General features: G+C 39.0%; 1 protein-coding gene and 1 long non-coding RNA gene across 2 annotated transcripts; one reads left to right on the top strand and one right to left on the bottom strand.

Annotated features, from left to right (window-relative positions):
• Nucleotides 1-33,833: 33,833 nt before the first annotated feature.
• Nucleotides 33,834-113,935, bottom strand: LOC132530874 (uncharacterized). Its single transcript, XR_009543937.1, has 3 exons — nucleotides 113,832-113,935; nucleotides 108,441-108,527; nucleotides 33,834-33,897 (listed from the first exon to the last, which is right to left on the bottom strand). It is a non-coding gene; the product is annotated as an uncharacterized LOC132530874 (long non-coding RNA).
• A 5,422-nt stretch (nucleotides 113,936-119,357) lies between these two features.
• On the top strand, nucleotides 119,358-125,362 carry MARCKS (myristoylated alanine rich protein kinase C substrate). The gene is made up of 2 exons (XM_060167925.1): nucleotides 119,358-119,887; nucleotides 121,686-125,362. The coding sequence occupies exons 1-2, from the start codon at nucleotides 119,786-119,788 to the stop codon at nucleotides 122,586-122,588; spliced, it is 1,005 nt and encodes a 334-aa protein (XP_060023908.1). The 5' UTR covers nucleotides 119,358-119,785; the 3' UTR covers nucleotides 122,589-125,362.
• Nucleotides 125,363-144,179: the final 18,817 nt, after the last annotated feature.

The following is a 144,179-nucleotide window of genomic DNA, read 5'->3' as shown; positions in this document are numbered from 1 at the left end:
ATCACTGAATTCAATTTAGAGAAAGAACTAAGATAAAGAAGCACGTCACAGAGCAGAGTGACATCTTATTTGTGGGAGGAAAAAATAGCATGCCTGACACAGAGATTTAGATAAATTTTTAACGTAAAAATTTAGAAGTTGAAAATTCACAGCTCCAAATAGATTTAAAATTGCTTTTCCCTCATTGTAATAAAATTTTAGATAACTGTTCATTGTTCACATTCATAGATGGTGGTATATATCTAAGGTAACAAGGAAACATTAATGGAATCAAAATCACCATAAGATGTTATATATTTTTCTCTCAATTGTTCAAAATCCCTTGGTAATTAGAAGACATACTCTCCTTTGGATTTTGTTTTAAAAATAATTGTTCTACATCAGATTGTACATGTTTTAGCTTGGAAAGTCAGCTGCCTTTTTATTTTGTTTTACAGATGACAATTTCAGACTTTGGCACTGGGTTTCTTTCTTTCTTTCTTTCTTTTAAATTTCAATTATCCCACACTGAAGTTGGCAGGAAAACCAAGTAGATAGTTTATAAACACAGATAAAGTGCCACAGAGTAAATAACACACTATGAGAACACCCAGCAATTTACTGTTGAAATCCAGAGTAAGCGTGTGAAAGCTGTTCACTCCATGATGTCTCTCCTCTTCTGAATTGAAGATTTGCTTGGCTCTGTGTATCTAAGGCGGTGCTGCGAGGGCGTGGGTCAGGTGGGACCACGACCCTCCCCTGGGCTGGGAAGATTACTCATTAGTAATTACCCTGTGCCTCTCCCTCCGCACAGAGAGCCTGAGCCAAGCTGGAACTGGCTTTGTTGGGGTGGGGAGGCGGGGCGGGGGGGGGAGGGGTGGATTTTCTCAGTTTGCCTCTGGCGACGATGGCGCTACCCCTCCTGGCTCCCCTGTTTGATTTCCCAAAGGAGAGTCACAGTTTTCTAGCCTTTTCTCTGTGGGGTGAGGAATGAGTTTCCCCACAAGTCTCCTCAGGCCACTGCAGAGACCTGCCAAAAATGGGTCATCTCCTCTCAGTGCGTCAGGAACCAGTGCTTTGGCTCTTGTAGGAAAGTGTCAGAATCACCTGTTACACCTAGGAGAGCTGAACATTTAGCCCATACCTAAGATCATTTAACATGAAGAAGACCCAAAAGATCACAGTTATGCGCTGAATTGTGTCCCCTCCAAATTCACAGGTTGAAGTCCTAACCCCCAGTACTTTAGAATGGGACATTATAAAGACAGAGGGTTTTTACAGAGGTAATTAAGATAAAGTGAGGTCACTAGTGTGAGCCCTAACCCAGCAGGACTGGTATCTTCATAAAAAGGGGAAATTTGAACACAGAGACACACACAGAGGGAAGATGACATGAAGAGACAGGGAGAAGATGGCCATCCACAAGCCACAGGCAGAGGCCTGGAAGAAATCCTTTCCCTCGCAGCCCTTAGAGGGAACCAACTGTGCCAACACCTTGATTCAGACATACAGCCTCCAGAACTGAGACAATATATTGATATTTCCATTGGTTAAGCTGCCCAGTCTGTGATTCATTGTTACAGCAGCCCTAGAAGACCAATACAATCACTAAATACAAAGGTCACCTAATACAACTCTCTTGACTCTAGCTGAGGAACCCTTGGCAGAGAGATAGAAAAGGAGCTGCTCTTGTCACACAGTCTGTCAGTATCAGTTCCAGGACTGGAACCCTGTTTCCTGACACCGAATTCAGTGTGCCTCACCGCCCCAGGTGAGTGACCTCACCATCAGGAGGTCATTGAAGGGTCACTTTAATCAGTAACGGTCACACTGAAGGACCTACACTCACTCAGCAACTCCGCACCATGATGGGAGCCGAGTGGGGACAGACCCAAGTGTCCACCCAGAAGATGGATACTTTGAGCTCTCAGCACTTCATTCCCCTTCGTGAGGTGAAGCACCCACAGCAATGGCCCTTTGGGGTAAATCGTGAAACGATGGAGCTGTGGGGGAAGGTTTTAAGATAAATGTACCCATGGTTTATTTTCACACTCCAACTTCAGACTCACAACTCCAGGGCCCAGGACTAATCTTCCACCAGCATAATGTAAGCAGTCTTTTTTCACCCTCTCCAACTCAGTGTGGGAAGCCATGGAGGAAGCTTGTTCCAGGGATCTGGAGAATGAATGGTCCAGGAGGGAAAGCTGCCCGGAGGGGTGACCAAATCTCACATCTAACACCTGTCTGCAATTTCACACAATCAGTCTGTAAGGTGGGCAAGTAAGAGGTCAGGCATCCCACACTGCTCTAGGGCAAACAAGAGTAGCATCTTTGTGTGTCTGCTGCCCTGCCATGTGCTATATTTAATATAGTCTTTTTCTCTAATTTATTAGGAAGAAATTTCTTAGTAGTGACATATTTGAACTGGGAAGCAACAGAAGTTTTTACATGACTACCATCTACCTCTTTTGACAAGGGGAATCTTAATCTTAAGTTCATGAACTCCCTGATGAGGAAAAAAAAAATCACATCTTTATTTTTGCTAACCTCTAACTAATCTTTAGCATTTCCTTCTATTTTGAATGTAGGCAATAAAGCAGTGGTATTAGCAATACCAGTAATAGAAATAGAATTCATTAATACAATCACAGATACATCAATTGTTAAGGCTATCAAATTTTCATTTATGCTCATCACAGCTTTGAAATGTTGGTAGTTATTACATCTACCATTCAGTATTATCATTTTATATATTCATTTAAAAAGGCAGATATTACATTTTTCCTTTGATAACTGCGTTTCAGTATAATTGATTTTTGGTAATCCTATGTGTTTTATTTATGCATGTATAAATGGTATCCTAAGAAAGGAGTCATAGACTTATCAGACTCCCAGTGGAGTCCATGACAAAAAGTTAGGAACCCTCACTGTGGCAGCAAGCACAGTCACTGGGAAAAACGTGACCGGCCAGAACTGTGAATGTTCCAGCATGTCATTTATAATCAGAAAAGAAGAGAAAAATCCACAATACACTACTGAATCATGGGAATCTGATTAAAAACGCAGATAGTTATCCCAGAGAGTTGAGTTCAGGTAGTCCTGAGTGGAGTTTGTTTGTTTGTTTGTTTTTTAAAACAGATTTTGAAGCAGGTGGTGTGAGGCCCACACTTTGAAAAACACAGATGTTGATGTTCTGCTAACCTAACCATTTTATGTTAACACATAATACCTATCCTGGATTATTTCTTTTTCACCCCTGGCTTCTAAATCCATAGTTAAGTAACACAAGCAAAAATTTATTTTACTTTACTTTTGGCTGCAAAAATAATTTTAAAAGTATTTTCACAAGTAACACAGTTTAGAATAGCATTTATGCTTCAGCACTTTTTAAAGATAGAGGCAAACAATGTCAAAAAGAGAAAAGTTAGACAGGCATACACAGGTCAGGGACCTAAAAAGGATTAATATCTTTTTTGAGCATAATGTACTTGGCTGATGTGAAAGATGAAGGAACCAAAGGCTGTAATGCTCGCAGGCATGTCTAGCTCTTTGGAAGTTTGCTTTTGCAAATTCCTCTACCTTTCTTGAGTTACATGATTCACCTTGTGTTCACATTGACAGCTGACTGCCATTTTGCCAAGAAGTTGATAGAATTTGCAAAGCAGTAATTGACATCTCTCCTGGAGAGGTACACAGTCCTTAAGTGATGGAGGCTTTAGTTAGTGGCCCTGTAAACTCGGCTCAAGTGTTCCAAGTAAACAGACTAATTACAAGAGCACTGGAAGGACCAGCATGTTTGCTCTGGGTGTGAAGCAAGCATCGTTTTCTCAAAGCTAGTGCAGGACCTTGGAGGCCTCTTAGCTCAGCAGCTACTATAGTATGAAGTATCAGAAAATACAAAAGAAGCTTTAAAAAATGATTTGCATAGTGTGTATCTTTTCACCCTGGTCCGTTTCAATTGCATATCATTGTATCTAGGACAAAAATGCATCCAGCTATTAAGAAATTTAAATTGTAAAAGTTTCCCCAACTTACTTTATTGGTAGCTTTATTATAGACCTTATTAGAGCCTACCTTGTACTCTCTCGCCCTGGACTGAAAGCCCCTGGAGGGTAGGAATATCATTTCAGGGCTGGCCTGGCTCAGAGCTTTCCTGATTCAGCTCTTGATGTTGGAGACCTTTCCACAGCAGGGGCTTACGTGGAACAACTCAAGGACCTTACTGTGATCTGTCCTCCTGGCCTAGCGTCTCTATTCACTAGGGCTGGGGCCTGGGTTGGAGTCCTGGCTCTGCCACTTACCAGCTATATGACCTGACTTTAGGCCAGAAAGTTACTAGATATTTCCAAACCTCAATTTCCTTGTCTGTGTAAAGGAGATAATAAGGGCCTCTTCCTCTCAGATTTGTTGTGGGAATCACAAGAGATGATGTATGTGAAGCACTTAAGACAGCACCTGGGAAGTGCTCAGGAATTGTTAGCTACTATTATTTTCAACCAAAAACATGGACAAAACATGAAAATGATGCTACTGTGAAATCTTGAACCAAGGAAGCCTCAGATAATGGCAGTCAACAATCTGAGTAACAGAACCACATGACAGAGCAGCTCTTAGCCAGGTCCACGCATCAGAATCACCTGGAGAGCTTTCTCGACATTCTAACAAGCCAGAGTTGCTGGGAAGATGTGAGAAACCCTCGCCTTCTGAACACTTACCTTTTTGTGATAATGACCCTGGAGCAGTATTTCTGGGCAGATGGTGCTGGGGGGAGTCTGGGATCTACAAGGCCTCTGGGAGCCACAGATGGGGTCTCCTAAGAACAGTTAATAACTTGCTGTTCGTTCACAGAAGAGTCCATGTTAGCAGGTCTTTTCAACTGGTCTTCTATATTTCAATATTTTTTTCTTTTCAGATTCATATTTATAAGCAAGAGATAAGTCACAGAATTCCCCTGTAAAAGATGATTTAAAAAGTCTGCATTCCATATTCACTTAAAAATGGTTAAAATGACAACTTTTATGTCATATATGTATATATCTTGCTACAATTAAAAAAAAATAATGTAATAGGCCAAAACCCAATATCCTTTAAATGGGTGCATTGTATGATATGTGAATTATATCTCAATAAAGCTCTTTTTTAAATCTATTCAAAATAGGGGGAAAAAATTTCAATCATTTTTGCATGAAAGAGGCCCCAACAAATGTCTTTGTCCTCAGAAGCTAGAACTCATAACTAACTTCCTCTATGCATGTTTTCAGCCAAAGCAAAGCTTTTGGTCACTTGGGACTCAGAGATTTTCCTTAGAAAATGGTAACTTAGGTCTCCTAAGAAGAAGAAAGAGGGGGAAGAGAAGTAGGAGAAAAAACTAAAAATAAATATGTAATTATAAGGTGTTTCTTCCTATCTAACTCAGTAATCCTATTTTTATCATTAGGAAATAGCAAAATAGCTCTTTGGCCATTATTCTTCTCCAATCTCCTTTTTTCCCTTAATCTTGCTTTCTCTTCCCTGAAATAATCAGGTTATTCCTTGGGATGCCCTTGGGGAGGACAGAGCCTTTGCATCAACTCCCCACTGCAGCTTGCCCTTTCCTCAGTCACATATAAGATTGTTCTTCTTATCTGCATCCAACAAAGTCACAGGAAGGTGTGAGGGGTTATCAAAAAGAAGCATCTCTGGGAAAGTTAACTACAGTGAGTTAACTTTCCCAGAGACGCTTCTCTTTGAAAAGTTTAGCTCATTACCTAAAATGGATGACTGTCTGGGGGCTGTATATATCCAAGGTAAATTTGATCAGATGGGCTTTTCCATCCATCTCAGATATAACCACAGTACACTGTGTGTGTGCGCGCCAGAGGCTGTCACCATCTATCTTTCCCCTGGAGTTAAAATTCTCCATTCCAGGTGGATGCCACTGAGGTGAATGATGTAGTTGGCCTTGCCTTCAAACTCAGTCTGCTCGACCTGAAGATGATATTTTGGAAAATTTGTCTCACTGGAGAAACAGCAAAGCCATTTCTAGAGCATGTGTCCATGTCCTTCACTGTTTACAAAGCAGGGATGGAAGATTAAAAGATTTTTAAATGCATTGCACTCAGAAAGTACCGCTTTAGTGTTTTAAAGGTTAAGAGATTCATCTATGGTCAGCTGGTCAACTAATGGCCAACAGAGCTGGAAATGGAAACACCCAGTTACTCAAGTCCTCAAATCACTGCCTGGGCTTTAATTTCCTTATCTGTCTGTTATGGTTGAGAAGCCAAGAAAGAGATTATATGACCTTCAAGGTCCTTCCTAGGTCTATGACTACAGTTTTACATCAGGGAATGTCTCATCAGCATAGTGACAAATTAGCCAACATTGCCCCACCTAAGGGTGACTCAGGATCATTCTGCTTTTTTTTAATCTACGGTACTGGGTAGAAGATTCATCCCTCTTCTGAATACAATATTAGATATACAAATGCACAGATCAGAATCCGTGATCATCATAGAAAAACATACAAGGAGTGACTCAAACGTGTGTAGTCTTATATAATGATGTCATTGTACCAATGGCAGATTGAGAATGTCTAGGCAGTAGGGGTGACAATCTGGTTGTTAGCTGAGAATTGGCATTATAGTCAGCTTTTCTTTCTCCCAGCAACTCCCGTGGTGGTCTCACCTGCATCAGGAGAACAGGAGCCACATTCTCCATCTGCTGCTTGAGAAAGAGCACAGGCTTTGGAATCAGCCCACCCTCCTCTGGTTTCTTGTAAGTCAGAACCCTTACTTGAAATAGCCCAAATCTCTCCCACCAGTCCCCCATCCATCCTCTGTTTTACTCACATTTATCTTTTGAGCTTCCCTACTAGTGTTTCCACCTCACCCTTCCTTCCTTTGGCACCCCTCCAGCCCCTACACAGATCTCACTGCACCCTGTGCCTCCCTACTCCTCCCTTGGGAGGTAGTGACTATTACTGTCTTCATCTTGCAGAGGAGGGAGCTGAGGCACAGAGCTAGTCTAGTGATATTGACTTGAAACAGTAGTGGGGACTTCAAAGTGGAAGAACGTGTAATGAGGCTGGAGAAATAAGGAGGTTGACCCAGAGGGCAGGAAAGGGGAAGAGATTTTCCTCTTACTGCCTTTTCTCCACAGCAAGGCCCACTTGCCCTGGAACTCAGGATCCCTGGAATGACTCAGTCAGTCAGTTAAGAAATCACTGAAGGTACATGTTTTATGTTGCACGGCCCAGGTTAAAATGAGGATTAGGCAGTTTGCTGCTGATTCCACACTTTTTTTGCATCATTCAAGGGGTTCAGAGGCTGCTTTGGGCACACGTGTTATGGAGACAGACTCCTGTGGCTCAGTTCTGTGCCTCTTGTTGTCGATATTCCCTGAGATACGAGGAGCATAGCAGCCCTTGGGTGATATTTTCCCAACTCCCATAAAACATAGGCTTGTAAATTAAAGGGAAAACCCACCACACATGCTTCGTATGTGAACCCAAAATTTTACCTCATTCGTGGTCCTTACGTATTCAATTAATATGCATAATTTTCATTTATGAAATCCTGGCGATGATTCAACTGAGAAATGAATTAGCTTCTTCCTGTTATATCATCTTTGTTTGAATACTGACCCTGCCGCTTTCAAAATGTGTAACCTGTACTAATTACTTAAACTTTCTGAGCCTCAGTTTTCTTACATGTACAATGAGGATAAAAACAGTTTCTGCTTCTAGGTTGGAAAAATTAAATGAGTTAATACACATAAACTGCCTAGTCCATAGTAACATTCAAATATTGCTGTTATTTTGTTGTGTATTAAACATACATTTATTGAGTATCTTAGTACTGTCCGGGTACCAGTGGTATGTTAAGCCCTAGGAATACACAGATGAATATTTTCCTTATTAAACCCTCCAAGTTTAAAATTTTTTTCAGATGATTTACTAAGATATAAACAATGCTGCCAGATAACAGGAATTAGAAGTACATAAGATAGATAAGGCCAAGGGAAGAAGAAGAAGGGGCAAACTTGGAGGCAGGAAAACTTCCCTGAAGGGTCACATACTTGCTAAGGGTGGGCCACCTTTCTGGCTCTGGACTTCCCTGCAGCCAACAGGAAGCTGCAAAGTTGAACAAGACAGAGATTTCCGACCTCAGGGAGCTCTGAGTCTAGTTGAGGAAACAGATGTGTAAACAAACAATTACGGTGCAATGTGATGAATGCAAAAGTGGAAGTTCTCTGGCAGGCTTTACAGAGGAAGTGATATTTGAGATTGGTCTTCAAGGATGGAGAGGGTTATAGATACTAACCAGGAAACAGGACAGCACAGACAAAGGCTTGGAGCCTTGAAGAGCACTGCTGTCAGCTTGGAAAACGGGGTAAAATTTATTAGAGTCTCATCAGAGAAGTTCTAGAAGGCATCCAGGTGCTTAATTTTTTTTTTTCCCATGAAATAATGACAGGGCTCACGATAAGTGTTCCATGCCAGCAAGAACAATAAACACAGCTTTAAAGAAATCAGAGTGAAGTTTAAAAATCAGGCAAGGGCTTCCCGGGTGGCGCAGTGGTTGAGAGTCCGCCTGCCGATGCAGGGGACGCAGGTTCGTGCCCCGGTCCGGGAAGATCCCACATGCTGCGGAGCGGCTAGGCCCGTGAGCCATGGCCGCTGGGCCTGCGCGTCCGGAGCCTGTGCTCCGCAACGGGAGAGGCCACAACTGTGAGAGGCCCGCGTAGCGCAAAAAAAATCAGGCAAAATGCCAAGGAAAGAAAAGAAAAGAAACCTTAAAACTCTACCTCTCTCACTATATGTCCACTAAGATTTGGATTTCCTCAGGAATCTGTTGGGAAGGAGAGGGTTCTACGCTTAGATATAAATATTTAGCAATTCACTGTCATCTAAAAACAGCATCAGAAACAGAGAACTAACAGGATAGAATTTTGGAACAATGTCAGATCATTAGAAATCAAAGAAAAGAGGCATAAATAATTTTTTTAAAAAATAGCCGGATAGTGGTAAAGCTGAGATGAGACCACTTTCCTACTTTCGAGTCTCTTTCCAGCTGACCACGTGGATTCTCCCAATATACAAGTACATTACAATGTTTTCAAAATTCTTCCAGCTTGACATAAACGTGTCCTTACATCTACAGATACCCAATTCAAAAATAACTTACTTTCAAAGAAGAACAAATGACTGAAACTTGACAGAAGTTTTCTTTTTGCACATGGCCATGCCACTGACCCCACTGGCTTAAACTGTCTTCCCAGAAATCCTTTATCTTCTTGGCTGATTAATGATCTTTTAGCAGTGAATCCTAACACCACATTCTGGGCTGGTTCCATCTGGCTCTCACTCAAGAAACTGAGAACAAATTGAGAACAAATCTGGTGAACAAATTGTAAGATAGGGCTTCCCTGGTGGCACAGGGGTTGAGAGTCCGCCTGCCGATGCAGGGGACGCAGGTTCGTGCCCCGGTCCGGGAAGATCCCACATGCCATGGAGCGGCTGGGCCCGTGAGCCATGGCCGCTGAGCCTGCGCGTCTGGAGCCTGTGCTCCGCAACAGGAGAGGCCACAACAGTGAGAGGCCCACGTACCGCAAAAAAAAAAAATTGTAAGATAAATGACAAGGACTGGGGCAACACAGGTAAGTATGGGATGGGTATCTTTGGTAACTCCCAACTTCCTTCTCAGTTTTGGGGGGTGTTTTTTCTCTCCCCCTGATATCAATTACACATTGCCCAACAGCTGTCCAAAGCCTCCACTTTCACTCTTCACCCTTATGAACGCCGAACACTCTCCATTATTATTAGCAGTATTAACATATACTACTATACAGTGTAAAAACTCCTTTCTATTACCTCTTTCGATCCACAAAACAAGCAAGGATTATTACCGGGACACACGCACAAGGAAGCCAGGAGCAGGAAGCCTGAAGGACCTGGCCATTAGCATATGGTCTAAGTAGCACTGGTGTTCCCATCTTCACGGCCCTTCGCCCCTTATCCTCGTTCTACAAAAGTAGCCCTTCTTCTACGCCCTACTTTCACTCCACCTTAAAATATCCATAGCTTAGCTAAGTCATTCAGGAGACTCTTAAGATAAGGAGGTACAGCTTAGTTTCAAATCCATCCTCTACCACATAACCTCTCTGAATCTCAGCGGTCTTATGTGTACATTGGGTTCATATATAATTTCTTGTTACAATGAGCGTATATTCATTTACCATCTCTGCAACTTAAAACATTTGAATACAAATATAAATAATAAATAAGTGACGGTTCATTGAGATGTCATGTATAAAGTAGTTGGCAGAGAATAGATCCCAAATGTTTGCTTTCCTCCTGCCCTGAGCAGCTCCATTACCTCGTTAACAAGACTGATAAGCTTTGCTATGACACATTTGTTGCACAAAGATGTCCACAACCAGGTGACTTTCTAGTTGGTGGAATGTGTGAGAAATAAGCTCACCCGCATTCCCTCTTACCCTGTCCTCTCTGCTGGGAGGAGGGTTGGCCTAGGGGACTGCCTACGGGGAAGAGTGCCCTGGGATTGGGTTGATCTCTGGGCAAAAGAGCTAAGTAGGGTACATTGGCCTTTCCTGTCCTTTCACTTCCCTCTCTGATTACCTTCTCACATTTGGGTTTTTTCCCTCTACCCACTCCACCTACTTTCCTAGATCCTGTATTTTAGCATTCCCCTCGCAAAATAATAATTACAATTTTGTCTGTTTTTAAGGCTAACCATTCCACTGCATTAAATATCCCATGTGCCAAGAATATATATTTGGTTTCTATCCTTTAATGCCTAGTGGACAACTATATACACTGAATCTAGGGTTTAGTATCGTAACTAATATATATATACATATATAAACTTGGTCACAAATAATTCTTTATAGCTAATGATTATAGGTACAGAGCTTTAAGACTCATTCTCTTTCAGAAGGAATATATCCTTCTACTTCAAGAATGTTCAATAGCTTTTATTTATCGTAGATAATTATTCTGGTCTCTCCACACTGGGATGGCAGTCAGGAAGCTGTACTCTGCTGTGCGCTAAGGCCAGGATTTTTACCGATACTTCCATGGCATTATGACTTTCATTAAACGGCAAGGCCCCTCATCTTCCAGAGAACACAGGGATGCATAAACAAACGTGCCAGTGAGTATGTGTACACAAACACACACACACAAACACACACACACACACACACACACACACACACACACACACTGACCCTGAAATAAGACTTCCTCCTTCCTCTGATTGAAATATATTTCCCCAAAGTGGGAAACTCAGAGAAGGGAAAGTATTTTTTTCCATTTGGTGGTTTTTAGTGATTGTCAATTAAACCTTAACTTTGACAAATAATGCAATGCTATGTCCAGTTCTATCTAAATATATCTAAACTTTTTGTAGATGCATATTTTTGTATACACATAACCTGAGGAGAATCTATCCAGATCTAAAAAGAGTTGGATCATTCTTTGTGATTTTTAAATATGGAAGAATTGACTCCAAATCTAAATCTATGCTGTCCAAAATGGTAGCTACTGCCCACATACGGCTACTGAACACTTGTCTGAGTAAATATAAAATACATACTCTAAGTATTCAATACACAGTGGGTTTTGAAGATCTAATATGAAAAGGAATATGTAATATTATAATCTTTATATTAATCACATGCAAAAATAAAATTTTGGATATACTGGGTAAAATAAAATATATTATTAAAATTAATTTCACCCGTTTCCTTTTCCTTCTTAACGCCTGTGTAGCTTAAGCTTGTAGGCTGCATTATCTATCTATTGGACCGCTCTAGTCTAGATGTTAATTCAGTCCTGAGAAAGGAAATGTTTTCTTATTCTAGAGTATATGGGGCTAGCTGAGAAATAATCCCCAAGTGGCCATGTAACATCTGACATATCATATATTCACTTGCCTGTTTGTTCATTATCTCCCTCTCTTCCCCCACTAGAAAACAAAGTTCATAAAAATAAAACTTTATGGTCTGTTAAACCCACAGTGTGTGAAATGACTGAAAATTCAAAACGCATCTGGCCTCCTCCTTTATGAGCAAAGCTTTGCAGGAAGCCTTTTCAGCTTTTGCCCTTTGAGACCTGTGGGTTTCCTGCATGTGGACGCATACCATACAGCAGTTGTGTGAACGGTGCCATGCCGGAGTCTGACCGCCGTCAACTCCTTGGAAAAACTGCCACCTGTCACAGAGTGTCTGAGAAATGTGGGGGCCAGCTTTGGAGATTGTGATTCAGTTTTGGTTTATGGCTTTCCCACTGTTCCCTTCTTTCTTCCTTCCTCCCTGCTGCTTAAACCAAAACCCTCCAAGTTATTCTTGACCCTTCTCTCACTCTCCACTTGTAGTTCATTAGCAAATCCTGTTGGCTCTTCCTTCAGAATATTCCAAACTCTGCCACTGCCACCTTGGCCCAAGTCACCTGCATCTATATAAATGGAAGTCAGATCATGGTGCCCCACACTTTGAGAGCATCCAATGTCTCTACTCCTGTCAAAGTAAAAGTTCTTATAATGACTTCAAAGGCCTATCTTACTCCCAGATTACAGCTCTCAATCCCCTAATGTTCTCCCATTGTCCCACTCTGTTCAAGCCTTACTGGTCTCAAAGTTGTTCATCACACCCCAGGCATGCTCCTGCCTCAGGGCCTTTGCACTTCCTGTTCCTGTTGCTTGGAATGCCCTTCCTCCAAATCTTTGCCTGGCTGGTTTCTTCACTTCTTTCAAGTCTCTGTTCGAATGGCATATCTTCTTTGACCACCTGTGTAAAATGCCATCCTCCCCCGTTACTTAATTCATTTTTCTCCATAGATCTTATCAGCATCTGACATATCATATAGTTACTTATTTGTTTGTCTATTACGTCTCACCATGAGAACTTTAGGTTCAGAAGAGTGAGGCTTTTGCATTGTTGTATCTCCAGTGCCTAGACATAGCTTATATCATAGGTGCTCGATGATATTTGTTCAAAGAATGCATGTAAAATAAATACTTTGTAACTAACTCCCATGTTTCATACTTTTAAACATTCATACCTACAATTGGCAAAGTACACCAGAGGTTTTCCCAGAACCCTGGAAAACAAACCATTTCTTTTAATATTCTCCCCCTCATTGATGGTCTTATAAATTATTTCATATACAAACTGTATATATATATAAAAATATATAGTAATCTGGTTCAGATTACAATTAATACATATATGAACGCATTCATACATATACAAATTATATATATTCATATATATATGCTAATCATACTGTTAAAGTTACATTTACATACTAGACTTCTGTGAGTTAGTTGGAAAAAATAACATGGCTAGACATTTCCAGTCTTAACTCGTCCTGCTAACTGGACCTGGAGTACCCTTTCATGGATTAGAATTCTATCCATTTTTCAAAATGTACATTTTCTTTATTTTAAAGCTCAAATACCTTTTAAAATACATGTTAATTGTGGGACCTACCTTCTTTTGCCCTGAAATAGAGGTTTGGGATGAGGTCTCATATTTTCTTACCGCTGTTTTTTGCCATTAGCCTAGAAGCACCGCAAGAAGGCTCTGTCTTATTCATCTGTATTCCCTGCAGCCACTAGCACAATTCTTTGTCATAATAGGTGCTTAATTATATTTGTTGTATAGGATTTAAGTATAAGAATATTTCTATTTAAAAAGTTTCATCAATGTTTCTTAAACAAAATTTGAGGCAAACTTTTTAGACAGAAATAATTTCTAAGTTAGAGTCTGAACTATATAAACTGGCTGTTTTTTTAATTTTTATTTGTTTATTATTTTTGGCTGTGTTGGGTCTTCGTTGCTGCGTGCAGCCTTTCTCCAGTTGCAGCGAGCGGGGGCTACTCTGCATTGCGGCACACAGGCTTCTCTTGTTGCGGAGCATGGGCTCTGGAGCACGTGGGCTTCAGTAGATGCAACACATGGGCTCAGTAGTTATGGCTCACGGGCTTAGTTGCTCCGCGGCACGTGGGATCTTCCCAGACCAGGGCTCGAACCCGCATCCCCTGCATTGGCAGGCGGATTCTTAACCACTGCGCCACCAGGGAAGCCCCCGGCTGTGTTTTGGTATACTTAAGTTTATCCTGGCAATTTAAGTTTCCCACTTGGGAGAACTTTCTTCACCTCTACTACCAGCATCTCTTTTGGGGGCTTAGCACCTCCAGCCATAGCATCCCTTTAGCCAGTTTATCTACTCTCTCTCAGAAGATGTTCTGTTTGGTGAAACTTTACTGTACACCACACAGTCACACACAAAGACAGTGTCTAGGGCTGAACCAAATTACTTTCAAATTACCTTCCTTCATTACCCATCCCTGCCCCAACTAAAGTATGTGTTTTTCATTCCTAAAAAATAAATTCAGGGCTTCCCTGGTGGCGCAGTGGTTGAGAGTCCACCTGCCGATGCAGGGGACGCATGTCCGTGCCCCCGTCCGGGAAGATCCCACATGCCGTGGAGCGGGTGGGCCCGTGAGCCATGGCCGCTGAGCCTGCGCGTCCGGAGCCTGTGCTCCGCAACGGGAGAGGCCGTAGCGGTGAGAGGCCTGCGTACCGCAAAAAAAAAAAAAAAAAAAAATTCAGCTCTAGAGAAGAACCTATTTCTTTATTTTTATTATTAAGAAGAAGTGAAGGGAAAAAAGTGCAACTGTCACCCCATCAAGGTCTTCATCTGTTAAAATTGTTCTGAAAGCAGAAAATTTTGGACTTTTTAAGGACCTTCCCAAAATTGCTTCTGCTTAAGAGAAATTGAAAATGATTCCCAGCCACCTCTCATTGTCTTACCCATCATTCAGGCTTTCTAACTTCATCTCATCATCACCTTTAAATGAAACAAGCTTATATGAATGACATGTTACTGGTCTAACTCAAAAAAATCCTTCTTAGACAGGATTTTAAAATGTGTTCTCTCATTGGGTAAATGCTCAAAGAATACACTGATGTCTTTTAAGCTTAGCTGGAATCAACTTATTGGGCAAGAAATGAATCTAATTGTTATGCTAGCTTCCATGTCAGCAAAATAACAGATGTAGAGTATAATGGAGGGGGAAAAAAGTTGCTTTGGGATTGCTAGAGCAGGTGCGACATTAAAAAAAAAAAATCACATGGAACTTTATCAAGTGCATGTGGAAACAGTTGGAAATTAGCCAGGAGGAATGTTCTCCTTCAATCCCTTAGACATCCAGTTGTGGGCTGGGATTAGGCTCCTGAACAGCTGAGTCAGGAGGACACTGACACCTTGTCACTTCTTCAAGCTCTTTATTCCCTCCTCACCCTCCAACAAAAGCACCAGAGATTGCCCTCCCCCAACTAGACACACACACACACACACACACACACACACACACACGCACGCACGCGTCCAGCTGCCAGATACGGCTTTCAGAGAACACTAGACAGCGTTGAGTCCAGGCAAGTTACCATGGTTCTCTGGCTATTACTGCATCCAGCACATCAGGGAATGGAAATAAGTGTGCACATGTTCTAAAAGGCCCTTTGGGAAAGATCAGTGGGGCTGCATGGGGGACACAATGGCAGGCTTTGTCCCAGAGAAAGGATTTGGGCTGGCAGGCAGCAGCAGTCCTGCTGGACACAGTGTTTGTCCGTAAGGGCAGTGGGGGAAAACCATGTGCAGGTTTACAGAATATCCTCATTGGGAAAAGTAGGGCATTTAGTGTAATTAAAAGTCATCCTGAAGACATCAGGTAAGAGGCTGCTGTTTTTAATTAATTGCTCCCATGATCCTGTGACCTTAAAAGTGGTGCTGCTCAGAGAGGTTTAGAATTATTCCAGAAACACAAGTTATTCAGATGAGGGCAAAGCACAGTATATCTGAACGTTTGATAAAGGCGAAAGAGGAAAGAGAAGGAAAACTATGGGAGAGTGAGAAAGAATTGAAAGAACTGAAAAGTATAAATAGTGACCTACCTATAATTTGCTAAAATAATCGAGTTCTCTTTTCATGCTCTGTGCCTCAACGTCCTCACGTCCAAAGTACAACTCCCCACTGACCTGCATCCTGCCTTGATATATAAATTATTGGGGGAAAAAATTCCCAGAGTCAAGGTTAATAGAAAACAGCTGGCAAACAAACTGAGAGCCATATGTCATAGATTCCTCCAAGTAGAGAGATTATTTTTTAAACTCTGTTTTGAAGAGTCAGCGTGTCCACAACAAGCAGGGTGAACCAAGGACTTTACATGGTCTCCACGATCATGAAAATAAACATGGTGAGGACTATATAATTGTGTCAGTTAGGAAAAGTGGGACTGGACAACACAAGAAATCTGATCTGAAATGCCTTTCCCTTTCTTAAGTATAAAATCCCCAACTAAATTATCTAAGTAGTTACTACTGCTCTCTACTTTTCTTGTGCACCTCCTTAAATGGAGAAATGGTTACATTTTAAAGAATACATCACAGCTCATGCCTTTAAAATTTCTAAGATATATAAGCCTCTACTCTTTACAGATCTTTTGGATGAAAGAGCACTGGTGGCAGTAGAATGGCCTCTGGAGGACATCAGGTCCCACCACCCATCAAAAAGAAGAAATCTGGGACCTAAAACAGCATTGTCTGTGTCCTTTCTTGAACTGTCTACCCTGCTTTTTTCACAAATCATGATAATAAAACAAAGTTATTCTTTAAAAAAAAAGAATACTTTTATTTAGACTTCACTATCTATAAGGTACATTATATAAAGTAGTATCAGCACATGAGATAGACTTTGGTTATATTAAAGGTTAGAAAGGAAAAATAGGAAGTTCCCTGGTGGCCTACTGGTTAGGATTCCATGCTTTCACTGTCAAGGGCCTGGGTTCAATCTCTGGTTGGGTAACTGAGATTCGATAGGCCATGCAGCCAAAAAAAAAAAAAAAAAAGAGCATTAACTCACTGACTAAATCAAAATGTATTTTTTAATTTGTATATTTTCTTCTAATTTTCTTCCATAGTTTTGTGTTTAAATTTGTATTCTTCTTTTCTCACTTAATATAGCAAATATCTAACAAACTTGAGGACACAGGGAGGAAGGGGAAGCTGGGACGAAGTGAGAGAGTAGCATTGATATATATACACTACCAAATGTAAAATGGATGGCTAGTGGGAAGCAGCCACATAGCACAGGGAGATCAGCTCCATGCTTTGTGACCACCTAGAGGGGTGAGATAGGGAGGGTGGGAGGGAGGCTCAAGAGGGAGGGGGATATCAGGGTAACTGACTCATTTTCTTGTACAGCAGAAACACAACATTGTAAAGCAATTATATTCCAATAAAGATATTAAAAAAACAAATAAATTCTGGACAGTGTAGTGGATACTCCATGCAAGATGCCTGAAAATTATACCTCCCTCTTTTCAGAAGCCTCAGAGTTTTCACCAAGCTCAGAGCTCTTTGTGTGTGTGTGTGTGTGTGTGTGTGTGTGTGTGTGTGTGTGTGTGTGTGTGTGTGTGTGTAGCCAGGCTCTGTGTCGTGTGGACCTGCTTCCATAGCCTGGTTCAGAACTACAGTTGACATTGTACTCAACACAGACACCTCCGTTCTATTAGGATTTGTCAAATCTGTCAGATTTTCTGTTACAGGTTAGTAAAGCTAAGAGTTGGTGGTTGGTGGAGTCATGAGGAAGCCCAGAGAAAACCACAGAAAAGGCAGTACAACTCATAATGTAGACAGTGGAGTAGAGAGAAATTGTGGCTCATTGATTTAAGCTGAGTCACCCTGCTGTATAAACTACTAACAGAGCCAATAGTCAGTTACTTACAAAAAATCATCAAATAGTTGAGTCGGGAGAGATATATTAAAATGTCAGTAATAATAGTTAACATCTAAATAACACTTACTGCAGGTCAGGTGTTGCTCTCTGTTCTCCACATGTGTCCTTCGATCTAACCTTCCCATAATTCCTATGGTGCGGGTTCTATTATCATCCTTATTTTAAAAATGGGGAAACACCTGAGCAAAGCTATTAAGTGATTTGATAAAGAGTCAAACCCAGAGGAGGGGTGGTTCCATGGCTATAATTTTGTTTTTTATAATAAATATATTTGGTCTTCATCCCCTTTGCTGGCACAGAGCTCCTAAAACTCTTGGAATTTCCTAAGTGATAAGAGAGACTGGAGGACCTTGATATTCATAACAAACCCCTTTCAACCACAGCTGAGTTTATGTTAATGAGGCAATTTTGAGATGCACCTAAGGATGGGGGCTGGTTGCCGGAGGAACAAATCATGTGATTAGAGGGTTGGAAGTTTTAGTCCCACCTCCCTGACCTCTGGGGAGGGGAGAAGAAAAAAGGGTTAGAGACTGAGTTCAATCACCAATGGCCCATGATTTAATCAATTGCACCTATGTAATGAAGCCTCTATAAAAACCTAAAAGCATGGGGTTCAGAGAGGTTTTGGGTTGGTGAACACATGGAGATTCTGGGAGGGTGGTACATCCAGAGAGAGCATGGAAGTTCTGCATCCCTTCTCACATACTTTGCCCTGTGCATCTCTTCCATCTGCCTGTTCTTGAGTTATATCCTTTTATAATAATCAGGTGACCTAGTAAGTAAAATGTTGCTCTGAGTTCTGAGCCACTCTAGCAAATTAATGGAACCCAAGGAAGGAGTTGTGGGAACCTCTCATCTACAGCTGAAACCTCATAACCTCAGATGGGATTCGAACCCAGCCAGAACTCAGACTGGGACTTGAACCCATAGACTGGGACTCAAAATCACTGTCCTTTAATTGAAATCGCACACCCGGTCTCAGGACTTGCTGAAGCTCAAATTCTTTATGTCTCAGAGCAGAAGGAATTCAGTGAGAGGAAAAGTGATAGGTAAGAAGTAGATTTATTGAGAGACATACACACTCCATAAACAGAGCATGGACCACGTCAGAAGGCGAGAGGCCCTGGGAGATACACATTCCATAGACAGAATGCGGTCCATTCAAAAGGTGGGAGCAGCCCTGAAATATCGCGTGGTTAGTTTTTATGGGCTGGGTAATTTCATAGGCTAACGAGTGGGAGGATTATTCCAACTATTTCAGGGGAAGGGGTGGCGATTCCCAAGAATTGGGTCACCACCCAATTTTTGGCCTTTTATGGTCAGCCTTGGAACTGTCGTGGGTGTGTCGTTTAGCATATACACTAATGTATTACAATGAGCATATAATGAGGTTCAAGGTTTACTGGAAGTCAAATCTTCCACCATCCTGAGCCTAATTGGTTCTAACCAGGTTTTGTCATATCCTCCATGACTATGTCAATCTTCTGAAGGTTGTGCCCTACTCCCTTTCCTCCTGTTTCATAGTCAATGGGTCAGAATCACAGATGACAACCTGGACTTGCCATAGGAGTCTGAAGTGTGTGTGCTGGGACGGGAGCAGGGAGGGGGAATCTTGTAGGACTGAGCCCTTAACCTGTGGGATCTGATGCTATCTCTAACACCTGAATGCACATGAATGCCTGAATGCCTCTGTCTCCATTTTTGCAATCTAAAGGAGTTTCTCTCATACAAAGTCTTTGTACATAACATATAAATGTACGTATGTGTATGCATGTATTGTGTATTTGTGTGTATGTCTATATAGAGAGAGACAGAATGTGTACATGTTTATATATACATAATTAATCTAGTGCCCATTCCGGTATGGGTATAGCCCATACCCATTCCAGAGAGATAGTAAGATAAGTGGTTGCCAGGGATGGAGATGGGGGAGGGTGAGGAGTGACTACTAACATGTAAGGGGTTTCTTTTGGAGGTGATGAAAATGTTTTAAATTAGTGATGATGGCTGTGTAATGTTGTAAATATACTAATACAATACCATTAAATTGTATTCTCTAAAAGATGTGAATTTCATGTATCTAAATTATAGCCAAACAAAGCTGTTATTTTTTAAAAGTCATTCTACGCAATCATTTCTCCTGTAAATAACATTTCCTACCTCTGCACATCAGAAGTCATACAGGAGAAATGGAGAACATCTCGAGAGGTTATCTACTTGCCTGCAGGCAACCGACGGATCAATCCTGTCAACATTTAGAATAATGTCAAAGAAGATGTATCTTTCATCCTAATCCCTCTTTAATGAAATGTTCACAAGTATGTAGCCCATGATTTGAATAAAAGGAAATAAGTAATTCTAGTTAAAAGTTGATCTAAAATTCTGGGGACTTCCCCAGTGGTCCAGTGGCTAAGATTCCGAACTCCCAATGCAGGGGGACCAGGTTCGATCCCTGGTCAGGGAACTAGATCCCACAGGCATGCGGCAACTAAAGACCCCACATGCCGCAACTAAGATCCCATGTGAGACCGGGTGCAGCCTAAATAAATAAATATTAAAAAAAAAAAAGATCCAAAATTCTCTCTACATTTATAGCATATATCTTCTGGTAGAAAAAAATATTTTTAATATATTTTATTATTATATATTTTAATATATATATATACTTTTTTCAAAGCTAAACAATGCTAATAAAGGAACATGGATAAATGTGTTGCAACTCTGATTCTACCTACATGTTGTAGGGCTACTAGCTGTGAACTCTAAAGTCATCTTATAATTTATCTTCAAAAAGAGAGGGCAAATGTTAACTCATGGTTCATTTCATCACCCCCCAAAAAAACCTCTTTTCATCAGATGGAGGTATACAGCCAGGATTCACTGAGACCCACTTCTATTCATACTCATCCACAATGGCCAATAATACGTGCTTCTGTCTGTGGAGTGTTCCAAACCACTTCCCGTGTGGAGCTGCCCACTTTGAATGGATGTTTGCTCAAACAAACTCTTAAAATTTCTAACATGCCTCCATTTATCCTTTAGCAAAGTAAACCTCGCTAGCGTTCTGTGAGATATTAATGGGAGTGCCACAGAAGAAAACAAAACAAAACCTTCTCAGCATTAGCAATATTTCCTCTCAAATTACTCTAGAAGATGTATAAGAGAAATATCAAACACATAGGTATCCCTTTTTTGTGTGTGTGATAATTTCCCTTTAAAAAAAGTGCGGCAAGAATGTCAAACAGTCAAGTGAAATGATGTAACAGCCAAGATCATGTGATGTCAGGTCTGCCATTGCTATACAAGCTATACCTACCCAGCAGCTGGTGCCAAACTCTGTCTTCTATTATTATTACCATTCTATGTTAGGTATCTCATAATTTCAGCATGTATTTTTGATGTTACCCAACATCAATTGTATATTTGCATATAAATCAAATGCTGATAGCTTCTAATTGAAATTAATTTTTTCATGAGACCCTTTTATGATTTCTGTTAATCCAAGTCTATTTCTCATGAGCTCCAGTTGCCATCCCATCACTATGTTATACTTTTAAAAGTATTGTACTGACAAATGAATTTGGGAGATTCAGACCTAAACAGACAAGAATATTTGAGCTCAGAGAGTCCAACAATTCTGGGTTTTAATCCAAACTCCATCAGTTATCACCTAGTGAAATGAGATAATCCAGTTAAGTGTAACCAGCTATACCTGTCATTCATCATATCCTAGGCACTCAAAGGAGCAGAGATAGAATGGAGAGCCCTGCCTTTAGGTCATCAGAGTCCAGAAGCAACATTCCTTTCTTGTAGCCAGATTCTGACAGCAAATAGAAATGACTATTTCCCAGAATCATAGAACTTCAGAACAGAAAGGATGATGGAGATCATTTAAGTCCCCCATTTAATAGCTGAAGATCAGAGAGAGTATTGTGTTGCATATTCAGGAAGCAGTGATAAAATTATGATTAGAACTTGGAATAGATTGTACCTCTGTCCCCAAATATTCATTTCCCTTTCATATGAAAAGATTAATTCATTCCACCCATTGCAATGTAACATGCAATGCCTCGTACAGAAGTATATACCTCTATCCCACTGACATTGGGCTTGGTCATGTGCTTTGGCCACTGGCATGTGAAGGGACATTGCTTGCATATGCTGTGGCCAAGCAGAAGCTTTAACAGTCATCACGTGGGTTTGCCAGCTCCCTATTCTTTTCCCTCTGCCACAGACTCACATGTCCTGGAGGAGGCAGCTCCTTCAGGCTGGAATGAAGAGGACACTGGAAGCAGACAAGCATATGATCCATCTTCTCACATGTCAAGAATGTGAAAAACTTTATTTTCTGTTGTTGTAAGCCCCTGAGATTGTACAGTTATTCATCCCTAGAGCAAAGCTGAATAATTCAGAACACAGAACCAAAAAGGATAAGTGATCTGCTCAAGTTTACACAACTAGGCAACTAAATAGCAGAACCAGAATTAAATCTCGGTTCTTTTAACATGCAGTCCAGTGTTCTCTCCATATTTCAGAACTCCTGAAATGCTCAATATAAACATCTACACAGAACATTTTACTGAGATATTTAGAACATCTGCAAAAGCAATTTACTCCAAGACTACAGCTTTGTCCAATTAATCATTCCTTATATGCTGAGGACAACTAACAGGCTACTAACTAATCCATGAAACTCACACTCATTGTGGTCATTAGTGAGCATACCAACCAGGAGCCATTCCCCCTGATGTGAACTGGGTGGTGTGGAGTTGCAGACTGAGTGAGGTTTGCCCTTTTTCATCTGTTGTCGTTGGCCTGGTCATCTTCAAGTGCCTGTTATCTGGGGTGAGATACAGGATTCTAGCAACAGCTCTGTTGTATAGTCTTATCTTTGGAACATATGGGCTCTTTCACACTTGGTTTCCCTAAGTAGGACTTTAAAAGTGATGGCAAATTCTGTCAACAAGTCACACCTGTTTTTTGCCCTCTCCAGTAAAAATCTGTCCAGGAGCTTCAAGAAGCTCTTTCTACTACAGGGGCACTTTGTGCCCCTGTGCCATTTGCTCCTGTAGCCATTTCCCTCAGAAGTACTCTCAAAATGTATGTCTTCAGTAAGCCCTCCCAGTTAGAATCAGAACCTTTTATCTAATGATTATGCTCTTTTTTTGGACCTTTATACCCCATTTGAACTATATGATATAGATGTTCTAGATCTAATTCAATGTTCTGTATTCACTTTTGGGTGATCTTGATCTTAGTCTAATAGTCATATTAGACTATTGGAATTTGAATGTGGAGCTCAAACTAAGTAATTTATTGTGTTTAGTGCTATAGACCTTTAAAGGCAATCATTATATTCTGAATAATTATATAATATGATTAATTAGGCTTGTCTTATGAGGGGTTACTCTTTGTTAATTCAAAGTTGGAATCTTGAGTTTGGAAAAGTTGGAAGTTATACAGATTATATGCAGTAAAAGGGATTTTTGGTTGAGTAATCATTGTAGACAACCAATCTGAGCCATTATTTAGTAAATAGATTCAGTTTTTATTCCAAACTATAGGAAGGTTTTATCTTAGTTTTCCTGATTATGTCAAAAGATAATTTATTGATCTATATCTGACACTATACACCAAGATAAATTCCAAAGGGATCAGAGATTTAAATATGAAAAATTAAACCGCAGAAGAATATTTTTAACTTTGGAGTGTGGAAGGCTTTTAAAATATGGCTCAAAATTTAGAGACCATAAGAGAAGCTGATAAATTCAACAACATTTAAAAGAAATTCTGAAACATAGACACACACATATGCAAGCCAGTCATTTAACAAACTGGCAAAAAAATTTTTCAAGTTAAATTGAAAAATAATTTTTCTAATATATAGAGCTCCTAAAAATCAATAATAAAAAGGCAACCCCCAAAATGGGCAAATTATATGAACAGTGTGTTCAAAAAGTAGAACTATAAATTACTCTTAAACATATGAATAGATACTGACCTCACTCATTATGAGAGATACAAATTAAAATTACACTCATATTATTTTTCATCTAGGAGACTGGCAAAAATTCAATGACTTGAAAATATACCTATAGGAGTGAAAATTTAGACAAAAATCTCTATGATGACAATTGTCAATATTAACAAATTAATAAATGCACAGAGAAAATTTTCCAGTAATGTTATTTTTGAAAATTTACTTGACTAATATACTTGCCAATTTGCAAAATGACATTTGTACAAATTTATTCATTGAATAATTGTTTATAATACTAAAATAATGGAAACAACCTAAATGTATACCAATAGAAGACTTTATATTAATTGTGGTACATCCTTACAAACAAATACTCTGTCGCAATAAAAGAGAATGAGAAAACTCCTTATGCACAATATGAGAAGATTGCTGAGCAATATTGTTTAATGAAAAAAAATAGGGGGACTTCTCTGGTGGCGCAGTGGTTAAGAATCCACCTGCCAATGCAGTGGTTCGAGCCCTGGTCTGGGAAGATCCCACATGCCGCGGAGCAACTAAGCCCGTGCGCCACAACTACTGAGCCTGTGCTCTAGAGCCCGTGAGCCACAACTACTGAAGCCTGCGTGCCTAGAGCCCATGCTCTGCAACAAGAGAAGCCACCACAATGAGAGGCCCACACACCGCAATGAAGACCCAACACAGCCAAAAATAAATAAATTAAATAAATACATTTATAAAAAAAAAAGAAAGAAAGAAACTACTACTTAAAAAAAAATAGGGATGGGGGCAGGAAGACAAGGATAAGGATAGGAAACATCTCCAAATAGTTTTTATTCCTTTCAGTTTTCGAACCATGGAAGAGTGTCACCTATTTAAAGGGTCAGTGAATTAGAGTTAGGAAAGCAAATTAGATGAGTTAGTTTTCAAAGTCTAGTTGGCATTAATAAGTAGAGCCTTAGATATTTTTCTCCTCTTTTTCTTCTTAAAACTCACTCTAAAGAAATATTGTGGGCTGAATTGAATTGCATCTCACAATGCTGCTAGGCAAAATCCCAAAAAGCATGTTCTAACACGTTTTATATATATGGGGCCTGAACACTATTTCCTGGTACCCTCTTAAGAGTAACTATATGAGAAGAATTTCAGGATATAGCAATTTATATTTTGGTATTCTAATACATTTCCCACAGTGTCTGAAGAAATAATGGCATTTTGCATTTTTGGTGAGGGGGAAGCTGTATTGGCTAGAAAATCTATTTCCAACCACAGCGTTTCACACTTGATGGCTGTATAGGAGGAGGACTGTGCTGTGTTTCTTTGGAAATTATTGTGGCTCCATGACATAATATATTTTAAATACTAGGGATGGAGATTATTTTCTAGTCAGATCATTATCCAGGTACCTCATAGAAGAAACTATTTGGTGAAAAAGAAAAAATAAGGGGGGCCTGGCAATAAGTAGAATGCATACATACATATAACAAATAGATAAGTCCTACGTATTGAATTTCTATGGAGTGCAAGGCAGAATTATAGGCACAAAGAGATATAGAAATTAATAGAATATGATTCCTACCAAAAAGAACTTAAATTTAATACAGCAAATAAGTTATGTAGACAATTCATCAAAATACAAAGTAGAATGTAGTAAGCTGTTAAGGAACAGATTTGCAGAGCACAGAGAAATCTCTTCCACCTGGATAGCTGCACTGTCAAAAAAATAAGAATTGCAGAGTAAAAATTTATGAGTATTCCTTCAGCATTGTGTAAGGAAGAGGGACCTTCTGAGGACTTCAAGTGACTTCCAGTCACTTATGAAGACAGGACAATTTCCCTGGCTCTACAACTGCCTGGACAAAATAGCCCCCAAGATTGGCCAGCTGCCTTCATTATGTGGTGATTGTTTTCACCACCAGAAATCTTCCGGTTACTGACCTAGGATGTCTTGAGACCCTGGAATCCCAGACCAATTCCAAAAACGAACTATCTATCTCCATTTCGCAGTACAAATTACTAAGTTTCTATGAACAGGTCTGCCATGAGTAGACCAGCATGAGAAAGGGAGTCTCCTCAAAGCCCTGCCGACTTTCTATCAACAGAAAACCTCACATTTCAGAGCCTGGGAAGATGAGCTCCAGAAATAATACCTGCTGGGACCTCAGGGAAGTGCCAGCACCAGGAGCAGCTCAGACAGAAACAAACAGGAGGCCACGCCCAGCCCCATCCTCTATGACGTCTTTTCATCTGACAGTAAATTTCAGTACTTTGGAAAATAAAATTCAGTGAGCCAATAAATAGGAAAACAGGAAACTACTTTCTGAGGCAAATGCATGTTTTTACAACAGTGTGAACAAGGCAGTTATACCAAGTCCCAGGGCAGGCCATCTAAAATATTTGCCAGGGGCTTCCCTGGTGGCGCAGTGGTTGAGAGTCCGCCTGCCGATGCAGGGGACACGGGTTCGTGCCCCGGTCCGGGAGGATCCCACATGCCGCGGAGCGGCTCATGGCCGCTGAGCCTGCACGTCTGGAGCCTGTGCTCCGCAACGGGAGAGGCCACAACAGTGAGAGGCCCGCGTACCGCAAAAAAAAATAAATAAATAAAATAAAATATTTGCCAGGAGAAGACTGTCCAACTTAAAAACACGGTTCAGCGAAGCTCCATTTTTTAATCTCAACATTAAATATTGATGAACTAGCTTTGGGTTGTTTTTTGTGTGTTATTATTTTTTTAATTGGAGCATATAAGCTTATGTATAAATATAGCTTAAGCAGCCGTTTCACAAATTTCTATAACCATAAAACACCTCTAAAATTGTTATATGGTGGATTAGAAATTTACAAAGAAATGAGTTCTTGGATTAAAGTGGATAGCAAAAGAAAAGTCTAATCTGATCTAATTTCTGAAGTAAAATACATAACATTATGCTAAAGGTGATCTAACTTCATACAAGAGAGGCATTCATGCGGGTACTTCTGACATTCATTTCTTAGCACTGGTCTTCCTGTCTTTGAACATGTCTGGAGGACACTGCGGTGATAGCTGAAGTTCTTGTGCAGAGTCTCCTCCAGAGAACTCATCTTCCTTTCCCTCCCCTTTGCCCTTTTCTCCCTGCCATCCCTCTGCACATCCTCTCTCTCTCCATTCACACTGTTCTTCCTGTGTCAGCATCATGAAACCTCAAACCAAACTTTAAATTTTTAAGCAATATTTTCATTATTAGGTCCTTGATTATACACCCTGCTCAGAGTTACATTTTCGTTAAAGAGTACAGGTTACTAAAGTTCAACATGTGTTTGGCATTATTTTAAAAGGCGTTGCTCTCTGGTAAGCTACAAGGAGAATTTAAGACTGCAAACCTGCAAGCTAGCAGCCCAAGCATCTACTCCATGGATTCGTTGCTTCCTTGCAATAGAAGCCTTCACTTTCTTTCCTTCTGCTTTTGGTTACATCAGCTTAAAATAGGAAAGGACCCAACAGCAAACTTCAGTTATGAACTGAGCACTTGTGCAAGATGTGGTCTCTGCCCTCCAATGAGGCAGACGACATCAAAATGCCTTCAGCCTACAAAGATTCGAGGAGATCCTAGAGCAGCGCGGGGAGGATTCTAAACCCTAAAAACGTGTGGTGGAAGAAAAGTTTGATACCAGGTCTAATGTGAAACAGGGAAGCAGTTTTCATTCTGGCCCTGGTATATTCTCTCTTCCTCCCCACCCCCCTTTTTAAAAAATATTTTTTAAAATTTCTAATTGTGCTGCCCTGGTATATTCTCTTCCTTTAGCCAGGGACAAATCATTAAATGACTTACAATTCTCTCTTTTTCTCCTTTCTCTCTTTCTCCCTCACCCTCTTCCTCTTTCTATTTTAATAATACTTAGCTACCTCAAAGTGTTGCTGGAAGGATTCTTAAGTATGTTAAGTGCTTTGAAGATAAAAAGCAATATATAAATGCTTAAGTACTACTATAAAAGTTCAAGTAAATGAGCTCAGAGCATGTGATTTAAATGGAATCCACGTGAATATACAATCCACAGACAGCCAAACAACTAAAGAAGCTTCAGCTAAGACTAGTAACCCACATGACAATAAGCCTTAAATATCACGGAATGTTTTCAGAGCTGAAAGGCTCTCAGAGATCATACAGTGCAAGGCCTTCCTTTTACAGACTGAGAAAAGGGAAGTCACAAACGACCCGTCCAAGGCACATGGAGGGATAGGGACAGACATGAAGAAACCAAGCCTCCTTAGTGCCCACCAGTGCTTCTTATACTGCTCCAGCTAACTACCAAATGTCAAATATAGGGAAGAAAATAGCATGTGCAGTTGAAATGTTGGTATTTGTTACCACACATCTGGATATTGCTAAATATACTGATTTAAGATTAAATTCTCTTTTGTTGAGAATAAGTGTTCTTCTATAGATATATCTTGACTCTTATTTGTATATTTGAAGCTGTTTTCCCATTAGAAGGCTAGTTACAAGGATCTATAACTATGCTCACATTCTAGTGACCCTCCGAAAATTGGTAAACGTGAGTGAGAAAGGAAGTGAGAATATTTTCAGCTGACACCAAGCACGACAACCGGAGCAGTTTGTAAGAAAGAGTAAATAACCATTGATACGATCCCTAAACTGACAGGTACTCTTCAGCAAACTTTTCAAATGAGACTCTCCATGCTACTTTGGAATTATATCTTTTTCAATGAAATATGCCAGAGTATCTATTAACAGGGTAATGATACCCAGCACCATTTGGAACGTCGCATAACCAGAGCGCTCTGGCTCCGGATGCTGGTAAGGTATTCATCTTATTACCAACCCAGTAGATCTGTTCTGGTTTAATGAGGCTGCCTTAAATTCTCTTCAAGTAAATTGGGGCCCTCCAACTTTTAGTGGGCATGAGAATCACATGGAGGGGCTTGTTAAAACAGATTTCTGGCTCCATTCCCGGAGTTTCTGACTAAGTAAGTTTGGGGCGGGTCATATGAAATTAGCCCATTTGGGATGGGCAAGTCTCATTTGTATTTCTACAAGTTCCCAGAAGATGCTAATACAACTTAGGACCTCACTTGGAGAACCAGTGGGTTAAAGGAAAGCCATGCAAATAGCAGTCAGTAATTTGTCTGGCTCTGCTTCAATTAGCTGCCTGGGTAGAAACCTACTCAGAATGCAAAGAGGAGTTGGTAATTAACCAGGAAAAATTAATTCCTGAAGACAAGTTTTCAAATTAGCAAAACCAAATCTGGCCCAAATTGATTCTGTTTGACTCACATAGTGTTATTTATTTTAATTGAATTTGTTGTCAACATTTAAAATTCATAACATTTTGTATAAAAATTCGCCCTAGCTTCTCTCAATAAATCAACTACCTGACAGCACAGGGCCACGTGCTCCCGTTAGACAGGGCGCCATGTCAGGGGACCACACTCTCCACCTGACTTGCTTCATTTGCTCAGACTGCCTCCTGCTTTTGATTTTGTGTTACTGTGTAGATAATGAATCTAAACATTTCAAGCCTCTAAATCATTTCTTCAGTTTAGTTATCTACTGTACACACAGTTTTATTAAATAAACCAGGCATGTCACCCTCGTTTCATTTTATTGTATTCTGTTTGAAAGCAGTCTATGCATATACGGAAGAGCCAAATAGAATCTCACATCATTAGCCAGTATCCCTAGGATTGGCCGGGCAATTTTCCTTTTTTACTTTACTTTAGAATAGCTAAATATTATATTATCTAAGTTTCAAAGGAATTCAGAAGTAAGAAAAAGCTCAGGAATGATATAAGATTTGCTATATAGAATTGATACTCTCAAATGTATATTTTGTTAAATAGTAAAATATATTTCATTTTCTGTATCTTACTTTTTAAAATACCTTTTTTTTTTTTTTGCAGTACGCGGGCCTCTCACTGTTGTGGCCTCTCCCGTTGTGGAGCACAGGCTCTGGACGCACAGGCTCCGGACGCACAGGCTCAGCGGCCATGGCTCACGGGCCCAGCCTCTCCGCGGTGTGTGGGATCTTCCCGGACCAACCGGGCACAAACCTGTGTCCCCTGCATTGGCAGGCGGACTCCCAACCACTGCGCCACCAGGGAAGCCCTAAAATACCTTTTATATGTATGTGCTGTTTGATTTTATCTTAGTACCCAAACTTTACTTTTCACCCTAATTTCCTTACCTTTTTTTTAATTTAAAAATTTAACCTATTATGTGTACTTTTAGAGAATCATTCAAATCCATTTTGGAATAAAAATAATACTAAAGTAAATATTCACATTATTCTTCACAAACTTATAATGAGCTTTTGGGGAGAAGTGTTCAAGTTCTACTTTAGTTTGCTGTGGTCCCACGACCAGCCTCACCTGGGAACTTACTAGAAATGCAAATTATTGGATCCCACCCCAGACCCATCAAACCAGAAACCACAGGAATGGAGCCCAGCAATCTGGATTTTACCAAGTTCCCTGGGTAATTTAGATGCACAATAAAGTTTGAGAACCACTACTTCTTTAAACCATCAAATGGGTATGGAAAATAATTGTGCCTGTGCGAATAGTAAAATATAAAGCCAAAAGATTTGTGAAGGTGATTTCTGAATCAGTTAAAAGTATGGTTTTTGGTCAATGTTGTTCTCTATTTGGTAGTACTCATCCGATAGAGATTTTTCTTTCTCATCCTTCTGAAAGAGTTTTCTGTTTTAGAATTTGCTTTCATAACTAACTTTGAGAACTATAAGGCATATTTTATCTGAGACAGGTATACGAGACCACAGTGCCACTGGAAAGGGCAAGAAGATTAACTTACACTGTCATTTTGCCTTATCTCTTTTTGATATTCTTAAAAATCAAATGTCTGTGGATCATTTGGACAATGGAACTGAAGTATTCTCCATCTTTTTTATACTTATCATCATCAGAATGATAATATCCAGGATGAATCCAATGATTCTCAACCATGGATGCTTTCAAATCACAAGGGGGCTTTTAGAAAATGTCCTGGCCTCAGCTCCAACCCCAAAGATCCTGACTTGGTTGGCCTTATATGGGACCAGGGCCACTGGTACACTTTTAAGAGCTCCCTAGGTGACTCTCCTGCAAAGCTGGGGCTGAGAAGCCCTGTTTGCATCCTTCTTCAGTGTTGGCAGTGACCTAAAAACCAAATCTCTGATCTCAGCCCTTCTCTCCCAGTGGAAAGTGAAGCTACCTCTCTTCACATGAGCAGAGACAAGTCCAGTAACTAGGAAATCTTGAATAACTATCAATTGAAATGGCCTAAACACAAAGTCACTCTGTATCAAGCAAAGATAAAAATATACGCAAATAATTCAGGTTTCCAAACACTTTCTACCAGATAATTAAAGCCAAAGTACTGCTTCTTTGACTTGAAAATTTGGATAATTCGCTTCTCTCTCCACCTTGCTCTGGGGTGTAGACAAAGTCCACAGCAAAAGTAGTGGATTCTGTTGCTTGCTTGACCTCAAGCAAGGGGAGGGGTGTAATCAATTCTCAATTTTACTCTGTGGGTGGAGTGTTGATACAACCAAATCCAAAAGCCTTCAGTCTTTTGTGGGATGAATTGTCACTTCTGAAAACATTAGATTTGAATCAGAATTCAGAGACAAAATGTTAATTTCTTCTCTCCATCCCCCTCAAAACTATTTATTTATTTATGCAACTTCTGGTGTTTTTGTGACAATACTCTCTTCCCACTATTTCCTCATGGATCTTTGTTTTTTGACCTTCTGATATGAAAACAGGCATTACAGCCATGTTTTTTGGCTCTTTTTTTTCTTTGATTTAGGGAAGTGGCAAGAATGTGTGGAACAATCACAGAAGTTAACGTTTCCTCTTATAAACAAATGGAAAGGGCAACTCACCAAAGTTTCTCACTGACTTCAGGGACCTTTTCTTTAAAAAGAATGAGAAGAAAACGTAGAAAATCTTTAATTGTATGATATCCACAATGACCATGACATTAGGGAAGATCCAACATTTATTCTCAAAGTTTCAGCAAAATTGTTCCATTGTGTTTAGCAGCATGATCTGAGATGGAATTTTAGTTCTATCCACAAACTAATTGTGTGATTTAGGGAAAATTACCTAACTTCCCTAAACCTTGTTTTGTCTTCAGTAAAATGATCTCATGGGATTCTTATGTAGATTAAATGAGAGAATATGTATAAAGCATTTGCACAGTACCTGGCAAGGAGTATAGAATCAACAAGTGTCAACTCATCATTATTATTACTCTGGGCAGATTCCCTGAAGGCTAGCTTTGGCTACATATCTCAAACTCTTCTCTGTCTACATCAAACTGAGGTATTAAACAATTAAGAAACAGTGATTTGAGATGTTTCCACAGTAGATAAAGTTATTAAAAAAATTTTTTTTAAAGAAAAGAGGGAACTAGCAAACTCAAAAGCCACAGGATAACTGGATAAGCAGGCTTTTATATTGCAGCATTCACTTTGGAGAAATAACCCATAAATACGAGGGTTATCAATCCAAATGGACCAGTAATTACAGAACATGAGGGCTGTGTCATCAAGAAACTAAAGGAGCGTCTTTCATCCTAATTGCATTGGATTCTATAGTGACTGGATTGGACTGAAACACCTGCACGATGCATACACCTCAGCAGGCAGTACAGGGCAAGCCTCCATAAGGCTGTGTTTCAGAAGCCTCCCAGAGCACTGTCAGAGGAGTCAGCCCCACTGATCTATCGGCTCCAAGCCTCTGGGCAAGCAAGCAGCAACCCCACTTCCTGTTACACTCCGGATTCCTCCCTTGGGCTTGCATTCCAAGCTGCCCTGACTCTCCCTCCCAGGGACTCCTCCAGGTCACAGCCTGAGGAATTCTACGGCTGCAAGTAGACACTCCGAGAAGACTGAGGATGGGAACTATTTTAACTCACAAACAAATCTAAAAGGGGGATGGGTCTCTGCACTCCCAGATGAAAGAGAGTCAGGCTTGTGAATCACTGAAAATAGCAGGAAATCAGACAAGAAGGGCCTTGTCCCAGAGTAATAACCTCACTCAGAGATTAAAATAGGTCTGACCTTTGTCTATGGGACTGTGTTGTCTCAGTCACATTTAGCTGCTCCAGCTGAGGACTTCTGGAAATCTCCATCTGCGTGTTGCAAAACCGCATCTCTGGGTCAGGGGGTGGTCTCTCCCTCAACACAAAGGAGCCACTTATTCAGGGTGGCACTTAACTGGAGCTTGTGACTTGTAAGCCAAGGAAATGGAGTTCACTGAAATTCCAGTTGTCTTTTCTCCCTGCTCAAAGGAAGTTAGAAACAGAGAAATGTGACAGTGAAGGAAACTGAGGTTCACGAGCCAACACTGAAGTTATGTGATGGTCACCCACACATTTGCTAGCCTCTGGAGGGGCCTAAAGGTCCCAGTCTTCTTGTAAGTCTTCTCTGCTTTAAAAGCGTATTTGGGGAGCCAACTGTTGCCATGTTTGGGGACATTGGGGTGCAGCTTTGTTGGGCAGGATCAACAGAACAGAAGGCAAGCTATTTATAGACAGGAGGCCCGGAGATCAGGAAATTAATCCTGTTTTCTACTGCTACCCCTGCCAATGAGACACTGCTTCAAACTCAGATTACTTCTCTGTGCCTCAGTTTCACCTTCTATTAACTATAAGCTGGAGATAATAATACCCATTCCTCCCTGGTTTCTCAGTATATTGTGAAAAGAAATTATTGCATATGTGAGCCCTGGGGAGAAATGCCTTAATTCAAAGCATCATTATTGCTGTTTCTTATCGCCCAATTGTCTCCAAAGTAATCATAGCTTTCTTTTACTAAGATCCCATGCCATCGCTGGCCTGGTAACCTAAATGTCAAAAGGTGGATACCCCATTGCAGGTTTTGAAGGTTTCTGTTCTTCCCAACTTTGCTTTTAATTCACATGACATCCAATTTGCTTACTTTATTTTGCCAAACATCATTTTGCACAAGCAGCCTCCACTAAGATGCAACAGGAGCTGAAGTGACCATTCAGATCTTTAAACATGATGTAGATGAGTTGGGGATGTAATCTCTCCATCTCAGAGGGTACCATCTAATTAGACAGGGGTGGCCATTTCCTTTTCTGATTTACTCTTCTGTTCCTCTCTTTGACCTGGAAAGAACAAGGTAACACCGCTTAACCATGTATTTTATTCAAACCACGCCAACCACCAAGCATTATTTCAAAACTTGCCTAGGCTGAGCTAGAGCATGTGGCCCATGCCATCAGACTCTAACTCCCCTAAAATAGTTCTCTGTTATTTTATATGAAGAGTGATGTGTAACAATCAAACTTGAAATTCTATTTTTTAATTATCTTTTATTGTGGTAAAATACCCATAATTATTTTTCACATGCAGTTTTCTGGGATTAAGGTGTATAATGTTGTCAGATTTTCTTTTTTTTTTTTACTGAGGTTAAAAACATGTAACGTTAGATGATTTATCATCTGAACCATTTTTAAGCGTACAGTTCAGTGGCATTAAGTACATTCATATTGTTGTGCAATCATCACCGCTCTCCATCTCCAGAACTTTCTTCATCTTCCCAAACTGAAACTTTGCACCCATTAAACAACAACTCTCTATTTCCCTCTCAGCCTAACCCTGGGTCACCACCATTCTATTTTCTGTCTCTATGAATTTGGCTACTCTATAAAGGTATCTTCTATAAATTAAGCTATACAATATTGACTGGCTCACTTCACTTAGCATAGTGTTCTCAAAGTCCAGCCAAGCCATAGCATGTGTCAGAATGTCCTTCCTTTTTAAGACTGAGTGATATTTCACTGTATGGATATATCACATTTTGTTTATCCATTCATCCATCAACAGACCTGGCGGCTTCTACATCTTGACTATTATGAATAGTGCTTCTATGAACGTGGGGGTGCAAATACCTCCTCCTTGCTTTCAGTCCTCTTGGGTGTATGCCCAGAAGTGGAATTGTTGGATCATATATTAACTCTATTTATTTTAATTTTTTTTACATCTTTATTGGATTATAATTGCTTTACAATGTTGTGTTAGTTTCTGCTGTACAGCAAAGTGAATCAGTTATACATATATCCCCTCCCTCTTGAGCCTCCCTGCCACCCTCCCCATCACACCTCTCTAGGTCATCACAAAGCACCGAGCTGATCTCCCTGTGCTACACAGCAGCTTCCCACTAGCTACATCTATTAATTCTTTTTAAAATTTTTTTAGGAACTGCCATACTGATGTCCATAGTGGCTGCACCATTTTACATTCTCATCAACGGTGCACAAAGGTTCCAGTTTCTCCACATCTTCACCAACACCTGTTATTTTCTATTTTTTTTAATAGCCAGACTAATGGGTACGCTGAAATTCTATTTTTGATAAGAGAGTAGGAGATGGAGGGGCCAAGATGAAACAGGTTACAGGGCGTTCTCATATATTTGTATGAGATTTCTATTGGACAGAGTGATGAGGACTAAAACAGAACGGCTAAGAGCCGTCTCAGAGGATTGCACTTCTTGGTTACCCTTGCTCTAACTGGAGAGGAAGTGTATAAACCTACAAAGGGCTTCCCTGGTGGCGCAGTGGTTGAGAGTCTGCCTGCCGATGCAGGGGACACGGGTTCGTGCCCCGGTCCGGGAAGATCCCACATGCCGCGGAGCGGCTGGGCCCGTGAGCCATGGCCGCTGAGCCTGTGCGTCCGGAGCCTGTGCTCCGCAACGGGAGAGGCCACAACAGTGAGAGGCCCGCGTACCGCAAAAAAAAAAAATAAAAAAGTCAGCAAGAGAAAACTGAGCCTGGGAAGAGAAGAATGTCAGAAAGAATTTAATGCAAAGTACTCCCCACTTGTACCACGCATCTGGCATACAAATGTTCCACATGACCTGAGATGCATTTTAGTGTCTCACCCTTTTGCAGTTTCACCATAAAATTTCCAGATTATCGACAGAAGCAAATAAGTCACTGAAGGAAGAGTAGGAAGGGTTTTCTCAGGAACTGAGCAATAGAATGGGGAAAACATGTATGGCTAACCCCGGTCAAAGGTAGAAATTAAAAGAATAGATGGGAAGTTAAGCCTCGAGAAACTCTCTTGCTTCTGCTCTAACCGCCAGCAGCCCATGACCATCACCAACAGAACAAAACATCAGTTCTTTGTTCTACTGCTCACTTCCCTTTCTAAATTGCTGATGTCCTTGTTCTGCTGCCCCCGGGGACCTGATACTGGCCTGCTACTTTCCAATGCCCGCAGCCCCCTTCTGAGGGATTTCACCCATCCTCCACTCTCTCTCCTCGTTAGGCATTCAAAAAATATGTATTGGATGCCTGCAAACCATGGAAGTCAAACTATAATGGATGACTTGAGATTTTTAAATTTTTTTTTTTTTCAAAAATTTTGTTCAAAGCAGAATTAGTATCCTCCACAGTGGTGAACCCAGGACAGGGAAATGGGAATGGTCTGCCCCAAGTGCAAGCAAGTCATCATGGTCTGTAGAGAAATTTTAAACTTTTAAATAATATTAAGAATTTTTCAGTAATAAACTAAAAGAAATGACAAGCTCAAAGGCACACTGCTTTTTATTTTCCCTATGCTCTGCCAACTCTAAACAATGTCAATGATAAAATACTCCTCCCCCTTAAAGTATCTTTCGTTGGTCCAAGTTCTAAGCAATTGCTGTGGTTACTGCTGAGTTTTAATAATACGTATGTAATCTTCATATATATATAAACATATTATTCTTAAATAAACATCGTATTCTGGAACCTCCATTTGTATACCCGGAGACTCAGCGGTCCACATTCACTTAGAGAGTAAGTTCAAAATGGTTTGGAATCCTTTGAGCTTACCTAGAGGGCACTTAGCATCTCCAATTCCTAGGGTACTACAGCTTCAAGTGTTTAAAACAATAGATTCAAAACAAACAATGATTGTAAAGACAAAGAAGGCACACTTGAGTCGCTTCAATACCGCCTCTGGAAGCAATGGAATAAATGGCAGTATAAAGTATTTTCCTTTTTCCCAAGAAATCATTAATGTATTATATTTTAATTTATATATATATAAAAAACTAAAATATTTTTATTCTGTAACATTTGTTTTTATTTTTAAATAATTTATTTGCATGATTATCTGTTACGTTTAATAAAACTTTATTGTCTATATTTCTCTTCTGGCTGTTATTACTCATTTCATTGCACAATTATTACTGAAATACATTTTTCATATAAGGGTATTGAAAATGATTGGCGCTGGGTGTCAAAAATACTAGATTCATGGCTGCTCTCACTACTTTTTTTTCTAATTAGTACATAATTCATTGGATTCAATTATCCAACAAATTGCCTGATATCTGCCAGGCACGGGCTTAGCCATGGACATACAGAGACCAATAAAGGACACAACAAGCCTCAAGGTTGGTGTCTCTGGGATACGGCATATTGGAAATCCCAGTTTATGGCTAGAGTATGAAGCCGAACTGAACATACTAATGCAAGTCTAACTTACTGGAGAAGTTCTAGACAATCCAAGACGAGACTGATCAGGTTGCTTATTTCATTCATTTTCCCATAAATGAGAGACCTGACGTATGACCAAAAGAAGGGGCCTAATATTATTTACACCTACTTAAAAGAATATTTATGAACTTTTTCTTATCCAGTTCTGTGACTATGTTTAAGAATCACCCACTATCATTATGCCTCCTTAGGCCATGTCAATAAGCACATGATAAACAAAGCAGACTTATGCACATCAAACATAAATGGACCTAGTTCCCTTTAATTATTTTGAGTATTCCTATCAAAAGGAGCATCCTGCAACCTTCTATGAAGAACCGTACAGGTGGTCCAAGGGGTAACAGAATGAAATGGAGCAAAAAATAAAAAAAGTTTAGGTTAAAAATCAGGTAAAAAATATACCTACAGCAAGTCCCATTATTCTGTGGAATAACCTCCCAGGGGAACCTGTAATGGCCCCATCATTCGTGTACGTCATTCTAAACAAGGATGGAAAAAATATTTGAAGATATTCTGTAAGGAAAGCAGCCTGTATTGGAAAAGGAAAAAGAAAATGACCTAATTTTCCATCTGTAATTTTCATGATTCTGCCTTGAATGGCCTCTTCACACATAATATCTGACAATTTGGATATAAGAGACTAAAAAACACAAAAATGATCTTTGGCCAACCCTTTAAGGCAAGAGTTTAAAAACTCTTAAATGGAAACATTCTTGACAATAAAAATCAGACTTAAAATTATGATAAGGCACGCATACTTATTTCATATACACTTACATACTTATTCAGCGTGTGTGGCTTATTTTAAGATCCAAATTCAAATGTGTTACAATGTGCTAGTCACTGCTGCAGCATCTCTGTCACTGCAGCTGATGCTGTTACTGACACTTCCTGTTAAGAGTCAAATCCCATTTTTTAGGCTGAGACAGGAAATACCACTCAGCACTGGAATACATAGGAAAATCAGGACACTTTCAAAGATGTAATGCAGGAAATCAACCCAAGAGAATATTCAAATAGTCACAATGTGCCTAACATTTTCTTCCTCTTTTAAATGTTGAAGCAAAGCTTCCTGTGACTCAAAAGCGACATCAATGGACTCTCAAAATGGCAAGTCCCACGTACGTATTATTCCTTCTCTTCACACTTAATTTTCCTGGCTTGATGTGAGGTTTCTAGGGCTTTAAAGATGGCCTGTAGAGCACATCTATGTATTTACATTTAAAATTCCGTCTTCATGGAGTAGACAGAAAGTAAAACCGGCCATTAACATCAACAATTTGCTCCTTTGAGTTCCTACGGCATGTGGGGAAACTAAGACACCAAGAGATAAGAAACCTGTTTGCAGTTCTTGAGAGGATTACAAGTTAGATGGGGAGAGGCGATGTAATCTAATAACATAAATAATAATACAATGTTACCTGTGTTTCCTTACCTGTAAAATGTAGGTAACAGTGCTTACCTGGTGGTAAGGGATTAGAAGGAATGATTATGGCAAAGCACTCAGCACAGAGTTTGGCACCCATAAATGCTGTATCACAGGTTACTGACCTTACAGGAGAATTGTCAGATAAGCAAATTTTTAAAATAAAGGTGAGTTAGGGAGAAGCAGAGGTCAGAGAGAAGTGAGGCTGTCTGTGGCAACTCAGGAAAGTTTCTTGGACAAAGCAGGACTTAAACTGGGCTTTGAAAAATGAAGACGACCAAACAAAAGGCAAAAAAAGTCCCCATTCACTTCCGAAAATGGCAATTGGCAGGACTACCGGAGGTGATGACACATTCTTTCAAACTCCCTTCTTGAGTGAACCTATGGCTCTATTTCCTGGATCTTTTAAACCTGTTTTTCCAGGTAAGTACAAACATCTGAGCATTAGTTTATTTACAATTTAGTCCTCATTCAGTTTTGTTCCATTTCGAACTCCTCTGTAGCACAACCTAAGCGCATTCACCAGCCAGTGTTTCCTGAAAGACATCTAGGAGACAATAACCAGAAGACGCTTGGAGAACAGTAGGGAATGGGGTTTCAGAGTGGACTTTCGCTACCTTTTCAACGGAAGTCAAAGCAAACCAGGTGATTCCTTTCTAGTCGGTATGGACCAGTGAGAGCCCCACACCCTCTGAGTCAGTGGGAAATGGTTTCTTAACTCACTTTTGGGAAATGCTGCCAGTGATTCAGCACTACAGGCTGGCTCCCTGGGATATCATAAGGCATATTTCCCTCACAGCCTCCCCACCCCCTCGGTGAGAGGCAAGTTTCCCAGGGTCCAGTGTTACCCATAAGCACTGCTGCTACAATAGGAAAGCGTGTCAGAGGGTCAAGGGCAGTCTTTCCTTTACGAACATGATTGAGACTCTAGAAGGCTCTTTGAGTAGATACTGCATAATTTATCATCCAAACTGGGAACTTTCTGAGAATAAAATGTGGCACGACTACTAACTGTACTGTAACAGCAGATGTAAAAGGGAAACGTCCCAGGAAAATTGTTTGTACGATCACCCTATCTCAGGGTCTTGAGTCCTTGCATGCTAGAGATACTGCATTGATTGTCTTTGCCCTAGAAGCCTCAGGTTAGTAGGGAAAATAAGCACATACACGGGCGTTTATAAAGCATTGTACAAGTCAGGGAACCAGGAAACTTCCTGAGGCGGCTTTTAAGAGTGAGAGAAGACTTCCGGGGAGAGGGGCTGAACTACCTCCATCTTCATCAGACAGTGAGGAATAGGACCCAAATTCCAGGCAGAAATGTCATTGAAAAACAAAAATATCTAATATTTATCAACCTCTTACTGTGTATTAGCCCCCTTATAAAATACTCATTTAACCCAGACTGCTAGTACCTCCATTTTACCTCCAAGGAGAAACAGTTTTAAAACGTTGAAAGAATCATGGGCTTCCCTGGTGGCGCAGTGGTCGAGAGTCCGCCTGCCGATGCAGGGGACACGGGTCCGTGCCCCGGTCCAGGAGGATCCCACGTGCCGCGGAGCGGCTGGGCCCGTGAGCCATGGCCGCTGAGCCTGCGCGTCCGGAGCCTGTGCTCCGCAACGGGAGAGGCCACAGCTGTGAAAGGTTCGCGTACCGCAAAAAAAGAAAGAAAGAAAGAAAGAATCTATGTCCCTTCCCTTGAATCTTGCTACGATCAACAGAGTACAGTGGAAGTGACACTGTGTGACTTCTAAGGCCAAGCAGCTTCCACCTGGATTGCTGAAACAAACATGTTGGATCCCTGAGCTGCCAGTAAAATGTCCAGCTACCAGCAGAAACCATTCTTCAGCCATCAGCCCAGGCACCAGACATGTGAGGAGTCATCTTAGAAATGGATCCTCCAGACCCAGCGTACAACTGTCCCCACTGGCCCTTTCCTGAATCTGGATCCACAAAAGCTGGCTTTAAAATGGTTATTGTTTTATATCACTAAGTTTTGGGTGGTTAGTTTCATAGCAATAGTAACTGGGTCAAAAAAACAAAACAAAACACAAGCTTAATCAGGCAATGAAAGAGGATTCAATTCCAGAAAGCTTGGTATCAAAAAGCACTCTTTTACTGACTTTTGTATCCATACAAACACCTGTGGTAGCTGACATAGGAAGTTCAGAAAAGAAAGTGATTAGAGATGGATTTGGAGAGAAAACAAGAATCTATCAAGTTATAGATTTCCTTATAAACCACGTTAATGAGTCTGGAGCAATAGGGAAGCCATTGAGAAATTTTAAAGTAGTAGAATATTGTACTCAGCTTTGTGTTTTAAAAGGATCACTCTGATGTTTATGTGGAAGATCTTCAAGGGAACCAGATCTGTGGCATTTAGGAGCCTGTTAAAGCAATTCAAGCAAGAAATAAGCCAACAGCAGTGGCAGAACAGATGAGGGGGAAGGGGGATAAAATGAAGAAACAGTAGCTAGACTGAGGACAATTGTTGAACGTTATTCTCTAATTCCACAAAATATTCTATAATCATTCTACTACCAAACCTGGAGGTGGAGAGAAACTGAAAGACAGGTAAAATGATTAGGAAATACTTCTAGAGATGCACTGTACTGAATGATCAGGGCCACAATTGCCCCATAAACTGAAAAGTATAGATGCTTTCATTTTCCTTCCCTCCCCTTGCAGATGGTGGAGGAGGAACAAAGCATGATGGGAAGGTTAGTTATAGACAATCACTTTGAGAAAATGTAACTATATTGTCAATAATGAGAGCCAGGTTCCTCACTGTCAAAGGAAGTGAAAGAAAAGAGAAAGCTAGAAATAACCCTGAGATTATGAACTGGAATTGGAAATATTAGAGTGAACTTGTAGTTTTAGATAATAGATGATAAATATAGATTTGTGTATATAAATATATATACATACATATATATGTATCTGTATGTATATACATATAGAAGTTCAGCTCTGTTTTCCAAGAGAGTCTAGAAGCAATGACACTCCAGTAGCAATGAGCAGTCTGAGAGCAGATTTTGGTTTCCAATAACATTTTCCACTAAAAGGAACCAGGACTCCTTAGATAAACAATTGATTCCAGCACTTGGGTGGGGAAGATACAATATGGACTTGGATTATCTTTTTGTCATAGAACGTAAGGAAGTGTTCAAAGAATGATATAAAGATTGTCAAAAAGACTTGGGAGCAAGTTTACAAAGGTTCCAACTGGACAATTCTGGAAAACTGAGCATCAGAGTAATGATAGTAACAGATCACAATCCATTGAATGAAATAGGAGTCCATAAATCTATACTGATATGAAAAATAACTGTTAAATGAAGAAATAAATGAAGGAGAAGGGAAAAAATCTATCCAACTCCAGAATGCCAACTGATAAATAATGGAAATAGAAAATCGCCATTTGACAGTCATATAATAGTCATTAATTCAGGCAGGAAGTAGGAACAGATGCTAAGGCTGGTGAGTGGAGGCTTAATGAGTTTGAAGCCTTTGGCATAGCCTTGAACTATCTCAACATAAAATCTTTATCAATTATAAAAAGGGGGAAATGGTGATTTTAAGGTGGAGAAAGCTGGCAACTTGACCGAGTGCTCAAGGTTGGCATTACCAGGAGTGGGATAGATGCTCATCCTGAGCTTCCATTGTGCGATCAACCTGGGAAGAGCACAGCATCATTTCTGAGGTCTTCCTGCCAGGAAGGAATGATCTGAGTCTGGTCATAAGAAAACCTCATAAAGGCCCAGGTTTAGGGACATCCTATCAAATGAAATGTCTGTACTCTTCAATCTGTCAAGGTCATGAATCACAGGGAAAGACTAAGGAAATGCTCCAGATTCAAGAAAAGTAAAGAGTGGTCAAAATTACCACAATGCATGATTCTGGTTCATAAAGGAAAAAGACTGCAAAAGCTGTCAAAATTTGAATGGCGTCTGTGGATTGAAAGGCAGCATCGTATCAATTTCCTAATTTGGAGGATTATTTGGAATTAAGAGGAGAGTATCTTTGTTTTTGAGAAATGTACACTGGAGTTTTAAGCATTGTGTCTACATGAGATATGGAAGTTTTTTGAACTGTTCATGCAACTTTTCTATAAGTTTGAAATAGTCATTTTTTAAAAAAATCTTAAAGAAAAGTTTTTTAAAAACTGAGGGGGGAGAAATTTGCAACACAGATGGAAAAAATAAAGTATAAGTGCTCAGAGGTTCCTTCATAACAGGAGCTAAAATAAAAGCGTTTTAATTCATTATTTTAAAAAAATTAAGTACCATTCCATATGAAAATTATCAAGTACAGATGATAAAATGCTTAGTAGTTTTGATTCACAAATATCACTGGCATTTGTATAAGTAAAAAAAAAAAGTAAGGTTATGCTTTTCAAGCTGTCTTTCTGAGAATTTCTGGAAGGTGATTCAACCGTTCTATAAATACTGAGCTCAAATTTCATTATAAAAATATGCTTTCAAATAAATTTTAAAATAAATAAAATACAATAAAAATGCATTCAATAACATATAAGAGTTATAATTTAAAAGAAAATCTATACACTGAAATACGTTCTATACCAAATAAGAAACCATCAGTATGTTCACTTGACCCACTTTCTCTTGCCACCTCTATGTAGATATTTGAATTTACTGCAAATGTGTCATTTATTAATAATTAATAAATGTGCCTGAATTTTTTCTTTTAATTTTGGAAAGATTCTGGCTGTATAGCTAAAAGTGTAAATTCAGATACTAATCCCTAACGTTATGAACTATAACTTTTCTTGAGTCAATTTTATTTTTCAAATAAAGAAAAAATTGGATGGTAAAACTGATATAAACCTGCCACAGTCTTTCCTAACTTTTTTTTTAATCTTTCCTGTTCATTTTGAATACCAATATTCATAGGAACAGTCTCTGAACATGACTGACTATAATCAGCAAATAGTACAAATTGACCTTACAGCTGAGCATATTACTAGGATACTGTTTTCATCTATTTTAAATGTTAATTTTTTTCCAACAGATGTCTAAGGAAGAGAGTTCTGCTTTCTTTAAAAAAAAAAAGTTGAAAACAACAGTGTAAGATATTGTTTTAAAATATGTTGTGCGACAAGATACATTTCCTCTTTCATTTTGTTAGGTGATCAATAACAACAAAATATAAAGTCAGGTCATCCTGGAAAAGTGGGCTCCTATCTTTTAAATGGCATATTTTGCCTGATGATCTGGAAGAGGGTGGAGTTAATGACTGATAATGAAACACAACTGTATGTCATTTGATGTCTTTAGCTCCTTTGTAATACAAAAACCTGCATTGTTTGTATCAAAGTCAACTGATTAGCTGTAAATAGAGTCTTTCAACATCTGAGAATCATGTGCTCAATTAATTGGTTTCTCCAACACCTGAAGATATAATATAGCAGAAGAAAAAAGTAAAGACCAAGAAAAAGTATTTTGTCAGGGATTTGGACCCACCAAGCCCTCCCAGAGCTTTAGAGCATTGGTTTTCTACCAGGACAATTTTGCATCCTGCCCCTTCCTGATATTTGACAATGTCGAAGACACTTTATTGTCAGCACATGGGGGATGCTATTGGTATCTAGCAGGTAGAGGCCAAAAATGCTGCTAAACACCTTACAATGCACAGGGCATCCCCTCGCCAACCCCCAGCAAAGAACTATCCAGCTCAAAATAGCAACAGTGCTGAGGTAGAGATATCCTGACCTATAGCACATATTACTCTCTTACACAAGAGTCAAGGGTAAATTTTTAGACTGTTCTACATTCACACCTGAGCTTCTAAATGCCTTTTCTTCACTCTTCCCTGTTTCTTTTCTTTTCTTTTTTTTTTTTTTTTTTGGTCACACCACACGGCATGTGGGATCTTAGTTCCCCGACCAGGGATTGAACCCACGCCCCCTGCAGTAGAAGTGCAGAGTCTTCACCACTGGACCGCCAGGGAAGTCCCTTCTCTGTTTCTTCATAGCTCTCCAGTGATGGATCGATCTTTCAACTTCACTTCCTGGTTAACTCAGAAATGGGATTTATTATACTATTGTTGCTGGAAGGGGGACCCCCTTCCAGGGCCTGAGAGTGAGCTCTTGTCTAACACTCGGAAATGAGTTGTCTGAGGAGACACACATACTGACAAAGAAAAAGACTTTATTGGGACAGGGTGCTAGAGTGGAGAGCAGCTGGGTAAGGGAACCCAGGAGAAATGCTCTGCCGTGTGGCTTGCAGTCTCAGGTTTTAGGGAGATGGGGGTTAGCTTTCTGGGTTGTCTCTGGCCAATCATCTTGATTGTGACCATATTTGGTCTGACTCAGGGTCTTTCCTGGTGGTGGGAGCATCTCTCAGCCAAGATGGATTCCAGCATGAGGGTTTCTGGGAGGTTGGCAGGACATATTATGGGCTGGCATCTCCTCCCTCTTATAGGCCCCTCCCAAAGTATCCTGGCAACACTGTGTTCCTTATTGGGACCTCCTGTTGTGAGCAACTCATGCAAGCAGTTCTTATATTGCCTAGCCAAGGTGGGCAGTTTTGGTGAGAGACTCCCCGCTGAGAGACTTCACACTCAAGACACTTCCCGGGAATTGGGGCAGAGGTCTTTTTCTTCAGTAAGTACTTCCAGTAGGAGTGGGTTCTGTCCTATCTAGCAGAGTAAAAGTCTCTCTCCACCTGATCTAAATGGACGTATTCTGTATCTAAACCAGCTTCCACCCACATAGAAACAACATCTTAGTCTGTCAGACATAAACTTTGTAAGAGTGTCAGACATAAACTTTGTAAGACATAAACTTTGTAAGCAGCTGAAACAGGCAGTGGCCAAACAGGAGACCTAACAGGATGGCCACCTCCAGATCCAGGGAAGGGAGAGAATGCAGAAACAAGGGAAGAGCAGTCAAAGGCAAAATTTGGGGTGAGGGCTGCAAGGTGTGTGACTTTCTTCTGATTGGTTGGTGGTGAGGTAACAGGGCAGTGCTCCAGCTATCTTGGGCTCAGCCAGAAGTTACCATCCTCCATGGCTGTGGGGGGGCCTTAGCTCCGCGGAAGAGCTCAAAGATATTGTCAGGTATGTTCCTTGAGGAGGAACCAGGACCCTGCCCCAAGTCTACACTATTGTTTATTGACTGCTCGTCCCTTGTTTCTGCATTCTTTCCCTTCCCTGATTAGCAACTGTTTGAATCTGCCCTTTGGAACTCAGGGAAGGTCAAGGAGGCTAAAAGAAGCCGATTTCCTACAAACAAGAAATAGGGTGCACAGAAAGGATTTGTACCTAGGAGTCCCACAGGGTCCTGCTCGGTTTCAATTATACCTCCTTAGGTGGACTGGTTGGCTTACTGGTGTCCAGATCCTATGACAGAAGTATTTAAGAATCCTGAATAGAAAATTGAAGGTCATCAACCTGTATTTAATTTTGTGGAAAAAAGTGTGTAAGTAACTTAAATTTAAAAAAATATAAAATTATAAAAAGACTATCAATGCTGTGCAAAATCAATGCTTTAATAAAGGACTCCGCTTACACTATTAAAAATACTTTAGTATAATTAAGATTTTTTTGATGTCATACAGACCCAGGTTTGAATTCCAGCTCTCCAACTTATTAATCACCTTGGATAAATTATTTAGCTACCATTTCCTCATCTGTATTATGAAGATAATAGTGACTTTTTCCTAAGGTTTTGGTAAAAGTACAGGTATATATGAAAAGTATTTAGCATAATGATTAGTATGTAGTAAATGCACAAAGGTGATATATCATTAACTGATATTATTAAAGTGAAGTGCAAATATTCTTGTGCACCTTTTTGAAAAAAAATTTAATTTTGGTAGAAACCAAGACAGCATATTTGTCTCTTGAAGAGATTACTGTTGACCTTGAGCAAGTTACGTAATCTCTCTAACCTGTGGTTATCTTATGTTTAAAATGGGAAAGTAGTACTAGAATGTTGTGAGAATTAAATAAGTTACGAAAGAAATTCTAGCATAATGCCTGCCCCAAACACAGTTTGCTTTAAAATCATTGTGAATGCAATTTATCACACTTAGTGAAACATTATTTACGTTTAACTCTTTGAGGTATAAATATTTACCCATTTTTTTTAAAACATGAATAGATGAATGTTACTTGGAGTTGTCCTTGTTTTTCTAAGGGAAGAGTAGAGCAGAAGAATAGGCCTGTGATTTGAGAAGTGCTGGAGGATGGCTCTGAGTAGAGTGATCCAGAGCTTAATCTACTTTCCCTGATGAGGTCATCTGTACAATAAAGAAAGCATCTGCTTGTTTGTAAAGTGATCAGATTGAAAGTACCAGGCATTGTTTGTTGAAATATTTCTTTTCACTTGTAGATCTCCAATCTCTGCCTTTATATGCAGCCTGACAAGTGAAGTGGAATGCCAACAGCCTTCTCTCAACAAACTAAGAGGCGATAGAGCAGAGAAGAAAAGGAATGTAGTTAAGAGAAAGGGTCCAGGACTTCACACAGATGACACCCACTTAGGAAAAAACAAACAACCTTTACCCTTAGCAGAGGCACGACAAGCCTGAGGGCTTCTCACAGTGAGAAACTGGGATCTATCCCAGGCTGGATCCAATTAATATAACAAATTAATCCTGATCGGTTCACTCATCTTACCTAGAAACATACAAAAGTCAATTGCTTAGAGGGCTTACCTAGCTAATTGTTCACAGGTCATTAGATAATTATCCAACAGTAGCAAGTACATCAAAACCACGTCTAATGTGTGTAAATGTGCAATAATTTTTAAAAAACAGTAACCAGCAAAATTGTTATATTATCTATACTTCCTTAGTTAATTGCCACTGCTTCCCACAAACTATTCCCCCAACCCTGCTACTGGCACTAGGAAACAGCTAGCTGTCTCTTTCACCTACGAAATTCTCATAACCATTGCTTCCCTTTACCCAGGTCTATTCTTTTGGCCTTTGCTCTCCCTTTCCCTACTGTAAGCAAGCGAAGAGATTCAGTAGAGCACAGAGCACTGAAAAGAATCCACAAATGCTGTGTGACCTTAAACACATCACAAAATTCTCATCTGAAAAATGAGTATAATTCCTACCTCATAAGGTTTGAGAATTAAGCGAGTTAATTCATGTAAAGTGTTTAGAATAGCACAAGATAGGTGCTGTTTCAATTGGGGGATCACATGTCCCAGTTTGCCTGGGCTGGTCCAATTTATGACTGTTGTCTCAGCTTCCCTATTAGTTTGGCATTTGTCATTCTCAGGGGGTCCTGGTTTGGATGACAATTCATGTGTTCAACATGTGTGGAAGTGGTAAAGCTGCTATTATTATTGTTATTAGTAAACTGTAAACTTTTTTTAGTAGTTTAGTGAAGTCGACTACAAATGCACATATATGTTGAGATATTAATGTGTTGAGATATTCCAGAATCATTATTATAAATGATTATAATAAAGAGTATGATAAAAATAAAATAAAATGAGTATAATAAAAAGAACGAATTCTTACACACTTACTTGCTATATGATTTGATGGAAGTTACCTCACCTTTCACAAACTCAAATCCTCTTCAGTAAAGCCAGATAATAATAGTCTCTGAATGGTTTTAAGAATCCAATGACATAATATATATGAAAATACTTTGTCAATTATAGTACTTGATATAAATGAAACATAATTCTTGGACTAAAAGTTGACGTAAAGTATCATGTTTCCATAAATGCCATATTTAGAAGCTGGCTTAATATCTCCTCAAGCCTTCTATGTACCTAGTAGTACAGATATACTACTGGATTTATAATATTAGTTTAAAAACAAACCATAAAGAAATCAGATGACCTGTTTGCTCAACCATGCACTAGAAACTCTAGAACTTAGTTCTTCCTACTTCTTGACTTGCTTTGGGCACTTGAAGAGGCACAATAGAATCAGTAGTTAAGTGCACGGTTTCAAGTCTTTGGTTTGCCATTAATGAGCTGAATAGGATTAAGCAAATTCCTTAATGAATCTAGGTCTCAGTGGGGATAACATTATTACCAATTTTAACAAAATTATGAGAGATAAGTAAGATCATGATTATAAAAGTCTTAGCACAGTGACCTTGCTGTGCCTGATACATGGTAAATCTGAATAAATGTTAGCTATTGTACGTAATTTTTTTTCTTTTTTTAATTTAATTGTTATTTTATACTGGAGTTTAGTTGATTTACAATATTGTGTTAGTTTCAGGTGTGCATCAAAGTGATTCAGTTTATTGTATGTAATTTTAGCATACTACTGCATGTAAGTAGTTCTTAGCAAAGCACTGAGGTCAGTTCAATCTCTATTTTAGATTGCATTTTATCATTGTGGAGTGGGAAGTGGTCAACAAGCAGATGACTTAGTTCCTGACCCTAAGAAAATTCTAAATTGTATCTTAAAGTTGGCAGGAGGGCAGCTGTTAACTGAGGTCAACAAACGTTTATTAAATAATTGCTATATGCAAAACACTCTGTTAGGAACAGTGGAATACAAGAAAATGAGTGAAAGGTCAACGAAAATTATAATACTGAGGTCTCATGGAGACAGGCCCGTGGATGGTGACCTTTTGGATTGGCCCTGAAGGTTGGGACAGGCAGGGGGGAAGGCAAAAACAGTCTAGGCGGGGTTGAGGAAAGAAATAAGGATTTATTTCCACATATTCAGCTGACTGTTGGAGTAAAAGTGCATACATGACCTATGGGTGTGAAACTTAAAAACAAGGCAATAGATTTTTAAAGTCTCTGTATCAACCCTCCTCACGATAATCTAAAAAATAGTAACTATTCACTCACTAAATTTACTGTATCATGTTTAGCTGTACTGGGTGTTTTAGAGGTCAAAGGCATTTGGACCATACTGAACCTTTGAAAACCATTTCAAGTAGGATGACCCAGCTTTTTATATTATGTTTTATTTATATAAGCCCATATTATAATCATGATACCTAATTGCCCTTTGCTCTTACAGTGACAGAACAGAGGATGTCTTGGAGTGTCTTCCAGCTTTAAGATTTGGGCTCTCCACTTTTCAGAATGTCAGAGATCTTTGGGGAGTAACGAACAAAAGAAGGTTGCAGGTGTAGAAAATACAAGTATAGGAAGGGGAAAAACTAGCGTTTATTATCTTCCGGTTTATACGGGTTGAAACCTGCTGAACAAATAATATTTACTCTAAAAGGCACTTTGGAATAGAGAGAACTAGAGTAACGTCAGTCGTACTACTGCTTCTTCCAGCAACTCTGTAATGTGTAGGAATACAGTTGGCCCCCGATCTTGGAGTTCCATATCCACGGATTCTGCATTTGGTTGAATCTGGGAATGCTGAATCTGCGGATGCAGAATCGGAGGATCCACAGGGCCAACTGCATTACACCATTTTAGTTAAGGGACTTGAGCGTCTGTGGATTTTGGTATCCACGGGAGTTCACGAAACCAATCACACACACACACCCCACACATACCTATATACACACTACAGTCTGTGACCCTTTTCTCTCAGTTTCAGTGGGCTGCACACTCAAATGTGGTGCGCACTGACTGCCATCGTCTTTTCTTCCACTCTATTATGTTTCCCTTTACTCAAAGGGAAAGCTAGAGACATCCCTCCCTGACTAAATGGCCTCTATATCCAGCAAAACATATAACTACTGTAAGGAGAGAATAAAGATCCCAGTGTGTCTCTATTTCTGTATTTACTTTTTTTCTAAAATCTGAACTATACACTCTGTGAGCATAGACATTCCAACATCAGAGTTAGGTTCTTTAATTCTGTACCACTCTATTACTCCCCAAGGAATTCAAATTTAACGTAGTTTGCAGCCTAAAAGTGGCATAAAATAAAATTCCAGAAAATGTCATGGAAACACATCAGACATTTAATGTCAGGTCCCCTTATGTTCATTGCGTTGCAAAAGGCAACCACCAATCATGCAATTTTGGAATGATATTTTACTTCATAATTAAAAACCAGGTTCCTTGTATTTGGTATTTGTAGAGCATATGTGCAAGGCAATTGCTCCTTGGGAAGGAAAGATGGTATGCTTGAACTCTGAAAGAACTCTGCCTGCAATGCTGTTGTAAATAAGCTGTTCTCCTTCGTTAGCATCCTGCACCTAACTTCACACTTAGAGGTGCTGTCGCAGAGTCACCAAAGAGTAGGCAAGCATGAGCCCATCGTTCAAAACCTGGGGTAAATTTTGTTAGACAGTTTCTTTGTTCAATATGACAAATATTACCTTCGTTTAATTATAATACTGAGAACTTCATCTGATATGATCTCAGCCTTTGTTTTTCAATCCTAAACTGACATTATTGGACTCTTTGAATATAATTTGAATAACACTGTACCAATTGATCTGATGCTGAGAAAAAGAAGATATCTGAAACACTGCTGAAAATATACCACCTTGTTTATGGTCTCTTGCTTCTCCTTTAGCTGTAGAGCTCCAAAAATGAGAGGCATACATTTTAATAAAATCTCTTCACTCGAAGTCCATTCATCTTGGTGAACTCCTGTATGCTGATATTGTGGGTGTCCCTTATTCTGATACAATACAGCTTTCAATGTGCCTAAATAAATAAGAGTACTACAAACATTTAAGTATTGCTTCACAATTTATTTTCAACCAGTGGAATAAATGCCTTATCTTATGAAGTAAGGTCCGATAAATTAAGGTACAATCATCAATGGAGGCATCTTAGCAAAGGAAATACTTTAATTGGGGTATTAATAAAACCTCAACTATGTAGAGACCAAATTTTTTTCCTATTACAAATCTTTTCCTCTGTAAGTGACAAATCCTTTTGATATTTGAACTTTTTTATATAAAGTTTAAAAAATTTTTTTTTATTATTTATTTATTTTTGGCTGCATTGGGTCTTTGTTGCTGTGCACAGGCTTTCTCCAGTTGTGGAGAGTGGGGGCTACTCTTCGTTGCGGTGTGTGGGCTTCTCATTGCGGTGGCTTCTCTTGTTGCATAGCATGGGCTCTAGGCGCGCAGGCTTCAGTAGTTGTGGCACGTGGGCTCAGTAGTTGTGGCTCTCAGGCTCAGTAGTTGTGGCGCACGGGCTTAGTTGCTCTGTGGCATGTGGGATCTTCCTGGACCGGGGCTCAAACCCATGTCCCATGCATTGGCAGGTGGATTCTTAACCACTGAGCCACCAGGGAAGCCCTGAACAACTTTAAATGGAAATCATTCTTAAATATATTATGCAATTTTCTACCACCATAAACAGGGCATATTGATCACAATAAATTTTTTTTTCAAAACGACTCAGGGCCACTTTGAGCATCAATTATTATATCACACTCTAATATAAAAATGACCTCAAGACCTAAAGAACTCTTTTTTCTGTTATTAAATGATTCCAGGCAACTGTTTTTAACTTACTGTAGCATTTTATCCTTTTTGGTTCCCTCCTAGCCACTGAGTTTTTTAATTTTCCTTCTGAGTCTGGTCATCGTGCATAGGAGGAGTAAAATGTCCCCTTCTTTTTATGACTTCTACTCTGCTTTGGACTTAGGAACTACATCAACAAAGTTGTTGGAACTATATACAAAGCGTGAGTACACAGACATCAGCTGAGGACTCAGGGACCTGTCTGTCAATAATGCTCTGAGCTTTCGTGTGTGGACTTTGTAACATTTGTATTGTTTATTCAGAGGTCTTTATATAGCTCAAGTCCTCGACTATTATATTAGGTAGGAGAACTGCTGGTTCACTGAGCTCTCCATCAAAAGGGTATATCACTCTGCTAGAACTGACTCAAGCTTCATATAAGGCAGATAATTTATTATTGACTCCTAGGAAAGAGCTTTAACAAGATGTAGTCAGTTGTTTCTTAACTATAACAATATTTGAAGTAGTAAACAAAACAAAGTCAGGAAAAACCCCAAATGAGAGGTGATTTTTAAAAAATTCACTCTTGGTTGGTAATATACTAAATTCTAAACATGTGATTTAGTAGAGGATGGAATTTAAAATAACAGGCCTACCTATTTTATAGCCTATCCATGGTGTTGCAGTAAGAGAAGTGTAAGATCCTACTTATTGTCCCACAGCACAGAGTCTAAATGTGATGTTTTAGCAAAACTATAGTATCGGGCTGGAATCTTATTCAAATTTGTACAGTGTAATATTAAGAATCCAGCACTGTAAAAATACAATGCTAGATTTCAAATGGCTAACCACTAGGGGGGTAATTAAAATTGGGGGAAGAGGAGTGAAGAATGACTCTCATTTTATATTTTATATCTATATATAGTTTAATTTTTTAAAACAATATATGTGTGTGAATATATGTGTATATGTCATTGTTTTTAGTTAAAATTCTTTTGATTACAAATAAAAATCACAAAAACTCCCACTTAATTCCATTTCAAACAAATAAAATTTCACTTTATTCTGTGGAATGACTCAAATACAATCAGGATTTCTGCTGCTTATTTACTCCTTAAATTTATTCAGGTTGGGTGTTGTATTAGTTTGCTAGGGCTGCTGAACAAAGTACCACAAACTGGGTAGCTTAAACAGCAGGAATTTATTGTCTCCTGGTTCTGGAGGCTAGAAATCCAAAATCAAGGTGCTGGCAGGGTTGGCTCCTTCTGAGGACTGTGAGGGAACGCTCTGTTACAGGTCTTGCTCCTTGGCTTGTCGATGGTCTTTTTCATGTTCATGTGGTGTTCTCCTTGTATGTGTGTCTGTCTTCAAACTTCCCCCTTTTGTAGGAACACCAGTTATATTGGATTAACACCCACCCTAATGACCTTGAACTTGATTACCTCTGTAAAAACTCTATCTCCACATAAAGTCATATCCTGAGGCGCTAGTGGTTAGGACTTCAACAGACAGATTTTGGTGGCACTCAGTTCAACCTATACCGGGTGTCAAAAATCTATAGCCATCACAGGGCACTGGTCAATCAGACCATTTTCTGAAGCAGTATTGGGCCCACTCCCTCCCCAGCCACACTGCGACACCTCCTCTGTCCTTCCTCAGGTTATGCTCTCAACTCCAGCAAAGGTGGAAGCAGCCACAGATCACCTCTGCCATCAAGCAAGTCTTGTGACAATTCCATTTTCATAGTCTTTTCATTCTCAGGGAAGTAATTCAAAGGGTAACTGGAAAATATCTTTCTATAAAGACAGAAATTTTCCTGAAAGTTGAGAGTCCTGCCTACACACTTCCTACACAGACAAAATTGGCATTTATTTTTTTCCTTAGGGAAAACATTATTGCTTGAAAACTCATTTTAGTACTGGCACAACAGTATATTAAACCATGTTAAAACCAAAAAATATTCAACACATGCAGATACCGAGGCTGGGATTCTCATTTTACCTAGTTCTGAGTGAATATTTTTAGGACGAAAGCGTATATCTTAGGGTAACATCCATTTATATGTTCCTGATTCCTATTTTCTTAAGTTCTTATTCTAAAAGATCCCAAATTTCCCACATTTCTTATTTTAAAAGAAATTTCAAAGATAATTGTCTTTATATAATCATAAAGAGGATCTTTAGCAATTAGCCATTGTAAACCTTCAACTCCCAGATCAGGAAACTGAACCCAAAGGGTACTGTTTGGTGATGTCGAGTTAATCACCAGTAGAAAAAGGTCTTCCTTAGATGGAAGATCCCCATGCTCTATGCATGCTTTCATAATATTTACAATAAGAAGCAGACCTTATAGAATCTTTACAAAAGTAATTAATTTGTGGGACAAAAAAATACTATAGCATATATACCTAAAATTCAGAATGTATTTGTTAGTTATAAATAAGTTCTGGTGTAAGAGGAAGGTGAAGTTTACTGCCAATAAGTGCACATTCGTATACTGAGCTTGTACATGAAAATATTATAGAAGATTACCAAAGGATATATAGAACATAAAATATTGATATAGTCAATGTTAATACAGACCACGTAAATCAACTTAAAGAGATAGCTCCTATTTTTTTTTTTTTTTTTTTTGCAGTACACGGACCTCTCACTGTTGTGGCCTCTCCCATTGCGGAGCACAAGCTCCGGATGCACAGGCTCAGCGGCCATGGCTCACGGGCCCAGCCACTCCGCGGCATGTGGGATCTTCCCGGACCGGGCACGAACCCATGTGCCCTGCATCGGCAGGCGGACTCTCAACCACTGCGCCACCAAGGAAGCCCCAGCTCCTATTTTTTAATTCAATGTTTTTATCAGTTTCTATATAGGCAGTATATTTTAAATGTTTTTTGAAAGTATCTACTCATTTTGACATTCTGTTCTTCAATCTGTAAAACATATTCTTCTTCCTGTCAAACCTGTCATCCACACCAAATCTGGAATGGGATGCCTGGCTAAATTTCCTTTGTTATGGATATCACAAAACCAGGCAGATAATATTTTTCCAGACATTTGGTATATTTCTTGTTGAGTGAATTAGCACTGATAATGGTAAAAACAAATAAACAAACAAAAAACAGCACATATAGTATATACATGATCATTTGATCATGACTACATTTATAATTAATTTGGGAGCAGTTAGTTTGAATTCCATGACACTCTTATTTTGAAACTTTTAATTTTTTCAGAATTTCGGGAAAGGGTTCTAGTAATTCCTAAATAGATTATGCCTTTAGCTGTTGAAACTTATTTCAGAAGTAGCAATACCTAGACCGAAACAAAATGGAACATTAAGTCAGTGATTTCCTGAAGTTAGAGGAACAAGATCTTCTAAATAATGAAAACCTCAGAGGGACTCAAATGAAATCCCTTTTTGTTTCAAACTTAGTGGTTGATAATTTTTCTAATATTTTTAAATAGATTCCGTACTTTAATAAGCAGAGTAAAAATTGCTTTAATGATTTTTTTATGATTGAAAATGTTACAGTGCGTTAGAGTCATCGATGACAATTACAATTAAATGGTTGTGCAGATTTGACGGGAAAGTACAACATACTGATGTTAATCTATGTTGACCCCAAGAAATACCCTGCAATTATTCTGTTGCCTTTTAAGGTCTTTGAAGTGAGTTGTTTTTTCTTGTTTGTATTTTAGAGCTACTCATAGACCCTTAGCAGAAGTATGGTGTAGTCACATTCTTTTCTCAGCTGGACCACCATGCATCCTGCCAATTTCTGTGATTTGCCTTTCTTCTTCTTATAGAGAAATCCTAAGAAAGCAAATGCTGTTTCCTTACAATTTCACTTTACTGAATTCCAGTTAATTAAGCGTTTCTAAATCCAAATCAAGATAATAGACACATAAAATAAAAAGTTTCTTTCTTGGTTCACCCAGTTGAATCCTATTGTACAATTACCTATACTTATTATTCAAGTCCTTTATATAAAAATTAGGATAGCTCATTCCCTTAAGTCCTGAATATTTCCCTCATGTTTTTCCTTTGGTTATTAATAGTTTAAAGAATAATTGTATTTTTTTCAGATATTAGAAATAATCTTTTATGTATTTTGACATCTAAGAAAGTCTAAGTTTATAGGAGGTCAAAAGAGTATTAAAGGAAAGAGTGCTTGAAATAAACAAGCTGTCAGAACAGGTTCATCCTGTAGAGATCTACAATGGACTTTCATATACAGACATACATACATATATGCATATACATATGTACATACATATATACATGCCTTGATTTAATGGGATTAGTCCTGAGCACAGTCTAAAAAAACAATGATATTACTCAAACTGTGCCCATAAAACACTTCAGGATAGCAGTAGAGGAATCACCATGCTAAGTGAGAGGTTACTAGCATATTGTGACAGAGTACCCTGACTTACTGACAATACTACTTAGCTACAATTGGAAGAAAATGTCACTTAAAAGATAAATATGTAAAGTAAATGACCCCTGGTTTCATTCCCCTGACACAGAGAGGACAGAGCTTGCCTTTATCGCTCCTGTTGATGGTAGGCTCCACTGACTGCAATTAGAGGATGCAGGGACCCTGCTGGAAGAAATGCACACACTAGTCTGGTAGTGTTTGCAGGACGCAAGATGACTCCCAGGAGGGCAGGCACTGTGGTTCCACCAGCCACACATTGGTAGTGCCAACCACCCCAGGGCCAGGAATGCGTTCTCAGGCTTTGTCCTGAGCTTGGTCATCAAGCAGAAAGGTTTCCATGCTCCTGTCATTCACTGTTTTCTCTCTAGTCCTGCTCCACTTGTGTTCGGCCTCACAGGTTTTCAAATACTAAAAGATTTCAATAATAAACATAGGGGCTTCCTTGGTGGTACAGTGGTTAAGAATCCGCCTGCCAATGCAGGGGACACAGGTTCAAGCCCTGGTCTGGGAAGATCCCACATGCCGCGGAGGAGCAACTAAACCCATGCGCCGCAACTACTGAGCCTGCACTCTAGAGCCCGCGAGCCACAACTACTGAAGCCCACATGCCTAGGGCCTGTGCTCCGCAACAAGAGAAGCCACCACAATGAGATGCCCATGCACCGCAGCAAAGAGTAGGCCCCATTCGCTGCAACTGGAGAAAGCCCACGCACAGGAATGAAGACCCAACATAGCCAAAAATAAATAAATAAAGTATTTAAAAAATAATAATAAATAAAATGATAAATGTATTTCAAATACAAAAAGATTTCAGTCCTCTCCCAAATCAAATATTACCCAATGTCATAAACAGTCTTGATGAAAATTCTCAGCCACAGAAAATTCAGAGTTTAATTGAGGCCTTGGAAGGGTTAACATTTTCCAAAAAGCTTTTTTCCCCAATGGGGTAAAATAATATCTTCTCCGCTTAGTTTCAAAGAAACATTATTTGAGGCAGGCTCAAACATTACTTTTGTTACTTATATTCATGACTTTTCACTGGCCCAACTTTTCATTTCAAACATGTGCCAAGAACACCGTGATATGCTCTCTGGTAGGTATTTGGCATATTCTGTGACTTTGCTCAATCGGATTCTTCTGCCTCTGTGTTCCCCAAACCCATCCCTGTCTGCTAGCCATAACATTACTTGCCACATCAAATCTTCTCTTAGAGCTATCTGTTTACATATTATTCTCCCCTACAAGATTGACAACTCCTTAAGATAGAAACACTTTCTTATCCTTGTACCTTCTAAGTCTTATACTCAGTAGACTCACAATGAACCAGAAGACCTCTTTCAAACTTGTACATTTTGTTATGTGACATCTTGCCCTGCTTACCTTCAGGGATGCTGTGGAGATCATGTGAGATACAGATGTGAAAGTATTTTGAAAATGGGAAGAAAACCTCAATCCAAAAGCAAGACACAATATTAATCTATAGCTAATAAACACTGCAAGCTGCTTTCTTTGAACAGTGTTTAATTTTTAAGGATGATTTCTTAAGTCAGTTATTATAGCTCTGTATTGATGTCTTAAATATATTAATCAATATGGAAAACAGCATGAACGTTTCTAAAAACCTTTCTAAAAAACTGTATGTGTCATGGAAGAAAGACACAGAATTGATGTAGAATATTGCTTGCTGGCTCATGTTACGTGACTCTTAATAAGCAAAATTAGTCAACTGGTAGCATGGTAGGTTGGTGATAATATGGAGAAACCAGCTGTGATGGTTAATTTTATGTGTCAACTTGACTAGCCACAGGCTGCCCAGATTAAACATTATTTCTGGGTATGTCTCTGAGGGTAGTTTCTAGATGAGAGTAGGATTTCAATCAGCAGACTTAGTAAAGTAGATAACCCTCCCCAATGTGGGTGGGCATCATCCAATCCATTGAGGGCCAAAGGCAGTGGAAGGAGGAATTCACCCCTTCTTTCTGCCTTACTGATTGAGCTGGAACACCTCATCTCATCTTCTCCGGCTCTCAGACTGGGATTTACACCATCTGCTCCCCTGGTTCTCAAGCCTTTAGATTCAGCCTAAATTACACCACTGGCTTTCCTCGATCTCCTGCTCACAGACAGTAGATCACGAAGCTTCTCCGCCCCCATAATTATGTGAGCCAATTCCTCATAATATTATAAAACCTTCTCTCTTCCTCTCTCTCCCCCTCTATCCCTCTCTCTCTCCCTCCCAGTTTTTCAATCAACACTAAGCTAGGTGTGGCTATGAAGAGATTTTACAAATGTAATTAAAGTCCCAAGTCAGTTGACTTCAAACTAATACAAAGAGAAATTACCCTTAGGGGACCTGGCTTCAACAGTTGGGAGACCTTTAAAAGAAAGCTTAGGACTTCCCTGAGCTAAAAGACTTCAAAACAGCAGCTGGATGTGCAATTCCTCTCCCTTTCCCCTAGGTCTTCCTTCCGGAGTGCTTGTTGCCTAAGGTCAAGCTTCAGCCTGTGCTCGCAGGGCTCCAACCTGCTCATGACCTTTCCTTCTTGCCTGCCTGTGCTGTGGACTTCAGGCTTGCTTAGTGACCCCCATGAGAGCATACGTAGGTCAATTCTTTGTAAATAATACACACGCACACACACGCATGTGCACACACACCTCATATATATATTCCCTTCTGGTTCTGTTTCTCTGGGTCAACCCTGACTGATGTAGCAAGTGTTAGTGAACATTTGTCAAATAAAAAAAAAGTAGAAAAAAAGTAGAAAAGTAGAATATTCTACGACGTATCTATTGTGTAATGAATCATGCCAAAACTTAAGGGCTAAAAACAATAATCAATTATTATCTCTCATGGTTTTTATAAGTCAGAAATTTGGGAGGAGTGGAGTTTGCAGTTCTTGCTGATGTTCTCTCATGAGGTTGCAAGCAGACGATAGCCAGGACTGTAGTCATCTGAAGGTCTGACCAGGGCTGGAGGATCGACTTCCAAGGTGGCTCACTCATGTGGCTAGCAAGGTGATGTTGACTGTTGGTGGGAGGGCTCAGTTCCTCTCCCCATAGGCCTCTCCAGGGTTGCCTGAGTATCTCCAAACATGGTGGCTGGACTCCCAAGAGAGCAAAAGAGCAGCTATGATTTTTTTAATGATTTACTCTCAGAATTCACACATAGCCACTTTCAAATGATTTTAATGCTCACACAGATCAGCCTGATTCCACAGGCAAGGAGACTACACAAGGGAGGTGAGGACTGTTTGGATGCCATCTTGGAGGCCAGTCATGAATACATAGCAAAATAGTAACATCAGATATCTCTGGACATTGGGATAAAGTGTATGCTTTTCTTCTTTGTGCTTTTCTGTCTTTTCTAAAATCTCTACACTGAACATATATTTTTTAAATTATTTTTATTTTTATTTTTTTGGCCAGGCCACGAGGCTTGTGGGATCTTAGTTCCCCGACCAGGGATCGAACCCGTGCCCCCTGCAGTGGAAGCATGGAGTCCTAACCACTGGACCGCCAGGGAATTCCCATACATATATTATTTTTAAATCAGAGAAAAATATGTGTTTTTATCTATCTTATGTAGAGCATTCACCTGGTTGTGTTTTAGAAAAGAAAATTAATGCATTGTAATAAAGTTTCAAAGATAAACTCATGTTTTAAGGGACAGAGTATTTTTAACAATAATATCACCTATACTCACATAGTCAGATGACAATATAATTTAAAAAATATTTGGGTAGCAGATCTGGGAAATGGAGAGGGCAACATTTATTTAGAAGCTAGACACTGATTTTCAAGTCTACAAAGATGTTAAAAATAATCACCAGTTACAATAAGCCACATGAAAATTTCTTTTAGTTTCAGGACTTCCATTGCTTTATCTTGAATCAATTTTTTAAGTTTGAGCTCATTTTTGAAATTGTTTGTTATGGACTGATTTGTATACCCCCCAAAATTAAATAGGTTGGAGCTCTAACCCTGATGTTACTGCATTTGAAGAGAGGGCCTTTAAGAAGGTAATTAAGGTTAAATGAGGTCATATGAGTGGGGTCCTAATCCAACAGACTAGGGTCCCTACAAGGTAAGGAAGAGACACAAGGAGTTGTGAGCACAAAGAGGAAAGGCCACTTGAGGGCACAGAGAGAAGCGGGCACCTGCAAGCCACGGGGAAAGACCACAGGAGACACCAAATGTGCTGACACCCCGATCCTGGACTCCCAACTCCAGAACTATGAGAAATGAAATTCGGGTTTAAGCCACCTAGTCTCTGGTATTTTGTATTAATCCTAGAAGATTAATACACTGCAAAAATTAAGACCTATGTTAACTGAGTAATATCTTAAACAATAAAATATTTTGAGTACTGATGTCAGTCACATTAGCCTCTATCTGAAATTTTTGAAAATTATGAAAACAGAAAAAAAAATAATGAAATAAAGTCATTTACAATCCACCACCTACTCTTCACTTTATAGTACTTCCTTCTGTCCTTTTTTCTACATATATATACTGTTAGAAAAGTAAAATCAGAGCCACCCCCTTATGTATGTTTTTTAATTTTAGTTATATATGCTTTGTATGTATGTGTGTATACTTATGTGTGTATATGCATATGTATATATATATGCAGAGTATATATATGAGTATATGTGTGTGTGTATATATATAAAATGTGTGTGTGTATGTAATGAGCATATAGTGAATCTTTCCTCTATTTAGAAATACTCTTCAGAGATGTGATTTAGTAGCTATGTAGTATTTCACAAATGTACATATAGATTATCATTTTAATGGCTGCTGAGTGTTCATTGTATAGATATGCAGTACGACATGCCACGTCCATGTATTTATATGTATTTGATAAAACACACTTCTCTCCCACTAGACTAGATCCTTTAAGGTATAGATGTAGCTCTCCTCCTTTTCCCCCCGCATATAACATTGTTCCTTTGCACAAGGATGGCACTTAATAAAGTTGAACTGAGCTGAACAAGATTATGGTTATCTTCTCATTTCAAGAATCAGTGTTTAGGGACTTGCAATTGGTGGCTCAACCCTAATTTCTCCATCTCACTTTAAGGAGGTGCATCCTTGGACCACGAGAGACACAGAGCACATGGGGCAGTGCCTTGCAGTGGTGCTACCAGCACGGAGGCTAGGGGGTAAATCTGGTCACACAACTTCTCCTGCCAGTTTCTCCCATGTTTTACACCACACTTTCTCCTCCAGAGAAGGACTGAATCTCTTTACCAGATCCAGTTAAAAAATTCCCAAGGGACAAACTGTGGGAAGGAGAAGGTATATAGCTTACATGGGGGAAGGACACTTACCAGGAAAAGGGGAGCTGATTCTAAAAGGGATGGAAGGGCAGAAGAAAGTGTATGTTCCCCTACAGAAGATCTGGACAGGATGATACACGATTGCCTCTTGTCCCTAAACGGTCTTTCATTTCTCCTTCACACATTACCTGAAGTTCTTACCAACTTTCCAATTCAGTAAATTGAAGACAGTTATGGTTTCTGACATTACTAAACTAAGAGCATCAAGTGTAGATAGAGAAGAGGGAGGGAAATTGATTCTCTGACAAAGTGATTTCTTTGGGGAAAAAATATGCTAAGATTTTTCCAATCTGGTTTTAAGTATAATTTTATTGACATTTAATTAATACTGAAGCCAAAAGTCAGGCTCAAACCTTGATTGGTAATAGACACTGGGATCGGGTACTGATCGGATACTGCTATGTATCTGCTCTAAGAGCCAATTGTTAAACTTTGGCAAGGAATTTGGTGAGCCAGTTGTTAAACACAGATATTATTAAAAATTAAACTACACAAACTTACGGTTAAACAAATGACATTAAACTACACAAACTTACGGTTAAACAAATGACATTAAGAACAAAGGTAATAAGGGACTTCCCTGGTGGCTCAGTGGTTAAGAATCTGCCTGCCAATGCAGGGAACATGGGTTCGAGCCCTGGTCCGGGAAGATCCCACATGCTGTGGAGCAACTAAGCCGTGTGCCACAGCTACTGAAGCCTGCATGTCTAGAGCCCATGCTTCGCAACAAGAAAAGCCACCGCCATGAGAAGTCCACGCACCACAACGAAGAGTAGCCCCCACTCGCCACAACTAGAGAAAGCCCGCGCACAGCAACGAAGACCCAACGTGGCCAAAATATAAATTAATTAATTAATTTTTTTAAAAAAAGGTAATTCAAAACTCTCATCACTTCCTAATAATTTGATTATATTTGACTATTACATATGCTCTTGAAGTTATTTATATTTATTGTACCTGCATGGTAGAAATACAAAACGGTAGTAAGTTATCATGCTTCTCTCCCCATTGGCAACTAGAAATCAACCAAGGCAGGAGTATGTAGACCATGGAAATTAGCAAACACCACAAACAGGAATTTTTTTTTTCTGAGAAAGCTGATTGCTAAATATTTACCATCACACCACTGGACACCATCTTTGAACACTAAAGAAATAAATTTGATTTGAAAATCTATGGAAGGACTTTTGGGGGGCCTAGAATGGCCTGAAGCAATCTAAAATGATTTAAAATTATTTGCTCTGGTCTCCGTTGGCCAAGTTCAAGGCAATTTGAACACTAAAATGTCCAAAAGAGATTATAACACATTAAATAAAAAAATTTCTTAAGAGTCCATGATACTAAAATAGAGAAGGAGGAAATAGAAAAGCACTGTTGTGCAGAAGAATACAGCTAATAATAAGTGTAAAAAACAGGACAGAATTACAAAAATCTCCATTTTTGTAACCATCACTGTAATAAATGAGTCAGGTAAGGATCATTAATAAATGTCAAAACTATTGGATGAAGGGTTATTGAAGGACACAATATTCATATGATCATCCTACTGATTAGTTTTTAGTTTCAAAGAATGATCTGGTGAAAATAATCTTAACCAAGAGATCAAGATTAACTTCACCAGCAAAGGAATCCACTGACATTATATAAGGCAACACATTATACACATAACTTGTAGTATTCTTGCCAAAAATGTTTAACCTGAACTTAATCATGAGGAATTAATCAGACAAATCCAGGCTGAGGAACATTCTACAAGACAATTGTTTTAGATCCCTCAAAATATCTATGTATGTCAAACAAAAAAGGTAGAGGGATTGTTCTAGAGTAGATTAAAGGAGATGAAGGAAATAACTAAAGGCACTGCATTATCTTTGTTTGGATCTTGAAACAACGACAACAAAAAGTATAAAGGAAAGTTTGGGGCCCATTTGGAAAATTTGAATATGCACTCTATATTAAATAATATAATCGCATCAATGTTAAATTTCTTGAGAGTAATCATTTTATTGTGATTTTGCAGGATTTTTCACATGCTGAAGTAACATCTGCAACTTAAGAAAATGTACATGCCTACACACACACACACACACACATACACACGCATGCACGCGTGCACGTGCACACAGCATGCAAATGTAGCAAAATGTTAAGAATTGGTGAATCTAGGTGAAGGTACACAGGTATTCATTATACTCGTCATTCATTTTACTTTTCTATAGAATTAAAATTTTTTTAAATAAAAAATGAGGTAAAATACACAAAGTGGGGGAGTTCCCTGGTGGCCTAGTGGTTAGGATTCCAGGCTTTTACTGCTGTGGCCCAGGTTCAATCCCTGGTTGAGGAACTGAGATCCCGCAATCTGAGCAGCATGGACAAAAACAACCCAAAAAACAAAAACACAAAGTGGGAGAGAAAGAGAAGGAGGAGGAGGAGGAAGAAGGAAGGAAGGGAGGGGGGAAAGATTCAGCAGGAAACATCTAATAATGAAAGACCATTAACCTCCATTACCTAATCAGGAACACCAGATATCCTTGAACTAAAAGCTTAAATATAATGTTCCTATGATCACAAATGCACACAAAACAAGATGCTTAGAGATAAAAGAAAATTTACTCATGCTTATTATAAAATTTGAGATTAATCTTAATATTTATAAATTAAATATTGATATATTCATATCTTGGTATATAATTTTATTCATATCATGATATTTATATTTGTATGGTGTCAATATCCTGAAACAATATGTAGTCATCAAAACACTTTCTCAAAAAGTAATAAAGGGAATAGAAAAACACTCACAATGTAATTTTAGTCAAAGAAGCAGTAAATAAAACACTATATGATCTTCATTTTTATTTTTTATTACAGCATTATTAATACAATAAAATGCACAGATCTTAGGTGTTCAGTTTTTGAGTTTTGGAAATTGTGTACACTAGTGTAACTACCATCCAAAACAAGAAATAGAGCATTTTCATCCACCCCATAAGATTCCCTCCTGCCCATTTCCAGTTGATCCCTTTCCTCCATTCTCATTAGGCAACCATTTTCTTATTTCTGTCTCTATAGGTTAGTTTTGTCTGTTCTTGGACTTCATATAAATGGAATCATACAATATTTACTCTTTTATGTCTACTTGCTTCTGCTTAATAATTAATTAGATTAGGTAATTACATTTTGAGATTCATATTAGGAGTTCATTCTTTTGTATTGCTAAGTAATAATCAATTGTATAAATATACATTTTGTAAGCATTCCACTGTGTAAATTTGTTTTTCCTTCTCCCTGTTAATAGACATTAGGTTGTTTCCAGTTTTAAGTGTTTATGAATAAACTTAATATTGCCGTGTTTAACGCTTTTTGTGGACATATGTTTTACTTCTCTCACGAAAACACTAGAAGTGGAATGAGTTAAGTGTAAACTTTATATGACACCGTTAGGAAATTCATCAAAGTGTGTGTACTATTTTACACTCTCACCAGCAAGGATGAGAGTTCCAGTTGCTCTGCATCCTCTCCAACATTTGGTGTTGTCAATCTCTTTCATTTTAGCCCTGCTAGTGGGTTGAAATAGTATTTTACAGTGGAGTTAATTTGCATTTATCTTATGATTAATGAAGTTGACCACTTTTGTTCTTATACTTATTGCTCATTTATATGCATCTTCTTTTGTGAAGTGTCTGCAGTGATTTAAATTTGATACTCCTCCATTCAAAAGGTGAAACCAAACGTCTTAAATCTGGATTGTACTTAGTGACTTGCTTCTAATAAACAGACTATGGTGGAAGTGATGATGTGGATGTCTCAATAAGAACATAAAAGGCACCGTGACTTCCTCCTTGCTCTCTCTCTTGGATTGCTCACTCTGGGGGAAGACAGCTGCCATATCAGGAGTACGTTCAGGCAGCCTATAAAAAAGCCCACGTGGCAAGGAGCTGAGGCCTCTTGCCAACAGCCGTATGAGTCATCTCTTGGAAATGAATCCTCCAGCTCCAGTCAGATCTTCAGCTGACTACAGTTCCAACTGATATTTTAATTGCAGCCTCATAAGCAACACTCAGTCAGAACCATCCAGCTAATTTCCCCCAAATTCCTGATCCTCAGAAAGTATGAGATAATGTTTGTTACTTTAAGCTAAGTTTTAGAGTGATCTGTTATACAGCAATAAATAATTACTGTATAGTATTATTTTATTATTGATTTGGGGGGTTCTTTATAAATTCTGGATGTAAGTCTTTTGTCATACATACATGCTGAGAATATTTTTTCCCAGTTTATGACTTGTCTGATCATATCTGAATGGTGTCTTCTAATGAGCAGAGAAATTTTGCACAATTCAGTTTAACATTATTTCTCTTATGGTTAATGCTTTCTGTGTTTTTTCCATGAAATCTTTTTCCCAAGATCATAAAGATAGCCTCTTTTTATTCTCCTTGAAGCTTTATGTTTCTGGTTTTAAGTTTAGGTCTATGATCTATCTCAAATTAATTTTTTGTGTATGGAGTGAGATATGGGTCAAAGTTCATTTGTTTTCCTCCATATGGATATTCAGTTGTTCCAGCAGCACTGGCACATTAACTGATCTTGATTTATTTTTTAAAAAGATAATATACACCCAAAAATGCTAAAAGTAATCCTAAAAATGTTAACAATTATTATTATTAAGTGGTAGAATTAGAAGTGGTTTCTTGTCTTTTTTCTTTTAAACATTATTTTTAAATTTATTTCTTTTATTTATTTATTTTTGGCTATGTTGGGTCTTTGTTGCTGCACGTGGGCTTTCTCTAGTTGTGGCGAGCGGGGGCTACTCTTCGTCACGGTGCACGGGCTTCTCATTGTGGTGGCTTCTCTTGTTGCGGAGCATGGGCTCTAGGCGCGTGGGCTTCAGTAGTTGTGGCTCACAGGCTCAGTAGTTGTGGCGCACAGGCTTAGTTGCTCTGCAGCATGTGGGATATTCCCGGACCAGGGCTTGAACCCGTGTCCCCTGCATTGGCAGGAGGATTCTTAACCACTGTGCCACCAGGGAAGCCCGTTTCTTGTCTTCTTTAGAGTTTTCTGTATTTCCTTAATTTTTGACAATAAACCTGTAATACTTTATATCTAAAAATGAATAAAACATTTAATTTTTGTGTTTATTTTTCCTTCTTTCCTTTAACTGTAAAATAAAATCTATAAAATTATAGCTTAAAATGCATGTAAATAAAAGTATCTTTAGAAAATTTATGGGTATGACTCAAATACAGTAATATTTTACTAATTCAGATAAAAGACCATCTGAATAAGTGGACACATTGTAAAAAGTCTTATAAAAATTGCTTTATATTTAAGTTCAATTTTTATTACTTTCATTTATATTGAATAATTCTGAAAGTCCATACAATTTGCCAAGTAAAAAACTTTGGACTCTGCTTTTACATATGAATATTTTGTCATTTTGATTTTATAATTATTTATATTCAAATTATTTCTGGTAAAGTGTTTTACAAAGGCCCAGATATCCCTTTTCTCTTACATGGGTTAAACATTTATCTCACAAGCTTGTACACCATTCTTTGGAAACTCTCGTCGGGGCAAAAGTAAACATCAACCTCTTTGAGTATCACAAATGCAGTCAAAATGAAAGCAGTTTTACTGTAACATGGTATTATTCCCAAAGAGATAAATATATTCTGGCAAAAGAGGAAGACAAGCTAAGAATCAACAGTAAAAATGTATAACTCATCAGTTTCCATCAGAGCAATGTCACATAAAACTTTCTTTCTGTTTGAATCGGTTTTGGATTCCCTAAGTTTTGCTTGAGGTTTAAATTTCAGCCTTAAACGATCAAACACCAGTTCTTTCGGCCTGGCTTTCTCACTTTTACAGCAATTCAAGCCAGCTTAGAAAATTTAACTTAACCAAAATATAGTCAAACACTTGGAAAACTCTCAACACACCTGGCCTACATTTGAGCTGTATGACAACCTGGGTTTCAAGCTTCACTGCATTAATTTGTGGTACAGCAGTTAGCCACACGCTTGCAGGGGGGAGCTGTATCACCCAAATGCTGAGAATGGGGGTATGGAGGGGGAGTATAACAGCAGTTCTTCTATGTAATCAAAACATTTCATTGCTAAAGTTATTGTGCCAAGTGAAATGTACTGATGAAACTGAGTAGAATATTTTAATATTTTTTAAAACTACTGTATGGAAAGCAGCACTGTCAGAAATATATCTAACAGGAGGGACCTTGTAACATGGAACAAACAGTTAACATGAATAAACACTGAGGGGGAAAAAGAATCCTGGAAAAGCGATCACAAAACTGCAAAATGACTATTTAGGACTGAAAGATTTTATGTGGAAACTTCTCTGCAGCTGTGACCGTTTGTCTGTATTAACAACAGACCTGTTTTGTTTTGTTTGGGGGTTTGACAAATTACAGTATCCTGTGCTATTCTCCTGTCTCGTGGAAAAATACAGGCAACTGTAGCTCTATAGATTCTTCATCCTGTAGTTTTACGTTTTCTCCACTTTTCCTGAGCTCTCCCATAGCCGTAGACTAGATGAGAAAGCCTCGACCTTCAATTGCAAAGTCAGAGGGAAAAAGGTTTGATCTTGGCGACTAAGTCATTCACTAATGGAAATGAAAGCTGTTGGCTCTGGAAACCCTGGCTTCAGTGCTGGGGGATCATGTGCAAACTGCAGAGTAAGTGGTGAGGCTGGAATCTGGACCAGCGTTCCCAGGCCTTTGCCCAGTCTCCCACTCCCACAATTTCCATAACTGCTTATCCCAACCTTACTTCTTTGCTTGTTCTCATCCAATACAAATTCATATTCTCATCAAAAGTATTTCAGTGCCTAATTGGTGAAGAAGGCAAGGTACTATAACAAGAAGTGAACAGTTCCCTCTCTTCCAGGACAAATGTAAAGTGACAAGAAAACCGAAATCAGTTCAGAAAGTATTACTTTTCAAAGACAAATAGATGAGATCCTTTCGCTTTCTGTTGTTTCTTTTTCCTTGTTCTTTTGAAGCTTAAGGAGGTTTGCTCTGATTTAGGCAGAAAGGAGAATATTCTTAGTGCTTGACCCATGTCCCTCAAAACACACACACACATGCACACACATGTACTTTTTTTTTTTAAGAAGAGCTTGTGGTGATAACTGGTTTGAAAAGAACTGGAAAAAACAGAGCGCACGTCCACCACCTTCTATTCATTGCTATTAAGTGGGATCCAGAGGGCAGCAGAGGAGTTTCTCCCACTTTCCTATTTCTACTTATGAATGCCATCCCTATTTTTTTCATAGTCACTGTAGGGGGTTGAATGGTGACCCCCAAACCACCAGAACTTGTAGATGTGGCCTTACTTGGAAAAAGAGTCTCTGCAGATGAAATTAAGTTAAGGGTCTTGAAATGAGATCATCCTGGATTATCCAGGTTGCCCCCAAAGGCAACAAGTGTCCTTAGAAGAGGAAGAAGAGAAAAAGGGAAAACAGAGACAGATATTGAAGTGATGCAGCTAAACGCCAAGGAACCGCTGGAGCCCGCAGCATCTGGAAACAGAGAGGAAGGAATCTCTCCTAAAGCCTCCAGAGAGTGTGCGACCCGGGCAACACCTTGATTTGACACTTCTGGCCTCCAGGACTATGAGAGAATAGGCTCTGTTGTTTTAAGCCACCAAATTTGTGGTCATTTGTCACGGCAGACTTGTTAACTAATACAGTCACCCAAGGTCTTCATCAGCTGCTGCTTCCTCAAACTCTGTTATTCATTCATTTGTTCACAAAACAAACAGGCAAACGTGTCAGGCACTGAGCAATGCACAGGGACCCTGAGTTGGAAAACTAATCTTGCTCTCAAAAGCTTTATAATCCGATAGAAAGAATCAGACGTGTAAACTAAGAAGTACAAATAAAGGATAGCTGATATCATTATAATGTGTGGGCACAAGAAGAAAATGGTCACTGCTTCCTGGCATAGTCACCCAGGGTTCACAGAGGAGGGACATGTGAAAGTTGAGAAGGTGTCTGCTGGCTAAACGGATATGGGAAGGAGGGAACTGTTGGAAGAGAATGGAGCATGAACAGAGGTATGGAGGCATGAAGTCATGTAGTCTCTGCTGAAATTGGTTGTTTTTAAGTATGTCTACTAAGATTCCAAAGTAGGCATGACAAGAGGAAAGGGTAGATAAGAACTAGATTATAGAGAGCCACATTAGCCAAGCTAAACAGTTTGGAATGCATCCAACTGGAACAATGGGAACAAGTGGGAAGCTACTAAAGGGTTTTAAGCATAGTGAGAATATCACCACTCTTGTATTTTAGAAAGATCACTCTGGTAGAGGTGGGAAGAGGGGCTTAGAGACTCAAGGCAGAGAGATTCATTATAAGAGCACTGATGTGGTCTAGGTAACAGAGGATAAGAGGCTGATGTCAGGCATAGTTGTGAGATTAAAGCACAGGGGTGGATAAAAAGAGAAACTTACAAAGGAATCTGAGATAGAATAGAGTCTGAGTTAGAGAAGTAAGAAGGAAACAAAGAAAATTCTATGAGAGTAACCAAGAGAGATGAGGGTATCAAGAGGGGAATAACAATAGTCAGAAGCCACTGAGAAGCCAGGTAATGTAAGACTCAGAGAAGTCCATTGGATTTGTCAATGAAGAGACCACTGGTGACTCTGTCAGAGACATTTAAGGGTAGATCTTAACAACCAGCAGTGTAAATTTCTGGGAAGTCAATGAGCATCGGAAAAATGAAGAGGTTGGTCGACAGATTAGTAGTTGTCAAAGTGTGTTCCCTGCACTTTCCCCAGCATCATCTGAGGACTTAGAAATCCATATTCTCAGGCCCCACTCCCATTAAACCCGACACTCAGGTGTAGAGGCCAAAAATCTGTGTTCTAACAAGCCCTCCACTGATTCTGATACTCGCTAAGTTTGAGAACCACCTACACACACCACACAGGGCCTTACTACTGAAAATGTGAGCAGCAAACTGGCAGCATCAATATCATTTGGGAGCCTGTTACACGTGCAGAATTTAGAACCCAACACCTGACCCACTGAATCAGAATTGGCATTTTTAACAAGATCCCTAGGGATTCAGATGTACATGAAGTTCAAGAAGCACAGCTGAAGGATTTCAACTCAATAACTTCCTTGCCCCACATCTCAGATTACTTATTATAGACATCCAGTAAATTGCTAACACAAAGAATGAGAGAGAATTCAATGTAACACACCAAAATATCCTCCTTTCAAATGGGATCACAAATACCAGACAGAAAATGGGCTGTACTTTAGATGAGACCAGGAGAATTCCAGGTGTAGTCAAAGTAATACAGGTGCTTTCTAGTTCTTTGGCATTCAATTCCAGATTACAGAAATACATGTTTTTCTTCAAAAAGCTAAAAAACTTACTGAAGTTCATTCTGATGGAAAATAACATCAGGCCACTAGGACTTTATTCAAAAAAGTCTCTTGGTATCCTTGACAGAGACAGTATATGGGAACAGGTAGATATTTTTATGACCTAGTAGGGAGTTACTTATGTTAGGAAACCAAGAACATTAATATCCTTGCGATTTACTGTATGTAAAATATAACTAAATAAAAATGACGTTAAAAGCTATTATAGTTATTTTGTGTGAATACGGTTTAACCCAAAGGTTCTCAGTGTCCCCAGACAAGCAGCATCAGTATCACCTTTGAGCTTGCTAGAATCTGCCTTACCGGCCTCCACTCTGACCTAGTGGATCAGAATCTCTGCCGATGGGACCCAGGAAACTATTTTACCAAGTCCCCCAGGTGATTCTGATGCACATTAAAGTTTGAGAAGCACGGGTTTAGGCATCAGAAACACTTCAGATAGAACAGTCTCCTGTTTGCCTAAACTGCCTCTTAAAGTCTCTTCTCCATTTAAATGTTTTCATTTATCTTTCATGTCCTTTCATGGCTCCTTCTTTCTTCCTTCCTCTTTTTTCTTCCTCTATCTACCTATGTCTTTCCGCTCTACTTTTTCACTTCCTGTTTCTTTCCTAGCTCACTTTAGCTTTGAACTGCCTCATTCTTGAAGATGCATACGAATCTAGCACTTCTGCTCACAAGTTTGCCAGCCTAAGCAATTCTATCAGATAGCCATGCTCAGCATTATGAGAGAAACAAAACAGAACATCAGCCGCTTTGTCCTTGAAACAATGCAGCTTGCAGAAACGACAGTATAGAACTAGTCACTGTACAGCTCTTTGGTATTAATGAGGCTTTAATTAGCAAGAGCACTCATGACAGTCATGTGTTCACTGTCCACAGAACGTCTGCAGGCATGGAAGAGGACAAGACTTTCAGTCTACAGGCAACTTACCAGAATATCTGGCCCCTGTTTTAGGATTAGGTATTCATGCCTTCACCATAGGAGGTGGCTAAAACCACAGCAGGAACAAATATTAATAATATTAATAAATAGAAAAATTTAAAAATATTCTTTTATTTAACAGAAATAGTCTGTCTTTATTACACAGCCTACTGCTCGTAATAGTAATTGCTCATAATTATTTAGTACTAAATATGGTCCAGGCCCTTTTCTATGAGGCTTACCGTTATTAATATATTTAAATCTTCCCATAACCCTGTGAGTTCAGTAGTATTGCCATCTCCATTTTACAGATAAGGAAATGAAAGCATGGAAAGGTTAAGTAACTTGTCAGGGGTCACACTGCTGGGAAGTACTAGAGATGGGATTTGCATAAAGGCAATCTTGCTCTGGGGTCCTAGATCAGATCCACTCTGTTACACTGCTTCTCAAGTGAGACTGCCTTGAGTCAGACAAGGTGCATTTGAATTTCATACTCCTTCACATTTCACACTATTTATTAACCATCTTCACGTCCTAACACTTTCAGTTGGAAAGAGTATGGTGCAGTGGAACTACTGCTAGACTGGGAGCCACAGGTCCTCAGTTGCAATCTTAGTGTTATAAGCAGCTAGCTGGATGATGATGGAGAAACTCAGGGTTTTCATTTCAATGGGTCACAATTTCTTCTCTTGTAAAAAGACAGTACTAGACTTCATTAGATTATATTTATGCTTCTCTCCAGATCCAACGTTCTTTGAATTCTAAGAATAAAACATAGCCCCAGGAAGTAAACTTAGGAATATAATGGTACACAGAAGCATAATTAATTAATTTTCTAATTATTCCTTTAGCTGTAATATAAACAAATAGCTCAATATAGCACAATCCTTGGTTTTTTAGGCAGAACAGTGTTTGCTACTATGTGAACATGATAGAAATATGAGTTTCCTACCACTGCTTCTAACAAATTATCACAACCTTAGCAGTTGAGAACAAAACAAATTTATTACCTTACAGTTCCAGAAGTCAGAAATCTACAATATGTCTTATGAGGCTAGAAATCAACATTTCAGCAGAGCTGCATTCCTTCTGCAGGCTCTAGGGGAGAATCCGTTTCCTTGGCTTTTCTCGCTTTTGGAGGCTGCCTGCATTCTTGGCTGGGAGCACCCTTCCTCCATTTTCAAAGCCAGCAACGGCAGGTTCATCCCTCACATCTGACCTCTTCTGCCTCCCTCTTTGACATATAAGGGCCCTTGTGATTAGACTTGGCCCGCCTGGATAATCCAGGATAACCTCTCCATCTCAAAATCCTTAACTTAATCGTATCTGCAAAGTCCTTTTGTCGTGTAAGGTAACACATTAACAGATTCCTGGGATTAGGACGTGGACATTTCGGGTTGTGGAGTAGTATTCTGCCTACTATGGGGATATTTTATAGTTCTCCAGGAAGCCTTCTATTTCATATATTTAAAAACAAAAGTACTTCCCTGGTGGCACAGTGGTTAAGAATCCGCCTGCCAGTGCAGGGAACATGGGTTTGAGGCCTGGTCCGGGAAGATCCCACATGCCGAGGAGCAACTAAGCCCGTACACCACAACTACTGAGCTTTAGAGCCCGCGAGCCACAACTCTGAAGCCCACGTGCCACAGCTACTGAAGCCCGTGCGCCTAGAGCTCATGCTCCACAGCAAGAGAAGCCACCACAATGAGAAGCCCGTGCACCGCAAGGAAGAGTAGCCCCAACTCGCCGCAACTAGAGAAAGCCCGCATGCAGCAACGAAGACCCAACACAGCCAACAATAAATAAATAAATAAAGTAAAAACCAAAGTGTTCAGAACAAAAAGGAAAAATATTCAATTCTGAAATGTAATATTAATGAAGTTTACATCTAATTAAACAATGAAGTGCATATGTCCATCTACTGAATATTTTCTAGAGTTGCTATTGAGTACAAAAGAATGTTAGAGCCCCAAAAGACCATAGAGACAACCTAGTGAAGTCAAACCTCCTTAATTTATGTACAAAGAAACAAGGGCCCAGAGAGGCTAGTGACTTGCCAGTGAGTGAGAAGTGAGCCTAACACCTCCGGGCTTGGTTTCAAGATCTAAGTCTCTTCCATGACACCTGTAGGCTGCTTTTCATTGTTTCAATCTACCAATAATTTCTAAGACTTTTTAGCTTAATGCTTAGGGAAAAATCTTAGCTAAATATCCTTTGGTATACCAGGCAAATCAGACACTCTTTTGTAGCCAATGCTAACGATCAGAACAGGCCTCTTACTCTTCCTTGTTCTTTGGGGAAGTATGTAAAATAGCAAAATACTGCAGAAGGAAAAAAAAGTCTTGGTCTTTTGATTGCCATGTGACGATAAAGAGTAGGAGGAAAGCTATGCTGTGGTAAGGAAAGTAGCTAAACCACAGATGAAGAGCTCATTGAAAAACATCTTGTAAACACCCTTTCTTACCCTTAAAATGTGTCAAATCAAATGCTTTAGATGACACACTTGTAAGCGATTTAATTCCATTTGGGCTGTTGATAAAGCAAAAACTGATATTAAACACAAAAAGTCTAAGAATAACAACAAACTTAGTTGACTCCTTAAAATATGTCATAGTCTTTCTAGGGTCAAATCCTTGCTTTGAAAAGTCAAATCTTAACTTCTGCATTGCATAGAGCAAGGAGAGTGCAACCCCAGACCTAAACATGGGCAGCATGGACAGCATTGTCTGCCTTCCCGCCCCAGTTTCCCCTTTTTTAGCAGAAAATTTTAGCTTCTCCTTAGAGAAGGACAACACAGCCCTTCTGAAGTACTGCTGTTAGAAACCCTATCATTCAGAAACTACACTAACAGATGAAAGGTTAAAGAGTACATGATGATTTCAACAGACGCCAAGAAAGCATTGTTGAAATACAAAATCCATTCTTTTTTTTTATTTCATCTTAGCCAGCTAGTAACGGAAATAAATATTCTTAAATAAATGCATTGTATAGAACCGACCAGAATTCTACAACAAGTATAATGGTGAATCCCACGTTCCCAGAGATTCCAGTTAGCTTTTTAGTGACTCACTCATAATATGAATGGTCAAGGATCCTTAGACATTTGGTTGAAATTCCTAACAAGATAAAAATAAACAAGCACATAGGAAAAAAATGCAGGGAGCAGAAGAACAATAAAACGATTTCTAAAATAACTGTAGAGGGGACTTCCCTGGCGGCGCAGTGGTTAAAATCCGCCTGCCAATGCAGGGGACATGGGTTTGAACCCAGGTCCGGGAAGATCCCACATGCCGCGGAGCTATTAAGCCAGTGCGCCACAACTACTGAGCCTGCACTCTAGAGCCCGTGAGCCACAACTACTGAGCCTGCGTGACACAACTACTGAAGCCCATGCGCCTAGAGCCCATGTTCCGCAACAAGAAAAGCCACTGCAATGAGAAGCCCGCGCACCGCAATGAAGAGCAGCCCCCACTCGCTGCAACTAGAGAAAGCCCGCACGCAACAAGACACAATGCAGCCAAAAATAAATAAATAAACAAATAAATTTGTAAAAAAAAAAAAAAAAACTATAGAGAGGAGGAGGGAAGAAAAAAGGAAGGAAGGAAGGGAGGGAGGGAGGGAGGGCGGAGGGAAAGAAGGGAAAAAGGAAAGAAGGAAGAAAGGAAGACAACCTTGGCACTTCCCTGGCAGTCCAGTGGTTAAGACTTTGCCTTCCAACGCAGGGGGTGTGGGTTCGATCCCTGGTCGGGCAGCTAAGATCCCACATGCCTTGTGGCCAAAAAACCAAAATATAAGACAGAAGCAATACTGTAACAAATTCAATAAAGACTTTAAAAATGGTCCACATCAAAAAAATACATTTATAGAAAGAAAAAGAGAGGAAGACAACCTTCAGAGAACATAAAAATGATCTGGAAATTTAAAAATATATATGGAAAGCAAAACCAAGAGAAAGGTTGGAGGATAAGATTGAGAAAATCTCCAAGAAACTAGAAGAGAAAGATAAAGGGTTTGAAAATGGTAGAGAAAAGATAAAATAATTAGAGGATCAACTGAGGAAATCCAGTATCTAAATAATAGGAATTCTAAAGAGAGCTCAGAGAAAATGGTAGGGAGGACATTACTAAAGAAACAATGTAAGAAAATTTCCAGAACTAAAGTCCACGGGTTTCCAGATTCAGTTACAAAGCACAAAGGCACACCAAGGCATATCACTGTGAAATTTCAGAGCACTTAGGGCAAAGAGAATATTTTGCAAACTTCCAGAAAGGAAAACAGGTTACATTAAAATGGCATTGGACTTCAAATAATAACACTTTCAGCAAGTAATTAAGGAATTAATGTCTTCTAAATTTTGAGGGGAAAATATTGCTAACATAAATACCTGAATTCAGCCAAGTTATAAATCATATCTAGTGTGACACATTTCAACATTTAGGGTCTCAAAAACTTTGCTTTCCACAAGTGTTTCTAAGGAAGCTACTGAAGAATATGTGCCACCAAAACAAGGGAGTAAAATAAGAAAAAGGAAGACTTGAGATTCAAAAAAGCAGGGATGAAAGAAAATGAAAAGGTCAAAGGGCTTCCTAGATTGATGGCAGAGGCAAAGCATGGGATGACTGAAGTTCAGCCTGTGACAGAGCAGTTATTTTTACCTAAAGGAATATTATAACAGTCAATACAGGCTAAGTTATGCTACAGTAATAAACAACCCTCCCCCAAATCTGTTAATTAGACTGAGATTAATTTCTCTCTCGCTCTACATGCTCATTGTAGATTAACTTTGTTAGCAGACAATATATGCTTACTACGGTCACTTAGAAATCAGGCCAAAAGGGAAGATTTTTAAAAGAAAAAGTGAAATATACATATTACTTTAACTGACCATACTGAAATAAATTTTGTAGCTTTGTTGGGAAGTCTGAGGCTCAATTAACGATAGGTATACAAAAAACTCAGCAAATGAGAAAAAAATAAGATTGTACAAGTACACACTTGTGTAATTACAGTACATAGTGTAGCTTAGCTGTGAACAAAATTTTTACGATCATGTCAATATTGACATTGAATATTTATTTAGCAAAAACTTTATGATGTAACAAATAGGAGTATGTGGGGATGGAGCAGTATGTGTGGGGGTAATGTAAGAGCACTAAATTCTCTCCTAAAGCATGAAATAAGTAGGAAATAAAATAAATGGAAAAAGTTAAAAATAGCAGTATAAGAATGATATTAGAAATATGAAAATAAATATTATTAGAAATAACTTAAAGATTGGAAAACATTTGTTGTAGTGGAACAGAAAATAGAGATGGAGAAAGTTGGAAGAATACTGTTTTCGTAATATCATATGACAAATTATGTACATGTGTTCATTGATAAAAATTAAAGTTGAATTAAAAATAAACTTAATATAAAATTTGCAAGGCCTACGTTAAAAAATTAATCCATTTATGAAGGACATTAAAGAAAACATGAAGAAATATAAAAATAAGTAGTGATCCTGGAAAAGAAGGCTCCATATTGTCCACACTCATGAATAGTATTAGAATCTCCCAACAGTGTACATCCAACTTCCCTCTCCCAGGCTTTGTGCTATTGTTTTATATATTGTATATCTACATGTGTTGCTGTTGTTATAAAATTCACAATATGTTGCTATTATTTTAGCTTTAAGCATTCAATTATCACTTAAAGAGATTTGTTTAAATGTCATTTATATTTATGTACCTATTAACTCTTTCTGGTGTTCTTCATTCCTTTGTGTAGATCCAAATTTACACCTGGTATCATTTTCTTTCTGCCCGAAGGGCTTCCATGAATGTTTCTTATAGCGCAAGCCTGCTGGCAGTAAATTCTTTTAGCTTTTGTTTGTTTGAAGGAGTCTTTATTTTTGAAAGGTAATTTGGCAGGTATGAAATTCTACATTGATGAATTATTTTTTCAGTACTTTAGAGGTGTTGCCCAACTGTATTCTGCTTACATTGTTTATGGGTTTTTTTCTCTTACCACTTTTAAGATATTTTTATTATCAGTTCTAAACAATTTGATTATGACATGAATTGGTGAAGTTTTCTTAATGTTTCTTGCCCTTTTTGTTAACTGAGCTTCTTTGATCTCTAGATTTATAATTTTCATCAAATTTGGAATATTTCAGACATTATTTCTTCAAAAATTTTTTTCTGACCTCACTTCATCCACTTCTCCTTCTGGGACTCTAATTAGATACATATTTAGCCTCTATACATTGCTCTACAGCTAGCCCCATGAATCCTTTGTTCATTTTTTTTCTGTATGTTTCATTTTGGACAGATTTTTATTGCTCTGTCTTCAAATTCACTGGTCTTTTCTTCTATAATTTCTAATCTTCTGTTAACCCCAGCCTTATTGAACATATTGAACATATTATTACCTTATTGAACATATTGAGTATATTTACAATAGCATTTCAAGGTTCTTTTCTACTAATTTTTCATCTGTGTCATTTCTGGATTAATTTCAATTGATTGATCTTTTTCCTCATTATGAATTGCATTTTCTTGCTTATTTGTATGCCTGTTAATTTTTAAGTTGGATGCCAGGTACTGTGAATTTTACTTTGTTGGGTCCTGGATGTTTTTGTATTCTTATAAATATTCTTGATCTTGCTCTGGGACATGGTTAAGTTACTTGGCCCTTTTGAAACCTTTTTTAGGTGAGACCAGAACAGCCTGTTGGTCTAGGACTGTCTCACCAATAAGTACCCCTTGTGAATATTCTACTTGATATCCTGTGTGTTAGGTCTTTTGACACTGGATGATGGGAACACAAACTATTCTTGGCCCTGTATGAGATTTGGGGACTGTCCGCTTGATCTTTTCATGAAGTTCTTTCCCTGGCCTTAGATAGCTTCCTCACACATGTGTGCCAATCATTACCCAGCTGCAGATTTGAGAAGAACCCTCTGCAGAACTCCAGAGATCTCTTCAGTTCTTTCCTCTGGTACTCTGCCTTATGAATTCTAGCAGCCTTGGCACCCCTGAATTCTGAGCTAAAAATCCAGAATTCAAGTAGTCCACCAGGCTCTGTGTGGGTTCTCGCCCACTGCATGGCAGCCTATTTGTAGGGCCCTCTTCATTTATTTTCCTCTCTCAGGGGTCACAGTTCTGCACTGTTGTCTAATATCTGAAAATCATTATTTTACATATTTTGTCCTGCTTTTAGTTGTTTAACACAATAGGTAAATCTGGCTCCTGTTACTCCACCATGGCCAGATTGTATAGATGTCAGTTGTCCCCAGATTAAACCATAAATTTAATATAAACCCAATGAAAAGCCCACAGGATCTGTTTTTCTTTTTAAATGAGGGAGGGCTGATTTAACAATATATCTAAAAGCAAAAATGCAATCAAACAGCCAAGACATTTTTGAAAAAAATAAAATAAATCTTTCCCTATGTGGCATTTAAGCAATCTTATAATCCTGGAATAAAATAAAAATGATATACTTTGGGAACAGAAATATACATATAGATTGACAGATGTTGGAGAGAGTTTGGGCAAGTGTGGGGTCCTGAAGCTTAAATTTTCTTAGGTTCACTATAAATCTGCCTTTGACACTGTATATAAAAGATATTATATAAAGGTCAAGTTAGGTTTACCACAAGAAAAAAATTGTTTAATGTTTGAAAATGTGATTTTATTTGCCACATTAACAGATGTAAGGGAAAAACTATACGACTATCTCAATATATGCAAAAAAAAGCACTTGAGTAAATTCAATCCATTCATGATTTGTTTAAATGGTCATATCAAAATGGAAAAAAAGGAAACTTCCTTATCCTATTAAAAGATCTCTATAAAAAATACAATAAACATCATAAGCAATGGAAATCCTTTTAAAACCATGAACAAATACATATATCAGCTCCTCTTAAATCTGTTCAACATTGCCCTAGAAATCCTAAGCAGCACAGTAAAGCAGAAATGAATGAAAACACTGAATACATAAACAAGGCATAAGGATTGTAATGGAAAAACTAGGCTTTCATAATTTGCTGATGATACAATCATCTATAGAAAGAATCCAAAAGAAACCACAGAAAAATTAACTATAGTAAGAAAGTTCAGTGAAGTTCCTATACAAAATCAACAGGCAAAATCAATTGAATTTCTAAACTCCAGGAAAAAAAAGTTAGAAAAATCTAATTTTTTTAAAAAAGATACCATTACAACATGGATGGATCACAAAACATAATATTGAATAAGAGAAACATGACAGAGAATGCATAAAGATTCCATCCATATGAAGTTCAAAAGCAGGCAAAACTAAATTACATGATTTAGGATGGCATATTTTGGTGTGAAAACTAAAGTAAAAATAAAGATCTGATTACTTTAAAGTCATGATAGTGGTTACTTCTTGGGAGAGGCTGGGAGGCTACAACTTGGAATATTTTCTACGGGGTTAGAAATATTCTATAGCTTGACTTGAATAGTGATAACAAGCATGTTCATTTTATAATTATTTGTTAAACTGCATACGTGTGTGCTAGGGTCTTTACAAACATACACTAGACTTCATGATTAAAATAGTTAAGAATATATCATTTATAATAACAAAAATATAAGTTCCCTGTAAGTAATCTAACAAATAAATTATAATATCCTCATAAAGAAAATTATAAAAGTGTATTAAAAGACATTAAGGAAAATCCTATAAAAAAATCTGCAGAGATACGCTACACACATCTATAGGAAAATCTAATATTATAAATTTTCTCATTAACACAACATTGTAAGTCAACTATACTTCAATTAAAAATTTTTAAATTAAAAAATGAATAAATATTTTCACTATATTACCTTATAGATCCAAAATAAACCAAACAAAATCCTAACAGAGATTTTTGTGGAATTGACAGATTTATTCTGAATTCATATAGAAATGCAAATGGCCAGAAATTGTCAAGATATTCCTAAAGAAGCCCAGTGTTGGAGGTTTTGAAGCTATGGTAATTAGGGTGGTGTGATCCTGACATAGACAAACAGACCAATGGAACAAAACATACAGCCTAGAAGCAAACCCATGAGTAATCTGTGAAAGAACTGGAATAGCAGCTCAAAGAAGAAAAAAGGGACTACTCCACAAACTGTGCTGGGACAATTGGAATATACACAGAATAAAATATAATTGGATCTCTACCAGTCTCAAAAATCAGTTGCAACTTCATTAAATACTTTAATTCTAAAAAAAAACCTTAAACTTTTGAAAGGTAAAACTACGAAACTTTTAGGAAATAATATGAAAATGCATATTTATTACCTTGAGTTAGGGAAGACATTAAAATGTGCAAATTATAAAGAGAAAGATTGTATATCTGACTATATTTAGATTTAGAAATACTATCTATCAAAAGGTACATAGAGAGGACACAAATATACTAATAGGATAAAAGAGAAAGCATAGAAGAGATCCACAGATACAATTATCTGATTTATGACAAAGATGTCACTGCAATTCAGTAGGAAAAAAAGTGATCTTTTCAATAAATTGTGCTAAGGTCAACTGGATATCAATATGAATAAATAAATAAATAAATAAATCTGGACCTCCTCATACCACATATGAAAAAAAAAAATTCAAAATGCATTATAGACCTAAATATGAAAGCTGAAACAGTTCTAAATGAAAACATACAACCTTGGAGTAGGCAAAGATTTCTTAAACACGAATCTTTGTGTAATGTTAAATATTATAAATTTTTTAAATTTATAAATTGGATTTCATTAAAAACATTAACCATAAAAAATTTTATAAATTGGACTTCATTAAAACTAAGAACTTTTGTTTACCAAAAGACATCGTGTAGAGATGAAAGGGCAAACCAAAAGCCAGAAGAGGATATTACATATGTCTAACAATGGACTTGAATCCATAATATATAAAGAAATACAAATCAAAATCAGAAAGACTGACAATCAAAAAAATAAAACAAAAAAGAGCAAAAAATAGTAGCACTTCATAAAAGAAATGTATGAATGGCCATTAAGTCTACAAAAAATTGTTCAGCATCATTCGTCACCAAGAGAATGCAAATTAAAGAGAAAATGAGAGTCTATTAGATTAAACCATATAAAATTGCCTATGACAAGATGATTTCATATAGACCAATCTAATAAAATGTGGTTAAAATTCAAGGAATGACCATACCAAATGTTGATGAGGACATAAAGCAGCTGAAACTCACACACTGTTATTCCAAGCATATATTGGTGCAAACACTTTGCCAAACAGTCTGGCTATACCTACTAAAGCCAACCATACATACAACTATGCCCAGAAATTCCACTCCTGACTATAAATGCAGGGACAGTAAGGACTATTGTCCATCAAGGATAAGTACAGGAATTCTTATAGCAGGAATGTTTAATAGTCTAACACAAGAACCCATGTATGCATCAACTATAGAATGGAGAATTGTAAAATGTTCACATGGTGGAATACTATGTAGCAATGAAAAAGAACAATATTTTTACATACAGTGTCTGGCAGATATAATATTGGGTGAAAGAAGCCAATTATAAAATAGTACATTTTGTATGATTATTGTATGATTGTACAATTGTACATATTGTATACAATTGTACGATTGTACATATCGTATACAATTGTACAATCATACAATATTATACAATATTATACACGGGACTTCCCTGGTGGTCCAGGGGTAAAGAATCCGCCTTCCAATGCAGGGGGCACGGGTTCAATTCCTGGTCGGGGAAGTAAGATCCCACATGCTACGGGGCAACTAAGCCCGCGCGCCACAACTACTGAGCTCATGAGCCTCAACAAGAAAGCCCACATGCCACAAACTACAGAGCCCACTCGCCCTGGAGCCCATGTGCCACAACTAGAGAGAGAAAACCCTCATGCCCTCAAACCCTCTCTCCTCTAGAAAGAAGCCCACATGCCACAACAAAGAGCCCACATGCTGCAACAGAAGATCCCGCATGCCACAACTAAGACCTGACACAGCCAAAAAGTAAAATAAATAAATATTGAAAAAAACTCCCTTATACAAAAAAAAACATATTATAAAATTCCATGCACTAAGAGTTCAAAACAGGCAAAACTGATCCAGAGTGGTAGAGGGTAGAATACTGTGAGCACAGGCAGTGCAGGAGCATTAACTAGAGAGGGGGCATAAGAGATTCTACTGTAGTCCTGGAGATGTTTTACATACTGATCTAGGTGACGGCTATATGGGTATGTACATATATAATAATTCTGTACACTTAAGTTAATTCACTTTGCAGATTGTAGATAAGACCTCCATAATATGTATGACAAAGGATGTGAAAATGTAAGTTTAACTGAGAAAACATATCTGCAAAACATAATTGACATAGACTTATCATCCAAAATTCATGAAAATTTTCTATATATTTTAAAAATATAAATAACCCAATAGAAAAATAGGCATCATTGAAAAGAAAAAAAGAATATATCCAAAAAAGTACAAGATAATTCAATCTTGTTAGTTATCATGGAAATGCTAATTAAAATCACAAGATATCATTTCCATACACCAGAAAAGCAAAATTTAAAGTTCATCAATATCAAATGTTGGTAAGGGTGTGGAACAATCAGAACTTAAAACATTGCTGGTGACTTATTATCATGATTCCTATTTATATCAAGTTGAAAAAACATATGAAACTAAACCATGTATCGATTGATCAGGGTAATATTTTATTTAAATAATTTATTTTTTTTAAGTGTGAACAAAGCTTTAATGTTATTAGTCTAGGAGAATATTTTATGATGTCAGAGGAGAGAACGTCTTTTTATTTATTTATTTTTTGGGGGGAAAAAAAAAGACCCCCACTAAGGAAGGTAATAATAGCATCCTGATTGTATGAATGGGGAAATTGAGGAGCTGAGAGATTATGGGACCAGACAAGGCTATATGAGTTGTTGGACTTGTATTAGGAATCCCTGTCTCTGTAGGGATTCTTTTTTTTTAACATCTTTATTGGAGTATAATTGCTTTACAATGGTGTGTTAGTTTCTGCTGTACAACAAAGTAAATCAGCTATACATATACATACATCCCCATATCTCCTCCCCCTTGCATCTCCCTCCCACCCTCCCTACCCCACCCCTCTAGGTGGTCACAAAGCACCGAGCTGATCTCCCTGTGCTATGCGGCTGCTTCCCACTAGCTATCTATTTTACATTTGGTAGTGGATATATGTCCATGCCACTCTCTCACTTCGTCCCAGCTTGATCAGAGTAATGTTTTATATTTTAAGCTAGATAGAGTACACAGAAGTATTTGTTATTTTTCACAAATTTTTGCATTGAACTTCTATACCATATTTATATTAAGAAAAATTTGTCTGATAATATTTTGTAGAGGTTCATAGCAGAACTAAATGATCTCCTAAAACTCTTATACTTCTAGTAAATCAAAGGATTTTGAACTTATCACTAAAACTCTTTCCACCTAACTTTAATATTCTAGTATTTGTGCATTCCCAAACTGGAAGCCTGAGAAGTATTACCCAGAACATGGACTAGTAGGCACTCTTTCTTTTGTAACACAGTACTTTCAAAAACATCATTTTGTACCTTTGCCTTTCTTCAGAGGATGTGAACAAAATGTTCAAGGTCAATGAAACAATTCACAAGTTTTACCAAAGAGGGGAGGGTGGGGAGAAGGAAGAAGAGAGATAAGGTTTGACTCCCAAGGACCTTCTGATATATGAAAGGTCTGTTGGAAAAATTAGTATCTTTACAAAGTAAACAAATACTTTAGAAGTCAGTCCATTCTGTATAAGCAAAAGACAGATTTAAAGGGAGGGAGAAATGAAACTGACCAGCTGAAGCAGCACTGTCCTTTCAGATTGTCATTCTCTTTAGACATTACACATCTAGAAGACAAACTCTAAGCAAATAAAATTTAATGTCACAAAAATGTACTTTTCTACCAGTAGCTATAGAGACATTACCAAAAACTCATTTAATAAAATCTTTGGAATAATAAATATCTCTGACTTGAGCATAATATTAACCAATGGACTAAGAAAACATGACACAAACAATAATTCAAACTCTTACGAGGACACTCTGATTGGTATATAAATTATAATTTTTATTTGTTTAAAGGTATAATTTAGTGTAGGGATCTTATAGAAATTGTCTATTTCTGCAGGGTTAGTTAGCTTTGGCATTTCATTAAATATTATTTATCTCTATCATAACTAAATTACACAAATAAGCCTTAATATATATTTTTACTTTTTCCCCTCCTTCTATCCTCTTAGCCTGCAGACTCAAAACTCAGCTAAACTTGTAAAGTAAATTGGATATTTATGTACATTTCACTTATAGATTCTACCTGAGAATCATTCCTTACACCTTGAGCTTTTGTTAAACATTTACTTGCAAATGTTGTTTGAGAGAATCAAGAGAGTCAAAAATCTTACTGTTTTAAAATAAAACATAAAAAGGCCCCTTAACTGTAATTCCTTATCTATGATACCTCATAAACGTGAAATTCATGTTCCTTTTTTAAATTGTTTTTCCCCTTGTTTTTCCTTTCATGAGAAGAGGGTGGTGGTAGGTAAATATTTGTGAAAGTAAAGATAACTTACTGACAACTTGATACTTCCTGGTTCACAGCACAGAGCTGGGGCTCTCCCAGACCTGACTGCACAAGGCCAAGCAAAGGTGTGTGTTCACTCAAGGACTTACCACCTGAGGATTTTATTAGTGTGGCCCAAACTATTATTTTGATTCAGCATATTTTCTATTACTTTATCTCATTTACAATGTAAATGGTGGCTTCTTGGTTAAATCATGGTCATTTTTCTGTCAATTTTTGTGCCTTTTTGCTCAGCCATTTTGACATTATATTGACCTTTAAAACTGAGAGTCCTTTGTAAACAAAAACGGAATTTGGAAGAAGCAACAGTGTCCTTGGTCTCTCTTGACACTTACTAAGAGGGAGAGAGCTAGTGGTGAAGCCCCCCAATACAGTTGAACTGTATAGTTTCTGAATAGAAAAAAAATGCTTTTGATCTCCTTGAAAACCTCTATCTAGGTGTGTATCACGTTTATGCTCTATTATTAAACCCTTAATGTCAGTGTTTGTTCTAAAATCAATGGGGAATTTCAGCTATAAATTCAGGTAAAATAAAATATTAAAAAAATCATTCTAAAAGGAAAATCAAAGTTGTAGAGCTAAACAAAGTTATTAAGTGTATTTTCTGGAATGCTAATTATGTTCTAGTATAAGTTAGACCCACCCTCTCTCCCCCACCACCTTGTAAATTGCATTTTAAATTATAATATTTCAAAATAGGCACCATAAGGGTAAGAAAGTGGGACTGAAAGGGTAGATGTGAAGGAAAAAAAAAGAAAAAGCTTGATGGCCTGTTTAACCCACTTTTGGTGTTCATTATACAGTAGACATCTAGTGCACGCTACAGTTTTAAATAAACAAAGTCATAGAGTTTATAAAATATTAGGTACAGTATGATCCAATTTTAGTTTTAAAAATTTATGCATACATGTTCAGGAAAATATCTGATAATATATACACCAAATAGATATTTCTGGTTATGGGATTGTATACATTTTATCTTTTTTTTAATTTTCAAAAGTATATATATATAAAAATTATATGTATATAGTTTTACAATATATATACTTACCAGATATACTATATATTGTACTTATATTTTGTATGTGTATATGTATTATATATTTATATATAATGTTTATATTATATATTACATATATTATTACTACTAATAATACAAATTATTTTTAACTTAAAAATAAATTATATTATTTCTTTGTGATCCAAGAGGTTCCTAAGTTAAACTTAGAGAAATTTCACAATTCACTTCATTCATTCATTTATTTGAGCATTTGTAACAAACATAGCTTGAGCATTTACCATATGTCAGGCCCTCTTACAGGGGCCAGGGACACAGTATAAGACATATGACATATGACAATGACATATGATTGTTCCATTCTCAGGCAACTAAAAGTCAAATCCCAAATCCAGGGAATTCAGCTGTCTCCCAACACTGTCTAGATTATTTCAACAAATATTTGTTGATCAACTTTGATATGCAGAATCTTATGTTCGATCCTCAGAGGATGAAAACAAAAGGGATTGGGGAGAGAGATGCGGCCTTAGACTGTAAAAGCCAGTGAAACACTCAATGTGGGTGAATGATAAGAGCTAACACGTAAGCAGTGCTCACTCTGTGAAGACGCAGTCTAAGCACTTCATGTATGTAAACTCATTCACTCCTCACAGCAGCCTTATTAAGTAAGGTCTGTTGTTATCATTCCCATGCTATAGATGAAGAAACAGGGGCTCAGAGATTGTGTCCTGCACAACATAAATTACCTAGTAAATGGCAGAGCTAGAATTCGAACCCAGGCAATCTGGCTCCAGCACCCAGACTTTAAACCACTACCCAGCATAGGTGTGGGTTTGGCAAAGAAAAGGAAGGAGTACGCTCCAGAACAGAGGAAAAGATGTTAACCACATTTGGAAGTAAGCCTGTGGAAAGAATGTGTCCGACAGTGGGCAAGACTTTATAGACAAGGTACAAGTAGCACAATGAAGAAATTTAAGTAGTGGGAATCCGGGAGCTTTGCCCTAAAAATTATGTACAGATAAATTAAAGGTAAAGATGAGAAACATCTGATGAATTTGAAGCAAAGCGGGCTGCAAACGCACCAGAGAGAAAAGAAATTTGTGTTCTGAAATATTTTGTAGTGATCAAAGTTGAGAAACCTCAGACTGGGAGACCAAGTGAAAATATCCAGGTGTGAGAGAACTAAGAATGGGAGGGTGAGCCATCAGGGACACAGAAATGCCAGAGTTTTGGAACGGCCAAGTGAGAACAGCTCAGCGTTTTGAGGAGGGTGGCAGACTGTAGGAACTGAGTAAAGTGAAGAACTTTCTGTAAAAAATGACTTGGGCTGTGTAGACTGACCCATCAGGCAGCTACTGTGCAGCAGAGGCTGGAAGTCTGAAGGAGGAGGAAGTGGAGAGATGGACAGATAATTTGGATGGTGCCACGGTCACCAAACCAGGATGACGACACTGTACGGTGGGGAAGCTGTGCAACGAAAAGAATGTGGACTCGTAGTGGAACCTCATTCCATAGACAGGGGGAAAGTCTCTAAAAGAGGAGTAAGGGAGTCAAGAAGGGAAAAATAAATAGGAACAGAAGGAGAAAAGTAATCAATGCCGTGACAGCCCAGATCAAAAGGAAGATTTCAAAGAGTTTTTTAAAAATCAGTATTGACTATTTGTTTTCACACACCTTCCATAAAATGTGAAATACGTCATTTCATTTTATTGTGATCTTAAACTACATATATTGCCCATGTTAAAAGTGAAAAAATGTTGAATTTTGATGTAAATTGATTCTTTGAGAAAACCGTCATTGCAGTTATGTTAATCACAAAACAAAAGTATGACAGTAACTTAATTATTCTTGGAGATTTCTGAAGTCAAAACACACAAATCACATAATATGACTGCCTTTTATAATCATATGCTGATCTACTTATGTAGCTGAGCCCCGCAGTTCAAAGGTATTGAACGTTAAGATCCAAGATCATTTCTGCTCTGCGGAAATACTGTGCAGTAGAATTATTCCGATACTTAACATGTTCCAGTTCTCACTTGCTGTACAAATGGCTTCTGCAGGAATGAATGTGACTGGGGAGGAAACAGCTATTGGAAGGCATCCCCTGTACTCTTCCGGAACACAAAGAGCTATCACATTCAGGATAAAATAAAAGAGAATCCTTTGGGGATACAGATCTCAGGGTCTAGCATCAGCAAATTAGTTAGTTCTTAAGAACCTTTTTATTTTTAAAAAAGCCTAACCCAATAAGAAAAGGCAGCAGGGAAGAAATCCTTTCAAATGTACAAACTTCTGTTACATGTAATAGACAAAGAGTCTGTAGTCTTTTTCTATCTTTAGGATTATCACAGATACACAAAAAAGATATCAAACTTTTAGCGTTCCAAAGAGTGATCTTTTCTCCCCCCAGCTGTTTACTTACTGATCTATAAATCAGTTTGTATAACGCTCAATTTTTAAAAAAAGTGTTTATAAAAGGGGAGTAAGGTGCAGTGACTCTCCCCTGGCACAGTTTCATTTCAAAGGATGCTGGTAACCAAGCAGATGTGATCAACTACCCCTCTAACATGCCCCAAACAGACACCATGACCCCCTCGATCCTGACAGACCATATTCTTTGTAGCTTCTGTAGCACTTTGGATGCCCGCTAAATTGTTATTTGTTACAAAGCATGCTTTTGCTATGACAGATGCCCCCAACTCCTTCTCTCTGCTGAGCTCGTGGAATCACAGCTGTGTTGTACCACAAGCACAGTGTTGTCAAATCTTTGCTTTGTTTAATTATTCAAGTTGGTTCTACCACAGAATTAAACTGCCTGGGGACATTATGGGATTTCAGCACAAACAATGCGCATGACCCTATAGATCCCAACCCTTGCCAAGTATCCACGCGGACCCTGCTGCTCACTCACAGTGGTAACTGACAGCATAACCCCTAACAACCACGAGCAAAGCTAGATGGAGTAGTTTAATCCAAAGCCAGATTGCCTCCTTACTGTACCACAGTCCTTCAGGCTGAGAGCTCTTGCTGGTTCAAGGCCAGCATAAGTCTGAAAGTCAGCCTGGAAGTGGTTACCTCCTCAGAACTCAAGTTCTGGCCAGTTTAGGAACACTACTTCAAGGTTGTAGTTTCCTGAATGTAATGGAATTGTCTGGATCAATTTCATCCTCTGAACTTTACTTTTTCTTTACTCTTTTCTTCCCAAAGTACTTTAAAAAGCATAAAGGAGTGTTTATCTGTGAGCTAGACATTGCCCAGTACTCCAGTGGGATTATGACAAGACCAACTTGGAATGTTTATTCTCTTTCATCCCATAAAATTTTTAAAAACTAGAATATTAGGAGAGGAAGTAGGCTTTAGAGATCATCTAGTTAGAGTTGCTCATTTTGCAAAGAGGAAAGGGAGATAGAGTGGTAGAAAAACCTGAACAGTGTCACACAGCTAGAAGTAGCAGACCTCCTGCTGTGCCCTAATCTAGGGCTCTGCCACTGAAGAGACACCCCAAAAAAGGCCCTTTTCTACTATCTTATCCTCCTTCCTTCTCTGCACTTCGGCAGGGATGAGTGTCTCTCTCCTGAAGAGAGAAAAGACAGCTGCAGTCTCTTTGCTGTGTTACAGTGTGAACTGTAGGGTTGACTAAAGCAAGGAGAAGGAGGGGGCAACTCCGAGGAGGCCATATTTACAGGGCAGAGGGCCTCCCCAATCCCTACAACATCCTGGTGCCTCAATGTCTACGGGCTAAGAAATCAGTGCATAGAAAGGGACTTTGCTTGGTCACCGTGTAACTAGGAACGCAGCTGCACTGGCGGCCGCGCAATTCTCCAGGGGCGACCAGGCATCAGTCCAGCACCTCTGAGAACTGACAGAGCTGGGGAAGCTGACTTCTTCCCTCCACACTTGGAAGGATGCATGGCTTGAGCTCTCCCAGGCTGGGAGAGGAGAAGCAGATTAAAAAGCTACAGAAGCTGAACCAAAAAGTACCCTTTCTCAAGGCTCCACAATCACTTCTCAGTACTGGATGAATTTATGGGGAAACATGGGGGAAAAAAATAGAGATGTTCAATGTAATGGACACTCTCAATATTTCAAGGATTAGTAGATTTATCTAGGTGGAGTTTTTTCCACCTAACTTAGAGAAGCATAGATTTCTTAGAAGTTTAAGGGAGCTGAAAAGTCAGCAAGTAAAAAATACCAATTAACCGAGGGATCCTACCTGTAACAGGATTAAAGCCTTTCAAGTTATTTTATACTTAAATCAAATATAAATTTTAATTTGGTAACATGTACTAATAAAATATTTCCCAGGACACAGAAAAGACTGAGACTGTTTCCTGGATATTTCACTGTTCCGTGAATTTCACATGTAAGTGCTTCCTTTGCACCTCAATCACGGGCACAGGGAGCACAGAGTTGCTTATGACTCTAGGGAGCTTTCAAGCAAAATGACTCACAAAATGCCTACTATCGGCCAGGTAGATAGCAAAAGCAAACAGTACTTGGTCCTGCCAACAAGGAGCGTACAACAAAGGCAAGTAGCTGGACAACTCTATTTTATCTGTATTTACTTCCTAACCCCTGACCTCCCTCCTAAGCTTCAGTCCTGTCCTTTTAACAAGCTGCTTTAATTCCCGCCTCCTCTGCACCCACATAGTCTAATGCATTTCTCGAGCTGAAATGCCTAAAGCTGAATGCATTATTTTCCCTCTAAAATTGATTTTCCAATTTGTATAAATGGTATCACTATTTTTTATATAAATGAATGTATTTATTTATTTATGGCTGCATTGGGTCTTCGTTGCTGCACGCCAGCTTTCCTCTAGTTGCAGCGAGCAGGGGCTGCTCTTTGTTGCAGTGTGCAGGCTTCTCATTGCGGTGGCTTCTCTTGTTGCAGAGCATGGGCTCTAGGCTCACGGGCTTCAGTAGTTGTGGCACGCAGCCTCAGTAGTTGTGGCTCACAGGCTCAGGAGTTGTGGTGCCTGGGTTTAGTTGCTCCGCAGCATGTGGGATCTCCCCAGACCAGGGCTGGAACCCACGTCCCCTGCACTGGCAGGCGGATTCTTAACCACTACGCCATCAGGGAAGTCATGGTATCACTATTTTCAAAGTCATCCAAACACAAGACTTTGTAGTCAGTTTTTATTCCACCCTTTTCCTTATCCTCAAACTCAATCACATCTTCCTATTGATCCTTGCTTCATACTCTTTGGAGTCCACTCTTCTGCTCTAGTCTCACTGCCTCATGCCTTTATATCTGTGCCCAGGCGCTCACATACTCTCACGTACTCTTGCACTAGTAACAAATTTGTCTAATACCCCCAGTTTCTAGGCTGTCTCGCTACCTTGCATACTACCTGAGGAATCTTCCTAAAATACCTCTTTGATCTTGTCACTCACTTGCTCAAAAATTTTTGAGTAGTAGCCTTTGCCCTCAGAAGAATCTTGTTGCCTTAGCTTGGCATTTGCAATGTCCCATCCTCTAGTGGCTACTGTCTGTCATGTCCCCTGGCTCCCCAAAGATGTATTGTTTCCATATATGCCAGTTGTTAATGCCTTTCCACTACTTGGAATGTCTTCACCCCAACTCCACCTGTTACCACCTTGACTACTTCCAAATGTCTTTCCCTGCTCGTCAATTCACCTCTTAATTCCCTAAGCATTTATTACATGCAGCACTATATGTCCATATAACATCATATACTGTCTTATACTATTGTTATTTTTCTACATGTCTCCTATTACATATCTGTCTGTGAAATACAAGGGGATGTGCTAGGCAGTTTAAGTATTTAATGATATATAAGAATTATAGTATAAGAAAGAAACATGTACACAAGTAACATTAATATGTATCATTATGTGGTAAGTACTATAAGAAAGTTAGAAAGTAGGAAACCAGAGCAAAGAGAGATTACCTGCAACTGAGAGTATCAGGTAAAAAAAATTCATGGAGCATTAGACCTGAACCCTAAAATTAGGATAGCATTCTATGGTATCTTAGACATACTAGGTTCTCCAAGAATATGTGCTGACTGAATAACAATGAATGAAGTAATTAATGAATAATGAAAATGGACACCAAGTACAAGGTGATTTATCAGAAATTACCCACGAATTTAATGACAAAGATTAGAAAAGCTTATCTAAATGTCTCATGAGCAGTTATCAATCCAATAGACATTCCAGCCTTTTGTGTTTCCTTAAACTACAAGTCTGCCCAGATCTTGCATCACGATCTACTAGAGGTATGTGACATAGTTGTGTCATTCCAGAGGTGGGCAGTATCTGAGAGCCCGTGGAATGATGGATACAGGCATGCCTTTCCAGTGCCTGTAACTCTACGCTGCTCTTGGAAATCTCTTCTTTCCAGGGGGAGGAAGATATTCTAGTTTTAATCTTTCTGAGAGCAGGAGACCTTAAGGGCAGCTTCACAGACGTACCACTTGTCCTATTTATAATAAGTCCCATGTAGACACTTTCCATGTTACAGTTGGGGAAATAAAGGTGTCAAACATAAGGGAATTGCCCAAAGTCACAGAGCAAACCAGTAGCAAGTAGACATATCTGCAGAGGGCTGGGGTATCCTGTCCCAAGTCCAGTGGGTCACGAGAGCCCATGAGTAGTCCAATTTTGACTACTTAGAGCAGCCAGAACTAGTCCCAGGGCTTTCTTTGACAGTGGGACCTTTTGGCGACCCCAGTCTCTTTATGCATTAGCTGACTGTATCAACTCTCCTGCCCGCCATGTACTGAGCTTCCCACCTCCACAGGCACTGACATTACAGGTTCCTAAAGAGGAGGTTATAAACATTAATCAAGAGAGTGAAGTTCATGCCTGAGAATGTTATGACAATCAAAGTAACACATAAGACAGAAATTGCTTCCAGTGAATAAGGAGACATCTTTTCTCTGCATGAAGCCTCTGCCTGCAATGTAATTTCCTGTAGAGGTGGCAGCATGAAGGAAAGAGTAGAAAAGCAAACGAATATGGTTCTTTATAATGAATACACTGAAGAGGTCTTATAAAAGTAAATAAAGTCCCTATAAAACACTAGGAAATTTCTTTGAAAATAGCCCATAAACTGGCCATAAATGTTACTTCAGCCTGAAAGTCAAGGCATGAATATAATTAGGACTCACTAAAAGAATCCAGACCAAGGGTGAGGACGGGTCTAAGTACTGCACAGTGTGAAGGGAGCAACTGGAGAGTGGTCAGGTAGGAATGTTAATTGCCTCTTGAACAGACCCCTGAGGAGATTCTGCAGGCCCTCTCCATTCTTTTGAGGGGGGGGTGGGGTGAGGCCCAGGGATGGGGATGAGAAGTTAACCATAAAAATTTCACTGCTGGACTAAGTTCCTGGCTCTGTACAGTCATGAGCAGTTGTGATTATTCCCAGACTTGTAATATTTCTTTTTTTTTTTAATTTATATATTTATTTGTTTTTATTTTTAGCTGTGTTGGGTCTTCGTTGCCGTGCGCGGGCTTTCTCTAGTTGCGGCAAGCGGGGGCTTCTTTTGTTGCAGAGCACGGGCTCTAGGCACGTGGGCTCAGTAGTTGTGGCTCGCAGGCTCTAGAGCACAGGCTCAGTAGTTGTGGCACACAGGCTTAGCTGCTCCACGGCATGTGGGATATTCCAGGACCAGGGCTCGAACCCGCGTTCCCTGCATTGGCAGGCAGATTCTTAACCACTGTGCCACCAGGGAAGCCCGGAATATTTCTTGAGTATTGATAAGCCTAAAGAAATAGGAAAGGTACAGACAGTGGTTCCAAAAGTCCTTGAATTTTTATAAATCTAGTAACTACGAATTTAAAATAATTATGTTGGCTCCTCTTAATGGTATGTTTTTAAGGCATGTTTATATTAATAGCTCATGTTTCTATAGCTTTTAAGGGTCTACAAATGATTTTTACCTACATTACCTAATTTGAACCTCCCATCAAGCATGTAAGGTATTACAGTGTGTGAAAGTACAGGCTTAAGGAATTTTGATCTCTCACTAAAGAAATCTTTGGGAACCTACTTCTCCCTGATGCTATACATTGAGTGCGTGGAAAGTCTACAAGTTCTGTTGGAGAACCATGCCTGTGCAGAGTGAAATAAAAGACATAAGGTGATACATATATATACGTATATACATACTCACACACATATATACATACATATATATGCATAATTTCAGTATACATGTGTATATAAGATAAACTAGTTTTTTTACAGTAAAATGGATGTAGGAATTGTTAATATTTAGGATCCAAAAAAATCTGTGAAATTCAGCAATTCTTGTGATATTCAGTAAACACATATGTGTACTGTGGAAACAACTGGACATACATATTAACAAACTTCAGAAATGAAACACAGACAGAAAAAGAATTCACTAAGTTCTTAATGAGAGTATCATTTATACACACATTTTTCCAAAAATGAAAAAGTACTGATCTTCAGACTTTTCACTGAATGAGAGCATGATGTATATGTGGTATGGCTTAAAGAATTACAGAGATCGCTAATAATTACTTTTATTTGTCCCTTGCTGCATTAAATGATTAATGGAGCACCCCCAGAGACACCTGGGTACAGCTTGGAGGCATGGCTACCAAGAACTAAGTCCAAAACCCACCTCTCTTACTAGGTAAGTGATTTTGAGTAAGATTCTTAACATGTTTGGGCATCAGTTTATACACCTACGAAATGAGGGTAATGATCTAAGACTTACCTCACCAAGAGGCTTGAAAGATTTTTTAAAAAAGCAATATATGTGAATGTACTTTGTAAAGTGTGAAGCAATACAGAAATATTAGTGGATTTTCTTATTTCCCTTCTTAAATTCAGCCTTCCATATTGGTAGTTTGTTTTTTTTTTTTAAAGTTTTATAGACTTAGCTTGTAGCAAATATTGTATGTGAGTGTGGTAATTTTTGAAGCCATAGAAAGCTGTGCTCACCGTTATAACCTCTTATTGAACATGTAGGATAATTTCTACAGTGATTGGCTGGGATCAATTTCAAAATGATCACAAGATTCTCTAAGTCCCCTATTCAAGCCCTTTTCGCTGTTCCTCCCATCAAGAGATAGAGTCTATATTTTCATCTTTGAATCTGGGCTTTGCTGTATGATTTGCTTTGGCCAATGGGATATTAGAAAATATGACACAACAGAGACTTGAAAAAGGCACACTGGTGTTTGTGTTCTTTTGCTGTTGGGATCTTATGAACAAGTCCAGACCTGCTAGCCTGCTGGATGATGCCATATGGAGAAAGGCCTAAGGCATTCCAATCGTCCAGGCCACCCAGATGAGGCCCCATACATGTGAGTGGGTGACGCCATCCTAAACCTTCCAACCTCAACCAGGCCAGCCCATCAAAAAAGGAGAAGGAATAAATGCTGTTTTCTTAAACAAGTAAGTTTTACAGTGGTTTGTTATGTAGCAAAAGCTAACTGATGCCTTGGCCTGAAGTGGTTGCCATATCTACAGAAATTTCCAGAAACTTCTCTTCAGTGACTTGTTTAGGGAATAACTATTCCTATGCTCAAAAGACCTCTAAGACTTTAAAACACTATATTTGTGTGCAGTTATCATGTTATCTGAAAAAAGTTACTCAACTAATGGAACCAAGGGACCAAGCAAATCCTTTAAGACTCAGAATCCCTAAAGATGACCCGGGAAGTAAACAGTAGTTTGGTTAAGTTTTTTAAAACCAATTGCAAACATGTTATCAGAGACCCCCTTAGCTGACATTTTTCTTCAACTAAACCCTGACATTGACACTTTACGCCACCCTCCTCGCCCACTCCTCACTTAACCCTTGTCCCTAGCATAGCAAAATTTTGAGCAGCTCCCTCCAGCCTATCTAAATTTTCTTATTTCTGAATTGTGGATGATCCTGACCGACATACATTAGTGAGTGTAAATAAGAAATCCTTTTTAACAAAACAAAGCCTAAAGTATCTATAATCAGATCATATTCAGAATTATATCACAAAGTTGTAAGATTTTCTGAGTAAATGCAATGCAATAAACATGCCCCAGTGATAACTCCATGAAAAACCAAGAAGAAAAATAATAAATCACGGAATCAACAAAATAAGAAGGAATGTGGAAATATGGTTATGTTAGGATATCAGGTCTAGAGCAATAGACTGAAAACATATTATTTTCCAAAGATGATATAATTTAGATTACACTAAAAAGAGACACATGGTGGGACTTTTTAATCACACACACACCAAAAAAAATTCTTTAAGTCACCTCAACAAAATCAAAAACAGGGAATAGACAAAGGTAGTAAAATACTGAGTACATGAGACAAAATTTCAACTGGATATGGAGATATAATATAATTAAATAAGGACACATAGTTACAACAGTACAGACTATTCCCCTTGCCCAATTAGCAACCATCAATATCAAATTTATCTGGATTAAGTTCCAGGAAAATGAGTCAAATAACAGTAATCAGGTTGTAATGGTGAATTACTAACCAGAGACCTATAACAGTAATAGAGGTCAATAAAGTTTTATTGTACCCTGTGGAATTGCATAAATTACTATGTCGTTCTAAAGTTTCATACCAAAAGTAACTCTATAATAACTGGACCACTGTATAAAAATATTTAGCCAGTATTTATTCAGCTCCTACTATGTGTAAATCGACCATTATAAGGAGTTTCTTTGTACAATTTGGGTTCCAAATGTTTATTTTGGTCCCGTTATTTTGAAGTTGGACCATATTTTATCCCCAAGCAGTACTATAAATGGTAAGCAGTTTCCCAAATCAGTTCACAGAAGCTCATTTATCCCCTTATGTACATTTAACTCTCATTAGTACTCCAGCTACCAGACAATGCATGACAGCATTTCAGTTGAATAAGAGATGCTGCGTTACATCCTCTGGTCTCACCTCTTCCCACAACCCAAACCACATCAAACTATCAAAGTTGCCATGAATATGCCATGTTTTAACACCTCCATCACTTTTGCACAGGCTATTTCTTTTATCTAAAATACTACCTCCAACAACCAATACCTACACACACACACACACACACACACACACACACACACACTTAACTGTCTTGCAATCTTCAAAATATACTTCAAGGCTAGACTCAAATATCATGCTGCCTCTGTGAAGCCTTAATGGCTCCCCAAAGCTGAGTCAGACAACTATCTCAACTGTTTTTTATAAATATGTATAAAATCATTCCATTATAGCCTCTAAGAAACTGACCGATAATTTATCTGTTTATGCATCAGTTTTCCACTAGACTGTGAGCTTCTCAACACATTCTATATGTTATTCTCCTTTATCGTCTCAAGGTTCAGCACAATACCTGGAAGTTAACAGGTACATAATAAATGGTGAATAAAGAATAAATGGATGAATAAATGAATAACGGAAAGAAAACTGAAGTAAGGATCAGAGTGTCAAAATTATCCTTTCTGGTCTGCCACCAACTACCTGAGCAACCTAAGAGCAATAAGCCTTCTGAATCCAATTTCTTCTTCTGTTAAATAAGAGGGTTGGATTCAATCATCTAAAGTTCTCTCAAATGGTAGCAATAAAAAAGAAATAACATTATTTGAGCTCCTCCTAAATGTGAGACGTTGGCTCAGCGCTTTACACACACAGTAACACTAATCTTTACAACACTCTTTACAATAGTACCAGAAGTGGATACTATTTATACCCATTCTGTAGATAAGAAAAACAAGACTCAGTTTAAGTAACTTAAGGCTCCCATAGATAATGAGAATAAAGTTAGGATTCATGCCCAGGTCTGTCTGGCTCCAAAGCCCATAAGACACTGGTAACAGAGTATGTTGGCATCTTGTAGGCATATTGTAAGTGTTAAGATTATCTACCCATTTTTGCATACAAGTGGAGGATTATCTATCCACTTTCGTATACAAGATTTCCATGTCATCTAGGAATAATGATAATTCAGCCATTCTGTTCTGGGCTGCTAAGTGCATAAACCACACCAGTCATCACTGAAATCCACTTGAGATGCTGGCAATCAACTCTTCCCTACACCAAATTGAAGCTCACAGGATTTTCTCAATTCCCAGCCAAATAAAACCTCTACTAATACGTTTTATGAATGGTAAAACCTCATTAAAATGTTGATGTCATCAAAGAAGCGGGATATCTGTTTAGAGTCTCTCTGTAGTAGAGAGAAAAGATCCATCACTGAGCCCAAGGCGTAGTAAGTTTCTGAATAACAGTATTTCACTATATATATATACACATATATATATACATATATACACATATACACATATATATATATACATGCAAGTTATTATTTACACTGAGTCATTCTCTACTTTTTGGAAACAAAACAAAAGATATATGTTTTAAGAACAGGAAATATGACTTTTTCATATCCTATTATCAGCATACTATGAATTTAATGTGTAATTAGGTATTTATACCTAATCATACTTTGCTCTTTATGTTCATAAACTTAGTCCCCAAATCTCTTGAAACATGTAAAATATCTGTTCAGTATTCTTTTTCATTTGCTTTCACAATTACATGGGGTGGAAATTTTTGGAAAAATAACTACCAACATCTCTTCAGAAATTATCTCTGGAAACTGGGATTATGGGAAACTTTCACTCTTTATATTATTAATTTTTGGAATTATTTTAATTGCTACAAAGATCATGTATTGGTTTTGTAATTAGAAAAAAGCAAATATATAATCTCAATCTTTAATAATAGCCTCAACAAATTTTTATTACTTAAATTTTACTAGAAACAATTTTCACGATAAACCAGAATGTTTAGATTTAGTTTTACCCCCAGACGACTTAACAACTCTTAGCATTAGAAGATGAAGTCTGTTCAGATGTGCAGAGTATTATCTAATAACTGGCCTTGAATGAGTATCTAGGGATTGACAACATCTCACCAGAATGCCATGTAGTACTAAGTCACAAAATGCCTTTAATTTAAAATCACCTCAAAAGCATACTCAAACATTTGGCAGCGGGAGTACTATGAGCCCATGAGGGAAATGCTCTAATCCTTCAACATAAGGACCCCAGGTCATGTTCTTCATTTAAGCGTGCATCACCTCTTAATCTTGACAGCAAAATCCTCACCAAAATTTTGGCAAGCACACTGGGAATGATGCTGCCAAACAGGCCTCATTACTGATCAGTCTGGTTTCCTCTCTGCTGAAACATGAAGCTATCTAACAAAAACTGCTTGATGCAAATCACAAACAGATTTTCTCAGAATTTGGTTCTTTTGTTTATGAGCAGAAGGAAGAAGAATTACCCTATAGTTACCTCTGTCTGCTGACCAACACTATATATCAGATGTTGGCAAACTATGGGTCAAATCTGGCTGTCCCCAACCCCCGCCTGTTTTTATACGGCCCACATACTAAGAAATGTCTTTTAAATTGTTGCATAAAAATCAAAAGAAGAACCATGCTTCAGGACATGTGAAAATTATATATAATTCAAATTTCAGTGTCTATAAATTAAATGTTATTGGAACACAGCCCACTCATTTGTTTAGGTATTGTCTGTGGCTGCTTTTGTGTGACAACAAAGTTGAGTAATTTCATGGCCCTCTGTAGTGGGTTCAACAGAAACAAAATATTCATGTCAGCCTGGACCCTCACAATGTGGTCTTATGCGGTAATAGGGTCTTAGTAGATCAAATTAAGTTAAGATGAGGTCATACAGGAATAGAGGAGACCCTAAGTCCAATGACTGGTGTCCTTATAAGAAGAAAAGACAAAGAAATACACGGAAGGAATCTCGTGGAGATAGAAACTGAGATTGGAGTCAGGCATTTACTAGCCCAGGAACACCAAGGATTGCCAGCAATGACCAGAAGCTCAAAAAGAGGCATGAATAGTTTCTTCCTCAGAGCCTCCAAACTGTAAGAGAATAAATTTCTGTTGTTTTCAAACACTAACAGAAATGAATTTCTGTTGTTTAGTGGTATGTTTAGTGGCAGCCTAGGAAACTAATATATCTGACCCTTTCCATAAAAATGTTGCTGATTCTTGGTACAGAAGATTGTGCCCTGGAAGAAAATTCCTACAGGCTAAGTTACCACGGGCCAACCACCGAGGACAAAACTGGGCTTAGAAAGGGCATAAAAGCACTTAGAGACAGCAGGGCAATTAGAAGAGAGGGCAGTTCTTATCACATATACTCGTATTATAGTTTTTCTTCATCCCAGAGAAGAAAAGAATACTAATCATTTATTTCAAGTGTTTATCACACACCTACGTCACAGTGCATGAATTTCAATAATGGTACTTCAACTTAAAAGTTCATGAGCACCTCATGGTTCTATTTTCTGTGAGCATAACAGGAAGTCAATGTTTTAGTGTGTGAGGCCAATGATCAAAGGTAGGGGTTGAGGGGAGGGGTCGGTTAGCTGACTCTCACTAAAGAATGATCCACTATAACTGTACTCAAATCGGGTGCAGTGAGAATGCCATCCCTTCCAGGTTCTAGGAAGCTCTGTTGCCATCACGACAGAGTCTGACAGCAGTACTTTAAAATCTTTAAACTCAGAAGCATTAAATAGGGACTTCCCTGGTGGTCCAGTGGGTAAGACTCCATGCTCCCAACGCAGGGATCCCAGGTTCGATCCCTAGTCAGGGAACTAGATCCCACATGCATACACAACTAAGAGTTTGCATGTCGCTACTAAGAAGTCCGCGTGCTGCAACTAAGAAGTCCGCATGACACAACTAAAAGATCTCACATGCTGCAACTAAGACCCAGTGTAGCCAAAATAAACAAATAAATATATAAATAAATATTTTTAAAAACCTGGAATGTTGCAAAAAAAAGAAGCATTAAATAAATACATGTTGATTGATTTATTGAATATCCATTTCTATTTTTTTCCAGAATACCTTAACTGATTTATTTTACTATATTTTCTTTTCAATGTATATACAAAAAATGATATGTAAATAAGAAACTATGTCTATATAAGTCTAAGAAAGCTGTTTTGATATGCACACTTAAATGAAAAGCTAAGTAATGAGAATATTGTGTCAAAATTTAACTGGCAATTTTCTTTCAATCTTAATGGTACATAAAATAATGGTTCAGCTTATAACTAGTAGCATCTTAGATTCAGTGAACTAAGGTAAAAACACTCCCTGGTTTGTTACAAGAAATAAATGAGACAGTGTATGGGAGAATACCTGGCATGCAGCAGTCATCCAACACATACTAATTGAATCTCATTCAGAATTGGCAGTCAGAGACTCTTAGAGATAGAAGTGACCTCAAAGGTCATTCTCCCGGAAGGGTTATTTCTTCTGCCAGTTACTCTGGTGCCAAGTGTGTCCACAGACCACTTTGAGGAGTCTCTCAAATGTAGCCATCACGACATCAACCCCCTGGCCACGTTTGCTTGGGGCAGAGCCTGGAGCAACTCCTAAACCAGGATAACCATCTGTCTCTAGGCTGGTGCTGACCTGATGCTAGAGCTCGGTACAACAGATGTGCTCTGTGGGTAGTGACTGACTCTCTAGAAGATCCCCTGACTTGGGGCATTTGAGATGCATAGACTCAGCCAATAGTAGAGTGGAGAGAAATCCAGGGGACCCGCCAGACAGTAAAAGCTTTGAGCAAGAAGAAGTACAAAAAAGCAGTGCCCAACAGAAGACCTAAATAGACATTTTTCCAAAGAAGACATACAAATGGCCAATAGGCATGTGAAAAGATGCTGAACATCACCAACCAACCATCAGGGAAATGCAAATCAAACCCACAGTGAGATATCACCCCATGCTCATCAGAATGGCCATCATCAAAAGACCACAGATGACAGATGCTGGCAAAGATGTGGAAAAGGGAACCCCTGTACACTGCTGGTGGGAAGGCAAATTGGTGTAGCCACCATGGAAAACAGCATGGAGGCTCCTCAAAAAATCAAAAATAGAACGACCATATGATCCAGCAATCCCAATCCTGGGCATACATCCAAAGAAAAGGAAAACACTAATTCAAAAAGATACATGCACCCCAAGGCCCACAGCAGCACTATCCACAACAGGCAAGACATGGAAGCAACCCAAGCAACCATCAACAGATGAATGGATAAAGAAGATACGGTGCATGCACGCACACACACACACACACACACACGTATATGAGTGTATATACATATATATGCGTATGGAATATCACTCAGCCATAAAAAAGAATGAAATTCTGCCATCTGCAACAACATGGATGGACCTGGAGGGTATCACACCCAGTGAAGTAAATCAGATGGACAAAGACAAACACTTTACGTTATCACCTATATGTGGAATCCCAAAAAAATAAAACAAATAAATGAATATAGCAAAACAGAAACAGACTCACAGATACAGAGAACAAACAGGTGGTCACCAGTGGGGAGAGGGAAGGGGGAGGGGGAAGGTAGGGGGAGGGGGATGAAGAGGTACAAACTACTATGTATAAAACAAATAAGCTACAAGGATATATTGTACAGCACAGGGAATATAGCCAATATTTTACAATAACTTTAAATGGAATATTCATTTCTATTAATTGGTAATGTCTAAAGAAGATTCAGGTTCTTAGTGAACTTCTATCATACTTGATTACAAGAAATTCCATTACTGGTGCTCTACTGGATATAAAAACTCAGTATGAGGGTAATAAAATACTTCTTTCTCAATAATCACCTAATTATTGTGCAACTTGAATTTATTCAACTCAAGACTAAATTTGTATTCTCTTGGCCTAACTATTCAAATAAAGGATGAAACATACCTAGTGAGAGAAAGATGAAACATAATATATAATTGTAATATAAAAATACCCATGGTGATGGTTATGGAAGTCTGGTAACTCTGTGCCCAGGATACCAAACAACTCAAAAGGAAACTTAAATTTCAGTTAAGAAGCCAGTTATAATTTGCCTTGCATGCCAGAGAACTTCAAAGATCTTGCTGATTCTTATACCAACCATCATGATTTTTCAAGTGGAGTAGCTGAAGGTTCAAATTTGGTTTGATGAACCCCTTGCTTCTCCTTGGCTAAGAAAGAAACAAAATTGCCAACGAGGCAAGTTACATGATGCAAATCTCTTCCAAATGTTCTTTGGCAGAGAAAACAGGGGTCAGCCAAAGAAGCATCAATTCCTCTGTGAAAAGCTGGGGCACTGGTATCCTGAGAGGGCTACTTCCACCTCCTGTCTGGGTACTAGATCCCAAGCGCTCTCATTCCAGGTATGGCTGCCTCATGAAACAGTGGAGATTTACCTGACTGAGCTTGAGGGTTTCATGTGAGCAGCAATGAGAACAAGGAACAAATAGTAGAGATATTGAAGCTGACATGTAATTATTATAAACATTTTCGTTTTCAAAATGAAATACTTCTTTTTTAAAAAATAATAAATTTCCTAAAAAATAATAATAATAAATTTCCTGTCAAGAGGACCTGGACGAAAGACAGCAAAACAAAGAACAGAAATAGTATTTAATGTACTGGATCACTTTCTGCACCATGCTTTCCCAGGCTCGATTTCACCAGAGAAGAGCCACAGACACCAAAATTCAGAGCCAAAAAATTCTGTGAGACCCCTGTGTAGAGTGATATAAGAGTTTCACTAAAATACAATACTTCTTTAAGTCCCATCATTCGCTTGTGGGACACTCCACTTGGCTTCTGCATAACAGGTATCAAGGAAGGTTCATAGCTGACTCATTATCAAGGTAGGAGCCACCCCTAAAAACAAGGATGTCAGAATCCTCATCCTCACATACGGCTTCATGAAGACACCAAGACCCTCTCCAGTATTTGATGAGTATCTCCACAAGCACTGCAAATTCAGGTACCTCCTGAACCAAGACAAACAATATTTTCTTTATTTTATTTTGTGATCTTTACCTCAACTGGCCTCCACTCTGGGCAACCTGGATCCCTTCATCTTTGATCCTTTCAGTCAGTGCCTTTCCTACCCTTTCTGTATTTAGAACAAGCCAGATTTTTATCATCTACTAAATCTATATTTGACTGGATCAACATTTAAATGGGCTGCCTACACTACACATTTCAAATTTTTATTGTTACATTTGATCTAATCTAATAGGCATAACTGTATTTTACTTAAGGCCCTGTGCTTAAAAATATAGAAAAATGATACAGAGGTAGTTAAATCTTTCAGAGTTCTTCTCCTTGTGATATGGAATTAGCAATACATACCTACCTTTCTAGAGAAACTGCTGGAGAATTTTGTATAATCAAGGGATACAATACATCAGGCTTCCTCCTGACTATCCACCTGAGAAATTGTTGGGATGTATCGCTAAGCCAGAATCTACCCATTTACTTCCATTTAAGTATTTGATAAGAGAACTCTAGTATCGCTTTTATTTAGTGATATTTGCAGATTTATCCTAGTGTCAAAGCACTTGATGATAGAGTCATGCTGTACTGATAATTGCTGAAACTACGACTATGCTTTTGCAACCATAATAAATAAAAGACAAATGCTAAGCTTAATTATAATGTTTTTCAATGTTATGAATGTGATGACATTTTATAGCTTTATTTTATAGGTGAAGTTTGAGATTAATATTTAAGAAATTTTGCTGAGGTTTCACTTATGTGAGGACTTTAAAGAAATATTAGTTTAAAAATAAATCCCAGAGACTTCCCTGGTGGTCCAGTGGTCAAGACTCTGTGCTTCCAATGCAGTGGGCGCAGGTTCAATCCCTGGTTGGGGAACTAAGATCCCACATGCTGCGCGGCACAGCCCAAAATAAATAAATAAACAAATCCCCAAATTCTAGCAATGTAAGTATTACTCCAATTTAAGAAATTTTAACCTTATAAGAGTCTATTGTTCCAATTTCTTATGATTCAGAGACTTATGAGATTATTTTCTTCAGTCAGATTCATTATTCAACATGAAGGTACGTTTAAATTTGGGCTAGACATCAACCCTGAATCACATGATACTGGTGGCACTGCATAGCAAGAGCACAGTTTGAATGTGATGTCTAATCTTCCATGAAGTTCTAAGGTTCTTGCTCTGTAAGGGAAAGGGCACTTTTAAACGCAATTTCCAGGCCCTTGAGAGTACTTTTGCTGCTTATTTTCAGTGTGATCTAAGCAAAATCACTTCACCTTTCCAAACCTTGGTATCTTTCCCATCATTGAAATGGTACCAGTGCTTGCTTCACAGAGCCTAGACCCAAAACTAAGTTTATTTGATCGTAGAACTCTTAACTGCTACACCAAGCAGAATGAATGATGCTTCCTGCCTCCTGGTATACACACATTTCACATTTTGTAATCATGATGATGATGAAAATCACTGTGAGGATCATAATTGTTATAAATATGATCCTCTTTTAATATTTTTTTTCAAAATTGGAGAAAAAAGCAAAAACTGCAAAAATAAAATTTGTATATGGATAACAAAATACTGCCCAAAGAAATTCAGGGCATAAATAAATTATTAATAGATTGCTGCTAACAAGATTTTTAATTAGCACTCAGGGAAAATAAAGAGCGAGAACCTGAAGATACTCATTACTCTACCTGGGCTTTCTATGAGAAGGGTGGGATTAAAAAAAATCTATTGCAGATTTTTCAAATTGTGGTTTTATTCTGACACCTCTCTGCTGGCTAAGCCTCAGATGAAGAGATGTACAAGGAAGGAGAGCAAAACGCCGACTTATATTAAACAGCTCGGTTTTGTAGCATATTTCAGGAAAAGCACAGATTGAGAAAAGACAGTTATAAGAAAAGCAAAATGTGGAGATATAGCATTTGCTTAATCATGTAAAAGTCTAAACATTAACTAAAATTAACATTAATTAAGAAATATAATCCCACCTCCCTCATGAGAGCAGCTGGCTTACTGGAAGAAAAAGACAACTACCAATTCTACTACCTTCTAGCACCTTCTCTAGTCTCTAGTCAGCTTCTCTCAGAATTCCTTCAGGAATTCTGCCCAAGAGAGAAGTCAAGATATGGGTTCACTGCAAATCCTTACTTAAACGAGTACTTAATAACAGCTCTACTGATATATGTTTGCTTATTTCCCTTTTACTTCAAAATCTCTTCTGAGGTTTTCCCTGATTCCCCCTTATTCCAAGAAGAAAAAGAACCCCCGCATTTATCGAGGACTTACTAAGTGCTGGCTCCCAGGCTATATAACATGTATTATATACACATGTAATAACATGTATATATAATACATGTATTATATATACATGCAATAACAAGTATTTTACATACATGTAACAACATGTATTATCTCAAAACATTTCTCTTATCTCCTGCCTATTTTCATTCAAATCCCAACAGAAAACCTCTCACACAGTACATCTTAAAACAACAATAATACATTACCCTAAAAACTCATTAAGATATGAATTTTTATCCATATCTTGCAAAGGGCTCAGAGAACCTCAGTCAACTGTCTAAGGTCACAACATAGCTACCAAGTGTTTGAACCTGAAATTGAACCTATGTCCTCAAATACCGCAGTCCCACTACACCACGGCTGCTTCACCCCAAGAGTGGCACACTCTCTAAAGACAAGTATTAATTTTAAAGACAGCCAAAAGCACAGTGAATAAAATTATATTTTGAAAGTTAATTGAACATTTTTTCATGTACCTAGAAGGTGTTAGTATTATTAAAGTCAGTGATCAAAGTGGTATACAGTTTATAGTAATAAAAATTATCATCATAAAACACAGTTATAAAATACTGAGGCAGAGTTTCTTGTGTGGCTTGTGAGGCCTGACCCAAAGAGGAATGTTCCCCAAACTGATTTAAAGATTGGCACTTGTCTGATGGGTGTTCTGACAAAGTGATCATTTCAGAGGATAGCTGCTTGTTCCTATGAGTGCTGATACAATGACAATGAAAATCAATGTTCTCAACTTCCTATCGTACCCCATGCATACTACACTATAATAATCATATGTGATATATAATATAGATAATGTAAATATAAATAATATATAATGTAATATATATATTCATACAGTGACATAAACTACATCTTAATATATTTTATGAAATCATCCTGAAGACTCATTAAGGACTTAAAAAAGAATTAAGTTGAAAGATACGGACATAACAACATAAGTAGACGTTTGCCTATCTGGTGTCAAATAATGTTTTACTGTTTTCTACCATTAAATTGAATGAATCAAGTGAAAATCGAATTCTTTTCAAAAAAGTAGTGATGAAGTCTAAAGTCTAAAATATAACAATTCTGTCTTGCTTATTATGGGATACTCTCAAGAAACCACAATTATCATAACATGGATTTTGTAAATTCAAAAGTTGCAGATAGTTTTTGCCATCGAGTGAAAGAATATAAAACAAATACAGGGGGAAATATTACCTGTTTTAGGCAATTAATGGACACTGTGTAGTTTAAATTCACTAAAAGTAGTTAGGACGTTTAAAGTATGGTGGGGGAAAAAAAAGACACGAGATCCAGCCAAGGAAATTAAGTGTTAGTGTGAGAAAATGAAATGTTACAGACATGAAAAAATATTTTCATCAGGAAGGAAAAACTGGTCTTGTCTACATAATCAGGAGGAAATGTCTATGATTTACCAGTTGCTGTTTTCTCTTCTCTCCCTCTTAGGGGGTTTTTGCCTCTTCTGGTGCAATGGTTCTTGTGGTTGGGTCAAACATACGAGACTGGAAAAGGACATGAGAAGTTCAAAGTCAGGACTCTCTCTTTGACAAAAAGGGAGATCAGTCCACCATCTCCTTGAAATCTGCTCCTTTTTCACCCCTAAGAAGAGAAGCCGGTGGAGAACTGGCTTCCTAAATTGTTTTAAATTATGAAATACCTTGAAGAAGAAGTTCTTCAACCTTCTCTCTATAAAGAATATTTAATGGGGCTATACTAACAACTTGTAATTGCTAGTTCTTTGCCAGGAGGTGGATGAAACAATTACAGGGAAGAGTTTAATAAATTGTCCCTCAATGACCCAAACTACTCCTCTGCCTGGAGATTATGGGGACAGATTATAAAGTATTTTGGAAGTCAGGAAAGGAGGGTTAGATCCCAGGCAACTGAAAGTCAGTTTTTGATCAAGGGAGTTAGAGGGGAGATATTTGTGGCATAGAATGTCCTAGAGAGGGGAGAAACTACCTAGGAGGTAATTCAGGCAGAACGCATCGAAAACCTTGATTTCAATTTTAGCACTGGTTGAGAAAATACCAAAGTTGTTTGAAAGGAAAAAATCAACATAATTTGACAAAGCTGATCCATGGGGTGTTCTGAGCTGTAATAAATCATACGATGAGAATTCCAGTACTTTCCTTACTACTGAATTATTTTTATATTTTGTAAAGTCTAACAAATGGTAATTTTAAAGAGAGAAAAGGTAACATAAGGAAAAATGTGTCCAAGATGTGAAAGAGAGATGTGGAGATGGAAAGAAAAGTTTATGAGCTGGCCAAACAGGCAAAGCTTCAGGCTTTGTTTTAGTTTGTTTTAGTTTTTAATTCTTTTTGTTTGTCTTTTTTTTAATTGATGTAATTGCCATATTAGCATTGTATTAGTTTGTGTACAATGTAAGGATTTAATATATGTATATATTGTGTAGAGTGGCCACTGAAACCTAAAGGGGGTCCTATATCTGGTTCTATTCTTAGCCTGGAAAGTGAGGGAGAAAAATGAGTCCAAAATGTCTCCAAGAAAGCTAAAGAAATCCTTTCAGAATGTGACGCTGGTTTGGGTGGGAAAATGATAACCTGAGTTTGAGGGAGTGGTGAGAAATAGACACACAGCAATGCCCAGTAAGGAGACAGCAGAAAATACAGATCTGGAATTTGGGGTAGCAGTTAGGACAGGTATTTCTGATTTTAATGTCACTGGCATAAAAGTAGTATTTGAAGCAATGAGAACAAAACTCGAAATCAATTAGAAACACAGCATGATTATTCTTTTATTAAGTATTAAGGTGGAATAGGAGTGGGAAAAGGCTACACAAGGGCAGAGACAGCAGGATGGGACAGTGAGAAAGTCCCTGTTTGTCCCCGCCGACCACAAGACACTGGCTGGTCTGAGCAGCTATAGTTAGGACTTGAAGCAAATTATTTAACTCTCTTATCATTGGGAATTAACTTAATTGATGACTTAATTTACTGTGGGTATTAAATGAAACATATGTAAAATTGCTTTAAATTTTAAAACCTACAACCACAATGTAAATCAAATTCCAACTGCAGACTTAATGGAAGAATGTCCCATTGTCATCACCCCTACATTCTCTGCTGTGATTTTCTTTCTTTGCAGGAATACTTACAGTCTTCCTACAGTGGTCCTGCACCTTCTCATCTCTGATCTCACCTCCCATCTCATATCTTGATTTCCTTCCCAACTGTAACTTCCTCTTTCTAGTTCTACACTCTGTTTTACCTACATTCCAATGGCTTCACTCTGCCCTCAGCCAGACTCACACTTCTGCCTCCAGAAAAGATAGAGGTGAGATCTGAGTGCAACTTAACCATGTTTTTATTTAATTACACCAATATCTGATTTGCAATAACTATATTCTGGATAGAGTTACTAAGGATGTTTCCAGGTTCAAGAATCTTATCTGTCAGATTTTGTGTGCGTGTGCGTGTGTGATTTTCTGAATGCTAATTCTCATTTTATGGACGTGGCCCTAAATACTTCTCTCACAATGCATAAATGAAGTTGAATGCCTTTTGGTTAATTTCTAGTGTCTCTTGGGCATTTTTGTAACCTCCAGGAGAACTGGAAACAGCCAGTAAAATTCTTACTTTAAGACAGCATGGTATCCAGGGAAACAGTGCCACAAGCTTTGGAAACACCAAGAGCTGGATTCAGAACCCAACCCAGCCCAGACCACTTAAAAGCAGCAAAAAATTGAACATGTTATGTAACCTCTGCAGGACTTGATTTGTGAAGACATAGGAAGCAATGGTTTCTACCTTATAAAATTACTCTGCGGATTCAGAGTAATCCTATCTCTGAATCCGCGGAGACAGGATTCTGCGGAGCTATCGTAGGCAAAGCACTATCACCCAGTGCTTGGTATAAAGTAGGTGCTTAATAAATATCGGTTGAAAAAATGAATGTCATCATCCTTCCCAATCATCCCATCAGAAAGCCTAACAGAGTGCTAAAGGCACTGAAATGTCCATCAGACTGGAGGGGGCCTTAATGAAGTCTGGTTTAGCAGCAGCTTAATAAAAACTTGTCAATTTATTGGCTGCAACAAGTGATTTCTAAAGGTTAACATATCCTTTTTTAAAAACTCCATTATCATTTGGAATAAAGATAAATGTTTGATATGATTTTATACTTTAATTTCTTGAGCCATAGAATAGTTCAAGTATCTCAGGGATTTAATCTACTTTTTAATATCAGAAAGTATTTATGACTTTATTTTTATTTTTTTATAAATTTATTTTGGGCTGTGCTTGGTCTTCATTGCTGCTTGCAGGCTTTCTCTAGTTGTGGCGAGTGGGGGCTACTCTTCGTTGTGGTGTGCAGGCTTCTCATTGCGGTGGCTTCTCTTGTTGTGGAGCACGGGCTCTAGGTGCACGGGCTTCAGTAGTTGCGGCACGCCGGCTCCGTAGTTGTGGCTTGCGGGCTCTAGAGCGCAGGCTCAGTAGTTGTGGCTCACGGGCTTAGCTGCTCCACGGCATGTGGGATATTCCCAGACCAGGAATCGAACCTATGTCCCCTGCATTGGCAGGCAGATTCTTAACTACTGCACCACCAGGGAAGCCCCATGACTTTCAAATAACAATGAAAAATGAACCTTTGCATGGTTCCTATTATGTCACACTGAAAATTCAACTTTTTTTCCATGTGAATTTTCTACTCTCATTTCTGGCTGACTAGTTAGATAACTCTATAAGACTAGGAACCATATCCTTTTAATGTAAACTTTGATTGTTTTTCTTTATTTACTTGCCTGTTACCTCTGGAAACAAAGATGGGAAGGGAATTATTTCCCTCTCCCAACTCAGCTCTTTCAAAAGCTGATACGGAAAGTTTTCAGCCTGTCCCTTAGAGGGTAAATACTGCAAATTCTAGAAAATGCTACTGTAGATAAGCTTTGATTCAAAATTTCTGGAGAAAACTTTTTCTTTAAAATTTTGGGGGTTTTCCTGCTTTTTTTTTTAACCTTTCTCTAATCTAGAGTGTATCTTACCCTTTGGGACTTTTTCAAATATATAAACTCTTGCTAAGTCGATCAATACGCCTGAAGAGCAGTAATTAAAAATATACTCAAGCTTCTAGTGGTTTTGTAGTAATCACCTAAGTATCCGGAGGGGATCTAACATTCCAGAAGCTTCATTCCTATTCTAGGTATTAGTCCTTGAGCCTTCAGATCAGATAATCAGTGACTCTGATGTTTCCTAACCATGAAAGAATCTTTAATTTGAGTGCAATTGGATAGTTAATAAAGAACACTAAAGCAAGTTTAAAGTTAAAATTTCAGTACATGGTACCAATTAAAAAATTAATAAAGCTCCTACTATGACAGCCCACTTTGCTGTTACAACCACTTGAGATTTTATTAGATTCCTAAAATCAGATAGCCCTCAACACACAATGGTTAACACACTAGTTGAATTTCACTTCCCAAATCTTGCTGAACATCAATTTCCAAATCTATAAAATGGGGATAATGATTCAAGTCCATGGGTTTGTTGTAAGGGTGAAACACAAGCCTAGCACAGGCTCACATGGTGCAGTGCCTAGCACCCAGTAGGTTCTCTTCCCTTTTCCATTCTGTTTATACATATCTGTACAAAATCATACAGGATTAACTGAAATGGAGTTTATAAAAGAAGACCTAGTTTACTCTATATTTTTGTGCAGATATTGACTGTATAGGCATAATACAAATTGGATAGCAACATTATTCATAATAGCCAAGAGGTGGAAACAACCTAAATGTCCATCAACAGATGAATGGATAAAGAAGATGTGGTACGTTTATATAATGGAATACTACTCAACCATAAAAAAGAACAAAATAATGCCATTTGCAACAATATGGATGCAACTACAGATAATCATACTAAGTGAAGTCAGTCAGAAAGAGAAAGACAGGGACTTCCCTAGTGGTGCAGTGGCTAAGAATCCGCCTGCCAATGCAGGAGACATGGGTTCAATCCCTGGTCCGGGAAGATCCCACATGCCATGGAGTAACTAAGTCTGTGCACCACAACTACTGAGCCTGCGTGCCACAACTACTGAAGCCCGTGTGCCTAGAGCCCGTCTCTTGAGCTTCACAACAAGAGAAGCCACCGCAATGAGAAGCCCGTGCATCGCAATGAAGAGTAGCCCCCCACTTGCCGCAACTAGAGAAAGCCCGCGTGCAGCAACAAAGACCCAAAACAGCCAAAAATAAATAAATTTTTAAAAAAAGAAAGACAAATACCATATGATATCACTTATATGTGGAATCTTAAAATATGACACAAATGAACCTATCTATGAAACAGAATCAGGGACACAGCGAATAGCCTGGTGGTTGCCAAGGGGGTGGGGGATTGGTGAGGGTTGGACTGGGAGTTTGGGATTAGCAGATGCAAACTGGTATATATAGAATGGATAAACAGCAAGGTCCTACTGTATAGCACAGTAAACTATATTCAATATCCTGTGATAAACCATAATGGAAAAGAATATGAAAAAGAATGCATATATATGTATAACTGAGTCACTTTGCTGTACAGCAGTAAGTAACACAACACTGTAAATCAACTATACTTCAATTTTAAAAAACTGGGTATAGGCTGGGAAAGTGAATAGCTGGTAATCTTAAAGAGGATTGTAATAGATACTATTTTTCACTTAAGAATTTATTTGAGAGAAAAACTCTGATATACTGGCTAAGCATCATTGGGATTTATCAACCTCAAATGGGTGCTCATTATTGCTCTAAAATCTTACTATGCCCAAAAGTCTCAATCCTATGCTTCCCCATTATTATTCCATACCTTCTATAATATAATCACACCCCGACTTCTCTTCCTCGCCCTTAGCTGATGAATTTCAAAGGCAAGTAGAAACCATCAGGAGGGAGTTCTCTCATCTTCCAGCCATGTCAATCTTGACCATCCTCTTCTTCCCCTGTTACAGGAAAGGAGTAGAGTCTTTCAAAAGTCAGTATCTCAGCATGTGCCCTACATCTCCATTCCCTCCTGCATTCTTAGGGACCTCATTCCATTCACTATTCTTTTTCTCTCTTATATCTGTAACATTTTCCTTTCTACTGGATTAATTTCCAGAGTAGTTAACTTTGCTCTAATATCTTCCATCCAAGACAACACAAACCCAAACAAAAAACATTACACCTTCCCTTTCCAGCTACTTCCCTGTCTCTCTACACCCTCTACCCAGCCAAGCTTCATGAAGAAGGGACTATTTATGCTGTCATCTTCTTCACCTCCCATTTACTCTTTAACACACTAAATCTGCATTCCACTCTCAACATAGGATAAAAACTGCTCTGCAGCCCATAACTAGTAACTTCTGTATTCTGTATACAGAATGCTGTTCTATAACCAGCAACAGCCAATGGAAACTTTTCAGTCTTTATTTGACTTCTCAACAGCATTTGACAAAACTAACCACTCCTTCTTGAGACACTGTCTTCACTGATTTTCCAGACAGGACATTGTCCTGGTTTTCTGTCTCCTCCTTGGAGGTTCCTTCTCAGTTTTCTTTGCCAGCTAGCCTTCTTTTCTACCCAACCTCTCTCTTTTTTTCTATTCACTGATTTTTATTTTACTTTATGTTATATTATGTTATACTTTATTAAGGTATAATTGACAAATATCTGCCCAGCCTCTTAAGGCAGAAGGTATTTAGAGTTATTTAGGTATTTAGGTATTTCTGCACTCTCTCTGTATACTTTCATGACTTGGCTTCAGAAAATAATGACATCTGGAATGATCATATATCTATATTTGCATTCCAAATCAGTCTTTGAGCTCCAGACTCCTACACCTGCACATTTAACTTTTCTACTAGAACATTTTATAGGCACCCAAAAATATGGCCAAACCAATCTCTTGACATTCCCCCCAAACCCATTTGAACTCTTCCCTCCTCAGGGGCTTTCCTCCATCTGAATACAATTTTCCACCACTTTACCTGGTTAATGCTTACTTATCCTTTAGGTTTCCTCTTAAAATGTCACTCCTTTAAAAGGCCCTCTGAAACCCTCTTAACTAAATTAGACCATCTTATAGCACCCTACATTTCCCTTCAGAACACATATGATTATTTATAATGACTTATCTATTTGTGGTCTTTTTGTTCAACTCTGATTTCTCCTTCTCTTGCTAGGTTAGGTGCACCTGACCGATTCCCTCACCTCCTCAAATCTGCTCAAAGTTTATCTTCTCAGTGAGGCCTTCCCTGACCTGCTATATAGAATTTCAACCCTGCACTCATATCCCCCTAACTTTGCCCCCACCCCAACACTTACGTACTACTAGTATTCCATATAATCTGCTTACTTACATTTATGAAAGTTTGTTTTCTCCCTACTCTAGAAGGTAAGCTCCATAAAGATTTCTTGTCTCTTTTGTTCACTGATATGTTCCATATACCTAGCACATGATAGGAAATCAATAAATACCTGTTGAATGAATGACGGGCTGTGTTTGCTTTGCTCCACACTGTATTCCACATTAATCAATTTCTGTGGAATTAAAGTTCAGGTAATATAAAACCTAAGATGAAAAAGGGAGCACCACACCATTAACACAGTGCGATCTTGTACTTTGTGAATGAATGAATGTTGAATGAATGCTTTCAAATGAAAAAGGTATATTTAATTTGGAATCTAGAACGTGGCCCGCATCTTTGTTATTGTTTTTTTGTTTGTTTGCTTTCTTCTAAGCACACAGTTAATCCCATCCTTTGTACTCTTTCTTCATATTCTAAGAAATTTTAAGAGATAATAACGCGAAGTGGAAGTTACATGAGAGGACAGACATGTTCATCCTCTTCCCTGGTGTCAACTGATGTCTAGCCCCTTCCTAGTACTTAGCAGGAGCCGAAGAAATAATTTAGTTATGACTAACCAACCTATCCAACGAATCTGTGCCATCAAGGGAAGGTTAGTGAGCGCCGGGAGCAGTGGAAGAAGCCGGAGATGTGGAATCATCAAGGGGGTGAGCTCTATCCCTGGCTCTACCAACTGACATAATCTGGCAACTTCCCCGGGACTGTTTCTTCATCTGGTAAGAGACTAGATGAAACTAGATAATCCAATTCACCTAAAGCAACCTACTAAAATGCAAACTCCTAGGGAATACCTTGGCGGTCCAGTGGTTAGGGCTCCAGGCTTCCACTACAGGGAATTGGTTCAATCCCTGGTTGGGGAACTAAGATCCTGCGAGCCACGCGGCCAGAAAAAGAAAGTAAGCTCCTGGAGGCCAAAGATTGCATTGCATCTCTCTTGTTCACTGATGGGAAAACAAGGCCTTGAGGGATATAGCAGGCCCTCGAGGAATTTGTGGAACTATCTAAAAATTCCCTTCTACTGCTAACATTTTAAGGAAAAAATAACTTTGAGGTATCCTAAATAAATCATTCTTTTTCTAGAGAAAACCATATACAGATTGTCATCCTCTTAGAAATACCCTAGTGCGTGGTGAAAAGAGAATGAATGACTATTTCCTCCTGGTGAGATGGCTACAGGCATTTACCAGTTTTACATTTTCACTATGACCACTTGGGTTCTTTAGTCATATATATATATATATATATATATATAAAATCATATTTATATACTTAGAACTTGATTTGAAACCTTTAGTTCGGGGTGTAAGAACACCAAACTCCTGAGGAACTATGTACTTACACTGTACAACTTCCTACTGGTTCCAGTCTTGTTTGGAGGTCCTTCCCAGTCGTTATGTAGTTTCCGAGACAGAGTGACCTCTTCCCATTTCCCAGCCCCTTCCTTCCTCACCTCCGCCTTCACCCGCCTCGCGCATTCGCAGCTTCCCCCCGGCTGGCCCGACGCCGGGAGAGTTTGAGGAGAGGTTGACCCAGCGCCCCCCGCCCCCGCTGCCACCCCCCGGCAGAGCCCCGCAAACCGCCTCCCCCTGCCAGTTACTGGGGACTGTCGGCTTTCCAACCTACGCTAAAAATGCGCTCTCTTATCGAAAGAAAACCAACTTTACTACCCTAAACGAGGGACCGCTCGTGGGTAATCAATCTACGTGTTTACACTTGTTTTCTAGCCCCGGAGGAGCTGAGGGAATTGATTGGCTCCGTCGAGCTCGCGACGTCCACGCCCCGCCGGGACTCCGCCCCCTCGTGCGGCCATCTGCTTCGCTGTCTGTCTCTCTGTCTCTCGCTCTGCGTCTCTTTCTCTTCCACCACCTCCCTGCCCACCCCCCGTCGGCTCCGCCCCTTCCCACTCCCCCCAGCCTGGGGCTCCGAATCCTCCATGGCCGTTGCCAAGGAGACAAGCCGATACCAGGCAAATAGGCATTCGAGAAAGAAAAAGACGGGAAAGCTACACCGCAGCCTGGTAACAAAGGAGCAATAAAAGCAGCCCCCAAATGGAGGGCTAAGAACACGTCAGGAGAAAATCCAAAAGCGAGCTAGCAATCGCCCCAAGTTTAACCGGGAGGGGGATGCAAAGGAAGGGGCATGATTCACGTTGGGGGTAGGGGGAAATCAACAGCTTAAAAGAGCTTTTGAGAATCGCCTGGATGGTGGTTTTGGATCAGCCCAGTTGGCTTTTCAAGTTGGAACGACGCTAATACAAGGGATTCGTAACCATCGCGGCGGCTGGGGTCTTGGGCCAGGCCAGCGGGCTCCCTTAGGGTGATAACAAGTTTGGCAAGAGACACTTCTACGGAAACGTCTTAACGTCGGCTCTGGGGAATATGACTTCGTGATTGAATAATGACGCATCTGTAGAAGTGGACAGTGAGAAGACGAAGCTTCATGTAACGATCTGCAGCTTGGTGATTTTCAAAGCAGTACTTGAACAAAGAGTTATTGGCTTGAATCAACCGTCTTTTTCACTCAGAGTGTGACCCATTTCCCTACAATGAGCAGGAAAATAAAACTTTGAGAATTCAGAGCCAGCACCGGGAGAAGTGAACCATTCCTCCGACTGCTTCTCACCTCCATAAGCTAAAGATTATTCATTTGAGGATCACTAAATGTAAACGAGAAAAAGTAGTCTGATTTGGACACGAGTGAAAACTTTGGGAGCAAAAATGTAGGTGGTAGGAGAATGCTTATAAGGGTGTATCCTTGATTTTTGCCTCTCCCCCCTCCCCCTCCATTCTTTAAATCAGTGCGCTGTCTTTCGCGCACAAGTAGCGTCTGGTACTTCGGTGGCAAGGGGTGCACATGGAGGTACACTGGTAGACCTTTTTCTAACCCAAGTTAGACTTGGAGCGTTCAGGGATGTTCTTGCTATCTCTCAATATGTAATTTCTCCTTAGAACTGTTAATAGTCAATCCGGTTGTTCAGAGTTTCGTCGCGGCTGCCTCCCTCCCTTCCAGGAGCCCACTCGATTGCGTGCACATTCACACATGTTCAGGAAGAAAAGAGTCCCTCCGAAGCTGGCAGTAGGCTGAAAAAGATTCATATCGACGCGAATTGCATCCCAACTGTAAATATGGATTCGTACACTCTAGGCTGTGTCTCATTTCACCACAGAGGAAAAACTGTCATTTCATACAATGATAAAATGCAGACCTTTCCGATCTTTTGTACATGGCCCTCACTTTATATTGTTGGGGGGAAAATCACTAATTGGGAACGGGGAGGGCGGGGGGTTGATGAGCGCCGCAGGCCAATCTCGAAATATTTTATTTCATGCCAGTGTGGGATAGAGAAGGGAGTGTGGCTTCGTCTGCGTGCTGCTTTTGCATTTTCTACATCTGGCCTACAGACCTAATTCTAACTCGCGATCTCGTTTGATGAAATTCGATCTTCTTGGTTTAAATACCTTTCAATTTGGGGCTAATTCACATTTGCAACCGTTAGAAAAACAAACCCTGTGCAGTATCTGTGAAACCAATATGGAACACAGAGACAGAAAACATGCTGCACACATATCCCCACCATTGTCTTAAAAACTCGCATACATACACACATACACAGAAACACACGGGAAAGATGGGGGAGGGGAGGGAGGGGAGGGAGACAGACACGGATATAGACCGACCAGAGTCAAAGCGAGTCAAGTTAACGCTTTCTCCGCCCCCATCCACAAGTACCACCCCTCCCGCGTTAATTAATTACAAACAAAGCAAGCCAATCAAGTAATGCATTAGTATTTTCAAGCAGAGGGAGGCGAGAGGCATGTATTTTTTAATTGATTTATTTATTTGGAGGACATTAATTCTCGGTCTGAGGCTGATTTTCAAACCGTTTGCAAAGCGCGGCTCCATTGTTCGCCGGGCGCACAGGCCCCGCCCCCTGCTTTGTGTGCGGCGCGCGGATTGGCCGGCGCGCGCGGGGGCCGCGTCAGCGCCCGCGAGCCCATTCATCTGTGCACTTGGGCGTTGGACCCCGCATCTTATTAGCAACCAGGGAGATTTCTCCATTTTCCTCTTGTCTACAGTGCGGCTACAAATCTGGGATTTTTTTATTACTTCTTTTTTTAAAAAACTACACTTGGGCTCCTTTTTTTGTGCTCGACTTTTCCACCCTTTTTCCCTCCCTCCTGCGCTGCTGCTTTTTGATCTCTTCGACTAAAATTTTTTTATCCGGAGTGTATTTAATCGGTTCTGTTCTGTCCTCTTCACCACCCCCACTCCCCCCTCCCTCCGGTGTGTGTGCCGCTGCTGCTGCCGCCGCTGCTGCTGCCGCCGCCGCTACTGCTTGCCCCGTCGTTACACCAACCCGAAGCTCTTTGTTCCCCCCTTGGATCTGTTGAGTTTCTTTGTTGAAGAAGCCAGCATGGGTGCCCAATTCTCCAAGACCGCTGCGAAGGGAGAAGCCGCCGCGGAGAGGCCTGGAGAGGCGGCTGTGGCCTCGTCGCCTTCTAAAGCGAATGGGCAGGTAAATTCTACCTGTGGTTCTGGTTATTTCTTTGGTGTCTTTCTCTAGTCCCGACGCTTCCCCTTCCCTTCTGGTCGTGCCCGAAGCGCCTTCGGCGGAGAGGACCGTGACCAGATTCCAGTCTGAAAGTTGAATGGAAATCGATAGCTTAAATTGTCAATTTCTTATAGGTGGGGTCTCCCCCCACTCCAAAGTAGTGGTTCCCGGAGAATCCTGGTGAATTCTTGTGTAGACGGGAGGAATGAATGATAAATCGTCTAAAATGGCGTGTTTGGAGCTTGGCAGAACGTGACTAGCTAGGTGCTACCCCACACCCCCGCACCCAGCCAGGTTGCATTTGTGTTTAGTGGGCACAAAGGTATTTGAGTGTCTCTCGTGTTTGTTGTCGAGACTGGGTCGCCTTCAAGATTTCCGAACTGGTGTGATTGTGTATGTGGGTAGGGAAGGGCGGGGGGAGGGCGAATAGGGATGGCGGTGGAGAAAGGCGAGGAGGGAAGAAGGGCTGTCTTATTGTATGCCGAGGCGGCGTGCCCCGGGTTCTTGGAAACGTTGCTGGCTGGCTGGCTGGAGCTGGGCAGAAGGGTTTCACTACCTTTCGGTGGGCTTTTCCCACTGTTCTAAATCTTTATTCGTAGTTGTCTCTGGAATTACACACCCATCTGACTTTTAAATGGTCTCCCTAGTGTGGGAAGACTGTGGGTCCTTGAAGAACCTGTCCAGATGGTCAACCAGAGGCAGTTCTTGTGTTTCGGTCGAGATTGTTGCTGTGCGTGCCGCCTGGACCACTGCGGGGGCTGCCCCTGCGATGCCCGAACCCAGGAGGATGGCTACGGTTGGGTGGGCCCGAGAGGTCGGCCAAGGGTGGCTGCTTCGCAAACACCGGGCACCCACCACGCCTCTTTTCCTAGAGCAGAGGCCGTGTTGCTTCGGCGGCAAGCTCTGCCAAGAGGCTTTGAACCCGTTAAAAATGCAAAACGAGCCGCCTGGGCGCGCCCGGGCTTCGCAGAATCACTGGCGAAGGTGGGCGTGGAAGAAGAGGCGAGACCTCTGAAATAATCGGTTTCCCCCTGCCTTGTTAGTTTTATCCAGACTAGGATGCCACCTGAGCTTTGTTTGCGGACTCCGCGCTGCGCTATCCGGGCTTGGGGGCGCCTTGGCTAGCGGGCAGGGCCCGACCCGGCAGGGCGGGGTGGCCCGGCCGCCCCGCCCCTCCGCGCCCGCCTGCGCCCCGCTCCGCGCCGTGGAGCCGCAGCGCCCCCTGCCGACCCCAGGCCCTTGGCGGGCGTAGGGCCTTTGCGCGCGCAGCCCAGGCACTTCTGGCTGGAACGCTGGGATCCCCCTGGGAGTTCTTGGCGTTTTGAAGGCGCCTTTAGAGTTTAGGGAGAAAGGGGGATGTGTAACCTAGGCGCAGATCACCCGCTCCGGCTCTGTGCCTCCCTCCAAAGGGCGTTTGGCGTATCATATATTACGTGACTCCTTTATCCCAAAGCCCTTGAGGCAAAGGTTGGAATGGGTTACCCTTTGCTTTCCACGTTTCAGACTCGGCCCTTTTAAGGCCTCGGGGGCATTTATTGCGTAGTCGAGGCTTCCTCAGTTCCTTTAGACATCCCAAACAGCACTGCCCCCAGGTCTTCGAGGAACTCTCCTCTGGGCATCCAATACCGCCTCCCCATGAAGGAGAAGGTCTCCAAAACCAGAGGGGCCCCGCGGGACGCTAGTCCCTCCCGGTCCTGGAGTGGGGGCGGGGATGACAGGCCCAGGCCCCCTTCAGTGACCTCCCGCTTTCTCTGCCCCGCAGGAAAATGGCCACGTGAAGGTAAACGGCGACGCTTCTCCCGCGGCCGCCGAGCCCGGCGCCAAGGAGGAGCTGCAGGCTAACGGCAGCGCCCCGGCCGCCGACAAGGAGGAGCCCGCGGCCGCCGGGAGCGGGGCGGCGTCGCCAGCCGCGGCCGAGAAAGATGAGCTGGCCGCCGCCGCCCCCGAGGCCGGGGCCAGCCCTGCGGAGAAGGAGGCCCCCGCGGAGGGCGAGGCCGCCGAGCCCGGCTCGCCCACGGCCGCGGAGGGGGAGGCCGCGTCAGCCGCCTCCTCGACGTCTTCGCCCAAGGCCGAGGACGGGGCCACGCCCTCGCCCAGCAACGAGACCCCGAAAAAAAAAAAGAAGCGCTTTTCCTTCAAGAAGTCTTTCAAGCTGAGCGGCTTCTCCTTCAAGAAGAACAAGAAGGAAGCGGGAGAGGGCGGTGAAGCCGAAGGCACCGCCGGCGCCTCCGCCGAAGGCGGCAAGGACGAGGCCGCCGGGGGCGCCGCTGCGGCCGCCGGCGAGGCTGCGGGCGCGGCCTCCGGGGAGCCTGCGGCGGCGCCGAGCGAGGAGGCGGCCGCGGGCGAGCAGGGGGCGGCGGGGGTCGACCCGCAGGAGGCCAAGCCCGAGGAGGCCGCCGTCGCGCCCGAGAAGCCGTCCGCTAGCGAGGAGGCCAAGGCCGCCGAGGAGCCCAGCAAGGCAGAGGAGAAGACCGAGGAGGCCGGGGCCAGCGCGGCCACCTGCGAGGCGCCCTCGGCCGCGGGGCCCGGCGCGCCCCCGGAGCAGGAGGCGGCCCCCGCGGAGGAGGCGGCGGCCGCTGCGGCGTCGTCAGCCTGCGCAGCTCCCTCACAGGAGGCCCAGCCCGAGTGCAGTCCAGAAGCCCCCCCAGCGGAGGCGGCAGAGTAAAAGGGCAAGATTTTTTGAGATAATCGAAGAACTTTTCTCCCCCCCCGGTTTGTTTGTTGGAGTGGTGCCAGGTACTGGTTTTGGAGAACTTGTCTACAACCAGGGATTGATTTTAAAGATGTCTTTTCTTATTTTACTTTTTTTTAAGCAGCAAATTTTGTTTTTAACCACCTACCCACAGATCCCATCTCAGATCATTCTGTTACCACCATTCCAACAGGTCGAGGAGGGCTTAGTTACCTTCCTCTGCCTTGTTTCTCTTTTATTTTTATTTTTTGCATCAGTATTAATGTTTTTGCATACTTTGCATCTTTATTCAAAAATGTAAACTTTCTTTGTCAATCTATGGACATGCCCATATATGAAGGAGATGGGTGGGTCAAAAAGGGATATCCGATGAAGTGATAGGAGCCACGATGGAGAAATTTAGTGGTGCATAGCATTGCCAAGACAATGTACCACTAGAAAGGATGGTGTAAAGGCTTAGTCTTTTTTTTTTTTTTTAAGAAAAGTTATTACGATGTATTTTGTGAGGCAGGTTTACAACACTACAAGTCTTGATTAAGAAGGAAAGTGGAAAAAAAGAAAAAAACACCAATACCCAGATTTTTAAAAAGATCATAGTCTTAGGAGTTCATTTAAACCATAGGAACTTTTCACTTATCTCATGTTAGCTGTACCAGTCAGTGATTAAGTAGAACTACAAGTTGTATAGGCTTTATTGTTTATTGCTGGTTTATGACCTTAATAAAGTGTAATTATGTATTACCAGCAGGGTGTTTTTAACTGTGACTATTGTATAAAAACAAATCTTGATATCCAGAAGCACATGAAGTTTGCAACTTTCCACCCTGCCCATTTTTGTAAAACTGCAGTCATCTTGGACCTTTTAAACACAAATTTTAAACTCAACCAAGCTGTGATAAGTGGAATGGTTACTGTTTATACTGTGGTATGTTTTTGATTACAGCAGACAATGCTTTCTTTTCCAGTCGTCTTTGAGAATAAGGAAAAAATCTTCAGATGCAATGGTTTTGTGTAGCATCTTGTCTATCATGTTTTGTAAATACTGGAGAAGCTTTGACCAATTTGACTTAGAGATGGAATGTAACTTTGCTTACAAAAATTGCTATTAAACTCCTGCTTAAGGTGTTCTAATTTTCTGTGAGCACACTAAAAGCGAAAAATAAATGTGAATAAAATGTACAAATTTGTTGTGTTTCTTTATGTTTGATAAAATACTGAGACTTTGAGGTTCTAGTTTCATTTTGAAGAAGATCTCGCATGCCATCAAGAGTAAATTTTCTTGTGGTTTTTAATCTGAAGTTTTCAAACTGGGAAATTTGTAATCAGTAGTATCAGATTACGTACAGGACTATTTTACAGCATTCCATGTCAAATTTGTTACCATTTATCTGCATTTAGTTTTCATTTAAAAATTGAACAATTATTTTTATTGTAGTTAATAGCATGTCAGGATGAATCACTTAATACAAAAGTGGTATGACCCAAAGACTCTTTAAATGTCTTATGTGAAAATGTCATAAAACTACATTTTTTGTTGTTGTTGTCATGCAGATCCCAAAACAAATTTATACTGAGTGAGAGTCTATTTAATCCAAACTGCAGGTGGGTCATGAAAAGTGACCGAATGTGTTTCAAAAACCGATGGTGTATTACCTGCCATTGTAATTGCTTAGTGCTTGGCTAATTTCCAAATTATAGCTTAGAGTACGCATTATACTTAGGAAAACAAGCTTATGTAAAGAAGTAATGGTGGTGAATGGACGACTTTGTCAGTTTATGGGCCTTTAGTACTTGCCTCAATTCAATAGTTGCAAGCATTTTTTTTTTAAATGAAAGTAGTGTGTTAGCATCTTGTTATTCAAAGGAAAAGATAGAGAATAAATTTCCTTGTATAGTAATAATCCTTACTAGTTTACCTTCTTTGCTCTTTACCATCTGTAACTGGATTTATTTTCTTCACTGGACCCTAAACTGAATGGAATTTTAAGATAAAGATGGGTATCAAATATCATTATTTCACTAAATGCAAAGAAAAGCGTTTATGCACACCTGCTTTGCTGTTTTTGAGCAGTGTGCCTTGTAGCGTTCACAATAAGTCAGTAGTGAACCACGTTTGTAATAATGTCAAATCTTAAACTCATTAGAAAAATAAATTAGCTTTTGACATACGGTTTTAATTGGAATAATGGATTATAAATAATAGTTCATGACCTCTTTACCCTCCCCACTATTACCCTCCCCACTAATAAAATCAAATAACACTTGGAGGAGTGTGTAATTTTAGTTGGTGTTTCTTGATCTTGGAGGATGTTTGAAAGTTAAAAGTCAAGTCTGGTAACCCAAGGACCGCTGTATGGGGTCTTCCACCTTACCAACTTCTCAAATACCCACTTGGACAAGTATAGCACTTGGTATGTGGTAGGACTCAGAAAAAAAATAGATTTTAAAAAGTAACTCCTGAGTAGTCAAAAATACTATGTAGCAAACTATATTACTAGGTTTGTTGTTTTAACAGCTGGAATTTATTAAGATGCTTACTTTGACTTTAATCATTGCCTAAAACACTTTGGGTGGTATTGATGGAGTGGTGGGTTTTCCACCAAATGATTAAGTGAAATTTGACATATATCCTTTCATCCAAAGTTTTGTACATCACATTGTTTTCTAATGGAAAAATGTTAATATGGCTTTTTGTATTACTAAAATAGCTTTGAGATTAAGGAAAAATAAATAACTCTTGTACAGTTCAGTATTGTCTATTAAATCTGTTTTGGCAGTATGTATAATGGCATTTGCTATGGTTATAAAATAATTCCTCTGGATTATAATAATCATTTGATCCAATTCCTATTGCTTGTAAAATAAAGTTTTACCAGTTGATATAATCAAGCTTGCTAAAATAGGATTTTTTACAAATTTAATTTTAAAATGCAAGTTTTAGAGAAATTTTTAAAATCTTAAGTGTTGATGGTAAGTATAACTTATTCAATTTAAGGAATTTAGAAGGTATGCTTGACATCATACTTAGGATATAAAATTATATCCATTGAAGGTGAGTTACAATGCTCACAAGTCAAATAAAAATTTTAATGATAGAACTTGATAATATGTTTGAGAAACAATGTAATTTATTTATATTTCCCCTCATATGAATATAAACTTAATAAAACTGCAGTTAAGGTTAAGGATTTGGGGGAAGGGTGCTTTTTGCTTTTATATATTTTAGGTAGGTCCAACTGGGAGGGGCATGTAGTTTAACATAGCCCAAGTTAGCTTTGAAAATTAAAAAATTAGTTAAGTAACAGGGCTATTAGCTTTTACCTTTCCTTTAATCATTCACTGTGCAAATTGAGCATTTTTTTCCCTCTCCACTTCCCAGCTATATGAAAGTGCTTAAAGCAGGGTGTAGCAAACAGGAATTTTAAAATGCTTTCAGATGCTCCAGTCCCTGCTGGGTATTCAAGTTCTAGCACTCCTTTAAATTACACCCAACAATGCTATTTTAAAAATGGAAAATAAATACTTCTAAAAGATGTGAATGTTAACCATGTTTTATGTTCCTGAAAAAGTGATAAATTCCTGATCCTGAAGTACTCCTATCTATAGTTCTTCCTCTCAACTGTTCAACATCAACTTTAAAACAAACCAAAATTTCTATTCCATCATAAGATCTAGCAGCTGAAAGTACGTAAAATAATTCCTTCAAAATTTTTAGAAACTATCCTGATAATCTCAATTCTAGTGTGTTTTTTTTCTTTTAATAAATTTATTTATTTTATTTTTGGCTGCGTTGGGTCTTTGTTGCTGCACGGGCTTTCTCTAGTTGCAGAGAGCGGGGGCTACTCTTTGTTGCACTGCGCAGGGTTCTCTCATTGCAGTGGCTTCTCTCGTTGCGGAGCATGGGCTCTAGGCGCGCGGGCTTCAGTAGTTGTGGCACGGGGCTCAGTAGTTGTGGTTCGCGGGCTCTAGAGCGCAGGCTCAGTAGTTGTGCACGGGCTTAGCTGCTCCGCGGCATATGAGATCTTCCTGGACCAGGGCTCGAATCCATGTTCCCTGCATTGGCAGGTGGATTCCTAACCGCTGCGCCACCGGGGAAGTCCTCAGTTCTAGTGTCTTGATCAAATTAGAGCATAACGCTTTTTCGTACTACTAGTAAATGCGAAATGAGAATATCTTTGTCAATTGATCCTTTTACAATTTCTCTCATTTCCAGGGAAAGGTGAAAGGCAACAGGATTACTCATCACTTAAAATTTCAATGAATATAACATTTCAGTTGAATTTGTTAAGTTGGCATTACAGATTGTCTTCCTAACAAGTGGGCAAGTGTTCCTTAGTTTTGAAATGTGTGTTATGGACTGGATAAAGTGCTAGAATTCTGTACCTGTGTAAATTAGTGGGGGTGAGAAAAGGAAAGGGATCCTTGGGGACAGTTATAAATCAGAAGTCTAAGAAAGCCTTCAAAACAAGTCTTAATTCAAATGACACATACCTGCATTTTGGGAAAGCACCATCCAATAAAAATATAATTCTAGCCACATATGTAATTTTAAACTTTTTCAGTAACCATAATTTTTTAAAAATGAGGAAAAGATTAAATTAACTTCAATAATCTATATATCCAAGATATTTGAACATGTAATAAATATAAAAATTACTGAGATAGTTTATATATTTTTTCTTACTAAGTCTTTGAAATTCAGTGATTTTAGACTAATAGCACATCTCAATTTGGACCAGCCACATTCCAAATGCTTACTGGCCACATGTGGCTACCATATTGGAGGGCACATGTCTGGAGAATTAAGGTGTGAGAGTCAAGGAATGATTAGAAGTGTTGGGCTACAGACTATTTGCAAAGTGTAGCTTTGTAATTAATTCCATGAGTTTCAAGGGCTTAGCTTTTGAGTCAACATTTGTTTCTCTACTCAACATCAAGTTTTTTCTAGATTTCAAACCATTTTAAACAGTTAATATGGCATTGATGTTACAAATAAACATGGTTAGATTCTTGAAAGAACTTGTTACGGGCTATATTGTCCCCCCCAAAATTCATGTTGAAGCTCTAACCTCCAGTACCTTAGAATGTGACTGTATTTGGAGACAGGGTCTTTAAAGAGGTGATTAAGTTCAAATAAGGGTGTTAGGGTCAGCCCTAATTTAATGTGACTGATGTCCTTAAAAGAAGAAAATAATTGGACATACTGAGAGACACCAGAGGCGCATGTGTATAGAAAAAAGACCATGTGAGGACACGACAAAAGGTGGCCATCTGCAAGTCAAGGAGAGGGTCTTCAGAAGACGTCAGACCTCTCAGGTCCTTGATTTTAGACTTCTAGCCTCCAGAACTGTATTTGTTATGGCAGCCCTAGCAAACTAAAACAGGACTCCAGGGTAAGAATGGAAAGATTGTCTGTCCTTAGCTGAAGTTGTAAAGAATTTTACAGGCTTGCTTTTTCTCCTCCTTCAGTGGAAGAGAGACTACTTTCTAGCTTGAGATTTTTATCATTATTATTATTATTGTTTTACCCTAGAAAAGAGAAACAACAGTTTTAAAATTAGAAAGATAGATTACATCTCTATCTTAATTCTTTATTAATAAGTTGATGGGGAAAATCTCTGAAACATGAATAGTAAAAAAATATTGTCTAAAAATACAATGTAGTGTTATGTCTGAATTTATCCATCTCTTTGTATTTTCCTTGCGATTTATTTGTGCAAGAAACTGAGTTATTTGTCCTATAATTTCCAGTGTGAATTTTGCCAATTGCACCTCATGCTGTCATTTAATACATTCCTTCCTCTTTTCTGTACTTCTTGTATTTTCTGTAAATTGATCAATAGATCTAGAGGCTTGATCAGATTCAGGTTCAAAGGACTATATCATAGGTGATGGTATATATTTCTATCAGAAGGCACATATGCCTGGTTGTTTCTCTTTTTGTGATGTTTGAAGTCATTGATCTTTGCTTAAATCCATTAATTTAACTTAGAGTTGTAAAATGGCATTACTCTAATTGTCTTTCCTTTTTCTATTATTTGTGCAGCTACTCTATAAAAAGAAACTTTCCTTTATCAACCATTTTGTTGTTCTGAGGTACATTTCTTTATGGAAAGGCAGAATAAATATTTGATTCTTTCCCTCTATTTACCAATTTTCGGAATAATGAGTTGGTTCCTTAATATCCTCCAAAGGTGACCAATGATGGTATTTGTTGTTTAATATCCTTACACATTCATCGATTTAAGCTTACTTGATATAAGCAATGTAAATGATGCTCTGATTGATTCATGGTAGATTATCTTTTAAATTTACAGAATTCAATAAATGAAATCAGTTTAAATTTTATTAAGATGCTACATGGGAATGTGCAAAACACAAATGGAACTCGATATTTACTCAAATTAATTGGATTTACATATTTAAATGTGGGCATGCCCATAAATTTTAGTTGAGGTGTCATGTCGAGAAGACTTCTGTTTACATAATTTCAAAGAAATAGGAAGCATTGCAATTTTTTCTCTTACCCAATGATTACTGCTGGGTAATCATTTTAAATGTCATCAAAATCTATGAACTTAACACTTTACTCCATGTAGTAAGAAAAATGTCTGGAAATTTACAAGATTGAGGAGCCTCAGCAATCACTAGTCATGGAGACGTACATTTTAGCACTTGATGAAGCGGTACACTAAATAGAACATGTTGGTCGGCAGGCATTACTAATTTCCCCGGCAGAATACTAAAACATCTGTGATGGAGCATAGGTCAGTGAAACTGGCAATTTTTAAAGAAAAATTATACTCATTGTAGAGCCCAGAGCCCCATATGGCAGGATTAATTGGCTGCTTTTATACAGAAATTTTGAGGAAGTTGAATTTAAGTACCGTAAGGTAATATTCTCTTTTAAGGAAACTACCAACTAGAGCTACTTATTTTAAAGTTTTTAAAAAATTGGCAAGCACTGGATGAGGCAATTGAGTATTTAAAATACATAACATTTCAACAGAGATGAGAACACAGTGAAATTATAAAGGAAAAGAAGCCTAAGGACTTGGTCAGGTCATATTACCAAATATTAATTTTTAACTAGAAAAATTAATTATCTTGACAATGTCATTTTCCTCCCATTTCTGGGGCACTATTATAGTTTTAGTATTGGAATAAACTGATACAAATAATGTCTTATATTCTTTTTAACATATATGTTTTGATATGTTAAAAACATAAGTTATTGGTAGAAATTTTGGAATTAGAATTTTAAAAATTTTAATGAGAATTAAAAAAAATTATTGGTATATACCTTCTAAATTTAAATTTTCATTTGATCCAGAAATGAAATTTATTAGCACTCCAATGATGTATTTATTTCAAACAAAAAAATATGCAAATACTAGAGTTTCTTCTCAAAACTATAATGAAAGTTGTCATTAGTATCTCTTGAGAAAACCTATATTTTCAACATTCTTACACAGAGCACAATGATTTTTCATGCTTTTTTTTAATTTAATTTTTTTTATACAGTAGGTTCTGATTACTTACCTATTTTATACATATTAGTGTATATATGTCAACCCAATCTCCCAATTCATCCCACCACCACCCACCCACCCCCACTTTCCCCGCTTGGTGTCCATACGTTTGTTTTCTACATCTGTGTCTCTATTTCTGCTTTGCAAACTGGTTCATCTGTACCATTTTTCTAGGTTCGACATATATGCATTAATATACGATATTTGTTTTTCTTTCTGACTTACTTCACTCTGTATGACAGTCTCTAGGTCCATCCACGTCCCTACAAATAACCCAATTTCATTCCTTTTTATGGCTGAGTAATATTCCATTGTATATATGTACCACATTTTTTCATCCATTTGTCTGTCGATGGACATTTAGGTTGCTTCCAAGACATGACTATTGTAAATACTGCTGCAATGAACATTGGGGTGCATGTATCTTTTTGAATTATGGTTTTCTCTGGGTATATGCCCAGTAGTGGGATTGCTGGGTCATATGGTAATTCTATTTATAGTTTTTTAAGGAACCTCTGTACTGTTCTCCATAGTGGCTGTATCAATTTACATTACCACCAACAGTGCAAGAGGGTTCCCTTTTCTCCACACCCTCTCCAGCATTTGTTGTTTGTAGATTTTCTGATGATGCCCATTCTAACTGGTGTGAGGTGATACCTCATTGTAGTTTTGATTTGCATTTCTCTAATGATTAGTGATGTTGAGCAGCTTTTCATGTGCCTCTTGGCCATCTGTATGTCTTCTTTGGAGAGATGTCTATTTAGGTCTTCTGCCCATTTTTGGATTGGGTTGTTTGTTTTTTTAATATTGAGCTGCATGAGCTGTTTATATATTTTGGAGATTAATCCTTTGTCCATTGATTCGTTTACAAATATTTTCTCCTATTCTGAGGGTTTTCTTTTCATCTGGTTTATAGTTTCCTTTGATGTGCAAAAGCTTTTAAGTTTCATTAGGTCCCATTTGTTTATTTTTGGTTTTATTTCCATTACTCTAGGAGGTGGGTAAAAAAGCAATCTTGCTGTGATTTATTGCAAAGTGTGTTCTTCCTATGTTTTATTCCAAGAGTTTTATAGTGCCCGGTCTTACATTTAGGTCTTTAATCTGTTTTGAGTTTCTTTTTGTGTATGGTGTTAGAGAGTATTTTAATTTCATTCTTTTACATGTAATTGTCCAGTCTTCCCAACATCACTTATTGAAGAGACTATCTTCTCTCCATTATATATCCTTGCCTCCTTTGTCATAGATTATCTAAGAATAGGTGCGTGGGTTTATCTCTGGGCTTTCTATCCTGTTCCATTGATCTATATTCCTGTTTATGTGCCAGTATCATATTGTCTTAATTACTGTAGCTTTGTAGTATAGTCTGAAGTCAGGGAGTCTGATTCCTCCAGCTCCGTTTTTTTCTCTCAAGATTGCTTTGGCTATTCAGGGTCTTCTGTGTCTCCATACAAATTTTAAGATTTTTTGTTCTAGTTCTGTAAAAAACACCATTGGGAATTTGATAGGGATTGCATTGAATCTGTAGTAGAGTTTGCTTGCTCTGAGTAGTTGAGTAGTAGAGTCATTTTCACAATATTGATACTTCCAATCCAAGAACATGGTATATCTCTCCATCTGTTTGTGTCATCTTTGATTTCTTTCATCAGTGTCTTATAGTTTTCTGAGTACAGGTCTTTTACCTACTTAGGTAGGTTTATTCCTAGGTATTTTATTCTTTTTGCAATGGTGAATGGGATTGTTTCCTTAATTTCTCCTTCTGATCTTTTGTTGTTAGTTTATAGGAATGCAAGAGATTTCTGTGCATTAGTTTTGTATCCTGCAAGTTTACCAAATTCATTGATTAGCTCTAGTAGTTGACTGGTGGCATCTTAAGATTCTCTATGTATAGTATCATGTCATCTGCAAACAGTGATAGTTTTATGTCTTCTTTTCCAATTTGGATTCCTTTTTTTTTCTTTGTCTTCTCTGAATGCCGTGGCTAGGACTTCCAAATCTATGTTGAATAATAGTGGCGAGAGTGGACATCCTTGTCTTGTTCCTGATCTTAGAGGAACTGCTTTCAAGTTTTCACCATTGAGAATGATGTTTCCTGTGGGTTTGTCATATATGGCCTTTATTATGTTGAAATAAGTTCCCTCTATGCCTACTTTTTGGAGAGTTTTTATCATAAATAAGTGTTGAATTTTGTCAAAAGCTTTTTCTGCATCTATTGAGTTGATCATATGATTTTTATTCTTCAATTTGTTAAAATGGTGTATCACATTGATTGATTTGCATATATTGAAGAATCCTTGCATCCCTGGGATAAATCCCACTTGATCATGGTGTATGAGCCTCTTAATGTGTTGTTGGACTCTGTTTGCTAGTATTTTGTTGAGGATTTTTGCATCTATATTCATCAGTGATATTGCTCTAATTTCCTTTTTTTGTAGTATCTTTGTCTAGTTTTGGTATCAGGGTGATGGTGGCCTTGTAGAATGAGTTTGGGAGTGTTCCTTCCTCTGCAATTTTTTTGAAGAGTTTGAGAAGGATGGGTGTTAGCTCTTCTCTAAAGGTTAGATAGAATTCACCTGTGAAGCCATCTGGTCCTGGACTTTTGTTTTTTGGAAAAATTTTAATCACAGTTCCAACATCATTACTTGTGATTGGTCTGTTCATATTTTCTATTTCTTCCTGGTTCAGTCTTGGAAGGTTATACCTTTCTAAGAATTTGTCCATTTCTTCCAGGTTGTCCATTTTATTGGCATAGAGTTGCTTGTAGTAGTCTCTTAGGATGCTTTGTATTTCTGCCATGTCTGTTGTAACTTCTCCTTTTTCATTTCTAATTTTATTGATTTGAGTCCTCTCCCTCTTTTTCTTGATGAGTCTGGCTAAAGGTTTATCAAATTTACTTAGCTTCTCAAAGAACCAGCTTTTAGCTTTATTGATCTTTGCTATTGTTTTCTTTGTTTCTGTTTCATTTATTTCTGCTCTGATCTTTGTGATTTCTTTCCTTCTACTAACTTTGGATTTTGTTTGTTCTCCTTTCTCTAGTTCCTTTAGGTGTAAGGTTAGATTGTTTATTTGAGATTTTTCTTGTTTCTTGAGGTAGGATTGTATTGCTATAAAATTCCCTCTTCAAACTGCTTTAGCTGTATACCATAGGTTTTGGATTGTCATGCTTCTGTTGTCATGTGTCTCCAGGTATTTTTTTATTTCCTCTTTGATTTCTTCAGTGATCTTTTGATTATTTAGTAATGTATTGTTTAGCCTCCATGTGTTTATGTTTTTTAGGTTTATTTCCCCTGTCATTTATTTCTAATATCATAGTGTTGTGGTCGGAAAAGATGCTTGATATGATTTCAATTTTCTTAAATTTACCAAGGCTTGATTTGTGATCCAAGATGTGATCTATCCTGGAGAATGTTCCATGTGCACTTGAGAAAAAAGTGTAACCTGCTGTTTTTGAATGGAATGTCCTATAAATATCAGTTAAGTCCATCTTATTTAATGTGTCATTTAAAGCTTGTGTTTCCTTATTAATTTTCCATCTGGATAATCTGTCCATTGGTGTAGGTGAGGTGTTAAGGTCCCCCACTATTATTGTGTTACTGTCTATTTCCTCTTTTATAGCTGTTAGCATTTGCCTTTTGTATTGAGGTGCTTCTATGTTGGTTGCATACATATTTATAATTGTTATATCTTCTTCTTGGGTTGATCCCTTGATCATTATGTGGTGTCTTTCCTTGTCTCTTGTAACATTCTTTATTTTAAAGTCTATTTTATCTGATATGAGTATTGCTACTGCAGCTTTCTTTTGATTTCCATTTGCATGGAATATCTTTTTCCATCCCCTCACTTTCAGTCTATATGTGTCCCTTGATCTGAAGTGGGTCTCTTGTAGACAGCATATATATGGGTCTTGTTTTTGTATCCATTCAGCAAACCTGTGTCTTTTGGTTGGAGTGTTTAATCCATTCACATTTAAGGTAATTATCAATATGTATGTTCCTGTTACAATTTCCTTAATTGTTTTGGTTTTGTCTTTGTATGTCTTTTTCTTCTCTTGTGTTTCCCACTTAGAGAAGTTCCTTTAGCATTTGTTGTAGAGCTGGTTTGGTGATGCTGAATTCTCTTAGCTTTTGCTTGTCTGTAAAGCTTTTGATTTCTCCATCAAATCTGAATGAGATCCTTGCTGAGTAGAGTAATCTTGGTTGTAGGTTCTTCCCTTTCATCACTTTAAGTATATCATGCCACTCCCTCCTGGCTTGTAGAGTTTCTGCTGAGAATCAGCTGTTAACCTTATGGGAGTTCCCCTGTATATTATTTGTCATTTTTCCCTTGTTGCTTTTAATAACTTTTCTTTGCCTTTAATTTTTGTCAATTTGATTACTATGTGTCTTGGTATGTTTCTTCTCTGGGTTTATCCTGCGTGGGACTCTCTGCACTTCCCGGACTTGGGTGGCTATTTCCTTTCCCATGTTAGGGAAGTTTTCAACTATAATCTCTTCAAGTATTTTCTCAGACCCTTTCTCTCTCTCTCTTCTCCTTCTGAGACCCCTATAATGTGAATGTTGGTGTGTTTAATGTTGTCACAGAGGTCTCTTAGGCTGTCTTCATTTATTCTCATTCTTTTTTCTTTATTCTCTTCTGTGGCAGTGAATTCCACCATTCTGTCTTCCAGGTCACTTATCCATTCTTCCTCAGTTATTCTGTTATTGATTCCTTCTAGTGTATTTTTCATTTCAGTTATTGTATTATTCATCTCTGTTTGTTTGTTCTTTAATTCTTCTAGATCTCTGTTAAACATGTCTTGCATCTTCTCGATCTTTGCATCCATTCTTTTTCCGAGGTCCTGGGTCATCTTCACTACCATTATTCTGAATTCTTTTTCTGGAAGGTTGCCTATCTCCACTTCATTTAATTGTTTTTATGGAGTTTTATCTTGTTCCTTAATCTGGTACATAGTCCTCTGCCTTTTCATTTTGTCTATCTTTCTGTAAATGTGGTTTTCATTCCACAGGCTATAGGATTGTAGTTCTTCTTGCTTCTGATGTCTGCCCTCTGGTGGATGAGGCTATCTAAGAGGCTTATGCAAGCTTCCTGATGGGAGGGACTAGTGATGTGTAGAGCTGGGTGTTGCTCTGGTGGGCATAGCTCAGTAAAACTTTAATCTATGGACTTCCCTGGTGGCACAGAGGTTAAGAATCTGCCTGCCAATGCAGAGGACATGGGTTTGATCCCTGCTCTGATCCCACAATGCCACGGAGCAACTAAGCCTGTGCTCCACAACTACTGAGCCTGTGCTCTAGAGCCCACAAGCCACAACTACTGAGTCTGCTCGCTTAGAGCCCGTGCTCCGCAACAAGAGAAGCCACCACAATGTGAAGTCCGCACACCGCAACAAAGAGTAGTCCCTGCTCGCCACAACTAAAGAAAGCCTGCGCACAGCAACAAAGACCCAACACAGGCAAAAATAAATAATAAGTAAATTAATTAATTTAAAAAAACCCTTTAATCTGCTTGTCTCCTGATGGGTGGGGCTGAGTTCACTCCCTGTTGGTTGTTTGGCCTGAGGTGACCCAGCACTCAACCCTAGAAGCTCTTTGGTGGAGCTAATGGTGGACTCCAGGAGGGCTCAGGCCAAGGAGTATTTCCCAGAACTTCTGCTGCCAGTGTCCTTGTCCCTGTGGTGAGCCACAGCTGCCCCACCCCACCCCACTTCTGCAGGAAACCTTCCAACACTAGCAGGTAGGTCTGGTTCAGTCTCTTATGGCGTCACTGCTCCTTCCCCCTGGGTTGGTGCACACACTACTTTGTGTGTGCCCTCCAAGAGTGGAGTCTCTGTTTCTCCCAGTCCTATCAAATCCTGCAACCAAACCCTGCTATCCTTCACAGTCTGATTCTCTGGAAATTCCTCCTCCTGTTGCCGGACCCCCAGGTTGGGAAGCCTTATGTGGGGCTCAGAACCTTCAGTCCAGTGGGTGGACTTCTGTGGTATAGTTGTTCTCCAATTTGTGAGTCACCCACCCAGCAGTTATGGGATTTAATTTTATTGTGATTGCACCCCTCCTACCATCTCATTACAGCTTCTCCTTTGTCTTTGGATGTGGGGTGTCTTTTTTGGTGAGTTTCAGTGTCTTCCTTTTGATGATTGTTTAGCAGTTAGTTGTGATTCCAGTGCTCTCGCAAGAGGGAGTGAGCGCACGTCCTTCTACTCTGCCATCTTGAACCACTCTGATTTTTCATGCTTATGAATGTTTAGTGGACAAAGAAGTATATAGTACAGTTAGTAAAAAATATAGTCATAGTAACAGCAAATGAAGACTAGCTCTTTTGAAACATTTCTGCCATATCTTAAAACACAGAATAAACATTTATTGAGAAAATAAAAAGTTTTGATATTTTTTGGTTTAGATCAAGAAGGCTCATTACAACTAGTTGCTCATAAAGCATACGTCCTCCCTAATTTCTTACTGTCCTGCCTACCGATTTTGTTATCAAAAGTATATTTACAAGTAATACATATGTAGTCAATATATTAATTTATATACATATAATAAATTAATAATAGCAAGCATACAAATATTCTTACTATTATTAATAAGTCTAATATAAATCTAATATATATATAACTCAGGCATAAATCAGAAAGTGTGCTTGCTAATATTAATATTAATTTTTTTTTGGTGGTACACACGCCTCTCACCGTTGTGGCCTCTCCCGTTGCAGAGCACAGGCTCCGGACGCACAAGCTTAGTGGCCATGGCTCACGGGCCGAGCCACTCCACGGCATGTGGGATGCTCCCGGACCGGGACACGAACCCGTGTCCCCTGCATCAGCAGGCGGACTCTCAACCACTGCACCACCAGGGAAGCCCTTCAGTCTTAATTTCATCCAAGTTTGGGAGGCATTTCATGAGATGCTAGGAATGCTCGTTCCCACGTCAGGTGAGGAGTTCATTGATAGGTAACTCAATGTGCTATTACTGGACTTGGCCCTGTTAACAGCAGCCAAAAGCCTCTGGACCGACTGTCTTACTAGTGTGTTATGGTTCAGGAGATGTTTCCCGTTTGTTGCCTCTTCCCATATCTCGAGTTTTACTATCATGATCATTGATCTCATAGAACTATATATTTGCTCAATCATTTCAAGTCACCTAATCATGATTAATTTTATCAGAAGCTCAGTCACACATTTGGTAGTGCAAGAAACAATAATCTTGTAAAATAGGCAGAATACAAGCAATATAGCAAGTAACATTAATAAGGACATAAATAAGAATTTAAGCTAAGAATTCCATTAGGTGAGGCCCAGTATCTCCCCAGGTCATCTGACCCAGTCTGTTCTGCATCAGTCACTAACTTTAAGGGAAATGATATATTGGCATTGTATATAAAATTCACCAAAGACATCTGCATGTTTGAGGCAACTAGTGGGTCATCGTAACCCCTCACAGGATTGAGAAAGGAAGGTTACCTTTTAAAGAGTGACATGGCTGGTGCCAGAAGAAGAAAAATTGATCTTTATGCTTGAGCAGGTATCTCTGCCATTGGGAAGGTCTGGTTTATCATAATGCAGATGCACAGTGCATACCAGAAGGGAGGGAGGAGGTCCAAATGGGCAGAGAAAAGAATTTCATGTTTAAATTTTTCTTGTCTTTCCTTAAAGTATGATTTTTATTTCATCAGATATATTTAGTGGAGAGCAGGAAATTTAAAATCTATTCCTAAAAAATCTATCATTTTGACAGTGATTATATTCATTATGTGATTGAAGCTCAGAAAACAGAACTGACGACCTGCACTGAGAGAGAAAGATCCAGGGTGGCTTTTATGCTAAGGCTTGAAGAGTGAAAAGGCAGCCTGAAAATATTGGTAGGCTGCAGCAAGAAGAAATTGAGAGGGGTCAATGCTGATGGTTTCTATTTTTTATGTGAAAGAGGAGGCAAGGTCATCTCTTGAATATGAATTTTTCAGGGTAAGAGGGAAGGCTTAGAGAGAATGAAAAATTTTGGCAGCATTTCCATAGGAAATGAGTAAGACAAGCAAGAACAAGTAGATGAGCCAGGTCAAAAAAAGACCTGAGCTTGCAATCCTGCCATCAACACAGTGATGAGATTTTTCTCTGCTGACTCAGATACAGAGAAAACAGATAATGAACTGATCCAGGATTGAAGATGGATGAGACAGGTGTGGGAGAAGGACAAGAGAATATGGAAGGACTCTGGTGTGAGAGATGTAAAAGCGATGGACCCTGCAATCCTGGACAGGAATTCAGAAGAAATGGGAGACAATGAGAAGTGAGCAGTGTGGAGAGGACCCAGAATGGGAGTAAGAGTGGTGAAGTTAGACAAGTAGAAGACAATTTGATTCGTGGTTTGAAGTCAAAGATTTCAAACACAGGACGATTCTGGATAAAGGTACAATCCAAGGAATGACGGACCGTGGGGTTCTGCTTCTACTGTTGGTTGTTAGAAATGTATTGCCACTGTTTTATTTGGGGGTATTACTATGTGACTGATAATGTAAATTGGATAAGTCTACTTAGAACACTGACGCATGGTTAGAGTGACCATATTTTTTAAACTAAAAACCATATCTTTTAAACTAAAAACAAATGGTTTAACAATGTCCCCTACTTTTTGGTAATTTGTTAATAATATATTTACATGAAAAGACAACACAGTATACAACATACACAGTATTTGGGTACCATGTTAGAAAACCCAGGAATCACAGTTTATGTAGACACTACAGACGTAACTTTTATTTTTTTAAAAAAACTTATTGGGCTTCCCTTGTGGTGCAGTGGTTGAGAGTCCGCCTGCCGATGCAGGGGACACGGGTTCATGTCCCGGTCCGGGAAGATCCCACATGCCGCAGAGTGGCTGGGCCCGTGAGCCATGGCCGCTGAGCTTGCGCGTCCGGAGCCTGTGCTCCGCAACGGGAGAGGCCACAACAGTGAGAGGCCCGTGTACCGAAAAAAAAAAAAAATTATTGAATTATTTACTTACTTATTTTTGGCTGTGTTGGGTCTTAGTTGCTGTGCGTGGGCTTTACTCTAGCTGTGGCGAGTGGGGGCTAATCTTTGCTGCGGTGCGTGTGCTTCTCATTGTGGTGGCTTCTCTTGCTGTGGAACACGGGCTGTAGGTGCACGGACTTCAGTAGTTGTGGCACATGGGCTCAGTAGTTGTGGCTCGCGGGCTCTGGAGCGCAGGCTCAGTAGTTGTGGCGCACGGGCTTAGTTGCTCCGTGGCATGTGAGATCTTCCCGGACCAGGGCTCAAACCCATGTCCCCGCCATTGGCAGGTGGATTCTTCACCACTGTGCCACAAGGGAAGCCCTACAGATGTAACTTTTAAAATGACAAATGACGATGCAAGAAAATTAAATACTTCCAAACATGTTTAAAATGCAAAAATTTTGAGTTAAACTGTAAAAACTTCTTGAGAGAAGAGACCCTTTATTAACTCAGTGTATTCCAATACTTCTTTTGAAACCTTGTTCCCCTCAAGCTCTACCACTGTGTAGAACTGTGCAGGTCAATAGTAAGAGATAAATAATACTTGTTTATGGGTGTATTCTTTCTTGTTCTATGTCCAAAGAACAAGACTACTTCCCTGCTCAAATTCCAAATTCCTTAGGAAAACAGAAGCTGCAACAAAACCACACCAGTAATTTCCACTCACATGTCAGTTTAAAAACAACTTGGGAAAGGTCAGCCTATTCGACTTCCTTCTATTGTTGAGTTTACCCAGTTCCTGATTATATTACAGTGTGGTGGTGATTTTTAAAGGTGATTCCTTTATCTGTTTCAGTTTTCTGAGCAACATAAATTAGCCAGGAACATTCTTTTCATCCCGAATACTACACGTCTTGGGAAGAGATTCGCTGTGATAAAAGCCATTATCTCCAGTGGCCTTTGCAAGAACATCTATGACACTTGAGTGGAAACCCATTCAAGAGCTGAGGTGCAAGGGGGTCCAGGAAAGGTCACCAGTGACACAAAGAGGCCACTAGTGTGCACTGTATCTCAATTCAAAGGCCAAGGACGCTCCTGGGCAGTTTAAGCACTAACATTTACACTTATTGCAAATATGGTTTTAGCCTTCAAACTGCGGTTTCAGTTTGTTTAGACTTCTATCGCTTTGAAGTTATTAGCTTTGCCCAATTATCTGAAAATACACATTTATACCATGTAGTGGTTGAGTGAGAATGACATGTAGAAAATTGTTTCTAAGGAAGTCTTTTAGCCTATCTTTTGAAAAATTCAGAATACTGTATTATTTTTATATTTGTAATTTTATCGATTTTTGTTTTACTTTTCAACTACCAATTCTAGTCTAACATTTTCTACGCAATCTCTATGTTTTTAGTTCCTTTTAAAATGCTGCACAGACATCTCAGAGTTAAAGTGAAATTCAAAGTATTCAACATGAAAAAGGAATATCAAGGGCACCATTTGCAAAACAGACAATCAAACAAAAAAACAGGGTGGGAGCAGTCTGGGAGGAGCTGGTGCCAGGCTAGGAACGTTTAGAGCATCATTTCTTTCTCTGATGATGAGTGTGTTAACAAGCCTGCTTTTAGACTTGCAATAACACTGCTTACCAGGAGAATGTTCTGAAGGCAATTAAGTTACATGCATCATCAGTGTTTAGAAATTTGGCTACCAAACAAGTAAGCTCAAATTGGGGATAGGAGTGGGGACCAGTGGGTAAGAGCACATGTTCTGCTCTGTTGAATTCTAATGGCATGACCTTGGGTAACCTACTAACCTCTCCGGGCCTCAGGTTCCTCACCTGTAAAATGAGAATAATGGAATTACCTCTTAGGGTTGTTGTGAGGATTAAATGAGGTAATAAAATATGTAAAAGTACAATATTACAACCAGTGCCTGGTACAGAGCAAGTGCTCAGATATCATGGGGAATTCTCTACCCAGTTTTAAAGTCAGGTTTGGTTTCTAGGCAAGCCCTTAAAATGGCGGAAGTTTTAAAAAAATGTCCTTTTCTAGAGGTGAAAAAAATAAGAAGACCAAAGAGTCTTGAATACTATGAAAGGATGGTGAAAAAGCAGAGTGATAATTAAGCATTTTGTTTATAACAATAAGGAAACAGGTTTAATTTATAGCAGGAGTGGCTAGGCTTCCAGTTTGTAGACTTCCTGCCACATTGCACTGTAAGATACTGCTGAGCTGGAAATTACAAAGCAAAGCTACTTGATTTTAGTCATCATGGTATTAATAAACTTTGAAGCTTCCCTGCATCCTTTTGATTGGATGTAGAGTACAGTGATTTAACATAAACATACTACTACCTACAGGAAAAGAGCTGGATTCTAACACTGTTAGGACCATTTAACTGGGAGAATCATTTCATCAAGGGAGTTTTGTTAGCTATTCAGTAACTAAACTCCCTTGGTTGGGTTCCAAGACCAATGATAAGGATAGGGAGGTTGGCTTTAGAGCACAGTGTTCATGGTGATGTTTAAGGCCTAGGAATATTCCATTTGAATTACAGTGGAAAGCAACAGTATTTGACATCTAATAATCCATTTAATTTGTTAGCAATCTCAGTTTAAATCATTGTATAGATGATCTCTGTGGCATGCTATTTTTATTACAGAATTTTAGTTTTTGTGGAGTTTGTAAAGTTTTAAGACATTAATTTTTTTTAATATTTACTATTTCATTTTTTTACACAAAATATTACAAAATTTAAAACTATTTTCTAAACCAAATTTAGTCCAGAACATATGTTTAAAAGCACTGGTAAAAAATGATATTTTAAAAAGCAAACATGGGGCTTCCCTGGTGGCACAGTGGTTGAGAGTCCACCTGCCGATTCAGGGGACACGGGTTCGTGCCCCAGTCCGGGAGGATCCCACATGCCACGGAGCGGCTGCGCCCGTGAGCCATGGCCGCTGAGCCTGTACGTCCGGAGCCTGTGCTCCGCAACAGGAGAGGCCACAACAGTGAGAGGCCCGCGTACCGAAAAAAGAAAGCAAACATGAAGAAAATCTAGAGAAAAGCTGGAATACCACATTGTCATAATGATTAAGTTTTAGCTCAAAGTGATTTTAAAGACCAGTTTATTTGCTCACCCCTCCTCCTGTTATAGACAGACTGTCTTGCTGCTCAGTCATGATGTGAATGGTCTCCTTGAATTGTATGATGCAGACCTGTATGGCCAGAGTGGTACCCTGGTAACAGATAAGAAAATAGTGAAATAGAAGTGAAAGTACCTGCCCAGGTTCTTGAGAAGCTTGGTTTCTTATTGGCTTCTAGGGCTCTTTCCAAACTCTATAGTATTGAAATAAAATTTGACCTGCTAATTCACATAATATATCAGGACACATTGTTCAGTTAAAATCAGTAGAGATAACAAACCTGATCTAAATCTTTACAAACTCATGCTTCACAGGGGACTGAATTTTTTGGAAACAATTGAAAAATGTACCCACAAGAAGAAGATTGAACAGAGTAGAGAAAATAGTGTATAACTGTTTGGATAGCAGCAGTGTCAAACCTATTTAAAAAAATTAGCAGTCCCCTCTGGGTAGAAGGTGGGCAGGGAATCACATGGCAGAAGCCCAGGCCTGGACCCCTTTGGCAGCACAAAGCTCCACTCAACCGCCAGGTGCCATGGTGTATCGTGATGCTCTACATGGTTTTCCATCTCACCATTTTAATTTTATGGGGTCATGGTTCAGGTGGTCTCACAGAAGCAGGGATTCTTCGGAGATCCTATAAAATATAGAAAAGAGAAGTCACTGAGGGAGAGCTGCAGGAATTGGGGGGAATTGGGAGAGTGTGTAGCCCAAGCAAGAATAAGACTAAGGCGATCACTTTTGCATTGGGGGAAATGTATCTAACTCAGATGTTATGTCACTCACATCCTCTGGATATCAAAAGAGATAGAAGCACATGTGAATAGACACTTTCAGCTTAATTTTTTTCTATCCTGGTAAATGATTCAAACCACAGTCATTGTGATTCAACCTTCTTATATTTGCCCTTGAAGGACAGGAAGTGTCACTTACTTCTGTGGTATTCCTCACAACATAGAGCGTATGACAGGGGTAAGACAGAGTTTTATTAAATTTGTCCTGGATTACTAAGGGAAGGGAAGGGAAAGGAGAAGAAGATCCCTAGTTTTCTAGGTTGTTATTCATTCTTGCCAATATGCCATGTATGTGCCTTCTGATTTGTCAAAGCTTGTTAACTGGGTGTGAGCCTATATTTTCATTCAGTCCACAAAGACTCACTCTAAATCACAACGTATGCCAGTAGAAAAAAAAACAAAACCAAAAAAACCCAAAACAAAACAAGCCCCCAGGCTGGCTGGCATTGAAAGTGCTGGCAGACAGAAGCAGTAATCTGTTGGTAATTTTATAAGGTTTCTGTGCTGATTGCCATTTGGGCGGTGTCCACAGTCACTGATGAGGCATTCACATACTCACAGCTGCCCTGGGCGCAAGACAACATCTGCACAAAAACAGACAAGGATTATTCTGACAATTAAAAGAGCTGTTTACTGCTAATGCTATTGTCACGATCTACTACAAGAATTTCAATTAAATGAAAATCAAATGCGGCCCTCAGAGGCCATATGGCGCAGTGAGGGAAGGACCCCACTTCCACAGTCAAGAAGCCCCCATTCCTGCCCTGGCACTGCCAACGTCTCGCTATGAAAGACAATGCTCAGCTGACACGTGCCCAGGCCTAAGCCAGGGTCTTTAGACTCAGAAAGAAAGGACCTGCTGCTTCAGGAATGCAAAGAAACTGAGAAAAATAAAGCCCATCTTAGATGGAGAAGAACAGACACACCAGATAGGACAGAAAGGAAGAACCAGGCTCAAAGAGAAAAATGGTGCCAAGTAAGGTAATAATAATTCTTATTATTTAGTGCCTACAGTATGCCAAGTACTTTAAAAAGATTCTTCATATATTTATGGGAATGTGAAATGAGTTGACCACAATCCTTTCAAACTTCTTTCATGTACATCACTCAGCAGTTGTATTGCAATGCCAAGGGGCGAAGCACTTT

Source organism: Lagenorhynchus albirostris, chromosome 12 (genome assembly GCF_949774975.1).
Source record: "Lagenorhynchus albirostris chromosome 12, mLagAlb1.1, whole genome shotgun sequence".
Classification (NCBI taxonomy): domain Eukaryota; kingdom Metazoa; phylum Chordata; class Mammalia; order Artiodactyla; family Delphinidae; genus Lagenorhynchus; species Lagenorhynchus albirostris.
This window is presented reverse-complemented; position numbering and strand designations above follow the sequence as displayed.

What these genes read in the sequence shown, in the direction of transcription:
- MARCKS (XM_060167925.1), top strand. Translation starts at nt 119,786, where the DNA reads ATGGGTGCCCAATTCTCCAAGACCGCTGCGAAGGGAGAAGCCGCCGCG. An exon ending in CTTCTAAAGCGAATGGGCAG is followed by an intron (nt 119,888 to 121,685) that starts GTAAATTCTACC and finishes TCTGCCCCGCAG; the next exon opens with GAAAATGGCCACGTGAAGGT.